Raw genomic sequence first — 139,190 nt, 5'->3', positions numbered from 1 at the left:
GAAAAAAACAAAAATACTTACATATAAATTTAACAAAATATGTACAAGATCTATATGAGGAAAACTACAAACCTCTAATAAATGAAATCAGAGAAGAACTAAATAAATGGAGAGACAGTCCATGTTCACTGATAGAAAGACTCAATATTGTCACCATGTCAGTCTTCCCAACTTGATCTATAGATTCAGTGGCATCCCAACCAACATCCCAGCAAGTTATTTTTTCAATATGGACAAACTGATTTTTAAGTTTATGAGGAGAGGGAAAAGACCTAGAAGAGTCAACACAATACTGACGAAGAACAAAGTTGGAGGACTGATGCTACCTCACTACCAGACTTACCATAAATTTACAGTAATCAAGACACTGTGGTATTGGTGAAAGAATAGACAAATAGATCAATGGAAAAGAATAGACAGCCCAGAAATAGACCCTCATGGGTATATATCAACTGATCTTTGACAAAGGAGCAAAGACAATACAATGGAGCAAAGATAATCCCTTCAACAGAGGGTGCGCAAATAACTGGACATCCACATACAAAAAAAAAAAAAAGAATCTAGACACAGAACTTACACTCTTCACAAAAATTAACTCAACATAGATCACAGGCCTAAATGTAAAATGCCAAACTATAAAACTTCTAGGAGATAACATAGCAGAAAACTCAGCTGACCTTGGGTATGGAAATGACTCTTTAGATATAACACCAAAGGCACCGTCCTTGAGAGACATCAAGGATAAGGTAGATTCCATTAAAATGAAAAACTTATCTTTAATTTAATTTTTATTTTTTATCACAGCAAATTTGATTACAATGTTTTGTTTGTTCTAAAAAAAAAAAAAATGAAAAACTTGTGCTCTGGGAAAGACAATGGCAGGAGAACAAGAAGACAAGCCACAGACTGGGAGAAAATATTTGCAAAAGGTATGTCTCATAAAGGACTGTTACCCAAGATATACAAAGGACTCTTAAAAACAGAGCAATAAGAAAACACACAACCTATCTGACACATTGTAAATCAACTATACTTAAAACAAAAAAAGGGGGGGCTTCCCTTGTGGTCCATTGGTTAAGAATCCACCTTCCAATGCAAGGGACACAGGTTCAATCCCTGGTCTGGGAAGAGCCCACATGCCACAGAGCAACTAAGCCCATGTGTCACAACTACTGAGCCTGCACTCTAGAGCCTGCGAGCCACAACTACTGAAGCCTGCATGCCTAGAGCCCGTGCTCCGCAACTAGAGAAGCCACCGCAAGGAGAAGCCCGCGCACTGCAACAAAGAGTAGCCCCCACATGCAGCAACGAAGACCCAATGCAGCCAAAAATAAAATAAAATTATAAAATATAATAATAATAATAAATAAATAAATAAAGGGACTTCTATGGTGGTCCAGTGGTTAAGAATCTGCCTTCCAATGCAGGGGACACAGGTTCAAGCCCTGGTCAAGGAACTAAGATCCCACATGCTGCAGGGAAACTAAGCCTGAGCACCGCAACTACTGAGCCTGTGAACCACAACTAGAGAGAAGCCCGTGCGCCTCAAGGAAGAGCCCATGCGCTGCAACTAAGACCCGACGCAGACAAAAATAAATAAATAAATAAAATATTTTTTTAAAAAAGAAAGAAAACACACAACCTGATTTAAAAAATGGGCCAAAGACCTTAACAGATACCTCATCAAAGAAGATATTCAGATGGCAAATAAGCATATGAGAAGATGCTCCACATTATATGTCATTATGGGAATGCAAATAAAGACAGCAATAAGATACCACCCCTACTAGAATGGCCAAAATCTGCAACACTGACAACACCAAATGCTGGAGGGTGTGGAGCAGGAAGAACGCTCACTCACTGCTGGTGGGAACGCAAAACGGTGCAGCCACTTTTTTGTTTTTTAATAAATTTATTTATTTATTTATTTACTTACTTTTGGCTGCGTTGGGTCTTTGTTGCTGTGCGTGGGCTTTCCTTAGTTCCGGCGAGCAGGGACTACTCTTCGCTGTGGTGCACGGGCTTCTCACTGTGGTGGCTTCTCTTGTTGTGAAGCACGGGCTCTAAGCGTGCGGGCTTCAGTAGTTGTGGTGCGCGGGCTTCAGTAGTTGTGGCGCACGGGCTTAGTTGTTCCGCAGCATGTGGGATCTTCCTGGACCAGGGCTCGAACCCGTTGTCCCCTGCATTGGCAGGCAGATTCTCAACCACTGCACCACCAGGGAAGCCCCAGTGCAGCCACTTTGGAAGACAGTTTGGCAGTTTCTAAAAAACTAAACCTACTCTTACCATATGATCCGGTAACCATGCTCCTTGGTATTCATCCAAATGAGCTGAAAACTTACGTCCATGCAAAAACCTGCACACAGATGTTTATAGCAGCTTCATTCATAATTGCCAAACTTGAAACAACTAACATGTCCTTCAGTAGGTGAGTGGATAAATAAATTGTGGTGCATCCAGACAATGTAATATTAGTGTGAAAAAGAAATGAGCTATGATGTCATGAAAAGGCATGGAGGAAACTTAAATGTAAATTATGAAGTGAAAGAACCCAATCTGAGAAGGCTTCATGCGATATGATTCCACCATTATGACATTCTGAAAAAGGCAAGGCTACGGAGACAACAAAAAGAAAAGATCAGTGGTTGCCAGGGGTTGTGTGGGGAGAGGGATGAATAACCAGAGCACGGAAGACTTTTAGGGCAGTGAAAATACTCTGTGTGATACTATAATTATTCATGTTTATAAACCCATAGAATGTACAACTCCAAGAATGAACCCTATGGTAAACTATGGGTTTAGGGTGATTATGACTTGTCAATGTAGGTTCATCAACTGTAACAAATGTACCCCTACAGTGGGAAATGTTGGTATCCGTGGATGATACACGTGGTGGGGGCGGGTCTACGGGAACTCTCTGTGCCTTCCTCTTAATTTTGCTGTAAACCTAAAGCTGCCATGAAAAAATAAAGGCCTAAAAAAAAAGAAAGTTTCTCAACCTAGTAAAGGGTTTATTATTCAGAGTTTGATGCAGACAACAGGTGCCCTTCAGGTACTCTAATCAGGAGAGGATTGTTACATACGTGTATTTGTCTCCCCACACCCATTCTCCACTTTCTTCCATCTTGCCCTCTGATCTGCGAAGGTGAACATGCATGGACCACACCACACAGGCTCCTGTGCCCTCTGACCTCCAGTTCAGTCTAGAAGGAAACTGGAGGGAAGAATAACGTTGCTAAATAAGATATGGGTGTCCAGTGAAACTTGGATTTCAGGTAAACAGTGAATAATTTTTTAGAGTAAGTATGCACCAGGCAAAGTTTGGAACACATTTATGCTAAAATATCATTCGTTGTTTAACTGAAACTCAAAATGAGCTAGGTGTCTTGTTTTCTGTTTGCTAAACTTGACAACCCCAGGGAGGAAGGAGAGTGAAGTGGAAACATCCCCGTGGGGTCACTGTGGTTCGGCTGAGTCCCTTGACCAAAGGCCACAGTTCCACCTCGAAGCCTCTCGTTCAGCTTTCTCCCTCCGGGTCGGGTACGGCCCCGCTGGCCTCCTCAGGGCACACTCGGTCCCTGGCTCTACATGACTCTCCTCCGTGGTTTCCCTCCACCTTGTAGTTTCCCTTCATCCTTTAAAATAGTACTTTTATTAAAATGTCATCCAGTTACTGAATGTCTTATGAGGACGCTCACTGATACAGGATTCAGTACTAGGAACTAGGTGCTTTTAACATCACGGAAGGGTTGGAGGAGTGGAAACTAGGCTGTGATGGCTAATGTAACGTACCAGCTTCTCTGGATTATGGGGTGCCCAGATATTTGGTTACACGTTATTCTGAGTGTGTCTTGAAGGGTGTTTCTGGACAAGGTTGTTATTAGAACCGGCAGTCTGAGTACAGCAGATAGCGCCGCCCCCCCAGTGAAGGTGGCCACACCCCCCTGCCGCCCCGTGAAGCTGGGTCTCAGTCAAGGCACTGAAGGCCCGGCTAGAATACAAAGGCTGAGTGAGGGAGGGTTCCATCTCCGCCTGACTGTCTTCAGCCTGGGATGCTGGTCCTCACCTGTCTTGGGATTAGGAACTTACACCATCTCTCTGTTCAGAGTGGAACTTACACCATCTCTCTGTTCCCAGGCCGCAGATTTGGACTAGATTTAGACCATGACCTCCCCTCTTCTCAGGCCTTGGGCTGCAGCTGCAGCTGTCCTGTCGGCTGTCTCTGGCTGCCAGCTGGCCGAGTGCAGACAGTCACGGAGCCATTTCCTTAAGGTCTCTCTGTCTCTGTTTCTCTCCACCTGCCCTATTGGTTCTGTTTCTCTGGAGAACCCTGACGAATAGATTGTGGTGCCAAGAGTGGCTCTAGACGAGCCGCGTATTAAGGATGAGTTTTCGGAATTGGCCTGGAGTTTCTGGAATTGGCCCCTAATCTAATTATATAAAGATGCTAATGACTCTAGTTCCAGCAGTAAACAGCTTACTAATAGTGCATGGTGTGATCTGGCGATCGAGACGCACAAAATATATCCATTGGATACTCCTAATAGATCGCTTGTAATAAGCAAGGAGGCAGATGACTGTGAATATGATATTTGTGAGCATTTTCTTCCTCTGCAATCTCTTCTATTTTTATTTATTTATTTTTTATTAATTGATATTGAGTACAGTTGCTCTACAATGCTGTGTTACTTTCTGCTGTGCAGCAAAGTGAATCAGTCATAGGTACACATATATCCACTCTATTTTGGATGTCCTTCCCTTCTAGGTCACCACAGGGCACTGAGTAGAGTTCCCTACGCTATGCAGTAGGTCCTCATTAGTTATCTATTTTACACATAGCAGTGTGTATATGTCAATCCCAATCTCCCAATTCATCCCACCTCCCTTCCCCCCTTGGTAACTGTAAGTTTGTTTCCGACATCTGTGACTCTATTTCTGCTTTGCAAGTAAGTTCATTCGTACCATTTTCCTAGATTCCACAAATAAGCAATATTATATGATATTCATTTTTCTCTTTCTGACTTACTTCACTCTGTATGACAATCTCTAGGTCCATCCATGCTGCTGCAAATGGCATTGTTGTGTTCTTTTTTATGGCTGAGTAATATTCCACTGTATATATGTGCCACATCTTCTTTATCCATTCCTCTGTTGATGGATATTTAGGTTGCTTCCATGTCCTGGCTACTGTAAATATTTGCAAGCATTTTGGAAAAACTAATGAACATAATGAGATCGACTAGTTGCTGGACAAAGTAGTGGAAGAAAAGGATGAGCTCAGGTACTCAGACTCTCAGCTCAAGTGTTGTATAATGACCCGAAGGTAGCTGTGTCTTCCCTGAAGGAGACCCTTATCTCTTGTGGCGCCAGCGCTGAAGTGGCTGAAAACAAAAAAGCACAGTCTCCTCCTGTGATTTACAGTGAGTCACAAGGGAAGCCGAACTGCCAGTCCCACAGTGTGTTTGCTATGGAGGTGAGGGTGCTGCTTTGCGAGCACGGGATTCTGCGAGGTGGAGCAGGGCTGGAGGGTGGGGGGGGGGGGAGTGGGGGGAGTGGGGGGTGGGTGGGGGGAAGACCCTGGGGAAGGTGGGGACACTGAGCCCCGAGTTCTGATGAGTCTTTTTGACAGGTGGAGAGCCCCAACCCCCGTGGAAGTAGCCCCCCGGCCCCCCTCCCCTTTCCAGGTGGAGCCGGGCTCTTCGCCCCTGCCTGGCCTGAGGCAGTTCGCAGGGGGTTCTCCTCAGGAGCCACCGCCTCGGCCACCCTAGCCCCGTGACTCGCTAGTCATGTGCCAACGGGTACCTAAAGCGGGGGCACTGCGCTCCAAGGAACTCCTTGAGTCTCTAATTTTTACAGCCAGGAGTCTGGGGGAAGGGTGGGGACGGATACTGAGAGCTGGGAGAACGGTGGAGGGAATTTGAGTCCAGACCAGGCTAATTTATTGATTCGAGCGCACGAAGCGGAGAGTCTGCACTGAATGTTGCCGCCTGGGAGTTGGAAAACGCTATCTGGTTGGTTGGCTGAAACGTGGATCAAAAGTTGCCCGAATCGTGAGCTGGAAATAGCAGAACTGCCTTAGTTTAATGAAGAGGCAGGGAGACAAAGGCTTAGGGAGATTCAAATGTTAAGAGTGGATTTGTCTTTTAAGACTTACTCACCAGCACTGGGAAGGTCCAGAACACCTACCTTTCACTAACACTGGGAGAAATACATTTGTGAGGGGAGAGCTGGCACCCTTGAAGAGCTCCGTGGTCACTCTTCTCTGTCGGCCGGACCTTCCAGTGGGAACTGCAGTCATGCTTTGGGAAACCGAAATGCCAGGGAATAACTGGATCCCAGGTGGGAGGGGCCCACTGCCAAAGGCTAGTTGATGGTGTTCCTACAGATAAGATAGATAGGAAGCCTATTACATCCTTACTTTATGTGTAGAATCAGAAAATTTCTAGGTCAGTTGAATAAAAGTCTCATCTGAATCAGAAAATCAGGACGTCATGGCCCATCAATCAGTTCCCACACTTGAGCTAGTTTACAGGCTCAGAGCCCTTGAATGAACAAGAGGACAGGTCCTCAGAGCAAGGTTCCCAGGGCACTGCCCGAAATTCATGCTGCTAATCTTCCTCCCAGCCTTCACCAAAGGCACCGATGGCCTTTTACCGGGTTCACTGTGCTTTGGGGAAAAGGAAATGATCAGACTTTTCAGGGACTACTGGACACTGGCTCTGAATGGGCACTGATTTCAGGAGACCCTATGTCCCTGTGGCGCCCCAGTCAGAGTAGGGGCTTGTGGAGGTCAGGTGATCAATGGAGGTTTAGCTCACGTCTTCCACACAGTGAGCCCCGTGGGTCCCCAAACACATCCTGTGTTTTTCTCCCAGTTCCACAATGCACAATTGGAATAGACATACTCAGCAGCTGGCTGTACCCCTTTACTTGTTCCCGGACTTGTGGAGTGAGAGCTTAGAGGTGAAAAAGAACACATCCCTGTCCATAAGGCCCACCAGGAGCAGTTTGCTCTCAGCTGGCAAAGCTGGCAATTAGACCTTCACTGTCCTACCTCAGAGGATATCAACTCTCCAGCCCTGTGTCAGAGTTTAGTTCATAGGGGTCTTGATCACATTTGTAAGTGTACAATACATTATTGTGAAGGAGCTCTTTATATATTCTGGCTATGAATCCCTTATCAGAAACATGGCTTATAAATATTTTCTCCCATTCCATAGGTTGACTTTTCACTCTGTTGATTGTTTCTTTTTTCCCTTTTTTTTTTTGCTTGTTTCCTTTGCTGTTTTTAATTTTGGTATAGTCTTATTGTCTAATTTTGCTTCTGTTACCTGTGTTTTTGGTGTCATATCCAAGAAATCATTGCCAAATCCAATGTCATGAAGCTATCCCCCTATATTTTATTCTAAGTGTTTTATAGTTTTAGCACTTCATCGGAGGTCTTTGATCCATTTCAAGTTAATTTTTATATACGGTGTAAGGTAAGAATCCAACTTCAAAAGAAAAAGAAGTGGAGGTATCACATGTCCTGATTTCAAAACATGCCACAAAGCTACAGTCATCAAAACAGTGTGGTCCTGACATAAACACAGACTTGTAGACCAATGGAATGAATAGAGAACCCAGAAAAGAACCCTCAAGTACATGGTCAAATGGTCTTTGATAACAGTGCAAAGGTCCAAAATGCAGTTGCTTATGCTAAGCCCCATGTCACAAAACTGAGACTTAATTATAGTTTTAGTTGTCTTACTTAGATTATTACTAGTTAAGTAATCTGCCTTATAGACCCCTTCCAACCCTTAAAGGAAAGTAACTTTGTAATAACCAACATGATTTTTGCAGTTTCGCCTCATATAATTTCCCTGTTCCTGCTCCCTTATGCCTATAAAAGTCTTTCATTTTGTACAGCTTCTTTTTTTTTTTTTTTTTGCCGCTCCTTGTGGCTTGTGGGATTTTAGTTCCCTGACCAGGGACTAAACCTGGGCCCTTGGCAGTGAGAGCATAGTGTCCTAACCACTTGACCACCAGAGATTTTTAAAAAATATTTATTTATTTATTTGGTTGTGCTGGGTCTTAGTTGCAGCACATGGGATCTTTAGTTGTGGATGCGGACTCTTAGTTGCGGCATCCAGGATCTAGTTCCCTGACCAGGGATTGAACCCGGGCCCCCTGCACTGGGAGCACAGAGTCTTAACCACTGGATCACCTGGGAAGTTCCCTCTGTACAGCTTCTTGAAACTCCTTTCTATCTGCCAGATTGGATGCTGCCAAATTTGAATCGATTTTTGCTCAAATAAACTCTTTAAAAATTTTAATATGCTTCAGTTTATCTTTTAACAGTCTCTTCAACAAATGGTATTGGAAAAACTGGATATCAACATGTGAAGGAAAGAAGCTGGACCCTTACCTTACTCCATATACAAAAATTAATTCAAAATGGATTAAAGACCTAAATGTAAGACCTCAAACTTATAAAACTCCTAGAAGAAAACAGGGGAAAAGCTTCATGGTATTTGATTTGGCAATGATTTCTTGGACATGACACCAGAAGCACAGGCAACAGAAGCAAAAATAGAAAAATGAGACCACATCAAACTTAAAAACTTCTGCATAGCAAAGGAAACAATCAACAGAGTGAAAGGCAATTTACATAATGGGAGAAAATATTTGCAAACCGTATATCTGATACGGAATATATAGAACTTCACAATAATATAGTGTATACTTTAAAATTTAAGAGAGTAGATCTCGTGTTAAGTGTTCTTAATATAACAAAATAAATTTGGAACTCTCATGCAATATTTTTGGGAATGTAAAACAGTGCAGCCACTATGGAAAACAGTATGGAGGATCCTCAAAAAATTAAAAATTTAATTAGTGTATGATCCAGCAATCCCACTTCAGGGTATAAATCCAAAACAATTGAAAACATAGCAGCATTGGGACTTCCCTGGTGGCATAGTGGTTGAGAGTCCGCCTGCCAGTGCAGGGGACACGGGTTCAATCCCTGGTCCGGGAAGAACCCACATGCCATGGAGCAACTAAACCTGTGCACCACAACCACTGAGTCTGTGCTCTAGAGCCCGAGAGCCACAACTACTGAGCCTGCAAGCCACAACTACTGAGCCCATGAGCCACAACTACTGAGCCCACGTGCCACAACTACTGAAGCCCACGTGCCTAGAGCCTGTGCTCCGCAATAAGAGAAGCCACATCAATGAGAAGCCCACACACTGCAATGAAGAGTAGCCCCCGGTCACTGCAACTAGAGAAAGCCCGTGCGCAGCAATGAAGACCCAACACAGCCAAAAAAAAAAAAAAAGAAAAAGAAAAAAAAGAAAACATAGCAGCATTATTCACAATAGCCAAGAGATGGATGCAACACAAAGGTCCACCAGTGGATGACTGGGTAAACAAAATGTTGTACTGTATATACATACAATGAAATATCATTCAGCCTTAAAAAAAGGAAATCTTGTCACATGTTACAATATGGATGACTTGAGGACATTATGCTCAGTGAAATAAGCAAGTCACAAAAGACAAATACTATGTGATTCCACTTATATGAGGTACCTAGAATAGTCACAATGTTAGGAACAGAAAGTAGAATCATGGTTGTCAGTGAGTTTGGAGAGAGGGAAAAAGAAAATTGTTCAATAGATACAGTTTCAGTTTTGCAAGATGAAAAAGTTCTAGAGATTTGTTGCAGAAAATGTGCATATAGTTAACACTATTGTAGCATACAGTTTTTAAATGGTTATGATGGTGTTTTTTAACCACATAAAATAAAAAATAATAATAAAAGAAAAAAGAATTCAACTTCATTCTTTTTCATGTTGACATCCAGTTTTGACTTCATCATTTATTGAAAAGGTGGTCCTTTTCCCATTGAATAGTCTTGGCGCCCTTCTTGAAAGTCATTCGAAACTGAATCCAGCAGTATATTAAAAGGATTATAGGGAATTCCCTGGCAGCCCAGTGGTTAGGACTCTGCACTTTCACTGCTGAGGGCATGAGTTCAGGGAACGAAGATCCCGTATGTTGCGCTGCGTGGCCAAAAAAAAAAAAAAAAAAAAAGGATTATACAGGATGAGCAAGTGGGATTTATTCCTGGAATGCAAGGAAGTTCCAATATACAAAAATTGATCTCCCAATAACCCTAATCATAATATGAAAAAAAAAATTGATCAATGTAATATACTCTATTAACAGAATGAAGGGAAAAAAGAAAAAAACACATGATAATCTCAAATGATGCCAAAAAAGCATCTGGCAAAATTAGCAGCTTTTCATGATAAAAACACAAAATATACTAAAAATAGAAAGAAACTATCTCAAAATAATAAAGTCCATATATGAAAAATCAACAACTCAATGGTGAAAAATTTAAAGCTTTTCCCCTAAGAACAAAAATAAGATGAGGATTCAGTTTCCCCCACTTTTATTCAGCATAGCATTGGAGGCAAGAAAAAGAAAAAAAGGCATCCAGACTGGAAAAGAAGTAAAACAATCTTTGTTCATAGATAACACAATTTTATATGAAATAAGCCCTAAAGATTCCATGGGGGGAAAAAAACAACTGTTAAGGCTAATTCAGTAAAATTTCAAGATACAAAATCAACTCACAAAAATCAATTGCATTTCTAAACATTAAAAATGAGCAGGGAATTCCCCGGCAGTCCAGTGGCTAGGACTCCATGCTTCCATTGCAAATGGTTTGATCCCTGGTTGGGGAACTAAGATCCTCACACCAGCATGGCCAAAAAAAAAAAAAAAAAAAAAGAACAATCTGAAAAGAAATTAAGAAATCAATTTCATTTACAAGATCATAAAAAATAATAAAATACTTAGGAATAAATTTAACCAAGGAGGTAAAAGACATTTACACTGAAAACTACACAACATTGCTGAAAATATTTAAAAAGACACAAACAAATGGAAAGATGTTTTCATCTTCCAGTCCTCAACAAACGGTGATGGCAAAACCAGACATTCACATGCAAAAGAATGAAGTTGGATCCTTACCTAATACCATATACGAAGTTTGACTCAAAGAGGATCAAAGACTTAGATGTAAGAGATAAAATTATAAATCTGTTAGAAAAAAAACATAGGGCTAAATATTTATGACCTTGAAATTGGCAATGATTTCTTGTACATGACACCAAAGGCACAGGCAACAAAAGAAAACATAGACAAATCAAACTTCATAAAAAAGTAAGCTTTTGCACATCAAAGGACTCTATCAACAGAGTAAAAAGGCAACCCATAGAGTGGGAGAAAATATTTGCAAATCACATATCTGATAAGGGATTATAATCTGCAATATATAGAGAACTCCTAAAATTCAACAACAGGGAAACAATCGAATTAAAAAATGGGCAAAGGACTTGAATAGACATTTCTACAAAGAAGATGTACAAATGGCCAACAAGCACATGAAAGATGCTCAACATCACTATTAGGGAAATGCACATGAAAACCACATGAGATACCACCTTTCACATCTATTAAGAAAACTAGAGGAAATTCCCTGGCGATCCAGTGGTTAGGACTCTGCACTTCCACTGAAGGGGGCAGGGGCTCAATCCCTGGGGGGGTGGGGGGGTGGGAAATAAGATCCCACAAGCCACGCGGTGCAGCAAAAAAGAAAAAGAAAAAAAAAATTACAAATATGTGGAAATTAAACACCACACTCTTGGGACGTCCCTGGTGGTGCAGTGGTTGAGAGTCCGCCTGCCAATTCAGGGGACACGGGTTCGAGCCCTGGTCCGGGAAGATCCCACATGCCGCGGAGCAACTAAGCCCGTGCGCCACAACTACTGAGCCCGTGCTCTAGAGCCCGCGAGCCACAACTACTGAAGCCCACGTGCCACAACTACTGAAGCCCGCGTGCCTAGAGCCTGTGCTCCGCAACAAGAGAAGCCACCGCAATGAGAAGCCCGCGCACCGCAACAAAGAGTAGTCCCCACTCGCTGCAACTAGAGAAGGCCCGTGTGCAGCAACGAAGACCCAATGCAGCCAAAAATAAATAAATAAATTTATAAAAAACAAACAAACAAAAAACACCACACTCTTAAAGGGTCAAAGGGTCAAAGAAGGACTCACAAGGGAAATTAGAATATACATTGAGACAAATAAAAATAAAGACACAACACACCAAAACTTATAGAATACAGCAAAAGCAGTGCTAAGAGGAAACCTTATAGCCCTAAATGCCTATAGTAAAAACGAACAGGGGTCTGAAATCACTAACCTAATTATATGCCATAAGTAACTAGAAAAAGAAGACCAAACGAACCCCAAACTTAGCAGAAGGAAGGACATAGCAAAGATTAGAGAAGAGATCAATGAAATAGAGAATAGAAAAATAACAGGGAAATCAAAAAACCCAAAAGTTGGTTCTTTGAAAAGATCAACAAACTTGACAAATGGTTAGATAATTTACTAAACAAAAAATAGAGAAGACATGGGACTTCCCTGGTGGTCTAGTGGTTAAGCCACCATACTTCCAATGCAGGGCATGTGGTGGATTCGATCCCTGGTCAGGGAACTAAGATCCCACATGCCACGAGGTGCAGCCAAATAAATAAATAAGCAAATAAATCTCCTTCAATAAGATTTTTTTTTTTTTAAGATTTTTTTTTTAAATGGAGAAGACAAACTACTAAAATCAGAGATGGAAATGGGGACGTTACTATTGATTTTAAGAAATTAAAAAGAATTATAAGAGTATCATACAAACAATTGTACACCAACAAGGTGGATAACCTAGATGAAATGAATAAATTCCTAGAAATACACAATCTATGACAACTGAATCATGAAGAAATAGAAAATCTGATTAGATCTCCTAATAGAGTGATTGACTCAGTAATCAAAAACCTTGCAATAAAAAAAAGCCCAGGACCAGATGTCTTTACTGGTGATTTCCACCAAACATTTTTTTAAAAAATAGATTTATTTTATTTATTTATTTGTTTGCTTGTTTATTTTTTGGCTGTGTTGGGTCTTCGTTGCTGTGCGCGGGTTTTCTCTAGTTGCGATGAGCGGGGGCTATTCTTCGTTGAGGTGCACAGGCTTCTCCTTGCGGTGGCTTCTCTTGTTGTGGAGCACAGGCTCTAGGCGCATGGGCTTCAGTAGTTGTGTCATGTGGGCTTCAGTAGTTGTGGCTCGCGGGCTCTAGAGCACAGGCTCAGTAGTTGTGGTACACGGGCTTAGTTGCTCTGCAGCATGTGGGATCTTCCCAGACCAGGGCTCGAACCCATGTCCCCTGCACTGGCAGGCGGGTTCTTAACCACTGCGCCACCAGGGAAGCCCCTCCACCAAACATTTAAAGAAGAAATAACATCGATCCTTATCAAACCCTTCCAAAAAATTGAAGAGAAGGAAACACTTCTTAATTCATTCTATGAGGCTACCATAATCTGATATCAAAGCCAGACAAGGACACTACAAGAAAAGAAAACTAAAGCTCAATATCCTTTATGAACATTGATGCAAAAATACTCAATACTAGCAAACTGAATTCGGATTTAAAGTTTTTAAAACTTTAAAATCAAAAGAATGAAGAGAAAAAAGCACTCCATCATCTCAATTGATGCAGAAAAAGCACTTGACAAAATTCAAGATCTCTTTATGATAAAAATAGTTGACAAGGGGACTTCCCTGTTGGTCCAGTGGTTAAGACTCTGCATTCCCAATGCAGGGGGCCTGGTCAGGGAACTAGATACTGCATGCCGCAACTAAAAGAGGCCACATTCCGCAACAAAGATCGCACATGCAGCAACTAAGACCTGGTGCAGCCAAAAAAGAAAAAATGTTGATAAACTAGGAGTAGAAGGAAACTACCTCAACATAATAAAAGTCATTCATGAAAACCCCACAGCTAAATGGGGTTTTAACCCATCATACTCAAAACTTTTCCTCTCAAATCAGGAACAAGGCTTACAGACCGATTCAGGAAAGTAGTAGGACACAAAATCACACAAAAAAATCAGTTACTTTTCTATACACTAATAATAAGCAACCAAAAAAGGAAATTAAGAAACATAATTCCATTCACAAGAGCATCCAAGACGAATACAATGCTAAGGAATTAGGAATTAACTTAACCAAGGAGATGAAAGACATACAATGAAAACTACATAATATTGCTGTGAGAAATTAAAGCAGACCCAAATAAATGGAAACATATCCTGTGTTCATTGGAAGACTTAATATTGTTAATGACAATATCACCCAAAGTGGTCTACAGGCTCGATGCAATCTCCATCAAAATCCCAACAATGATTTTGCAGAAATAGAAAATCCATCCTGGGACCTCCCTGGCAGTCCAGTGGTTAAGATGCTACACTTCCATTGCAGCGGGTACAGGTTCGACCCCTGGTGGGGGAACTAAGATCCTGCATGCCATGCGGCCAAAAAAAGAAAAAAAAAAAAAAGAAAGGAAAAGAAAAAGAAAATCTATCCTAAAATTCATATGGACTCTCCAGGGACCCCAAAGCCAAAGTCATCTTGAAAAAGAAGAAAGCTGGAGGACTCACAGCTCCTAATTTCAAAACTTACTATAAACTATAGTAATTAAAGCTGTGTGGTACTGGCTTAAAGACAGACCTATAAACAGTGGAATAAATAGCCCAGAAATAAGCCCTCCCCAGTGGTGTCAAGTGATTTACAGGGGTGCCAAGACCACCCCAGTAATATTTTAACAAAATTTTTATGACAAAATTCTTCCAAAATTGATTTTAGCGGTGAGGGAAGCCAGCATCCTGTGCTAGTTCCCCATCTTAACAGAAACGCAGGTATGATTTATTGTCTTTTTCTAGCTCCTTTGCATCAAGAAAGCAGCAAGTTCAACTGCAGGCAATTTCTGATCACCCAAATGCTGATCTCTGCAACGCAAATTATTTTTGTCCATTTTGAGACACTCCTGGTTAACAAGATGCTAGCTTACTTCATTCCCTCAGGGGTTGTCGTATCTCCCCACAGTAGTTAGAGAGGATCTCAGAGGAGGGAATGACATCTCAGCTGTCACGTGAAATCCCTTCTACATCAAGTTTCTTACCCGTGGGACCAAAGTCATGCTGCTCCCAGCCTAGCCATAAATAATGGCTGCTAGCGAGAGGTTTTCCTCATCAATTCTCTGGGCCAGAGTCGCTGCTCAGTGAACTGCTCCAATTTTCCTAATGTAGGATACAGAGGAACGACCTAGGAAGGGTTATCAAATAGTATACAAGTCTAGACGGTTTGTTCTAGAGTTCCTTTTCATTGAAATAAAAAATGACTATTAGCAAACACCAATTAGCTATGTGAACGGCAAGGGTTTTAACCTCTCTGTAACCCTTTTCAGCTTCTATGTCACTAATCAAAATACATTATGAGGAGGGTTTCAAAAGAGTCTTTAAAATTCTAAGCATGATTTGTACTTGTTAGATGGAATGAGGGCCTCTCTAGCCAGCAACAATAAAGTTTTTGAAAATCTGTGTCTCTTCTACGCCTTTTAATTAATTCTCAAAGTCCAACGTGTAAAGGATATAACATAGAAGAACTTCTCTGTGACGCTATCTTCTAAAGAGTAAACTTTATCACGAAGACGGTGTGTTTCAGACTTTTCCAGAATTAACGGATTGTGTCATATGTAATTTTTCCCATAAAATAACCTCATCGCACGGATCTTAGAACATTTAGTGGTTTTGGTACATATAATATTTTATTCTTGTCTGCTCATTTAATCATGGATTGTACTATTTAGAGGCTTATTTTTGCAGATAAGGGATTTTCTAAGTCAAGAAAAGGCATGCAATTTTTTCAAAAGAAGAGAAAGAACTTAAAAAGCATTGATGAGTAGTCAGTCAAGTAAGAGAGGTTTACAGTTTCTTTCCTAGTATCTACTAATTGCTATAATTTCTCAGATTTACTAGGAAAGGTTTTTTTTTTTTTTTTTTTTGGCTGAGCAGCATATAGGATCTTAGTTCCCCAGCCAGGGATCGAACCCTCGCCCCCAGCAGTAGAAGCCCGGAGTCCTAACCACTGGCCCACCAGGGAAGTCTCGGAAACCATTCTTTTAATGGTTTTAATTCTTTTAATTCTCTGAAACCATTCTTTTAATTAATAAATTAATTTATTTATTTTGGCCGCACCGGGTCTTGGTTGCGGCATGCGTACTCTTAGTTGTGGCGTGCGGGATCTAATTCCCCAACCAGGGATGAAACCTGGCTCCTTGCATTGGGAGCTCGAGGTCTTACCCACCGGATCACCAGGGAAGTCGCCCCTGAAACCATTCTTTTGACATGCATCTTAACTATCCAGGGCCAGTATCCTGTTTTCTCCCTCCTGAATCTCCTCAGGGCACACCTTGGGATGGGAGTGGGGATGCCATCCCTGAGGGCTTTATGACCACAACATCCTTTGTTTACTGATAGGACATTTTTTTTCCACATGACCCAAGTTAATATTCCGCTTTGACAAAAGAAAAAATGCATTTGGATTAGCTTTAAAAAGTTTTCTCATAAATATTTGATTTAGTACATAAAATCTAATACATATCTGAATTTTTGAAAATTAGTCTATATCTGTTTCTGTAGATTAGAGTCCTAAAGTTAGAACGAGCGATCATTGCTCATTTCAGCAGCACATGTACTAAAATTGGAACGGTACAGAGACGATTAGCATGGCCCCTGTGCAAGGATGACATGCAAATTTGTGAAGCGTTCCATATTTTTTTTAATTTTCAAAAAAAATTTAAAAAAAGAATGAGATCATAGTATATGCAAATTTTAACTCTAACAGATATTTGTATTCATCTACCAGTTTGTATTCCAACTATTAGTACATGAGAGTAACTCTTTTTCTCATACTTCATCAGCACTGGTTGTTAACAGTTTTTATTGTTATTTAAGAAGCAAAAAATTGTTAAGAAGTTAAAAATTGTAAGATTTTTGTTTCAGGATGCCTACTGCAGCTAAATTTGTGATTGTAAAAAAATTGAAAATACCCTAAGCAGTAATTAATATACAAATAATTACAAATTAGGGAATATACTTATTGCAGAATATCTACTATTAGCCATGAAGAAGGAGGTGGAACTACAGGGTATTTCTCCCAAACTTCCGCAGTTCATATCCCGTGTGCCAGGACAATACTAAGTTCTTCACGTATATCAAAGCTTCCAACTCTCATTACAATCCTATGTGGTCAGTACTATCATCATACCTAACTTGTGTTTAAAACAAAATTCAACTAAGTTTGGAGAGCTAATTGGCTTTATTCAAAGATTCATGAAGCGGGCAGCATCCCTTCTAGCAGATAGAAGGGCCCTCCGAAGAGCTGTACAGAATGGAAGGTTTTTATAAGCTGGAGGGTGGGGCAAGGAAGTCATCAGCAAAAGAAAAGAAAGGGTTATTTGGGGCCAGGACATCATTTTTTGGGATAAAGGACTGGGCAAGGGTTTTGTCATGCAGACTGCCTCTCCTTCCTCTTGGTTGGGGGCAGGGGGAGGGGTGGGGGTGAGGATGGGATTACTTCATTGGTGCCAACCAGAAAATTCCAAACTGGCTGGTTAAGATTACATTTCTGGGGAAGGTTGAAACTGTAATTAGATTAGGTGTTAAATCTAGGCTTTAGCACAAGTGATGCCATTTTGGGTCTATGGTTTTTTCCTTTAACAATTACAAATGAGGGAACCAAGGCAGTAACACATAGCAATACTGTAGACTACTAAGCAGCAATTAAAAAGGATTAGGTGGCGGGGCTTCCCTGGTGGCGCAGTGGTTAAGAACCCGCCTGCCAACGCAGGAGACACGGGTTCGAGCCCTGGTCCGGGAAGATCCCACATGCCGCGAAGCAACTAAGCCCGTGAGCCACAACTACTGAGCCCATGTGCCACAGCTACTGAAGCCCGCCTGCCTAGAGCCCGTGCTCCCAACAAAAGAATCCACCACAATGAGAAGCCCGAGCACTGCAACGAAGAGTAGCCCCCGCCGCAACTAGAGAGAAAAGCACGTATGAAGACCCAGTGCAGCCAAAAATAAATAGATAAATAAATAAATTTATATATAAAAAAAGGATTAGGTGGACCTACTTGTACTGATCTGGAACATGTCTGTACCATATCATTAACTGAAAAAGCCAATGTGAGAGTGATAAATGATACGATTCCATTTTATATTTTAAGAGTATAAATGTTTATGTAAACATACCTGTGTAAGCATAGAATCAAATACAGAATATTATTCTATTAATAATTTGGACTTGAAAGATTTGTGAAGAGGGTTCCGATTGATGTCTTAATGTCTAATTTACCTAATTATAAAGGAAAGAAAGAAAAAACAGGAGGAAGGAAAAGAAAGAAGTAAAATAAAGAAGTGAAATAAGGTTCATCCTTGGGACCTCCCTGGCGGTCGAGTGGTTAAGACTCCACACTTCCAATGCAGGGGGCGCGGGTTCGATCCCTGGTGGATCCCACATGCTTTGTGCTCAAAAAAAAAAAAAAAAAGTGTTCATCCTTAATGGTAAGCCAAAATTGGGTGCCACCATGATTAAGCAGCTTTTTTCTTCCATGTAGTGATGGAGAGAAGAAAATTATTAACCTACTCAGAATTTGGAAGCGATTCAAAGCAAACGTGTCCCCTTAGTTTATTTAAACAAAGTCATTAAGTTTTCTCCAACCATCTGATTATTACACGATCTGATATTTACTACATTACACACTGGTCACTACCACACCAGCTTCCTCCCCATTCCCCACTTGCAATACTAACTGGCCTCCAGATTTTTTTCTGAAAACAAAAGATTTTGTTTCTTAAGCCAATTAGTTCCAAATAACTCTTACATCTTCACTTAGCTTTCCCGATGTTTCTGTAAGAGAGGCCCACTGGACTATATTGCAGATGGCTTGGGGCCATTTACTTGGTTTCAATTCAGTTTCTCTAGGTAGAACCAGACATTTTGTCAGTGCATTTGGGGATTAAAATGCATATTTCCCCAGAGACACGCTATAACCTATTCCCACTTTAAACTCTAAGACATGCCTTATATTAGGAAAATTTTTATGAACTATATAATAGAAATAAATTAGTAAGTATATGTTCTGCATCTATAGCTACAACGCGCATGGGAATACAAAGATAAATAACCTATCATTCCTGCCCCCCAAGAGAACAGGGAGAAGACCTGTAGACAACAAATATTTCCACCTACATTACAGTATTTTCTTCGCTGTAGCAAAGTTCTGCGGAAGAGGAGGGGAAAAGGGTAGGGGAAACTCGACAGAGGAAGTAATGTTTCAGCTGGACCTTCAAACAACAGTCTTTAAACTTTTGCTCACATACTTTCTAGAAAGATTTTGATGAACTATAAACCCTTTTACACATATAAAGTGACATCTAACATAATTTCTGTGTAGTGCAAATATGTCCATTAAAAATACAAATCTTAAATCACTTTTATTAATGTGTTCGATGGCATCTAAATACTGTATTGTCAGGCTTCCCTGGTGGCGCAGCGGTTAAGAATCCGCCTGCCAATGCAGGGGACATGTGTTCGAGCCCTGGTCCAGGAAGATCCCACGTGCCGCGGAGCAACTAAACCCTTGCGCTACAACTACTGAAGCCCGTGCTCCCTAGAGTCTGTGAGCCACAACTACTGGGTGCGCGTGCCACAACTACTGAAGCCTGCGTGTTCTAGAGCCCATGCTCCGCAACAAGAGAAACCACCGCAATGAGAAGCCCACGCACCGCAATGAAGAGTAGCCCCTGCTCGCCGCAACTAGAGAAAGCCCGCGCACAGCAACGGAGACCCAACGCAGCCAAAATAAATAAATAAATAAATAAATAAATAAAAATTTTATAAGTACATGAACAAGAAATTCTTCAGTAGTAGGAAATTTTACATGATTCATTTTTCTCACTTGAACTTCATTTCCTTTCTACTTCCCCCATAGAATTTTATCCTAGTGTAATATATATTTGTTCTTAAAAGTCTGCTGGCGATCATCCTATGATATTGCTCTGCAACAAAAATATGTAAATAAGTTTTAATTGAAAAATTTCTAGGCCCATAAAGCTAAGTGTTAGACATTTTTTAATCAATGAAATATGAATTACATTGCTAACTTTGATTAAACCGACACAATGTACTATGCACTTCAATTAATAATGTATAAAAAGTAGAATTTTATAGAAACTCTTACTTAAGGTACTTTTTAATTCCCTTTTTGATTTCCTCGTTGACCCACTGGTTTTTTGTAGTCGCATGTTGTTTAGTCTCCATGGAATGATTTTTTCCTCATTTCTTTTTCTGTGGTTGACTTCCAGCTTTATGTCGTTGTGGTCAGGGAAGATGCTCGGCCACAGGGAAGATGGCGCCGAGGACCATGCAGCGCACGACCCAGGGGCCAGGGGCGGGGGCCCGCGGCTCTGTAGGTGCCTGGAGCTCTCACAGATGGGGTGCTGTTCAGGCCCCTAAGACCAGGACGATGCAGAGCAAGAAAGCTGACCCCAGGAGCCTGCTTCTGTCCCTCCCGTCCTCTGCTTCCCCCGCCAGCATTAAACTCACAGCATCCAGGGCAGAGGGGATCCACCGTGGCCACCAAGCCGGCAAGAAGGGACAGGTGTCAGCAGGGGACAGAGGGTCCTGTGGTCCACGATGGGTGGTGTGGGAGGCCTGCGAGACACCCAGGAGGAGGATCATTCCTCCCAGCGATCCCTGTGAAAAGGGGCGGCGAGACGCATCGCTCGGGCCTGCAGTCTGATCCCGAACGAAGTCTTTCGGTACGAGACGAAGTTTCTAGCGCTTCGTTAAGTCCCTGGGCTGATCTACAGCAGAACTCTGCCCACACCTCCGCACCGGCTCCAGAGGACGGCCAGCCCCCGGACCGCCTGGAAGGATCCTGGAGCCGCGGAAAGGCCTTCTACTCTCTACCCTCCTGCGGGGAAGGCGGACCCAGAAGACCGTCCTGAGGGCGCTCCCAGCGCAGCAGGCCCGGGGGCCGCAGCTCCGGGGGCAGGGCTGGGTGGGCAATGACCTAGCGCCGGGCAGGGGGCGTGAGGGTCGAGGGCTCAACATGCAGGCCGAGGTCGGGGGCTGGCACCGTCCATCCCCCTCACCTGAGATCCAGCCGCTCACCGCGGGTCGGCCCCCGGCCCGGGCCCCAGGAGGCTCTGCAGCCACCGCCCACCGGCCGGCCCCCCCACCGGCCCCCGCGGAGCTCGTCCCCCCAACCCCGCCCCCGGCTGGCCCCCACCTCCCTCCCCGGCCGCGGCCCGGACCCCAGGCCTCCCAGACGGGCTCCCGCCCCGCGGCGCGCGCCGGCCGGGGGTCTCTAGAGCCCGAGCCCCCTCTCCCGAGCCCGGCCTCCCGCCCTCCACCGGCACGTTTCCGAAACGGGCCGAGGCTGCACACTCACCTCGGGCCCCGCTGCTGCAGCCGGTCTGCGCCCGGGACGCAGGCTGCGGGACGCGAGCTCCCCGGGGCCGGCCTCGTCCGCGGCTTCGCGCTCCCGCACCTGCACGGCGGCCGCCGCTCTGCCCTCGGGCTGCGCAGCCTGCCTCCGGCTTCTCACATCGGGTCTGCTGGCTGCCCCTCGGCCCCCTCCTCCGCCGGCGGGGGGACGTCCGGCGGGGCCTGCGGCGGGGGCTGCGCCTTGCAGGCGGGACTGCCTGTGTCCTAGGGTGGGACTGGGAGCCCTGCCCCACTGGCCACCCAAAGAGCCGCGCCACGCCCGTCAGGTCCCGCCGCCCCAGGTCTTTTTCCGGGACACCTGGGCAGCTGGGCGACGATAGATAGACAGATAGATAGTTAGATAGATACCTGGGCAGCTGGGTGATCCTGTATATACACCTGGGCAACTGGGCGACGATAGATAGATAGATAGATAGATAGATAGATAGATAGATAGATAGATAGATAGATAGATAGATAGATAGATAGATAGATACCTGGGCAGCTGGGTGATCCTGTACATACACCTGGGCAGCTGGGCGACGATAGATAGATAGACAGACAGATAGATAGACAGATAGATAGATAGATACCTGGGCAGCTGGGTGATCCTGTATATACACCTGGGCAGCTGGGCGACGATAGATAGATAGATAGATAGACAGACAGACAGATAGATAGATAGATAGATAGATAGATAGATAGATAGATAGATAGATAGATAGATACCTGGGCAGCTGGGTGATCCTGTATATACACCTGGGCAGCTGGGCGACGATAGGTAGGTAGGTAGATAGATAGATAGATAGATAGATAGATAGATAGATAGATAGATAGATACCTGGGCAGCTGGGTGATCCTGTACATACACCTGGGCAGCTGGGCGACGATAGATAGATAGACAGACAGATAGATAGATAGACTGATAGATAGATAGATACCTGGGCAGCTGGGTGATCCTGTACATACACCTGGGCAGCTGGGCGACGATAGATAGATAGACAGACAGATAGATAGATAGATAGATAGATAGATACCTGGGCAGCTGGGCAACGATAGATAGATAGATGGATACCTGGGCAGCTGGGTGATCCTGTATATACATCTGGGCAGCTGGGCGACAATAGGTAGATAGATAGATAGATAGATACCTGGGCAGCTGGGTGATCCTGTATATACACCTGGGCAGCTGGGCGACTCCAGGGCAGCTCGGTTAACTGAAAAACACATAAAACAAGAACAAAATGAAAGAAAAAACGCTTCAAGTTTATTTCTAATATTATAAAGAACTATTATGGTATTATATGAAAATAATTAAATTAGAAAAACAGAACATGGACAGCTTTGAAATTAGTTACAAATAACAGTCATTTATTTGTATTCAGAAGCATTAATGTATTCCTAACAGCTGTTTTTCCAAGTTTGTGGAAAAAGAAAGTAAAAAGCACTCATAAGTAGAACGCTCAATAACGTTTTATTTACAAAAGTTTGAACTATATTTCTTTCAAAAATCCAGTCAATTCAAATTAGGATTACTTTCTTGTTCTCCTATCAGCTGCTCTTCTTGATAGATAGCTTTTTGTGTGTGTGAATCTTCTCATCTTTTCTTGAACAAAATTGATCAGATTTGCTAACACCTTAATATCAGAAAGTCTTTGCGTCTAAACTTTAAACTAGCTTCTAAGTCTTTTTTTTTTTTTTTTTTTAAATTTTGTTGGCCACGCAGCGCGGCTTGTAGTATCAGCAGTGGCAGCCTGGAGTCCTAACCACTGGACTGCCGGGGAAGTCCCTCCTACGTCTTAGAAGTGACTTTCAGTGTGCGTTTGCACCCCGCACCCTTCTATCTCAGTGCAACCTACTGACTGCTCTACCTCCCTGCTGAGGCCAGCAGCACCAATTCTTGCCCAGACCACAAATCAGCTTCCCAAATTCTGCTCTTGCTGCCCTCGAGCCATCCTCCACAAAGTGGCCAGGGTTATCTGCTTAACATTCAAATCATACTGTATCACTTTTTCACCTAAAAACCCTCTTTATGGCTTCTCCAGGCACGAAAAGAAAATTCAGACTCCTCAGCACGGCCTACAAAACCCTCCTTGAACTTGTGCTCTTGCTGGGCACTGCCTGCTCAGGAGGTGTCACTGCTTCCCTTGGTCCACTACGCTCCACCCTGCTCACCTCCACTTCTTAGGATGGGTTTAATTCTTGCTTTTCCGGCAGTCTAGAACAATATTCCCCTTGTTATTCTAATGGCTGCTCCTAGGGCAGATATCAATTTAAATGTTACTTGCTCAGAAAGGTCTCCCACGATCAGTAGCACAGGTCTCCACTGATATTCCCTATTAAGAAGCTCTGTTTAATTCCTTCCGAGCACTCAACTGTAATTATTTTATTCATATTCATTTTCGTTCATTTTAGTGTTTGTCAGATCTTTCTAATCGAGTGTAGACTATACTCTCTATGAGGCTAGGGATTATATCTGTCTTATTCATTGTTCTATCCCTTGCACTTATCATAGTATCTGGCATCACTCAGTTAACATTTGTGGAAGGAATGAACATCAAAGATCTGAGGGACTTCCCTCGTGGCTCAGTGGATAATAAGAGTCCACACTCCCAATGCAGGGGGACCAGGTTCAATCCCTGGTCAGGGAACTAGATCCCACACACATGCTACAGCTAAGAGTTCTCATGCCACAACTAAGGAGCCTGCGTGCCACAACTAAGACCCAGTGCAACCAAATAATAAATTAATTAATTAATTTTTAAAAATCTTAAAATTTCCACACAATGCTAATAACAATGACTAATTTTTGTTACTACCACTAAGCGTTAGGGGTTTTTTTTTTTCATTTTATTGAAGTATAGTTGATTTACAATGTTGTGTTAATTTCTGCTGTACAGCGAAGTGACTCAGTTACACATATATTCTTTTTCATATTCTTTTCCATTATGGTTTATCACAAGATACTGAATATAGTTCCTGTGCTATACAGTACCACTAAGCATTAGCTGATAAAACTTTTCTGTCTTATCATGCTTGATGACTCTAACCCTGATTACAATTCTTATTTCTTTATTACATTTAAAAAATGACAATTGAATTCAAAATTACTTTCTTATCGACATAGATATGGTGTCTCAAAAGCATTTCCCACAACCGTTTTATATCACATCACACATAAAAAATAAGCATGTTTTTTTTTTTTTTTTTTTTAATTTCTCTACCTGTCATGAGTATGCAGTCATTCCGGGTCCCACTTTTCCATGGATAGATCCTTGGACATGATTTCTGTTTTAGGGTAGAGGGAAGCCAAAGCTCAAGTCTTCTGTAGCTACATATTAGTCTCCACCGTATGCATCTCATCTTAAAGTCTTTTTACCTATCTGACAACAACAAAACAGAGATGACGATCCTATTCTCAATGACGATTTTTTTTTAAACAGGTTTTTTTTCTTTATTTATTTATTTTTATTTTTGGCTGCCTTGGGTCTTCGTTGCTGCTTGCGGGCTTTCTGTAGTTGTGGTGCAGGGGCTTCTCATTGTGGTGGCTTCTCTCGTTGCAGAGCATGGGCTCTAGGCATGCAGGCTTCAGTAGTTGTGGCACATGGGTTCAGTATTTGTGGCTCATGGGCTCTAGAGAGCAGGCTCAATAGTTGTGGCATGCCGGCTTAGTAGTTGTGGCTCGCGGGCTCTAGAGCGCAGGCTCAGTAGTTGTGGCGCATGGGCTTAGTTACTCCGTGGCATGTGGGATCCTCCCGGACCAGGGCTCGAACCCGTGTCGCCTGCATTGGCAGGCGGATTCTTAACCACTGCGCCACTAGGGAAGTCCTCAATGATGATATTATTCTTCTAGATATCACCAGTTTTTTACTGAATCTCTTCTTCACTTCTAACAAGACATATTTTTTATTGGTGATATAAATATTTGAAGACATTCTGTGGAAAAATATTGATACATCAAAATGTTAACAATGTAAAATAGCAAGGAGAGACCACTACACACCTATTAAGTGGTGAGACTGCAAAACACTGACAGCACCAAATGCTGATGAAGACGTGGACACCAGGAACTCTCATCATTACCAGTGGAAATGCAAAAGTTCACTTTGATCCATGGTATTTATCCAAATGAGTTGAAAATATGTCCACACAAAAACCTGAACATGGATGTTTACAGGAGCTTTATTCATAACTGCCAAAAACTTGGAAGCAACCAAGATGCCCTTCTGTGGGTGAATGGATAAATAAACTGTGGTGCATCCAGACAATGGAATATTACTCAGCGCTAAAAAGAAATGAGCTGTCAAGCCAGAAAAGCCATGGAGGAATGTTAAATGCTTACTGGTTAGTGGAGAAAGTCAATCTGAAAAGGCTGTTTACCCAGCCTTTGGAATCATAGTATGATTCCAACTATATGACATTTTGGAAAATATAAAACTATAGACCTTTTCACTAAAGGTCAGGGATTGGCACAAGTTACAGGGATGGAGTTCCATAGGTGGAACACAGAGGATTTTTAGGGCAGGAAACCATTCTTATGATGGTATAATGTTGGGTACATGCTATCATGCGTTTGTTAAAACTCACAGAATGTACAACACCAAGAGTGAACCCTAGTGTAACCTATGGACTTGGAGTATGTTGTGTCAATGTGGGTTCATCCACATTGACACAACAAATGCACCACTTTGGTGGACATTGTTGATAGTGGGGTGGGCTGTGCATGTGTAGGGGCAGTGGGTACATGGGAACTCTGTACTTTCTGCTCAATTTTGCCGTGAACCTAAAACTGCTAAAAAAAAAAAAGGTCTGTTGAAAAAAAATGTTACCAATAGCCATCCTTGGGTAAAGAATTACAGGTAATTTTTTCTTTTGCACTTTTTGCACAGGTTTTCCAAGTTTTGTTGTTGTTACTGTTTGTTTTTTGCTTTTGTCACTGACTGAATTTATTAACTATGGAAGTAGGAAAAATATTTTAAAAAGTAAGTATGCTAAATTCAAAACTGTTAGACTTGCTTAATTTTAGGTTTTAATCTCTTAGAGAATAATAGCTACCTAGTACAGAAACTCAAAAAAAAAAAGAAAGTTGATAATATAAGGAACCCTTAAATGGGCAAAAATTAAGCTTTAAATCATTATTTTCAGCTTATGATTTTATAAAAATCATAGAATTTAATTACTGGAGAGGACCTCCATAATCACTGAATATAATTTTCTTTTTAAAAATTTGCTTCTGGTTGCAGTCAGGACCGCTAAAGCTTAGAAGGCACTTGGGTGGGCAATGCTGCCTGGGAGATAAAATGAGAAACATGGTGGGTCCTTGTACTCAAGTGTGAAACAGGTAAGGTGGGGCAAAGAGCATTCTTTCTTAAGAATATAGTGGTATGGGACTTCCTTGGCAGTCCAGTGGTTAAGACTTCATGCATCCGATGCAGAGGGTGCAGGTTCGATCTCTGGTTGGGAAACAAAGATCCTGCAAGCAGCGCGGTGTGGCCAAAAAAAAAAAAAAAAAAAAGAATATACATATATACATATATATATATATATATATACACGTATATATGTATATATACACACATATATAGTGGTAAACATTGGATTATTTAATAATAAAAAAGCCACAGGAACTGAGAGGAAGGCAACCTTCATAATAAGTTAGGAAAGTGAGAGGGGCTGGAGGAGACACTGGGATCCTGAGGGATGAGAAGACTGTGAAGATAAAAGTGGACTTTACTTCAAGAGCATATTATGCACAATTCCCTTATTTTATTGAAGGAGAAACTGAGGCTCCAGAAGGTCCAGGGTCACAGAGCTGATGAATGGTGGAGTCACATCAATGTCAGTTCTGCGTTCTCTTCCAGATCATTACAATGCTTGTCCAGAGACTTGCTCATCAGCTGCATTTCAGTCTCATCAAATATAAAGCATTTTTTTAGGAAGGAATAAGTATTTCATATATTAGGAAGAATGGCAACTTAAATCTCTATTTTTTTAAAAATGAATTTTTCAACCTATAGTTCACTCCAGACTACTCTCAGTATTCAGTATCATCTTGTGTTTTCACTTCTGTTTTAGAATCTGAATTTATCCATGATTTGCTTTCTCTAGAATAATGTTTTTCAAACCACGGTTTGTAAGCCATGTAGTCAATTTGGTGGGCTGGAACCGCTGTTCATTAAAAAACAAACAAATAAACAAAAAACAAAACAAAAAACAGTATAGACTAGATTTAAATAGATTCGAATAGAAAATATTAAAATCCATCTAAGGTAGTAAATGAAACAATTCTATGAAACTTTTGATTCAGATATGTAATTCTGTATGAAGTTGGGTTTGTACTATGTCTCCATGTATAATATATATCCTAGTGTTGCCATGATCAAAAAATTTCATAACCCCTAGCCACAGCAATCAGACAAGAAAAAGAGATAAAAGGAATACAAATTGGAAAGGAATAAGTAAAACTGTCACTGTTTGTAGATGACATGATACTGTACATAGAAAATCCTAAAGATGCCACCAGAAAACTGGGAGAGCTCATCAAATGAATTTGGTAAAGTTGCAGGATACAACATTAATATATAGAAATCTGTTGCATTTCTATACACTAACAATGAACTATCAGGAAGAGAAGTTAAGAAAACAATCAAAACAATCTTGAGAAAGAAGAACAGAGCTGGAGGAATTATGCTTCCTTACTTCAGACTATACTACAAAGCTACAGTAATCAAAACAGTATGGTGCTGGCACAAAAACAGATGCATAGATCAATGGAACAGAATAGAGAGCTCAGAAATAAACCCACACACTTATGAACAATTAATCTATGACAAAGAGACAGGGAGAAACAATAGAGAAAAGACAGTCTGTTCAATAAGTGTTGCTGGGAAAACTGGACAGTTACATGTAAAAGAATGAAATTAAAACACTTTCTCACACTATGCACAAAAATAAACTCAAAATGGATTAAAGACCTAACTGTAAGACTAGAAACCATAAAACTCCTGGAAAAAACATGGTCAGAAAAGTCTTTGACATAAACGGTGGCAATAGTCTTTTGGATCTGTCTCCTAAGGCAAAGGAAACAAAAGCAAATACAAACAAATGGGACCTAATTAAACTTAAAAGCTTTTGCACAGCAAAGGAAACCATCAACAAAATGAAAAACCTACTGAATGGCAGAAAATATTTGCAAATGATATGACTGATAAGGGGTTATTATCCAAAATATATAGACAGCTCATACAGCTCAATATTAAAAAAACAAACAACCTGACCAAAAAAAAGTGGGTAGAAAAGTGGGGGAGGCATAAATTGGGAGATTGGGATTGACATATACACACTACTATATAGAAAATAGATAACAAATAAGGACCTACTGTATAGCACAGGGAACTCTACTCAACACTCTGTAATGACCTAAATGGGAAAAGAATCTAAAAAAGAATGTATATATGCATATGTATAACTGATTCACTTTGCTGTACAGCAGAAACTGATGCAACATTGTGAATGAACTGTACTCCAATAAAAATTAATTTAAAAAAAGTGGGAAGATCTGAATAGACATTTTTCCAAAGAAGACTTACAGATGGCCAAAAGGCACACAAAAAGATGCTTAACATTGCTAATCATTAGAGAAATGCAAATCAAAACCACAATGTGATATCACTTCACACCTGCCAGAATGGTTATCAATCACATGGAGAAAAGGGAACACTTGTACACTGTTGGTGGGAATGTAAACTGGTGCAGCCACTGTGGAAAACAGCATGGAGGTTCTTCAAAAAATTAACATATGCCTAAAATCACCCAGCTTGTTGTGGGTAAAGCAAGTTCAAACTTGGGCAGCCTGCCTCCTAAGCTGTTATATTGCATCTCAATTACTGGTGAGCTCTTGGTTTCCAAAAATACAATTGTACCTAACACTTATTTGTATTGAGGTATAATTGACATATATTATATTAATTTCAAGTATACAACATAATGACTTGACATATGTATATATTGTGACATGATCACCAAAGTAACTCTAGCTAACATCTATGACCACACAGTTACAATTTTTTTTCTTCTGATGAGGAATTTTTTTATTTTAAAAAAATATTTATTTATTAATTTGGCTGCTCCAGGTCTTCGTCGCGGCATGCGGGATCTTTCGTTATGGCATGCGAGTTCTTAGTTGTGGCATGTGGGACCTAGTTCCCTGACCAGGGATCGAACCTGGGCCCCCTGCCTTGGGATAATGGAGTCTTAGCCACTGGACCACCAGGGAAGTCCTGTGATGAGAACTTTTAAGATCTACTCTCTTAGCAACTTCTAATATTTGTATATTGCTTTCATAGGAGTTATTTGGTCCTTACAACACTGCAATACTATGTATTATAAATGGCCAAACTGAGCCTTAGAAGATAACTTGCTCAAGGGTTTGAGTGGCCAAACAAGTACTTGAAATGCAAGTCCTCTGCTCAAGTCTTCATGTTGCCTTCCTGCAAAGCTTAGTATGCTTTTGTGGTTAGTACAGAATAACTCCACACACACACATACACACACACACAATTTTAGTAACAGCCTTATCAAGTTATAATTCCATACCATACAATTCATCCACTTAAAGTGAACAATTCCATGGTTTTTAATATATTCAGAGCTGTCCAATCATCATTACAATCAATTTGCTCCAAAAAGACACTTCATACACTTTAGCTATAACTCCTCACCTCCCTAGGCCTAGGGAACTAATATTCTACTTCCTACCTCTATAAATTTGCCTCACTTGGATAATTCACATAAATGGAATCATACAATGTATGGTGTTTTGTGTCTGGCTTACTTCCTTTAGCATCATGTCTTCAAGGTTCACCCATGTGGTGGCCTGTGTCAGAACTTCATTCCTTGTTACTGCTGAATAATATTCCATTGTATGGATCTACCACATTTTGTTTATGCATTCATCAGTTAATGGACATTTGGGTTGTTTCTACCTTTTGGAAATTATGAATAGTTCTGTTGTGAACATTCAAATAATTATTGTTATAAGTACTTTTCTATAAAATTAAGTGTAGTTTTTCTTTAAATTATGACACAAAACCTTTTTTTCCCCCAGCTTTCAACTCTCAGCTAAAATTCTCCCTGATATCATGTAGGTAACCCAGTGAACATTTTCATGCACAAATGGATTTGAATGAATACAAAATGTGACTAATATATACTACAGTAATTATTAGTCTTAATTAATTATAAAACATCAATAATTTCATAATTAGTAGCAGTATAGAGCTTCCTTAAATTGAACAGCACGCAGCAATCCAATTTATCGCTGAAGTCTATGACAGAGCTTATTTGGATGTACCTCTACTTAAGTCTTCTAACTAACTATACATTCAATGAAGAGAAGTTAACTGCAACGGTACATGGTGACAGAAAAGGGATGGTACTGTAAGTTTTCACGGAGTGATTAGTGTTGCCCTGCATTTGGTAATAGGGGACATTTCTGTTGTGAAGATACTGACATCGAGAATGTCAATGTAGGACAGTACTGTGTAATACACAGAGTCTTACAAGATTATTTTGTTTTATCAAAAATTGAAAAATTTTATAATTAAGAAATAAAATGCAGAAAAATAAATGATGCCATTTTGAGAAAGTGGGTTTAAATACATATTGGACATCCTCCAATTTAAATAAAGAGCAGTAAATTTATTGCATTTAGCCATAGGTGTGAGGACTACTTGATTGTTTTATTCATAATGAATCTCACTTTCTACTAGACTATGCTAAGTGGCGTCTCTATAAAGTCGGTCTTTACTGAGACCTTCATGGATGATTATAACTTCATTAAAAAGTTCATGTTGACTTACTTCACTCTGTATGACAGACTCTAGGTCCATCCACCTCGCTACAAATAGCTCAATTTCGTTTCTTTTTATGGCTGAGTAATAGTCCATTGCATATATGTGCCACATCTTCTTTAACCATTCATCTGTCGACGGACACTTAGGTTGCTTCTATGTCCTGGCTATTGTAGAGTGCTGCGATGGAACACTGTGGTGGGAGGCTGCTGCATAGCACAGGGAGATCAGCTCGGTGCTTTGAGACCACCTAGAGGGGGGGGATAAGGAGGGTGGGAGGGAGACGCAAGAGGGAGGGGTTATGGTGATATATGTATGCATATAGCTGATTCACTTTGTTGTACAGCAGAAATTAACACACCATTGTAAAGCATTATACTCCAATAAAGATGTTAAAAAAAAAGTTCATGTTGTTTACCATCGTGTTGAACTTTAAAGTGTAACAACACCCGTCTATTTACTAGTAGGCAATCCTGAAATTTGGGTCCACTTTATCCATTTACTCCCCAACAGCGTCGGCTGCAGTCCCACCGACGGCCGCCAGGGCGGCCTCCCCGGTCGCCTCCTACGTGGAACCTCGGGACCCGCACAGCCCGTGACGTGCGCCCGGGACATAGGTGTAGACGGCGAACAAAAGCCGAGTCCCACCGCCCAGGTGGCTCTTTGGTCGGAACTCGCCCGGCCCGACCGGGCCCAGCCCGGCTAGCACCTGCGTTCCCTCCCGCCACGGGGTCGACCCGTCCGCCTCGGGGCCGACGAGGGCAAAGGCCCAGGGGCCGGGACGCGGCGGCCCCGCCGGGGGCGGCCCAGCCCTTCCGACAGGCAGGCGCCCGGCTCGGGGACCCGCAGCCGCCTCCATCTTGGCCAGCGGAGGCGGGAGCGGCGTCTGGCCCGGGCCCCGTCGCGCCGGCCGGGGCCAGGTGCGGAGCCGGCAGCGGGCGCCGTCCCGGCGGCCGGGCGGCGGGGCCCAGCCCGGGCTTCCCGGGACGAGTCGGAGTTGCCCCCAGTTCCCCCCGCGGCCCCGACAAGATGGAGGACGTAGTCTCCTCCCGCAGCCATGACGGGAGCGAGGGACGCCTCCCCACGGGGCTGAGGCGAGGGGAAGCGCTTCCAGCCTTCGGAGCGCGCGGGCCCCCCTGCCGCCGGCCTCCCGGCCCCCGGCTCCCGCCCGCGTCGCCGCAGCCCCTGCCCGCTCGGCCCTCACGGGGCTCCCAGACACTGGACAGGGAGGGCGTGGGGGACATCGAGGCCGCGGTGCTCCTCGGGCGGCGTCGTTCGCGGCCGCTGCAGGGTCAGGCGGCCCGGCTCAGGCCCTCGGGCCGCCCGGCCCCGATAGCTCTCGGCCCCCAGGGGCCGGGCCGAGCCGAAGCGGGTGCGGCGATCACTAGAGTCAGCGGCCCGACCCTGACGGGCCGGGCCGGAGTGGGGGCGGGGAAGGGGGGGGTGGAATGGAGGTGCAGGGGTGTGGCCTGCGCCTGAAGGACAGGGCGTCGGACCACCCCCTCGAGGGGGGGTCCTGAAGGAAGGCGGACGCAGCCAATGGGCGTGCCCGAGGCCCCTGGCCCGCCCTCCCCGACAGCCAGTGAGGGCGTGGGGGGCGGGGCTTGCCGGGCCGGGCCGCGCCGCCGCGGCCACAGCCTCCGCCTCCTCACCAGCGCTAAAGCCGGGACTGGACCGAGCGGAGTTGCGCGTGTTGCCGAAGGGGGGGGGGGGCCGGGGGCGGGGAGGTTCGTTCCGCGGAGCCGCAGCCAGAACCGGGTGAGGCTTGTCCCCGCCGAGTCTCCAGCCCAGGGCCGCCGACAGTGGGGGTGGCCGGGAGCGGCGCAGCCTCCGGAGGCGGAGGCGGAGGCGGAGGCGCCGGGAGGCGGAGATGGGTGAGGGCGGCCTCCGGAGCCTCCCACCGACCCGGGACAAGCGCCCCGCGGCGCGGCTGCCGTCGCCGCTACCGCGTCGGGGCCTCGGGCTGCCGGCGGCTCCGCTGATGTCCCAGGCGCCTTGGCGGGCGGCCCGCGGGCTGCGGGAGTGCGGGCGCGGCCGCGAGGGCCGGGTGAGGCGGCCGCCGGCGGCGGGGGTCGCTCGGGGCCGCTCGGGGCGGGGGCCGGCGGCGGGGGTCGCGGGGGGGTGGGGGTGGGGCGGGGTGGGGGAGGGGCGCCTCTGTGGGTGATCGGGGCCGCGCTCGCACCCTCTCGGCGGCGGCGCGAGGTCCCCAAGTTTGGCGGCGAGGGCGCGGGCCCCCCCGCGCCGGTCCCCTCCTCTGCCGCCCCGGCCCCGGCGCGCGCGCGGCTCGGCTCCGCACGTATTGTTTGGCCGGGTCTCTAATGGCGGACGGGGAGGCAGCGCTGCCGGTCGCCGACTGCGGGGGGGCAAGTCTCGGGCCCGGGGCAAGAGCTCGGGGCAAATGCGGGGGGTTTCCGCCCCGCGGTGACGCGAGCCGCCCCCCGCCCCTGAGTGGATGCGGGCGCGATGGGGACGGCGCTGGGTGGGCCGATTCGGGGGATAGGATTCCCCGCTGGCGTCGAGGCTGCGCTCGCCCTTCCCCCTCCCCCTCCCGGAGCAGGCCTGCTGCCCTCCGCCTCCTCCCTCCAGGGTTTGCCTTTCACGTGGGTTTTGGTCCCAAATAAAAATTTTACGCCGTTTCGCTCTACTTTACGTAGGAGGGGGTTGTTGGTCACGGGCTGGGGAGCAATAATCGAAGGGCCGAACCTCCTTGACCTCTTATTCCCTTCTCTGTCTCCTCCTGGTGGAAAGGGCTTGGTTCTCCCACCTGGTTAGGTGTTCTTGATCCATTTTTCATTTTTCCTCTTAACCAGGACCCGGAGTTGCCTTCATCTCTACCTGGTGCATCTCTGGCAGAACGTGAGGAGGAAAACACCCCCATTGTGAGTCTTTTGCCCCTCATTTGAGGCTCTTGAGGACGTTGTCAGGTTGTAGGGCCGGAGCGTCTCCGTTGTTTTGAGGGGGAGGAGCTTTCCCCTGGGTGGCAGCTGCCCCCGGGGCGCAGCCTGGGTAATGGCTGGTGAGGCAGCTGGGAGTGGGCGCTGCTGTTTGCACCGCTGCAGACATCTCTCCTGCTGCAATACCAACCTCAGCAACCAGACGACGGGCTCCTGCAGCTGCTCACGTTACCCGGGAGGAGGGGTGGGGGAAGGAGGGCATATTGCTGGCGCCCTCTAGAGTTCCAGGGCGGGAAGTGAAGTTGTTGCGTTTCTGATGCTTGGTGTGCAACCATCTTTAACACTTTCTCTTCCTTTACAATGGAGAATTGACTGAAGGGGTTGGAGGAACAGAAAGACGGATTTAACTCTGTGTGTACGACGTAAAACACAAATTTTGACTCTTGGGGTTCATGAGTTGGTAGATGTCTTTGATGTGTTTACTTAGGAAAGGGCATGAGGTCCACTCCTCCAGTTCTCTTAGTTTACCAGCTAGTGTGCTGATGAGACCAGTCCGCTGCTCTCGTTACTCTTAGTCCCCCATATTTTGTGATGCTTAGTCTTCACTCGAGTTGTTCTTGAACGTGTTATCTGAGGGTTATCGTTTATTGCTTTCAATTTGTTGGTTTTAAGGTAGCCTTGGAATGTGCGAGACACTAAGGTAAACATAACGAGTCATTTTCCATCAATTGAAATTAGTTACAAAATATCAGTGAATTTTAGCATTCTAGACAAATTGTATCTCTGGAGCCTCCTGACAGTTGGTATTGTAACTTGCACATCTCTGTCAGAGGTGAGTCATGAGTATAGTAGCTCGTGCTTAAATATGAAGTCCCAAATGGGTCAAAAAATAATTGATGATGAACATACTGATTGCATACTGATTGTGAAGGATGATGTGAGGATGGCAACTTGTATGAAACAAACACTACTTTAGGCAGGTGCCGGGCACTTTCATGTATTATTTCCTTTACTCTTGGCAAATAGCCTACAGGGTAATAAAAATAGCATGCATTGAGCCCTTATTGTATGCCAGCACAATAGTAAGCTAAGCTTTTTTAAAAAGTTAACTATGAAAACTTTCAAATTTATGAGTGAGAATAGTATATTGAACCTCTTTGTACCTATCATTTACAGTCTATAATTATCAACACATGTCCAGACTAATTTTTAACATGTATTGAGTAATTTAATCCTCATGAAAACCTAGTGTTTTTATTCCTAATTCGTAGAGGAGGAAACAGAGGCATAGGCAGATACCCAGGTAGTAGTATTTGGTAAAGCAAGGATTTGAACTTAACCAGTTTGATTACAGGCCTAAGTTCAGCAACTGTGTTGTCCTATTTTATTTTTAAGTTTTTTATTTATTTTATTTTGTTTTATTTTTTGGCCACAAAGGGGCGGGGGGTGGAATGGGGGATCTTAGTTCCCCCACCAGGGATTGAACCCACACCCCCTGCATTGGCAGCTTGGAGTCCTAACCACTGGACTGCCAGGGAAGTCCATGTGTTGTCCTGTTTTAAAGTATATAATATGCTTGTTTTACAAATTTAGAAATTGAAACTGAAAAAAATTGAAGGTTACAATTTTCTCAGCGTATATTGTTTTCATGGAGAACAGTGGGTAAACAAATACGAAACGTTTGATTCTTACTGAGTACCTTTTAAAAAAATAGTAGTACCACAGTTATCAATTAGATTATTTGACTGCCTTAAAACTAACAGGGTCTGTTTGAATCAGAAATAATATATTCTTTTTTTTCAGTGTGTCTGTGCAATTTAGTATCTATAATTGTTTTCTAAATACTGTAACTTGAATGACTATAACTTCTGTAATGAGTTTAAAGCTCTTTTCAGGCATTAGATTATTCAGATATAGTGGATCAAGGATTAGATCTTTCAACTAGATGGGCATTGCTTATTTTATCACCCCATATTTTCACAAAAGATTTACCTTTCTAAAGTTTTTTCCTTTGTTCTTATTTGTGATGTTGATGGGGGAAGGTCGATTGGTTAAGTAAACATTCGGAGATGAGGACATACAAAATGTATAATGAGGACTTTCCTGTAATGTCAACACATGTATACTAATGAAAACCATGGTTCTTTCTAATACAGTTGATCCTTGAACTACATGGGTTTGAATTGTTGGTCCACTTATACCCGGATTTTTTTCAATAGTACTACACTATCTGTAGGCAGTTGGATCTGTGGATATGGAGGAACTCAGTAAAAGGAAGGACCACCATCTATAAGTTATACATGGATTTTCTTCTCCCTTCCTTCCTTCCTTCCTTCCTTCCTTCCTTCCTTCCTTCCTTCCTTCCCTCCCTCCCTCCCTCCCTCCCTCCGTCCCTCCCTCCCTCCTTCCTTCCTTCCTCTTTTCGTGCATGAGGGATCAAACCTGTGCCCCCTGCAGTGGAAGCTTGGAGTCCTAACTACTGGACCGCCAGGGAATTCCCTATACATGGATTTTCAACTGCTACCCCCTGACCCCCCCAGTTTTTGAAGGGATGTAGTTCTTGTTTTCCTTAATGATTTAGCTCAGAATTAAAAATTCTTTTACTTAAAAACACCAACTAATGGTGCTTTAATGTGCCAGACAATAAGATGAAGATAAGCTGACAATTTTAAATTGACATTGATTAAATCAAAGTTCTTTATTATACTTAAATTTATTGCACACTTAATGTGAGTTAGGTGCTTTTAGATGTACTTAAAAGTATTTTGACATTTAAAAATACTTCACATATTTATGGTACCTTTCTTTAATGCATCCTTAATAGTATGTATTCCTCCCATTGTCCTTTTAAACAGTTGAGGGAGAGAGTGGTCCCTGGTTTTCCGTGTTCTGCTTATATAATCTCATGGGCTGGAGTTTTGTTTTGTTTTGTTTTTTAAGTATTTATTTATGGCTGTGTTGGGTCTAAGTTTCTGTGTGAGGGCTTTGTCTAGTTGTGGCAAGCGGGGGCCACTCTTCATCGCAGTGCGCGGACCTCTCACTATCGCGGCCTCTGTTGTTGCGGAGCACAGGCTCCAGACGCGCAGGCTCAGTAATTGTGGCTCACGGGCCCAGCTGCTCCGCGGCACATGGGATCTTCCCAGACCAGGGCTCGAACCCGTGTCCTCTGCATTGGCAGGCAGATTCTCAACCACTGCGCCACCAGGGAAGCCCTGGGCTGGAGTTTTGTACCTCATGTGGTGGGACATCTCTGAATCACTCAGATGTCACACAGATGCTGACAATGAATGTTTCAGACTTTTGTGTGGATATGGAGCTTGACATACCATCTTTGTACAACAGTGTTCATATCCTTAAAAGTTTTATTGTATGTTGCCCTTGTTTGAGGTACAAAAGTGCCTAAACTTAATGCATTTGAGACAAAATGAAATCTTCACCTTTAGTCAGATGCTGTGTTATTACTGTGATGGAAAGAATGTGTATGAATGCCGGAGCTCTATCTTTGTTGTCAAAAGGTGTGGTATAATTAGAAATTTTATATCTTTTTCTAGGCATTCATGTCTGTCTGCCCCATTAACAATATTATTCACACATATATTATTTTACTGAATAACACTTACTATAAGAGGACTTCGGCATATTCAACTTGCATGTGTTTTTTTTAGGCAATGCAAGATGAGCTTAAACCCAAGTGCTTTCTCCGGTTGGATTATCTAACAGTATTTTATGTAGGGCATTTTACGTTAGGAAACAAGTACACAGAGAGATTGTGTTGATTCCATGCATTTTCCATTTTTTCATTTCAGTTGGTTAATTTATTTCTGTTCCTGTCAGAGCATAGAATTGGGATTTTAGAATTGAACAGGACTTTTAAGCTAATGAAATCTCAGAGTTTTTATGGACAACTCCAATATCGAAGAACCATAAAGTTGTCACTGAGAAAAGTTGCTTTTAGATAAATCAGTAATTTTGAACTATGGGGCTCTGGGTAACAACTGTAGTTTTTTATTTTTTATTTTGGTTGTTTACCAGCAAGAAAATTGTTTTACATAGTTGGAATTGCAAATTTTTATATCTGTAACCTGTTTTTTAAACAAGTCATTTTTGTAATCTTAGGTTTCTGTTATTAAAATAGTAATGAGAAGAGAATTATGAAGGCCAGCACTAAACACTTAGTAACAAGATAAGTTGGTCATCTTGAAGTGTGTTAAAAGTTGGATTACAACACATTTGAGCATATCTGTTGTTTTATTGCATATTTTAAAATGTATTAATTTTTTGGATCAAGTTTTGCACAACACTTGAAGCACTTTGTAACTGCAGAATAAATTTTTGTGAACTATTGAAAAGTCTAGAGTTAAAATGTGTAGAGAGGTTGGCTAAATTGTTTGCTCACATGACTAGTTTGGGATTTGTTCTTAGTTCTATTTTATTTTTAACTTCATAGCAGTCCGTTGAAAATTACAAGTAATAAAATTTAAGAATTTGGGGTCTTTAATTTGAAAGAAGGATATGACTGTTGGGGGTTTTATTTTTACTGATTTGATCAATGTCCTATAAGTGTTAATGTTTACTACATCAAGAAATGATTTAAGAGTAAACTTTGGATATTAGGATAAATATTTGATAGTCCTGGCTTTAAAAAAAAAACAACAAACTTTCACATATTTGTGTTATTAATGTGATCTTGTTTTTATCTTTCTTGAAGAGTTACCAAATTATTGTTAGAGAATTTCAGCCATTCTCTTTAATATCAATAGGCTGCCAAGGGTCAGATTTCTCTTCTCCAGAGGGTTCTAGATATTTTTCTCTCTATGTTCCTAGTGAATCTGAAGGTCAGATTTGTTTTTGTGAATTTAAAGTATTTTATCCTTAAATTATTAAATATTTTAGTGTGATTCTGATATTAAATTGTGATTTAAGATAAATTTACTAGGAATAGGATTAATTGTTGCAACCTCATTAAAATTTTTGGGAAGGATCTGTTATAGTTCTTGCAATAAACTTTTTTTTTTCTAACTATACATTTTGATTGGATAAGAAAAATACTTAGGACTTCCCTGGCGGTCTAGTGGTTAAGACTCCGTGCTTCAACTGCAGGGGCCATGGGTGTGATTCCTGATGGGGGTAAGATCCCGCATGCTGCGCAGCATGGCCAAAAAAAGAAAAATACTTTTTAAGTAAATATTTTAAGTAAAATTGTGATGCGCAGTTAGAGGTTTCAGACAGAAGAAAGTTTATAAAATATGACTAATACAATGAAACAACTTATTCAGTTGTTTTACTTTATAGCAATGCCATGTATATGTTACTTTTTCTGTAGTAGCCTAGATTCCTTTATTAATTGTAAGAATTTAATCTGAAATTATGGTTTTGTAACTTAAAAACATTAAAGAAACTTTGTAATACTGGAACAGTTTCATAATCATTCGTTTCAAAGAGGTATATCTTTTGCCTAGGAAGAGTGGTGTTTCTTGGACTATTGAGCTGGACCAGACTGAGAATAGTTCAGGGTAATCAGGGCACTGTGGAAATCATTTATTCAACAAATTGTGTATCGTATACCATCTATTATATATCAAGTAGTCATAAAAGATGTGTTCTGTTAATGTTGGCTAGCAGTTTCTTTGGTGCCAATGCTCATTTGGGGTGACCCCAATGATTATCAGATTAGTGAATTTTGTTTCCAGTTCTGTGGAAGTAAAGAAATATTAGAGTGGAAGTAAAAATTTAGGTTAAATGAAATTTTTATCTTGTCTTTTTGTTTTAGATTTCTATTGGTATTTTTTTCTTTGAAGCTTGTTTTATTTTAATTATTTTAGTTTATTTTGATTATTTCTGGCCCTCATGTGGTATCTGAATTCTTGTATGTTCATGTTTGTATGTTTGTTTTTTTCCCTAAATTATTTTTTTTTAAAAATAATTAATTAATTAATTTCTGGCTGCGCTGGGTCTTCGTTGCTGCACGCAGATTTTCTATAGTTGGGGTGAGTGGGGGCTACTCTTCACTGCAGAGCACGGGCTCTAGGCGCGTGGGCTTCAGTAGTTGTGTCATGCGGGCTCAGTAGTTGTGGCTCACGGGCTTAGTTCCTCCGCTGGACCAGGATTGAACCCGTGTCCCCTACATTGGCAGGCGATTCTTAACCACTGCACCACCAGGGAAGTCCTGTTTGTTTGTTTTGAAGTAATGAAAAATTTGCTCTTGTTTTAATTAGTTATATAAATTTGTCGCTTTAAAATTAAACTTGTTTTAGCTTTACAACTTTCATTACTATGAATATTGTCTCACTTTCTATGTTTATTTTTGTATGTCTATTTTAATACTGTGAAGTCCTGTTTCCAGGAAGTCATTACATTCTATATCTGCAAACAGTTTTAGTTGCTCATCAAAGCTTGTGTTGAAGTTGGTCTTTCTCTTCCATGACACAAGCTCCTGACTGCCACTATTCCTTGTTGTCTTCATTTGTATAATCATGTTTTCCATCCTTGATGTCCTTGCCCAGCTGTTTTCATCCTATCTTCCTCTTGGACTTAAGTGTTCATTTGCCTTTCCTAACTTTCTTTTGCATTAAAAAAAAAAAAAATTACCACACAGTATCTGGAAAAGCATCCTATGTTGTAAGTCTGATTTTGCTGTATTTATATGAGGCGTATCCAGATTTTATTAAACTTTTAAATTTGGTGAGATCATGGAAAAAATTTGCTGAAAATTATCAAATTTCACTTAAAATAAATTTTATTTTATATAAATTATGCCTCAGTAAAACCGTTAAAAACCATTTTTGCTCCACCATTTACCAATTTGTGGTCTCTGGTAAGTCATTTAACCTCTAAGCCTTAATTTACTCATACGACAAATAAGTATAGTACTGTCTGCTTTCTTGAGATTGCTGTGAGGTGGGTTAAAAATAATACAGAGTATGTGATTGGCCAATAGTAGGTGCTCAGTTAACAGCAGTACAGTTCTTCCCTATTTATATAGAGCAAACATCATGAATTTGTTGCCACCACTGGGACGGTAAACTGAGTGAATGCTCATGCGACAGAAGGAATTACATTCCTGTTCACAGCCTTCTCTCTCTGACGGCTCCTTCATTAGTCTTTTAAGTGTGCTAACATGCTGTCTCCTCCAGAATCTCTGCACCTTTCCCAAACTTCCTTTTCCTGTACTTTTCCAAAGAAACTCACTGATTTGCACTCTCAACACTATACCAAATCTGCTGTTTTGAGGTCACTAGTGACTTAATTTTCAAATCTTAGGTGCCTCTTTTTTTTGTCTTAATTCTGTAAGATTTGAAATTTATTATATTCCTTGAAACTATATTGACTTCTGGGACTTTGAACTTAACATTATCTTATACTTCTGATGATCTCCTTCACTTCCGCTCATTAGATTCAAATATGGAGACCTTTATGTATCCTTATTTCCTAAGGTACTTAGAGCCCTCTCCTGTTTTGTTTTGTACTTTGACCTTAGTCCATTTTGTTAGAAAGTGGGAGTTATATTTACAAGGCACGTTCATCCTGTTTCTTTCTCCAGTCTACAGCCAGATTAATTTTCCCTAAAGCCCAGTCTGATCACATCACTCACTTTCCAAAATCTTCAGGGATTCTTGCTGGCATGTGAAACAAAATACAAACTTATAAACTAAGCCTGGGCTTTAAAACCCTTAAAAAGAAGAAATCAATTAGGAAATGCGTAATATGTGATTTTTTTAAGGTAGATTCTCAGTGTTCAGTTTGTGGAGACAGTCATGTAAATGAATAACTGTAAGCAATGAAGCATAATCGGTGACCTACAGAAATGAGTAGTTGTATGCATATCAGAAAGGACAGTTCTTAATATTTTGGTTATAAAGATAAAATGTGCCCTTACAATCAAATAATAAAGAAGTATGTGACATAGAAAGTGTAAGTTCCCCCATGATCCCGTGATGATTTTTTCCTGCTCATCATACTAATAATTTTGCATATATATTGTTATCAATAGTCAACATTTTCGAAAATTGCTTCCCTGTCCTTATGTTGCCAAAGTCTTCAGCTGATTAATGTTTGAAGTCTACTGATCAGTGTATTAGAGCAGGTCACAAATCTCAGTTCTATATGATAGAGGGTAATGTGGTAGCATTAGTTCAGCAGAAGCTTAATTAGCAAGGTGGGAAGAGCTGTGCTGAAACTGAGCCTGCCCTGAAGGCGGGGTCAGATCAGGCAGGAGTCTTACAAGGGAAGTAGACTGGAAAGCCACAGAAGAAGCAATTGACGTAGTCTGATTTAATTTTTAAAAAGATCTTTAGATAGTCTGGGGAATATAGTAGGTGACGTCAGTAATCCAGCAGAAAAATGGTGATGAATTTCTAGGGCTAGAGGAGTGTCAGAAGATATGGTTAAAAGTGGACAGTTTCAAGATTTATTTTGGAAGTAGGATAGGAATTGGGGATGGCATGGCTGTAGGTGAAGAAAGGAGAAGAAATAAAGGCCTCCAGACTTCTGGTATGAGTAGCTAGACGCATAACATCCCCAAATGGCAGAGACTGGAGGAGGGGCAGATAAAGAGTGAAAGAGCATGCTTGAATAACTAGATGTAGGGAATAGGCAGTTTGGGGCTTTGAAACATCTTGATTGAGATAAATTAAGGACTCTGGGACATTGAGGTATTATTTAAAATCATGGGAGTGGATGAGATCCCCAAAGAAAGTTAAAATTACTTGAAAGTACATTGCAGTTAAAGATTGGTCCTATGGGAAAGAAGAGATTATTCCTTACCCCAGAAATTCTGTGCCCTAGAGCTAACCTGAATCAATTAATTAATTAATTTACTAGATCAAAAGGGATTTTTGTTTAGACGCTGTCATAGCCCTTGAATGGATTTTTAGTATGTTAATTAATGATTCCTGTCAGCTTCTAAAGCCAGAGTAGCATTGTTGTGGATCTCTGATAAAGATATGTTATAAAATGATTTCGTGGCTAGATGGTAAGCAGCATGAGGTCATAATCTGTGTTCATCTATCATTGACCCCTGTCCCCTTTGCTCACTCCCCAGAGGTTAGTGGTAGCATCAGTTTAGTGTGTATTACTGTAAATCCTTTTTGTGCATATACTAACATGTGCCTGTAAGAGTAATAAAGTAAATTTATGTGTGCATTTTAAAAACATGTATATGTATCTTTCTGCAACTTGCTTTTTTCACTTAGTGGTATGTCTTAGACATTTTTCTGAGTTAGTACATAAAGGTCTCTTTAAACTGTTCTGTGATGCACTTCATGACATGGATTTAACAGTTTAGCTATTCTGTTGGTAGACATTTAGTCTATTTGGAATTTTTTGTTATATATAAAATGCTGCATGAAATATACGTGTAGTAGTTTGTTTGGGTTCATGTGTGTTTTCTCTGCGGGAGATTCTGGAGAATAGGAATTACTGAGTCAGTATGTGCATATTACATGTTTTTATAGGTACTGCCTAATTGCCTTCCACTGGACCACAGTACTGACTACCCTTGCTACTAGTTTCTCCACATTCTTGACAACACTGGATGTTCTCAAATAGTTAAAGTTTTGTCAATTTAATTTATGTTCTTTCTAAAGTATGGATATCAGTTCTTGTTATATCGATTGCAAGTATATTATATATACACATTATATATTATATATAACATATAATATATATCTTTTGTATATTTTTATACCTTATTTATGGTGCTTCTTTGCTGTGTAAACATTTTATAATGTAATGGGAAAAATCCATTTCACTATTGCAAGAAATAGGAACAATTATAATGAATATGCAAGACTTTTATGAAGGAAATTGTAAAATAATACAGTAGGACATACGAGAAAACCAGAATGGACAGATTTACATATATCTGGATGGGAAGACTTCAATAATGTAAAAAAAATAATACTTTTGTCTTCAAATATCTCTAAATTCAATGAAATCCTAACTAAATACCAGAATAGATACATATGGTACCAAATTTAAAAGGTAAAAAGGGTAGAAAGGTAAAAAAGGTAAAAAAAAAGGAAGACTCCCCCCACTCCATCCACACGGTTCTCTTCCTTAGAAGCAAACCACTGTTGTCATTTTCTTGGCCGTTTATCTAGAGTTATTCTGTGCATGTGTGTGCGTGCTCACGGTGCGTGTGTTTATCCGTTGTTAGGTGCCTTGCTTGCATTTATTTTATGGGAGAGGTGGTTCCATGTTAGTGTGGAAGTATGTTGAGAGCTGCCTCAGTTGTTTCCAAGGCTGCCTAATATTTCACTGTTTGTCTTTATTGTCATTCATTTTATCAGTTGTCTATTGAGAGACATTTAGGGTGTTTCAGTCTTTTAACTTTACAATGAATGTCTTTCTACATTTTGTTCTTTAAAACATGAGATGATATATCTGTAGGAAGAATGTCTAGAAGTGGAATTGCTTGGTCAAAGAAATATTTTTTTGAGTTGCTGTCAGTAGAAGTTGTACCAGTTTACACTGATTTACACTATGAGAGTACACAGTTAAACCTTTTGATTTTTGTCAGTGTGTTAGGAGAAAATTGGTGGCCCTTTAGAGTTTTAACTTGGATTTCTCTTAAATATTTCATATATTTAAGAGACATCTGTATTTTCTTTTCTTGTGAACTCTGTTCACTTTTTTTTGGTCCTTTATTCTCACTGGTTGTTGGTTCATCTCATTGATCGTAGGACCTCTTTGTCTTCATTTTTTTAGGATATGAGTTTCAAATATTTCCTTTGTAGTGAATCATTGTTGTATGTTTGGTATTTTTTCCCCCCATAGAGGTGTCTTCTATTTTTTTTTTTCAGAAAAAATTCTGGTAAAAAGTATTAACATAAAATTTACCGTTTTTACCTTTTTTAAATGTATAGTTCAGTGGTATTAAGTATATTCATAAGTGTTTTTTAAAAATCACTGTTAATTTCCAGAGCCTTTTCATCATTCCCAAACAGAGGCGCCATACTCATTAAACATAATGCCCGGTGCCTCTTTACCACAGCTCCTAGTGACCTCTCTTCTACCTCTGTCTCTATGAAATTGCCTATTGTAGGTACCGTAAATAAGTAGAATCTTAAAATGTTTGCCATTTTGTGCCTGGCTTATTTCACCTAGCATGTTTTCAAGGTTCATCTATGTTGTGGCATATATCAGACTTTCTTGCCTTTTTAGGACTGAATAATATTCCATTGTATGCCTACATTTTGTTTATCCATTCATTTGTTGATGGACCCTTGGGCTCATTCTACCTTTTGGTCATTGCGAATAAGACTGCTGTGAACATTGGTATGCAAGTATCCATTTGAGTCCCGGCTTTCAGTTCTTTTGTATATATGTATATAAATAAATCTAGATGTGGAATTGACTGCTCACATGTTAATTCTACATATAACTAATTTTTGTATGTCTCTCCAGGACTTGTTATTTTCCTTTTTAAAACAATAACATCCAGGGCCTCCCTGGTGGCGCAGTGGTTAAGAATCTGCCTGCCAGTGCAGGGGACATGGGTTCAAGACCTGGTCCAGGAGATCCCACATGCCGTGGAGCAGCTAAGCCCGTGTGCCACAACTACTGAGCCTGCGCTCTAGAGCCCACGTGCCACAACTACTGAAGCCGGTGCACCTAGAGCCCGTACTCCACAACAAGAGAAGCCACCGCAAGGAGAAGCCCACGCACCGCAACGAAGAGTAGCACCCGCTTGCCGCAACTAGAGAAAGCCTGCGCACAGCAGCAAAGACCCAACACAGCCAATAAATAAATAAATAAATAAATTTATTAAAACAAAACAAAACATTCAGGGACTTCCTGGTGGTCCAGTGGTTAAGACTTCATGCTTCCACCATATGGGGTATGGGTTTGATCCCTTGTCGAGGAACTAAGATCACACATGCCGCATGGCACAGCCAAATTAAAACAAACAAACAAAAAATCCATCTTCATTGCTGTGAAGTGGTATCTCATTTTGTTTTTTTTTTTTAATTTTTACTTTTAACTGTGGTAAAAAAAAAAAAAAAATACCATAAAATTTATCATCTTGGCCATTTTAAAGTTGTATAGATCAGTAGTGTTAAGTATATTCACATTATTGTGCAGCAGATCTCCAGAACTTTTTCATCTTGAAAAGCCGAAACTCTATAACTATTAAACAGTTCCCCGTTTACTCCTCAGCACCATCCTACTTTCTATTTGTATGATTTTTGACTTCTTGAGATACATTATATTATTTATGTGTGATCATACAGTGTTTATCTTTTTTCACTTAGCATAGTGATCTCAAGGTACATCCTTGCTGTAGCATATAACAGGATTTCCTTTCTTTTTAATGCTGAATAATATTCCATTGTACGTATATACCACATTTTGTTTATACATTCATCTGCTCGTGGAACTTTTGGTTGCATCTACCTTTTGGCTATTATGAATAATGCTGCTGTGAACATAAACATGCAAGTATCTCTTCGAGATCTTGATTTTAGTTATTTTGGATATAGTATACCCAGAGTGGGATTGCTGAATCTTATGGTAATTCAATTTTTAATTTCTTGAGTAACCGCCATGCTGTTTTCTATAGCTGCTGCACCTTTTTACATTCCCATCAGCAGTGCACAAGGGATCAAGTTTCTTCAACCAACCAACCAACCAACCAACCAACCAACCAGTTTCTCTTCAATAATACGTGTTACTTTTTGTTTGTTTGTTTTGATAGTAGGCATCCTAATGGATGTGACATGTTTCCTGGTTTTGATTTGCATTTCCCTAATGACCGATGATGTTGAGCATAGCATCATTGGGAAGAATTTGAGAAGGATCAGTGTTAATTCTTCTTTAAATGTTTGGTAGAATTCACCTGTGAACCCCTCTGGTCCTGATTTCTTTGGGAGATTTTTGATTACTGATTCAGTCTCTTTGCATGTTATAATTCTATTCAGAATTTGTATTTATTCTTGAGTCAGTTTTGGTAGTTTGTATTAGGAATTTGTCCATTTTGTCTTGGTTATCCAGTTTGTTGGCATGTAATTGCTCATAATGTTCTCTTACTCATTTCTGTAAACTCAGTAGTGATATCTTATTTTCATTTCTGATTGTTTTTTTAACTTTTTTATTTTTGGTCTGCTATTCACATATCAATTGCTTTCTTTCTTTTTTTTTTTTTTGGCCGCACTGCATGGCTTGTGGGATCTTAGTTCCCCGACCAGTGAAAAAGTGCCAAGTCCTAACCACTGGACCCCCAGGGAATTCTGTTCGTTTCTGGTTTTAATAATTTGAGATTTTGTTTCCTTGTCAGTCTAGCTAAAGATTTGTTAATTTTTTCAAGGAACCACTTATTTTTTTCTCTATTTTTCTGCTTTCTGTTTTGTTTATCTGTGTACTCATCTTTATTACTGCATTCTTTCTGCTACCTTTAGTTTGCTCTTTTTCTGGTTTCTTAAGGTGTAAAGTTTGTTTATTGATTTGAGATATTTTTAATGTAGGCATTAATAGCAATAAGTTTTCTGCTGAGCACAGCTTTCATTGCATCCCTTAAGTTTTGATATGTTGTGTTTTTGTTTTTTGTTTCAAAGTATTTCTTCACTTTCCCTAGTGATTTCTTCTTTGGCCCATTGGTTGTTTAAGTGTGTTAATTTCTACCTATTTGTGATTTTTCATTTGTGCTTCTGTTATTTTTAGTTCCATTCCATTGTGATTAGAAAAGATACTGTATCATTTTGATCCTTTTACATTTTTTTTAAAAAATAAGTTATTTTTTAATTTTATTTGTTTGGCTGTGTTGGGTCTTTGTTGCTGCGCACCGGCTTTCTCTGGTGGCATTGAGCGGGGGCTACTCTTCATTGCGGTGCGCGGGCTTCTCATTGCGGTGGCCTCTCTTGTTGCAGAATATGGGCTCTAGGTGCGCAGGCTTCAGTAGTTGCAGCATGCGGGCTCAGTAGTTGCGGCACGCGGGCCCTAGAGCGAGTGGGCTTCAGTAGTTGTGGCGCATGGGCTTAGTTGCTCCGTGGCACGTGGGGTCTTCCTGGACCAGGGCTCGAACCCATGTCCCCTGCATTGGCAGACGGATTCTTAACCACTGTGCCACCAGAGAAGTCCCTCGTTAACATATATTGATAATTATTGTTTTATGCATTTGCCTTTTAAATTATAGGGAAAAAAGTAGTTATAAGCAAAGTACATTAATACTGGCTTTCTATTGATTTTCTGTATTTACTTTATATATATATTTATATATTCATTTGTGTTCTTTATTTCTTACGGCTTCAGTTTACTCTCTGGTGTGTTTTTATTTTTGCCTGAAGGATTCCCTTTAGCATTTCATGTTGGGTAGGTCTGCTGGTAATAAATTCCCCTTTGTTTATCTGGAAATGTCTTAATTTCTCCTTAATTTTGGAGGAGTTTTTTTGTTGGATATAGAATTCTTGGTTGACAGATTTTTTTGTTGTTGTTCACCTTTTTAAATGTCATGCCATGGCTTTTGGCTTCCATGGTTTTGGATGAGAAATATACTGATGGTCCAAATCTTTTTGAGAATCCATTGCATATGATGAGTCACTTCTCTCTTAGTTTCAAAATTCTCTTTTACCGTTGGGTCCACAATTTGATTATTACCTGTCTTGGTGTGGCTATCTTTGAGCTTATCTGGCTTGAAGTTTGTTCTCTTAGTTTCAAAATTCTCTTTTACTGTCGGGTCCACAGTTTGATTATTACCTGTCTTGGTGTGGCTATCTTTGAGCTTATCTGGCTTGAAGTTTGTTGAGCTTCTTGGGTGTGTATATTCATCTTCATCGTATTTGGGAAGTTTACAGCCATTGTGTCTTCAAATATATTTTTTGTCCTTTTTTTTCTCTTTTTATGTTACGTGTGTTGGTGCATATGGTGGTGTTTCACAGATCCCTCAGGCTCTGTTCATTTTTCTTCATTCTTTTTTTCCTTCTCCTCAGACTGGATAATTTTAATTTTTCTGCCTTTCAGTTTACTGATTCTTTCTTCTGCTTGCTCAGATCTGCTATTGATCCCCTCCAGTGAGTTTTTCATTTCTGCTATTATATTTTTCATCTCTAGAATTTCTGTTTGGCTACTTTTTTTTTTTTTTTAATTGAAGTATAGTTGATTTACAATGTTGTGTTAGTTTCAGGTATATACAGCAAAGTGATTCAGTTATATATATTCTTTTTCATATTCTTCTCCATTATAGGTTATTACAAGATATTGAGTAGAGTTCCCTGTGCTATACAGCGGGTCCTTATTTATCTATTTTATGTATAAAAGTAGTGTGTATTTATTATAAAAGTAGTGTGTATCTATTTTATATATAAAAGTAGCATGTATCTGTTAATCTGAAACTCCTAATTTATCCCCCCCCCATTTCCCTTTTGGTAACCATAAGTTTATTTTCTCTGTCTATGAGTCTGTTTCTGTTTTGTAAATAAGTTCATTTGTATCATTTTTTTAGATTCCACAAGTAAGTGATACCAAGTGATATGTGTTTTTCTCTGTTTGACTTCCCTCACTTAGTATGATGATCTCTGGGTCCATCCATGTTGTTGCAAATGGCATTATTTCATTCATTCTTCTGGCTGAGTAATATTCCATTGCATATGTGTACCACATCTTCTTTATCCATTCACCTGTCGATGGACACTTAGGTTGCTTCCATGTCTTGGCTATTGTAAATAGTGCTGCTGTGAACATTGAGGTGCACGTATCTTTTTGACTTAGAGTTTTATCTTTTCCAGATGTGTGCCCAGGAGTGGTATTGCTGGATCATATGGTAGTTCTGTTTTTAGTTTTCTAAGGAACCTCCATACTGTTCTCCACAGTGGCTGCACCAATCTACATTCCCACCAACAGTGCAGGAGGGTTCACTTTTGTCCACACCCTCTTCAGCTGTTTGGTTACTTTTTTTTTTTTTTGGCCATGCCACATGGCTTGCGGGATCTCAGTTCCCCAACCAGGGATTGAACCCGTGCCCCCTGCATTGGAAGCGCGGAATCTTTTTTTTTTTTTTTTTTTTAAATATAAATTTATTTATTTATTTATGGCTGTGTTCGGTCTTCGTTGTGGTGTGTAGGCTTCTCATTGTGGTGGCTTCTCTTGTGGATCATGGGCTCTAGGCGCGTGGGCTTCAGTAGCTGTGGCACGTGGGCTCAGTAGTTGTGGCTCATGGGCTCTAGAGCACAGGCTCAGTAGTTGTGGCGCACAGGCTTAGTTGCTCTGTGGCATGTGGGATCTTCCCGGACCAGGGCTCGAACCCGTGTCCTTTGCATTGGCAGGCGGATTCTTAACCACTGCGCCACCAGGGAAGCCCTGGAAGCATGGAATCTTAACCACTGGACCGCTAGGGAAGTCCCTGTTTGGTTACTTTTTATGATTTGTATCTGTTTGTTTATGTTTTCATTTTGTCCATACCTTGTTTTTGGATTTCCTTTAATTCTTTGTCCATGCTCTCTGTTAGCTCATTGAGCATGTTTAAGGTAGTTGATTTAATGTTTTTTTTTAAAAAATATTTATTTATTTATTTGGCTGTGTGAGGTCTTAATTGCAGCATGTGGGCTCTTTTAGTTGTGGCATACGGGATCTAGTTCCCTGACCAGGGATCGAACTCGGGCCCCCTGCATTGGGAGCACAGAGTCTTAGCCACTGGGCCACCAGGGAAGTCCTGATTTAATGTTTTTGGCGAGTTACTCCAGTATTTGGGATTCCTCAGGGATGGTTTCTAATTCTTTTATTCCTGTGAATAGGGCATACTTTTCTGTTTCTTTGTGTGTTTATACCATTCTGAGAGTATTATAGCTCTGGGTATCTGATTCTCCCGTTCTCTTAGATTGCTGATTTTTCTTGGGGATGGAGCTGTTTATTTTTGACTTTTTAAACATTTTTTTGCAGAGTGTGAATTTCTTGTTGCTTGTGTCCTTGAAGTTACTGTTCCATCACCCCTGTGGTGAGCTAGTGACCTGACAAAAAGTTTACGTAAATGTCTGGAAGAAAAGAAAAAGAACGTTATACAGGGTTGTGTTTCATTTAATCTGAGAGATGCTACTGGGAATGCTTCTGCTGCCCAGAGGGCTGAGACCAAGAGGAGCCCAAGCCACAATCCCACATTTTGTTGGAAGTCCCTGACCGCCAGTCCTGTGTTCAGCCAGACCCCGGAGGACTGCAGGCGCTGTCCCCTTGGCCGAGCGGGGGGGAGGAATGGGGGACGCTCGCCCACTTAACAGTGAGCGGCAGCCTCTTCGTCACACACTCCCCTGGTGCTTAGTGTCCAGTCAGGTGCAGAGATCCAAGAGGTTGCTTCCAATCCCTCGGTCCAGCTCATTAGTTACTCGGGTAAAGGAACCCATACCCAGAACTTCTGACGCTGCCATTTTGGGTGACATCTGTCTTCATCTGTTTTTAAGGACCTGGGAGGACCTGTTGCCTTAGTCTTCTAAAAATTATGTTGATCAGGATACTTCCTACTTTATGACAAGTGAATGTTGACTATAAGTTTAACTTCATTTGTTATCTGGTCATTTCAAAACTTTGTTTACTGTGGGTTTTTGAGGTGTGCTGAGTTGGTTACAATGAGTCATGCTCCTTTGCTTTCCCTCTTCCAAAGTTTTGGTGCTGTTGAATTATCCCTTGTTCTCCTTGTTCTTGTGGGTTTGTCTTTTTTTTTTTAAATCTCCTTATTTAGTTGGTCTTTTGATGGAAGCAAAATTTTATCTCTGTCTCCAGTTGACCATCCAATTAATTTAATATTAATTTCTACATATTAAGTTTATACCCATCACTTGACTAAATTACAGGCATACCTCGTTTCATTGCACTTCTCAGATATTGCATTTTATTACAAATTGAAAGTTTTTTGTTAAAAATTGAAGGTGTATTGAGCAAGTCTATCGGTGTCACTTTTCTAACAGCATTTTAAAATAAAGGTATGTACTTGTGTTTGACATAATGCTGTTGCACACTTAATAGACAACAGTATAGTGTAAACATAACTTTTATATGCACTGGGAAACCAAAAAATGCATGTGATTCACTTTACTGCGATATTTGCTTTCTTGTGGTGGTCTGGAACTGAACCCACAGTATCTCTGAGGTATGTCTGTATCTCACTGTAGTAGTTTTTTGTTTTTGTTTTTTAATTTAGATTTATTTATTTATTCTTTTTTTGGCTGTGTTGGGTCTTCGTTTCTGTGCGAGGGCTTTCTCTAGGTGCGGCAAGCGGGCGCCACTCTTCATCGTGGTGTGCGGGCCTTTCACTGTCGCGGCCTCTCTTGCTGCGGGGCACAGGCTCCAGACGTGCAGGCTCAGTAGTTGTGGCTCACGGGCCTAGTTGCTCCACGGCATGTGGGATCTTCCCAGACCAGGGCTCGAACCCGTGTCCCCTGCATTGGCAGGCAGATTCTCAACCACTGCGCCACCAGGGAAGCCTACTGTAGTAGTTTTTCAGGTAAATCTTTTGAGTCTTTGAGGTAAAGGCTAATACAATTTGCATATAATGATAATTTTCCGTATTTCAAATTGTTATATCTTCCTTTTTCATATTATTACATTGGACGGTACTTCCAGAGCAGTGCTGTGTAGTAATAATAAAGAATATCCTTACCTTAACCTTGACTTTAATGATAGTATTTTAATATTTCCCATTAAGCTGGATGATATCTTTTGGTTTGATAAATATATTTATAAATCCATCTTTCCCATTTTATTAAGAAATTTTATTCTTTTCTTTCTTTTTTTTGTGGCCACGCTCTGTGGCTTGCGGGATCTTAGTTCCCTTACCAGGGATTGAACCTGGGCCACCGCAGTGAAAGTGCCAAGTCCTAACCACTGGACTGCCAGGGAATTCCCAAGAAATTTTATTCTTAAAAATTTTAATTTGTCATACTGCCTCAGAACTATTACAAGTGCCATTAACACATGTTGAATAATACCCTTGCCTCTAGAGTAGAGAATAATTCACCTTAGCTTTCTTTGTACCTCTTACGGTACCTAGAAAGCTCTGGGGCTTATTAATGAGAAAGTGATGAATGTTTTTCTTGAATCACTTTGAAATGCTTTCTTTGTGATTTTCTTTGAAAGTTCATAAGCTTTTCTCAGCAACTACTGATACTTTATTGTTATGAATGTCAACATTTTATTTTTTAACTACCTTTTCTTTGTTTTTTCATGAGAACATCAAGCATTATGTTGATTCTCACTGAATCAAAATATTATAAAGCTGAAAGCATTTGTAATTTATGGTGATTGTCTCAGTCCATTTGGGCTAGTGTAACAAAAGTACCATAGACAACAAACATTCATTTCTCAGAGTTCTGGAGGCTGGCAAGTCCATGATCAAGGCTCCTGCAGATCAGGTTGTCTGGTGAGGGCTTGTTCCTGGTTCATAGACAGGCTGCCATCTTGCTGTGTCCTCACATGGTGGCGGGGGAAAGGAGCTCTCTTGGTGTCCTTTACAAAATGGTCACTAATCCCACTCATGAGGACTCCACCTTCCTGACTTAATCACCGCTCAGAGGCCCCACCTCCTACTACCATCTCGTTGGAGGCCAGGATTTCATCATATGAATTTGAGTGGAGACACAAGCATTCGGTCCATAACAATGATGGAGTATCACAAGGAAGCTTAAAAATGAATTAGAAACTTACTGAAATCTTGAGGCATAGGCAGAAACTGCCTGTTAGTTATTAGGAGTTAACTGTGTTAATTGATTTTCACATTCAGTTATTTATCTCTTTAAATTCTAAGAAGAACCCTGGGAACTGTTTTTATATCCTTTTATTCTAGGGAAAATTGAAGCCCAGAGAAGTGAAGTTATTTGCTTGACATTAAATAGCTAATTAGAATTGACTTAATGTAGAAAAGTGGCTAAAAGGAATAGATTTTATTTGGATAAGGTAGAAATGATCAACTTTAATCAGATTCTTTTCTTTATAGGACTAAATGAGTGTTTGGTAGTTGAAGCATATTCTCAGTGACATATAGAAGTGACCAAATTTATTTATAGTCTAGGATTTGAAAATAACTGTTATGGTTGAGTAATTATTCTGCTTGGGAAGTGGATTACTGCAGAGAACTGTGTAGTAAAGAAAGTCTTATTCTCTGCTCCACGGTTATCTTGTGAGGAGAATGAATGGATACCTTACAGCCACCAGAGGGCACTGTGGATTCAGTTGTGGCTTAAGCTCCAGAAATTGTTGTCTTCTGTTTTAGGTATGCTAAAACATAGACAAGATCGAGAAAACTCGTGCTTTAAAAGCGTTTGCATTCCATAACCTCAGTAGATTTATGCCACATTCCTCTGAAAATTGTTATTGTTGATGAGGATACCGCCTACCTTCTGGCAAATGAATGTTAACTACAAATTCAGCTCCATTTGTGTTTAAAAAGCTCAGCTCAGTGCTCTGTGTCGACCTAGATGGGTGGGATGGCGGTGGGGGTGGGAGGGACATACATACAGCTGATTCACTTCGTTGTGCAGCAGAAAGTAATGTAACATTGTAAAGCAATTATACTCCAATTTTAAAAAAAATCTCATTTTAGCTTGGCACTTTGGGCTTCATATTTCTTTCTTTTGATGCCTGTGTATTTTGAATATTGATTTGGTTACTGTTTTATTGAATGGCTGTGTCCTTCTTTTAATTAATAAGAGCTGTGCTACATTATTTTATTGTTTAATACTTAATCACATATAACATAGTAGTTATGAATATTCAAATCCTGACCTCTCCCACTTCCTGGCTGTGGTTTTGGACAGCTTACTTTTTTTTTTTTTTTAATAAATTTATTTATTTTTGGCTGCGTTGGGTCTTCGTTGCTGCACATGGTCTTTCTCTAGTTGCGGCAAGCGGGGGCTGCTCTTCGTTGCGGTGCACAGGCTTCTCATTGCAGTGGCTTCTCTTGTTGCGGAGCACGGGCTCCAGGCGCTTGGGCTTCAGTAGTTGTGGCACACGGGCTCAGTAGTTGTGGCTCGTGGGCTCTAGAGTCCAGGCTCAGTAGTTGTGGTGCACGGGCTTAGCTGCTCTGCGGCATGTGGGATCTTCCCGGACCAGGGCTCGAACCCGTGTCCCCTGCATTGGCAGGCGGATTTTTAACCACTGTGCCACCAGGGAAGTCCCTTGGGCAGCTTACTTTTTTTTTTTTTTTTTTGATTTTAGCAATTTCATGTATCTTTATTTATTTATTTTATTTATTTATGGCTGTGTTGGGTCTTCGTTTCTGTGCGAGGGCTTTCTGTAGTTGCGGCAAGTGGGGGCCACTCTTCATCGCGGTGTGCGGGCCTCTCATTATCGCGGCCTCTCATGTTGCGGAGCACAGGCTTCAGACACGCAGGCTCAGTAATTGTGGCTCACGGGCCTAGTTGCTCCGCGGCATGTGGGATCTTCCCAGACCAGGGCTCGAACCCGTGTCCCCTGCATTGGCAGGCAGATTCTCAACCACTGCGCCACCAGGGAAGCCCCTTGGGCAGCTTACTTTTGAGGACTGGATTTTAAAAAAAATCTGTATAAGGGAGATAATGATTTTACTTCATAGTGTTGGTTTAATGTTTAACCATCATGAATATTTGGCTCATAATAAGCATTAAATAAATGTTAACTATTACTGGATGAATGTACTTGTATTTTAAGAGAACCTAATTGAATTAGTTATAAAGATTTTGAATCAAATGTTATTCAGCTTATTTCTACCTTTAAAACTTTCTGTAATGGTAATGTTAAAAATTTTTTCATGTTTACTTAAAATTAAGTGAAGGCCTTATATGAAGGTTTCCCCCAGCATATTGCTATGGTTTTACCATAAAGAGGTCTTTCTTACTGAGGAGCTGTGTTCGGGTGATGTAGTATATATTTTAGTATTTGAAAGTGTATTTAAAGTGTCTTAGAGTATGGAATGGTAATTTGTAGCTCTTTGGGTAAGGCAGATAGTCACCCCTTAAGTTTTTAAATGGAATTATCCATTTTCTTTAAAGCAGATATAAATGTGTCTTTTCCCATTTTCCAATATTAGCATGTCTTCCATCCTGACACACACAGCTTTGGTTTAAGAGGAACGAAGAGGGTTTTAGAATCAAGCTTGATTCATAGTGCTTGAATCCTGATGTTGTCTTGGAACCTTGGGCATTTTTAATTAATGTATCTGAGCTACTGTTTTTTTCTTAATTGAGGTGTAGTTGAGTTATGATATTATAAAAGTTTCAGGTGTACAACCTAGTGATTCACAGTTTTTTGGGTTTTTGTTTTTTTTTGGCCACGCTGCGTGGCTTGTGGGATTTTAGTCCCCTGACCAGGGATTGAATCCGGACCTTGGCAGTGAAAGCCCAGAATCCTAACCACTAGACCACCAGGGAACTCCCAAATTCATGATTTCTGACGGCGGGGATGTTTATCTGTTTTGTTTATTGATTTTTCTCAAGTGTCTAAGACAGTGTCTTGTGGGTATTGGGTGCTCCGTAAATCTTTGTTGAATGCAGTTAATTACTTGTTGCCTTTGGTAAGTTGTGTGCTTGTCTTTATATCTCATCTCATCCTGTTCTTCCCCACCTACCTTGTTCCAGCCACGTTGGCCTTTATTCTGTTGCTTGAATTTTCCAACCTCACTCCCTTTAGGCTTTTGCAGGAACTGCCCTTACTTCAGTTTTCCTACAGTTAGATCTTTCTCATCATTCCAGATCTCAGCATAAATGTCACCTGCTCGAAGAGGTCTTCTCTGACTCCAAAATAGAGTAGTTCTCTCTTCATTCTGTTATTATCACTGTTTTTTTTTTTAATTTAAGTTTAGCTTTAAAAAATAAGTGAGAAATCATGCTCAAAAATTAAGAAAATGCAACAAAATATACAGTGAATAATTTCTCCATCCCTGTCAGCCGTCTGTCAAAGTGATAATTATTTATATTAGTGTTGTCCTCATCCTTCCAGAGGCTTTTATAGCAATGTAAGCAAAGGGCTGTATGTATGAAGCAGTAAGTGTTCTTAAGCCCATTTGTTTTGAGACTGGGCTGAGTGGCCTTATAAGAGAGAGGATTACCGAAGAGCTAAGAGTTGGCCCTGGGGCCCTTAAACCAGTCTTAATGCCTGTACAGCTGGTGTCTCCTCACCTTCTCTGAGGCTGCAGTGAATAAACCACTTCACACTCGTATCTGTCCGTCTGCAAATTGACCTGCAGTCTATACTCACCCTTCATTTCCCCTTCTAGTTGGTTTTTTCCTTCTTTAGTCTCTGCAATTAAGGTGATCCATGTTCAGGACTAGTTCTACTACCACCTGTGCCCATGACCTCATCCCCTCTGTGTGCTCAATAACTTATTTTCTTTCTTTTCTGGCTTTTTTTTTTTACCGTTAACTGTCTGCTGTCTCTTTGGCTTTAGCACAGCTCTGCATATCTAATTGGTGCTCAGAAATATGAGTTAACTATGGCAGAGTCGTGAAGAGTTTGGATTGTTGAGTTATAAAGACCTGGGAATGAATTCTAGCTGTGTGACTTGGGTTAGTTAGCATCTCTAAGCCACAAAATGGGACAGATATTGTAACCATATCAAGGGTTGCTTTGAAGATGTAACCAAGGAGTGGATGATATTTTCCTAAGGCTGTTGTAACAAGTCGCCACAGACCCGGTGGCTTAAAACAGACCTTTTTTCCTTTAACAGTTCTAGAGGTCACAAGTCAGAAGTCAGTGGCCCTGGGCTCAAACCAGGGTGTCAGCAGGGCCATACTCGCTCAGGAGGCTCTGGGGGAGGGCTCACTCCCTGCTTCAAGTTCTGGTGCTGCCGACATTCCTTGGCTACATCACTTTCATTTCCTCCAGGCACCTCTGTGGTTACGTTGCCTGGAATCTCCTTCCACCTCTGTTGATGAGGCCACTTAAGATGCAGGTAGGGCCTGCCCAGGTAATCTCATTTTTAAGTCCTTAACCATAATCATCTCTGCAAAGACCCCCTTTCCATCCAAGGTAACATTTACAGCTTCCAGAGATTAGTATCTGATTTCTTTGGGGCCGTTATTCAGCCTGATACATGGATATAAAGGACATGGCAGATGGGGATTTAAGGTTTCTAGATGGGGTCAAGGAAGATTTCAGATTCTCAGAAGGATTTAATCATACAGCTGTGGGAGCCAGGGAATATGAGAACAGTAGATTAAAAAAAAAAAGATAAGGGAAATTAGGGATTAAACCATGTCATTTTATTTAATACAGTAGATAAATGGGATAAATATAGAGAAGAGATTTTCATGATCAGATTGTAGTTATTTTTTTGTTCACATGTGTGTAGAAGGATTTATCTGTGTTTTCAGTGTTAAAATTTATAGGGTAACCAGTGGTGGAAAGGAGGTGGTAGACATGGGAACATACTGCATATTCTTACTGAAAATTCGATAATTACCTTTCTTTTTATATTGCAAGAAGTTCACATGTAAACTTTATGAAATGATTAGTGAATGAGAGAAGATCGCAGAATGCATACAAAATTTTTCCTGGATATTAGATAAGAATGATTTTCATTTAGAGTAAGAAAGAAAATAAAAGTACCTTTAAGAAATTTTTTGAATTAGAGTAACATCAAAAACCATATAGTGACATTAGTAAAATTTTTTTTTCCCATCTCCTTAACAGGTTCTTTGGCATGGACACAGGTTCATCGGGAGGAGTAGAAGTGGCTGATCAGACTCCTGTTTTGCTGGGGAGGACGGCCATGGCAGCTAGCCTCACGGACGCAGGACATTCATTTAGTGGGCCGCCTAACCCTTTAGTGAATAGAGCTAGTAAATTTCAGAACTCAGCAGTGGAAGACGATGATGATGTTGTGTTTATCGAACCTGTACAACCTCCTCCGCCTTCTGCTCCAGTGGTGGCCGATCAAAGAACCGTAACATTTACGTCATCGAAAAATGAAGAGCTACAAGGAAATGACTCCAAAATTCTTCCTTCCTCAAAAGAATTGGCTTCTCAGAAGGGAAGTGTAAGTGAGACAATTGTCATCGATGATGAAGAGGACATGGAAACAAATCAAGGGCAAGAGAAAAATTCCTCCAATTTTATTGAACGGAGACCACCCGAGTCTAAAAACAGAACCAATGATGTGGATTTCTCCACTTCCAGTTTTTCAAGAAGTAAGGTAAATGCAGGAATGGGTAATAGTGGTATCACCACAGAACCAGACTCTGAAATTCAGATTGCTAATGTTACGACCTTAGAAACAGGTGTCAGCTCTGTGAGTGATGGCCAATTAGAAAATACTGACGGGCGAGATATGAACCTAATGATCACACACGTAACATCACTGCAGAATACCAGCTTGGGAGATGTCTCTAACGGACTGCAGTCGAGTAACTTTGGTGTTAATTTGCAAACATACACCCCGTCTTTAACTTCACAGACCAAGACTGCAGTAGGACCTTTTAATCCTGGTAGAATGAATGTGGCAGGAGACGTATTTCAGAACGGAGAGTCTGCAGCTCATCACAATCCTGGTAAGCCTGGAGGGGGCTTCTGCCCCGTGGAAGGGATTTTGCACTGGTGGATTCTTTTTTTTATTGTAGTAATTGGTGCTACTTTGGTTACTTTATTCATGTAAGATATAGTAATTCTATTGACTTTTAAGTTTGAAATTTTAACTAATAAGAGATGTAAAACCGTGTATATAGTACTTCTCTGTAGATTATTAGAAAATCAGATAAATTAATGTCTAAAGGAAGTAAAACAAAATACTCTATATTTACTACCACTAAAGTCTAATAATTTGGCATCTTATTTGTCACATACTGACTTTATGCTAGTGTATTTTTTTTTAATTCATTTATTTTTGGCTGCATTGTGTCTTCGCTGCTGCGCGCGGGCCCTCTCCAGTTGCAGCGAGCGGGGGCCACTCTTTGGTGCGGCGTGCGGGCCTCTCGTGGTGGCTTCTCTTGTTTTGGAGCACGGGCTCTAGGCACAAGGGCTTCAGTAGTTGTGGCATGCAGGAGCAGTAGTTGTGGCGCACGGGCTTAGTTGCTCCGCAGCATGTGGCATCTTCCCGGACGAGGGCTCGAACCCGTGTCCCCTGCATTGGCAGGCGGACTCTCAACCACTGCGCCACCAGGGAAGCCCTATGCTAGTGTATTTTTAATAATATTGTTTTAATGTGTAAAAAGAGAACAAAAAGATAAATAGTACGTGAAAGGAGCAATATGTTGTATAATTGCATTTAGATTTGTTTTTACTTTCCCTGTGTTTAATTTTGACTGCCTGTCTATTTTAATTTTTACTTATTAGCACTTTGTTATTTTTTCTTATATTTAAAGATTGGTAAATTTCTTGACTACTTGAAAACATTTTCTGCAGGCAGCTTTGCTCTCTGGAAGCTGTGAGAAGAGCTCTGTGGCTTTTCCTGACCGTGTCTGTGTCCACCCCAGGCCTCTGTATGGCCTGCCTGTCTCTCACGTACCTTCTCTCTGTCCTTCTCAGGCTTCATCGTTTTAGGCTCATTAGCAACTTTATCAACCTAGGATTGTGGAGAATAATAAGGAATAACTGAAACCAAGGCCATGTAGAATGTTCTGTGAAATGCTAGTTGTTTTCCTTTCATACTTATTATTCCTTTGGTTATGAGAGTAATGTCTAATTATTGAAGAATGTTTGGAAAATCCATAATTAAAAAATGATGAAGAAAGGTTACCACTGTTGTTAATGCTTTGAGTGGTTGTCTTTCAGTGTTTTTCCTTTGTATTTCTTAACTTGGTTGAAGTGCAGTTCTTCATAATTTTGCTTCCTGTTTCCCCCCATTTAATATTACTCTGTATTTTCTCATACCATTAAAATTATTTATACACAGAAGTTTTAACGACTGCACAATGGATTTGGTTATACCATTCCCATATTTGGTTTTTACATTGTTGCCCTTTTTTGCTCTTGTCGGTCTATGATAAACTTTTTTTTTTTTCAAATTCTGATTATTTCTTAGAGTATATTCCTAGAAGTGAAGTTACTGGGCCAAAGACTATCACTACTCCCATCCCTCCAAAGATTTTTGGTTATAAAAATTTTCTGCTTTATAGTGATTTTGAAAGAAATATGTTTATTACTCAGTTTTGAAAATTCCTAATGTCTTCCAAGATCCTTTCCCCCCGTATGTATTTATATATATCTGTTGGTAGGTCATTGTATGCGTATGTGTGTATGTGACGTTGTATGAACATTTTTAAGTTGTGGAAATGTATTGTCATACGGCCTTCTGGGAAGTTTTTACCAATTTATACTGCTATCAGCTGTGTATTAGAGGGTCTTTCCTTCTAGCTCACATAAAAGTTTAAGACATGATAATAGTCAAATTAGTTTCAAAATAGCTATTTTGTCTTTCTTATAAATATATTAAAAACATAAGCGTATGAAAAAGAACATAACATTCAGTCTTACTGTTGAGAATGGTACATTTAATTCTAACCTGAGATTGCAATATAGGTATAGCTTTGCAAACTTTCCCTTTCTCCTGCTCCTTTAAATACCTAACAATAATCTTGAACTTTTGGCCATATCAAGAGTATATGTTTGATTTTGTTAATTCTCTATTTAGTTCACTTCCAGTTTTTACTATTTAAATAACTCTTAAGAATATTCTTATCCATGTATCTCGGGATACGTAGTACCTGAGGACTATTGCTGGGTCAAAGCACATTTATAATTGTGTTCCTGTTCACACAAACTCTTAACACAGGGAATGTAAAGTACGCATCAGAAAACCAGACAGATACACCTCTTGCTCCTGAGTTTATGCATTAGCTCTTGTGTGTTTGTGCTGTCTTTGTTTGTCATAGAGAATTATAACATCTTGGCTGTTTATACTGGCTCTCAGACTAATGGTGACTTGGGCAAATTAATCTCTATCCCTTAATGTCCATTGTATAAAATAGAGAATGATTAAGTCTCTTCCATTCCTAAAAGTATTTTGATGTTGGAGGAGGTGAAAATTTGAAAGTAGGGGAATGTAAGAACTGAAGCATAGATAAAAGGAGCCATTGCATTATTTATACAGGGCCTAGCACGAAATTGAAAAAAATTGCCATTTTTCAAAATCAAGTTAATAGATAGATGCCTTTAGGTTTAACTAGGTTCCTTTTTAAAAATATCTATTTATTTATTTATTTATTTATTCTGGCTCTGCCGGGTGTTAGTTGCGGCACTCGGTATATTTAGTTGCGGCATGCGGACTCTTAGCTGTGGCATGCATGTGGGATCTAGTTCCCCGACCAGGGATCGAACCCAGGCCCCCTGCATTGGGAGCAGGGTGTCTTACCCACTGGATCACCAGGGAAGTCCCTAACTAGGTTCCTTTAAGTATATATTCAAATGACAAGCCTGCAGGGTTGAAAATCCTAAGGAGCTACTATTTATGTTGCAAAAGCTATTACTTCTAACATGTATTCAAATATAATTTTTTTTTAAAAATTATTTGTTTATTAATTTTGGCTGCATTGGGTCTTCGTTGCTGCGCAGGGGCTTTTCTCTAGTTGCAGCGAGCGGGGGCTGCTCTTCATTGTGGTGAGCGGACTTCTCGTTGCGGTGGCTTCTCTTGTTGCAGAGCACAGGCTCTAGGTACACGGGCTTCAGTAGTTACGGCATGCGGGCTCAGTAGTTGTGGCTCGCAGGCTCAGTAGTTGTGGCGCACAGGCTTAGTTGCTCCGCGGCATGTGGGATCTTCCCGGACCAGGGATCGAACCCATGTCCCCTGGGTTGGCAGGCGGATTTTTAACCACTGTGCCACCAGGGATGTCCTCAAATATAATTTTCGATTGAAGGCCCTTCATAATATGGAATTGCCAGTTGTTTCAGTGATTTGCTTTCTTCGTGTTCCTTAGTATTTTTACCTCTTTATTAAAACAGGTCAGTTACCCTGATGATAGCAGGATAACAGGATTCCAGAAGGCACTCTGTTTACTCTGTGTATAAAACATACATTTATTTGGAGAGGCTGTGGAGTAAAGTAAAATTTGAATAGCAGTATATGTAGCCCCTTGAAACCATTAGGTTGATGGACTGGGTCAGAACCAGGAAATTGCCCTCTTCAAGGTTTTGGTAGTAAAGAAATTTCCTCATACTCTGGATATATTTATACATTGTTTCTCGTATGGAAGGGCGTCTTTTTTGTATGGAAATACAAATTTCAGAAGAAACTAGAAAGGAAAAATATTACAGGAGACCAAAGTAGTAGAAATTATAATAGAAGTGGTAGCATGAAAAGTTTCAAAATGAAACAACATTATGGTGTATTGGTATTGTAGTGCGAGTCTGTGTAACAGTAAGTAGTATGGTGAGCTGGAGACGTCCTGCTAAGTCCCAAAGAAGCTTACTAAGAAAGAGAGGAGGAAGAACTCAGCACCCTGGCGGTCGGTTCCCCAGGCCTTAATGCTGTGCCATTGAAGCTGTGCTGCTGGCAGCGGTAGAGCAACAGGGTGTCGCATCAGTCACTAGACGTTGGCTTAACATCACCACTTCTGTGTAACACTCTAATTTCTTTGATATTATGTGGTATACTTAGAAGCCATGGAATGAAACATGTATATGGAAAAGCTGTTCTTAGAAAGATTTTTTTTTTTTTTTAAATTTTTTGGCTGCACCACGTGGCATGTGGGGATCTTAGTTTTCCGACCAGGGATCGAAACCTGAACCCCTTGCATTGGAAGTGTGGAGCCTTAACCGCTGGACCACCAGGGACGTCCCTAGAAAGATGTTTTGAATATAGTCATTTGTAAACTTTATCCGAGCTATATTGTATTTGTCAAAGGTTCTGGTTGGTAAAGATTTTATTATATATTTATGTTGATGTATGTGTTCCTCGCTTAAAGTAATATTTTGTAAATTCTTCCTGTTTAGTAACTAATGGCTAATATTTTTTAGTGCTGCCTATGTGCCAGTCACTGTGGTTTATAAACCATGTACTATCTCATTTAAAGTTACCATTTCCAGTTTAGAGAAGAGTTAGGCACAGGGTTAGTAACTTCCCAGTCTAGTAGGTAATGGAGCCTGAATGTCAGCCATCAATTCTGACTCCAAAGTTTGTGCCCTTGACTGCTCTGCTATACTGCGCCTTATCGATGTCTGAAACTTGGAGAGAATGGGAAGTTAAAACTGTGTCTCTGATATAAATTTCAGTGTATGTGGTTTTGTTTTGTTTTGTATTTTTAGATTCTTGGATCTCCCAGTCAGCATCATTTCCCCGAAATCAGAAACAGCCAGGGGTGGATTCTTTATCACCAGTGGCCTCGCTTCCTAAACAGATCTTCCAGCCTTCTGCCCAACAGCAACCCACTAAACCAGTTAAAGTCACTTGTGCAAACTGCAAAAAGCCTTTACAGAAGGGACAGACAGCTTATCAGCGAAAAGGATCAGCTCACCTCTTCTGTTCTACCACCTGCCTCTCTTCCTTCTCTCACAAGCCTGCTCCAAAGAAACTTTGTGTTATGTGTAAAAAGTAAGGTTTACCTTCCAGCATATTTCCTTATGGTTGAATATTGGTGGTATAAAATTTGAGAAAAATTGTTTTAGAGGTGAATTACTATGTTTTAAAAATTTGTAAGCTTGTTTGAATATTAAAGCCAAACTCAAATTTGTAATGGCTTTGGAGTGTTCTCTATCAAGCTCAAGTGGCTTAGGATTAAAAGCCTTCCTATTTGGATAGGCTTTGGGGTTGATTTAGATACTAGGCCCTTATAATTAATTTTATCTGTAATCTCCATTGGATTTCTTGAATTCGTAAAAATACATACATGCTTATTTACATTATTAATTATAAGAATTTAGTTCTAGCCAGAAAAAATTGTTAAGCAATTTATGTATGACTAGTTTTGTATTAAAATAGGTCAAAATTTGGACTACCTTCATGTTAAGATTATTAAAAATTGGCAAATCTTTGGATATTATATGCATTTATTTATGTTTGTCTTGAACGTTAAGTCATTTTAATACTCACTTCTCAAGACTCAGGTACCTTTTTTTTTGACAGCCTTGGAGTGACAGGATCCTCTCCTGCCATTTTTAGGTCTGCTCTCACTAGTTAAAAATGAGCTGAATATGGTATGTTGTGTGCAGGGTTAAACAGGTGGATTTTCTGTACCATCTCTTGAAGCAGCCCAAGTTTGTAAAGATATTTTTAGATCTTAGAACTGGAAAAGGCTGAGTGCTCTGTATAGGTTTAGTAAATTCAAATATTGGAACAATTGTTATACAGTTTTTTGGTTGCTTTACAGTAGTAGACTTGCATACAGCAATATAAGACCTGGAACTTCAGAATTAAAGGAAAACTTCAAAGGTCATCAACATTGTCATTTCCTAACATTTCTAATTGTAGTTGAAAGCTGTATAGAATGGTAGGTGGGGTTATTTTGGGTTATGGGATGTATTTAAGTTCACTTATCCTCTCTAGAAGGATGCCATATTCCTGTGACCTAGGTACCTCATGCTTTCTACTTACTCACGAGAGGGAAATTGAATAGGTATCGTAAATTTATACCTCAGTAAATTAGGCCTTGACATTAAACTCCATGTAAATCACAACAGCTTTTTTTTTTTTTTTTTAAGTGGTTCCAATATCTGAAAGCCTTGTTAAGGAGCTTGAAGATAAATTGAGTAGTGGCTAGGGTTTAATAGTATTGCTTCTCAATCTTCTGTGTTCATATTTTATTGCCAAGAGTTTTTAAGTAGTAAAAGTGAGTTAATGAATCTAAAACTGAGTTTCAGTCTATGGAAATTAAAAATGTCAGTTATTACTCTTTGACTTTGCTGCTCCTCGTATTTTTCAGGGATATAACTACAATGAAAGGAACCATTGTTGCTCAAGTGGATTCGAGCGAATCCTTCCAGGAATTCTGTAGTACATCTTGTCTGTCTCTTTATGAAGACAAACAGAATCCTACTAAAGGAGCTCTGAATAAATCAAGATGTACAATTTGTGGTAAACTAACAGAGGTTTGTATTTTTGTGCTTTATCACTGAGTTCTAACTAATGGGAATATTTTTGACTTTTAGCTGTTTTGACATAATCTTTCATCAGTATGTATTTCCTTAAAAGTGAGGGTATATAAAATCTATCTTATAAATATCCCATTATGTAATCCCATTCTCCCATAGGGAGAATGATTTACAAAAAAATTGAAATATAACATCAATTGACTCTTTTCCTGAGGTTGGGAACCCTCACAGAAAAAACCATAGTGTTTAAATAGGCTGACTGCACATGAGAGACAACAAACAATCTTGCTTAAGAAGTGGAACAAGCGGAGGGGATGTTTTTGAGGACTTCGTTAAAAACGTATTACGGTTTTTGCATTTGATGAAAAAAAGAAATCTGTGTATACGTACTTCATTTGAATTATTTATAATGTTAGTCTTCTCCTCCCTGTTGTACAGCAGTGTACTTATATTTAAATAATTTCCTTTTGGATTTGTCTAAAGATTTCCAATCTGTTTGGAAGTTTTATACTAACACTGCCCAAACTGGGTTGTTTCCTGTCACTTTTAGATACCTCTAGAGAAGTTTGTGCGATGACACTGGTGGTCCTCCCTGCCTTGCACCGTATATATGTGTGTATAAAAAAAGTTTAAAGGAGAATGAAATGTACTTTGTCTTGCCTTTTCCCTAAACAAGCCTTACACAGAAAAACAGGCATTTTCTTTCTATTGGAGCACCTTGTTACTTAGTTACATGTCATATATTAATTTGTTTTTTAAAATTTTGCTTGTTTTTCTTTTAGATTCGCCATGAAGTTAGCTTTAAAAATATGACTCATAAGCTGTGCAGTGACCACTGCTTTAATAGATACAGAATGGCCAATGGTCTAATAATGAATTGCTGTGAGCAGTGTGGGGAGTACCTGCCCAGCAAAGGTGCTGGAAACAATGTCCTGGTTATTGATGGTCAGCAGAAGAGATTTTGCTGCCAGAGTTGTGTCAGTGAGTACAAGCAGGTAATTCATGATCTGATCAGAATCAACCGTTGTTTTGAATGTGCTTTTAAATTGCTATAATAGTTCCACTCTAACAGCATTAATTAACCAGATTTATCTTGAAGTCTCATTTAATTCCATTATTGTCTTAACATCTTAGAGATAACCAATCTCAGGTGAATACTGAAATACATGTAGGTTATTGGAAATAAGCTTGTGATTTTACATAGAAAGGTAAATGCTTACCAAAGTGATTCCTTTTTTGGGTGGTGGAGAGGGGTCGTAAATATGGTTTTTCAAATTGTTGATGCTTAGCTTAGGAATGATTATTTTATTTCCATTTGATTGTTAATTTAAAATTTAAGGTCTTTGACTTAGTTTATTTTTTAATATATACCTGTGGTTTCAAAAGTCAGAGCAGTCTAGCTCCCATTTCTTTCTTCTCTTGGTTCCTACTTATCCTTTATACATATCAGTTTTTAATTCTTACTATTTTGTTTTCTCTTCTTTCTGAAAAATTAAGGAAATAATGTATTCTTAGTTTCTCTTTTATCTGTACAAAAGGCAGCATACTGTATGTACTGTACTGTACCCTCCATTTGTATCTTGGAATCATTCCTTGTCAGTATATTCCTTATTCTTCCTTATTCCTTTTATGGCTGAGTTAAATTTTCAGGAATTCTGTGAGCCAGTTGTTAAAACGCCCATTATTAAAAATTAAGTTATAGAAACTTACAGATAAATTATCTTTGTATTAGTCTGTTAGGGCTGCTGTAACAAAATACTGAAGGGCTCAGACAACCAAGAATTTATTTTCTCACAGTTCTGGAGGCTTAAAATCTAAGATCGAGGTGCCTTTCTGGGCTGGTTTTTGGTGAGGCCACTCCTCCAGGCTTGTAGGTAACCTCCTTCTTGCTGTGTCCTCACGTGGTCTTTCCTTTGTGCTCAGAAGGAGAGAGTGTCCTGGTCCGTCTTCTTGGACCTAACCTGTAGGGCTTCATTCAACCCTAACTGCCCCCCTTAAAGGCCCTATCCCAAATACAGTCTTGTTGCGGTTAGGGCTTCAAGATACTCCTTTGTGGTGGGGGAAGACACAATATTGAAGACAAAGAAAATAAATACTTAAAACGTACCACTTCCTAATTATTTTATTACATTTCAGTATTACCTGTGCTCTTGAGGTTATTTACATTATTTGTGAGATGGAAATATTATACATAATGGTGTGCTTCTGTGTATCTCTTCCCAATTACATGTTTAGTTTTATGTTGGTGGCCTGAAATTAGCCACGGTGGGGAGAGTCTCATGGTAGATGCTACAATAAATATGGTGCTTGCTTTCATCTCCCGAGAGCTAGTGGTTAACCATATACAAGACAGCACTGGGCTGACTTGTTTATTTGATCACTTTGCTGTTGGTGGTGTTTGGGTTATTTCCAGTGTTTTGTTGCTGCAGATGACAGATGATGAGTAACCTGTGCAGGTACAGCCCAGAGGTCTTCTGGGTTCAGTTCCAGACCAGTGCAGTAGAGCGAATGTCGCAGTAGAGCGAGTCATGTGAATTTTTTGGTTTCTCAGTGCACATAAGTTATGTTTACTATTAAGTGTGCAATAGCACTGTGTCTAAAAAAATGTACACACCTTAATTAAAAAAAATATTAACCATCATCTGAGCCTCAGTGAATCATAGTAGTAGCACTCCAAGATCACTGATTATACCAAGAGATCACTGTAACAAATACAGTAATAATGAAAAAGTTTGAAATGTCGCAAGAATGACCAAAATGTGGCACAGAGACACGAGGTGAGCAGATGCTGTTGGGAAAACGGCGCTGATGAAGTTGCTCGACGCGGGGTCGCCACAGACCTCCAATCTGTAAGAAAGGCACTGCAACGAGGTCTGCCTGTATATGCTTGACTCCTTGGAGATGTGGTTTCAGGGTAGATTCTTGGAAGCAAGACTGCTCAGCCAGAGGTACATGCACATGTTAGTTTGTTAGATACTGTTAAATTCCCTCTGTTAGAGTTGGACCGTTTGCTTTCCTTTCAGCAGTGTATGTGGAAGTGCTTGTTTCTCCGTAGGCTCTCCAGCAGGGACTTTTAGCACTTTATTCTGTTTGGTAAAAACAGTATGTTTAGTAAAATTTGTATTTCTTTTATTAGGAATACTGACGAGCAGCTTTTCATATTTCAGAGCTCATTGTCTTTCCTTTTCTGTGAACTGTTTGTTTACCTCTTATACCCATTTTTCTGTTTGGGCTTTGGTTTGTCTCAGTCTTTCCCCCATTAAGTCAAACTTTTAATGAGCAAAATGCATCTGTAATTTGTTCGTGAAACAATTATTTAGCAACTATTATGTTGCAGGTACTGTGCTAATTGCTTGAAATAGTCTGATGGGAAGTACAGTAGACAGTTCCTGCTTTCATGGGATTTGCATTGCGCTGGTGTAGTTCAGGTTTGTTAACATAAGGAAGGTTTTGTGGTGATTGAAAGGATCAGACTAATTATAATCTCCAGAGCTCAATGTGGTGTTTGATGTTGGTGGTGTCATTGCATTAGTTATCTTCTGATACCTAGGCGTGGTAAGAGCTAGCTGCCCTGGGTTAAAGTCGTGGCCCAGCACTCATCCTCTGTGTCCTGGGCAGTGGCTTAAATCCCCCACCCGCCCCCCCACCCTGCCTTTTTTCATCACGTGTCTTGCCTGATGGTATTTCCTACAATTTTTTAAAAATTTATTTATTTATTTTTGGCTGCGTTTGCTGCGTGCGGGCTTTCTCTAGTTGCGGTGAGCCGGGGCTTCTCTTGTTGTGGAGCACAGGCTCTAGGCACGCGGGCTTCAGTAGTTGTGGTTCATGGGCTTAGTTGCTCCACGGCATGTGGAATCTTCCCGGACCAGGGCTCGAACCTGTGTTCCCTGCATTGGCAGGTGGATTCTTAACCACTGCGCCACCAGGGAAGCCCCCTACAATTTTTTTTTTTGATTAATTTATTTTATTTATGGCTGTGTTGGGTCTTCGTTGCTGCATGCGGGAGCTACTCTTCCTTGTGGTGCGCGGGCTTCTCATTGCAGTGGCTTCTCTTTGCTGCAGAGCACAGGCTCTAGAGCGCAGGCTCAGCAGTTGTGGCGCACGGGCTCAGTAGTCGTGGCTCGCAGGCTCTAGAGCGCAGGCTCAGCAGTTGTGGCGCACGGGCTTAGTTGCTCCGCGGCACATGGGATCTTCCCGGAACAGGGCTCGAACCCGTGTACCCTGCACTGGCAGGCGAATTCTTAACCACTGCGCCACCAGGGAAGCCCCCTACAATTTTTAATGAGTGGAAATGGTAAGTACCTTTTTCCTTTCCCAGTGGGAATGCCTTTGGTGTTTCCTCATTAAATTAGATGCCAACTTCAGGGTTGGTAAATATATTTTATCATATTAAAGAAGTATCCATGGATTTGTTTCATTAAATGTTTTATCAGAAATGAGAATCGAGTTTTGAAGGTCTTTTCAGTGTCTGTGGCAGTGATTGTATGATTTCCCCCCCCAACTTTATTTTTTATTTATTTATTTTTTTGGCTGCATCATGTCTTAGTTGCGGCATGTGGGATCTTCGTTGAGGCATGCGGGATATTTCGTTGCAGCGCGTGGGCTTCTCTCTAGTTGTGGCGTGCAGGTTTTTCTCTCTCTAGTTGTGCTGTGCGGGTTCCAGAGCGTGTGGGCTCTCTCGTTTGCAGCACGTAGGCTCTCTTGTTTGCAGCACGTGGGCTCTCTCGTTGAGGAATGCGAGCTCAGTAGTTGTGGCACGGGGGCTTAGTTGCCCCGTGGCATGTGGGATCTTAGTTCCCCCACCAGGGATAGAACTCGTGTCCCCTGCATTGGAAGGTGGATTCTTTACCACTAGACCACCAGGGAAGTCCCTCCCCACCCCTTTAAATCTATTAATATGTGAATTATTTTAATGGATTTCCTAATTCATCTAAACATTCTTACATTATTAGAATAAACCATACCAGATCATTATTGTATTTTAAATTTTATTTCTAATTGTTAATATTTAGTACTTTTCCATTGGTATTCATGAGTGAGATTGGTCTTGAATTTCCTTTTTTTGGTGCAGTCTTTAAGATATCAGTGTTATATTTGCTTTATAAAAATGCTCAGAGGAAAATTCATATCCTTATATGCTTAAATGAGTAAAAATGAAAATAAATGAATTAACTATTAAACTCAAAGTTGTAAAAAGAAAATAAATTAAAGCAAAAGACAAGAAAAAAAGATAAAAGTAGAAATTAATGAATTAGGATATAAAAATAGTACTAAAATAATTCAAAATGCTGCTTCTATAGGAAATCAACTCTTTGAAAAACTAGACAAACCGATTGTCAATCAGGAACAGAGGTTTAAAAATGCACAGATTCACAAAGATAAGAAATGACAAGTTGGACTTACCCATCAAAACAGAGAAAATTGAAGAAAATCAACAAGGGACTACTTTGTACAACCCTATATAGAAATGTTGAAAACCTAGATCAAGTGAGTAATTTTCTATCAAAATGTAATTTCCCTAAATTGACTCCAGAGCAGATAGAATAAGGCAGAGAAATTTCCATAGAAGAAATAGAGATAGTTATCAAAGAACTACCCCACAAAAAGAAATAGGCTCAGATGGTTTTACAGGGAAATTCCATCAGATTTGAACTAGGTAACCTTAATGTTATTTAAACCATTCCAAAGCATTAAAAAGGATGAAAACTACTCATGTTAAAAAAAAAATTGTGGTAAGTGTATATAATATAATATTCCTAATTTTAAACATTTTTAACTATACAATTGAGTGGCATTAATTACAGTCATAATTTGTGCAGTCATCACCTCTATTTCCAGAACTTTTTCATGACCCAAACAGAAACTCTGTGACAATGAAGCCAATAACTCCTCATCTTCCCCCTCACCCCTGACCCTGGTAATCTCTGATCTACTTTCTGTCTATGAATTTGCTGATTCTAGGTATTTCATATAAGTGGAGTCATACAATATCTGTCCTTTTTGTCTGGTTTATTCACTTAGCATAATGTTTTGAGTTTCAGCCATGTTGTAGCATTGTTTTTTATGGCTGAATAATATTCATTGTATGCATATACATTTTGCTTATTCATTTATTTGATGATGGACATTTGGATTGTTTCCATCTTTTGACTATTGTGAATCATACTGCAATGAACATTAGCATATAAGTATCAGTTTGAGGTCTGTTTTTCAGTTCTTGTGGGTGTATACCTAGGAGTGGAATTGTTGGGTCATAGGGTAATTCTATGTTTAGCTTTTTGAAGAATGGTTAAACTGTTTTCCACAACAACTGTATCAGTTTAAATTCCTACCAGCAATACATGAGGGTTCCATTTGCCGTCCATCTTTGCCAACACTTGTTATTTTCCATTAAAAAAAATTTTTTTTTTTATTATAGACATCACAGTAGGAGTGGAGTGGTATATCTTTGTGGTTTTGACTTGCATTTCCCTAATAACTAATGATGTTGAGTATGTTTTCATGTGCTTTTTGGCCATTTGTATGTCTTCCTTGGAGGAGTATCTATAGAAGTTATATATAGTTTTTTAAAAGTGTTTGTTTATTTGTTTATTTGGCTGTGTCAGGTCTTTAGTTGCGGCATGTGGGCTCTTAGTTGCGGCATGCAGCATCTAGTTCCCTGACCAGGGATCAAACCCAGGCTCCCTGCATTGGGAGCACAGAGTCTTAACCGCTGGACCACCAGGGGAGTCGCTCATTTTACTTTCTTGATAATGTCATTTGCAGAAAACTTTTTAATTTTAATGAAGGCCAATTTACCTCCTTTTCTTTTGTTGATTGTGTTTTTGGCGCCGTATCTAAGAATTTGTTACCAAATCAAAGGTCAAGGTGGTTTATCCCTATGCTTCTAAGAGTTTTATGGTTTTAACTCATATTTAGGTCTTTGGTCCATTTTGAATTAATTTTGTTGATGATATGAGGCAGGCATCCAACTTCATTCTCTTGTGTGTGGAAATCCAGTTGTCCCAGCACCATCTGTTATTGGACTTGTGTGGGTTTTTTTTTGTTTTTTTTTGTTTTTTTTTAAATATTTATTTATTTTTGGCTGCGTTGGGTCTTCGTTGCTGTGCGTGGGCTTTCTCTAGTTGAGGCGAGCGGGGGCTACTCTTCGTTGTGGTGTGTGCGGGCTTCTCATTGCGGTGGCTTCTCTTGTTGCAGAGCACGGGCTCTAGGCGCACGGGCTTCAGTAGTTGGGCTCGCGGGCTCTAGAGCGCAGGCTCAGTAGTTGTGGCGCGCGGGCCCAGTGGCTCCGCTGCACGTGGGATCTTCCCGGACCAGGGATCGAACCCGCGCCCCCTGCATTGGCAGGCGGACTCCCCACCACTGCACCACCAGGGAAGTCCTTGTGTGGTTTTTTTTTTGTTGTTGTTTTTAATTTTTTTACTTTTTCATTTATTTATTTAGTGTTTTGGCTGTGTCATGTGGCATGTGGGATCTTAGTTCCCTGACCAGGAATCGAACCCGCATCCTCTGCAGTGGAGGCTTGGAGACTTAACCACTGGGCTGCCAGGGAAGTCCCTGTTAATTGGACTTGTGATATTTGTCAAATATTAATTGGCCATAGATGAGTAGGTTTATTTCTGATAACCATCTTTGTAGGAAGTTTTGAAATCAGGAAATGAGTCTTCCAACTTTGTTCTTCTGTTTGGATACTCTAACCCCATTCTAGTTTTGTATGACTTTTCCATTTCTGCAGAAAAGGCTTTTAGAATTTTGATATTGATTTTGATAGTGATTACATTGATTCTGTAGATCACTTTGTACTGTACAGAAATGTACTGACATTTCTGCAATGTCAGAGCTTCCTATGTATGAACATAGGATGTTTTCTCATTTACTTAGGTCTTTATTAGCTCTAGTAGCTTTATTGTTGATCCCTTGGGGTTTTCTTTTTTTTCCTTTTTTAATAAATTTATTTATTTTTATTTTTGGTTGCGTTGGGTCTTCGTTGCTGCTCGCGGACTTTCTCTAGTTGTGGCGAGCAGGGGCTACTCTTCGTTGTGGTGCGTAGGCTTCTCATTGCAGTGGCTTCTCTTGTGGCAGAGCTCATGCTCTAGGTGCGTGGGCTTCAGTGGTTATGGCACGTGGGCTCAGTAGTTGTGGCTCTTGGGCTCTAGACGCAGGCTCAGTAGTTGTGGCACACAGGCTTAGTTGCTCTGTGGCATGTGGGATCTTCCCGGACCAGGGCTCGACCTCACGTCCCACTGCATTGGCAGGTGGATTCTTAACCACTGTGCCACCAGGGAAGTCCCTGGGTTTTCTTTATATAGAGTCAGTTCATCTCCAGTAGTGATAGTTTTCCTTCTTCCTTTCCAATTTGGATGTCTTTTATTTCTTTTTCTAACTTGTTCTGGCTAGAACTTTCACTATCACGTTGAATAGAAATGGCAAAAGTAGGCATCCTTTTCTTGTTCCTGACTTTAGAGGGAAAGATTTGTGTCTTTCTCCTTTGAGTATGCTGTTAGCTATGGGATGTTCATATATGGCATTTGTTATGTTGAGATGGTTTTCTATTCCTAGTTTGTTGATTGTCTTTTATCATAAAAGGGTGTTGAATTTTGTTAAACTTTTTCTTCATCATTTGAGATTATCATGTGGTTTTTACCTTCATTCTATTCATGTGGTATATTACATTGATTATTTTACATTTGCATTACTGGGATAAACCCCACTTGGTTATGGTATGTAATACTTTTAATATGCTGCTGAATTTGCCTTACTGATATTTTCCTTTGGATTTTTGTATGTATATTTGTAAGAGGTATTTGTCTGTAATGTCTGTCTGTCTTTGGATTCAGGGCAATGGTGGCCTAATGGAATAGGAGTGGGAGGTGTCCACCCTGTTCTGACCTGGGGAGAGTTTGAGAAGAATCTGTGTTAGCTCCTCTTTGAGTGTTTGGCGGAATGTCCCAGTGAAGTCATTTGATCCTGGCTTTACTTTGCTGCAACGCTTTTGATGACTGATTCAGTCTCTTTACTTCTTACAGGTCTGTTGATATTTTCTGTTTCTTCCTGAGTCAGTTTTGGTGGTTTGCCTTTTTTTTTTTTTTTTTTAAACAGAAGCCACTCCAGGTATTTATGTATTCATTTAATTTATTTTTTTACCTTTGGCTGCGTTGGGTCCCTGTTGGTGGCGCGCGGGCTTCTCACTGCAGTGGCCTCTCCCACTGCGGAGCATGGGCTCCAGGCACGTGGGCTTCAGTAGTTGTGGCGCACGGGCCCAGCCGCTCCGTGGCATGTGGGATCCTCCCAGACCAGGGCTCGAACCCGAGTCATCTGCATTGGCAGGCGGACCCCCAACCACTGCACCACCAGGGAAGCCCCTGGTTTGCATTTTTAAGGGATTTCTGTTTCATCTAGGTTATCCAGTTGTTGGTATATAATTATTCATAGCATTTTCTCGCAGTCCTTTCTTTTTTTTTTTTTTCTTTTTTCGCAGTCCTTTCTTAGGGAATATTTGTAGTATTGTCCCTACTTTCGTTTCTCTGTTTTGTTCTTTGCGTCTTTTTTCTTAGTCTAACTAAGGGTTTGTTGACTTTTTTGATCTCTCCATTGGCCAGCTTTTTGTTTCAGTGATTATATTTTCATACTTTTTATTCCTCTGCACTCTATTATTTCCTTTCTTCTGCTGGCTTGGGTTTAGCTTTCTCTCTTTTTCTGTTTCTTTAAGGTGTAAGTTATGTTATCGATTTAGATCTTCTTTTCAAAAATAGGTATTTGCAATTATAATTCTTCCTCTGAGCGCTGTTTGCACTGCATCCTGTCACTTTTGGTATATTTTGGTTTTGCCTTGACTCATCTGTTATGTATTGAAAAATTTCCCTTGTAATTTCTTCTTTGACCCATTGGTTAAGAGTGTAGTTTTTATATCCCTGTATTTGTAAATTTTCTAGTTTTGTTTTTGTTATTCATTTTTTATTTCATTCTGTTATGATTGGAAAAGATACTCTGCGATTTCAATCTTTATACATTTATTGGGACTTTTTTGTAGCCTAACATATGGTCTTTCCTGGAGAATGTTTCATGTGCACTTGGGGAGAACATAGTGGCTTGTAGTGTTATTCAGATCCTGTACATAAGTGCCAAAATCCCGTGTGGCTGGTCTGTCCATTATTGAAATGGGTGTATGTATTGAGTTCTACAGCTGTTACTGTAGAATTGCCTGTTTTTCCCTTCACTTCTGTCAGTGTTCGCTTAATATATTTTGGGTCTCTGATATTTGGTGAAAAAGTTTATAATTGTTATATCTTCTTGATGAATTTACCCTTTTCCCAGTATGGTTTTGTTTTGTTTTGTTCCTTGTATTAGTTTTTTGACTTAAAGTTTATTTTGTTTGATGTTAAAATTTTTTAGAAATTTGTGGTGTATTGTGGGGATTCTTGTGGTTTATCCATTCTAGGGTTCTTTCAGCTTCTTCTCCCTGTCGGTTTATGTCTTTTGCCTAATCTGCGATGTTTTCAGACATTTTTCGAGTACTCGTTCAGCCCCGCCCTCTTTCCTCTCCCTACGGGACTCGAGTGATGTGGCTATTATATTACTACAGTTATGGTCCTGCAGGCCCCTGAGGCTCTTCTTCTTTATGTTCATCTCCTAGGCTGTGTTATTTCTGATATTCAGATTGGGTAATTTCTCTTTCCCCCTTCCATGGTCCTGTCCTCTGTCTTTTCCATTCTGCTCTTGGTCCCATCCATTGGGGTTTTTTTGGTGGTTGTTATTTATTTATTTTACTAATACTTAATTTTGTTTAGAACAGTTTCAGTATTACAGAAACATTGATCAGATAATACAGAGTTCTCATGGTATAGCCCCTCCCCACACCGTTTCCCTCTGTATTGACACCTTAAATTGGTATGATAATTTGTTACAATTAGTGAGCTCATATTGAAATATTATTAGTATGTAAAGTCCATAGTTTACGTAAAAATTAAGAAAATCTGAATAATGTCCATTTCCTGTTCCAGGATCCCATCCAGGATGCCACATCATATTCAGCAGTTGTGTCACCTTAGGCTCCTCTTGGCTGTGACATTTTCTCAGACTTTTCTTGTTTTTGACGAGCTTGACAGTTTTTAGGAGTCAAGTGTATTGCAAGAGGCCCTTCTGCTTTCATCTCTAGACAGACGGCGCTCTGGGTTTAGGAGGGAGATGACAGAGGTGTTGGCCTTTTGCACTTTCGCAGTTTTCATCACGTAACAAGGGTACCTGTCTCAACATGACTTATGACTGTTGACGTTGATGTAGATCACCTCGCTCAAGTGGTGTCAGGATTCTCCACCGGAAAGCCCCCCCCACCCCACCGTTCCTTGTTTAATGTTTGGAAGAAAGTCACTCTCCTTTAAGGTGGAGTATATAGTTACTTGGAATATTTCTGCATAGGATTTTTGCCCCTGTTTTCAGTCCTGCAGTTTCCATTTGGACCTTCTATTTCTTTGATGAGAATTTCTATTTTTTCATTGTTGTGTTCTTTTTCCTTGTTGAAGCATTTTTGTCATGGCTGCTTTAAAATCTTTGGCGCATAATCCCAGGGTATCTGTGCTTTCAGTGTGAGCACCTTTTGACTGTCTCCTCCTGTGGCTCTGGCTCCCTCCCCTCTGGGCTCCAGGAGGGCCTGCTCCTGCGCTCCCTGCAGCCCCACTGGCACCAGGATGATGCTCCTCCAGAGGATACAGAAAGTATTCTTCATAATATCAGTAAATAAAGCTTATTTCAAAGTAGTGTTTCATCTTTTTTTTTAGTTGTCATAGTTTTTATATTTCTCATACTATATGTTCATAATTTTAAGTAAATAAGAGGGAATCTGTGTGTATGTTGTTACTGATAAAGGGACATAATCAGACACGTTTGGAGAGCACTGCAGTGATGCTCTAGTGAATGTCTTCTTTTTTCTAAAGCCTGGGAACTAAAACTGTACAGTGATTTTTTGGTCCCTGCTCCCGCACTCCTCCACCCCAACCATTTGTCTCTAACATCTGAGTTGGCCACCCTTGTTGTTTATGCCTGTCCCCGTAGCCCAGTTAGTGTCTGGAGTATTCAGATACAGGTGATTAATCATCTAGATCCCGGCAGTGGGGACTGTCTAGTGCTCAACACTTGTCTTTCAGTATTTTTCATTTTCTTAAAAAATTTTTTTATTTAAAAAAATTTTTAATTTTTATTGAAATATAGTTGATTTACAGTGTTGTGTTAGTTTCACGTGCACAGCAAAGTAACTCGGTTATACGTACGCATAAATCTGTATATTCTTTTCTTATATTCTCTTCCACTGTAGATTATTACAAGCTGTTGAGTGTAGTTCCCTGTGCTGTACAGTGGGTCTTTGTTGGTTATCTACTTGGTGTGTGCATATTTTAATCTCAAGCTTCTAATTTATCTCTGCCCCCCCCCCCCCGCCCCCACCCCCGTTTTCCCCTTTGGTAACCATGAGTTTGTTCTATATCTGTGAGTCTATTTCTGTTTTGTAAATAAGTTCATTTGTATCATTTTTTTTTTTAGATTGCACATATAAGGGATGTCATGATATTTGTCTTTCTGTCTGACTTCACTTAGTATGATAATCTCTATCTAGGTCCATCCATGTTGCTGCAAATTGCATTTTTCCATTCTTTTTTATGGCTGAGTAATATTCCATTGTATATATACCACATCTTCTTTATCCATTCCTCTGTCACTGGACATTTAGGTTACTTCCATGTCTTGGCTATTGTAAATAGTGCATCAGTGAACATTGGGGTGCATGTATCTTTTCAAATTATGGTTTTCTCCAGATAGATGCCCAGGAGTAGGATTGCTGGATCATATGGTAGCTCTATTTTTAGTTTTTTAAGGAACCTCCATACTGTTCTCCATAATGGCTGCACCAAATACATTCCCACCCACAGTGTAGGAAGGTTCCCTTTTCTCCACACCCTCTCCAGCATTTACTGTTTGTAGGTTTCTTGGTGATGGCCATGCTGACTGGCCAGAGGTGACACCTCATTGTAGTTTTGATTTGCATTTCTCTAATGATTAGTGATGTTGAGCATCTTTTCATGTGCCTCTTAGCCATCTGTATGTCTTCTTTGGAGAAATATCTATTTAGACCTTCTGCCCATTTTTGACTTTTTTTTTTTATATTGATCTGCATGAGCTGTTTGTATATTTTGGAGATTAATCGTTTGTCAGTTGCATCATTTCCAAATATTTTCTCCCATTCTGTAGTCTGTCTTTTTGTGTTGTTTATGGTTTCCTTTGCTGTGCAAAACTTTTAAGTTTAATTCAATCCCATTTGTTTATTTTTGTTTTTATTTCCATTACTCTAGAAGACTATTTTCCATTTTCTTGCATAGTATTTTGACTTTTAAGGAAAGCAGGATGCTTTCTGCAAAGAGTAAGGGTATAAATTTCTATGTGCTGGAAGCTGTTACATGTGCTTTAAAAACAGTTTCCAAAACAACCTATTTGCAGATGATGAAAATTGTAACTGTGTAATTTCCAAATCAGTTTTCTTTTGTTTTTGTTTGTTTGGTTTGTTTGTTTGTTTGTTTTGGCCGCACTGCAAAGCTTGTGGGATCTTAGTTCCCTGATCAGGGATTGAACCCAGGGCCACATCAGTGAAAGCTCCGAGTCCTAACCACTGGACCGCCAGGGAACTGCCGAGATACCATTTTATGTATTATTAATAGATTTTACTGAATACATTTAGAATACATTGTCATCTAAAAGAAATATGTGATTTTTTTTGCAAGGTCTACTTAGAGGTGAGTCAAATCTAAGGGTCTGTTTTTAATTCTTTATCTAGTTACTATTATTTTTCTATAGGATAATTAAAGTTATGATATATAATAATTATTCTGTAAGCTGGTCAGTGGCACTGTAGGACAGACAGGCATTTTTAAAAGTTGGATCGAGGTTGTAAGTCACAAAACAGGTAATTAAGAATCAACTTTTACAGATTGCTTGTTGACCTTTCGATCTAGCAGCCTTTCTTTATATCTTTTTATAAAGCCTTTTAAAATCTTTTTTTAGGTAGGTAGCCATCCAGGCTTTCTGAAGGAGGTTCGCGATCACATGCAGGACTCTTTCTTCATGCAGCCCGAGGTAAGCGGGACATGGCTGGGCTTAAGGCCTTGGCATGACATGCTCTGCTACTGCCTTTATTGTGTGTCTGAAAAATTGTGTACATTTTGAAGTGTATTAACATTTATGAACTTAAAATATGTCAGATGATGATTATTTTCTTACTTTATCTCAAGACCGACGAACTTTCTCATTTCACTAAATTTTACATGTGTTTTCTTGTGATGCACTCATTTGCTTTTAGGTATGTATGTTATTAAAAATTATTTTAAGATATAGATTTTTAATGCACAGTCCTTGACCTCAGTGGGCATTTTTTAAAAAAAATAAATTTATTTGTTTATTTATTTACTTCTGGCTGTGTTGGGTCTTTGTTGCTACGCACGGGCTTTCTCTAGTTGTGGCGAAGGGGGGCTACTCTTCGTTGTGGTGCGCGGGCTTCTCATTGTGGTGGCTTCTCTTCGTTGCAGAGTGTGGGCTCTAGGGTGTGCGGGCTTCAGTAGTTGTGGTACGCGGGCTCAGTAGTTGTGGCTCGCAGGCTCTAGAGCGCAGGCTCAGTAGTTGTGGCACACAGGCTTAGTTGCTCCGCAGCATGTGGGATCTTCCCGGACCAGGGCTTGAACCTGTGTCCCCTGCATTGGCAGGCGATTCTTAACCACTGTGTCACTAGGGAAACCCCCAGTGGGCATTTAAATATAGGATATAAGAGTCCTTCTCTTGTGCCTACCTGAAAGAGTGGGGGAAAAAACCCTTTCTTTCAAAAAATGTTTCCAAATCTATATTCCCAATAAGCCACATGAATAAATTAGGACTTGAATAATAAGTGTATATAATTAAGAATAATTATAATTGTAGTACAGTGATCAAAGTAAGGAATTTTATATTGATAAAATACCACTGATTAACCTATAGACCTTATTCAAATTCTGTTCATTAATGTCTGTTATAGCAAATTGGGGAAAAAAATTGTATAGCATCCAATCCAGGATCATAAGCCATTATTTAAAAACAAGTTCTTTTCAGTTTCTCCCTCTGTTCTTCTGAGACCCTAATTCCAGGTGTATTAGATTTCCTGCTCCTGTCCCATGGTCACGGTGGCTCTATTATTTATTGAGGTTTTTAAAGTCTTGTTTTCCTTCTGGCTTCATTTTAGAGACTTTGTAATGTGTCTTCAGTTTTACTAATCTTTTCTAATCAACTGTTAGTTCCATGTGGTGTATTTTTTGTCTTGGACTTTATTTGTCATCTCTAGAGGTTACATCTGGGTCTTTTTTGTGTCCTCTATTCCTGGCCTCATTGTGTTCATATTTTTCCTCCATGGGTTTCTTGAGTATATCAGTGTATTTATCATAGTAGCTCTTTTAACATCTTTGCCTACTATTTTCCTATCTGTCCTTTCCATATAAAATTTCTATATAATGAATTATACAGTTGACTGAGAGTCAGCTTGAGTGAATAAAAGAAGTATAAGGTTTACTTGAATTTATCTCTTAATCTTCACTTAGTATAAAAATTAGTATAATATCATGTCATTGTTGAAGTTTTATCACTATCCCCCTCTCCACAGGGTTCTTCACTATTTTTATGCATTGGACTCCCTTGGTAACATGGTTAGACGGTTTCTCAGAATGCTGTTAAATGCATAAAATAAAATATCTATGATTACAACTAGAACCAATTATTCCAAATATAGTTATCAAAATATTTAAAAATTTTTGAAATGTGATATATATACACTGTATTAATGCATAAAGTAATAAGGTATAGTGGTTATTAACTATAATGTTTTTTGAAGTAATGTTGGGCATCAATGATATATTGAGCCACCTGCCAGTATAAGATAAAAAGTTGGGGATTTTTGTTTTAGCAGGTTCTGCTAAAACTAACGTGGTTTATTACCTCTAATCAGAATGAAAAGAAAGCAACATTTCGGTTAGATGTTAATGAATATAAAGATAATAATTTTTCCGTGCGATGTCATGGACTAAGTTAGTTTTCAGTTGTATCTGTGTGTGGCCAGGAAGTCAGTTCTGTGCAGCCACACTTGTGCCCATTTCCTAGATTAGATTTGCAGTAATAAGTCCATCAAGGCTTTATCTCTTGAGCAGCTACCCTTGCCGTCCACTTGCTTGGTTAAAAATGTAGTAAATGAGATGTTTTACTTACATCTAAAAGGAAAAATTAGGGAGAAGTTTTAGAATCATGTGATGGTTAATTTTGATATTCATGTGGAGCTGGTTAACATGAAAATGTAAGGCACCTTTTTTCAATGACTAGACTGAAAATGAGCCCATTTGCCGCAAACTCCCCATTATTTCTTCGTTTTACCTCACCAGTGTTGTTTCGATCACATCTACCTCATACTTTTTTTTACTGAATTTATAATTTATTTCCCCCCGTGCCTGAATGGGGAATATAATAATTGTGAATTTGTTCCACTTAATTTTGTTCCTTAAATCACTCAATGCATATTTATAGGGTGCATGAAATTTAAATATGATTACGTTGTTTATGTAGGAAGCAGTGTAAACATGGCATGACAGCATATGTCTTTTTTGCTAATACTCTCCCGTTAGATGGGCCTTTTTGTTGTTGAAGTAGTGGCAACTGGGAAAGTGGCTGTTAAAGTGTTTTCAGTGTTAATGATTCTGTTTTTCTCAGTTTCATACAAAACTATTTCTCAGTGGGGACCAGTTGCTTAGCTTCTTGCTTACTTGACCCAGGTCAACTGGTCTAGTTTTTATGGGTACGTCTTAAGACTTACTAATTACTTAACTATTCTGGCAGTAAAATCATTGTCAACTTGAAGGATATTTCTAATAAGTTAAAAAATCTAGTGTGAGATTGGAATGGATGATTGGACCTCATTTGTATCTGTAAAAGAATTCTTCATAGATGCTGCTCTGTGGAGGTCTCACATCCACCTGCTGGGAGCTGCTTTATTTTTCTCTCTGTAACTCTGTGATACAATGGCAGGTGTCCTGATATTTTTAGTGTTCCTCATTTGTACTGTGGTGCCAGATTCTAAACATTCTTTTATTTTTCTTTGTTTTATTGATGTGTTTTCCTTGATACTTCTTCTGATATAAATAAAATTTAAATTATTATATTAGGCCCCAGGAAAACATGTTGTCCTTCCAAACAAAACAACAGCCTTCTCCTCTATTGTCCTGAACATTGGGAGAGTCATAATCAGACTTAATAGGTTTGCAGTTATTCTTATTTTTTCCGTGTTAGTATCCTTTTGCTATTGATACGTTTTTCTTTTTGGTTTTTCTTTTCTTTTTTTTTTGAGCCTATCAGAGCTTGAAGAATGAGTTGGTTTCCACTTTGAAAAGTAAAACTTACGGCTTCCTTTGGGTGATGTTTAAGTAAATAAGGAACCACTAGGAATAGAACACGCATTCCTGGCATGGAAATAGCTGTGTTTTCTCATGACTTTTATATTAATTGTATGCTGAGAAGGTTTTTTCTTTTTTCTTTTTTTGGTGTTGATGTTAAGTTGTTTTTGGCTAATGTTTTTACCTTCAATTTCTTATTTTACTTTCTCAAATCCTGTGGCATTTGTGAAATTTATCCATGCAGTTTACTCATTTTTTTGTTATTTTTGGCCTGATTGTCGTCTTCCCTGACATCTATTATTCATCCATCCATGGAACGTTGAGCACTTCTTATGTCATCATATTGTACTAGGTGGTGTTGGGTGCGAAGATGCGTGAAGTAATCTAAACATCATGTGGAAAGACGGATGCTCAAGTCCCTTCTATAAAATGACCTTGCGTCTACGAATGCGGAGGACTGACTGTACGATTACTTTGCATCGTGACATGTGATATTTGATTTAACTGATTATGACAGTTCTGTTACAGTTCAGAAAAGAAATCAAATACAAGTTGCACTTAAAGGCTTGCTTTTACTTTTGTTTGATTTCTAATTGTGACTATCAAGTTAATTTTTAAATACAAACACACCAGTTCCTCTGAATTGTATTTTTGTAAGACTGTCCATATTTCAGTGATACTGCTTTTGTCTAGTAATTTCCAAGCTGCACCTCCTTTGGCCTTTCCTCCTTTGGTCTTACCTCATTCTCTGAATTACATCAGGGTTGGCAATATTCACCTTTGACACGATTGACTTTATTATTACCTCTTGACTAATTATTAACTTTAATAACCAAAAATCATTTTGAATGAAGTTTTTTTAAATTAAAAAAATGTTAAAGTTTTTATATTTTATTTTGGTTGAACGAGGTTTTAAATGTAGTAGAAAGGTGTTAAATCAGTTTTAAGAGAAGTGTCAGAGTGCTTGGGACAGTAGCAGCTCAGCTCTGAAGGAGGGTAGCTGTTTGATTCTTAGGACTTACATTTTGTAGGTTCATTTAATTTCTTCTGTTGCATGACAAGGAGGTGTGTCATCATTGTGAACAGAAAACACCGTGCCTTTCTTACATCTTCAGTTTCTACTTACTATATGTAAGGATTCTATTTAATTAATAGGGAAAACCACTATTTTTGAAGGATACTTAGCTTAGATCATAGCTTTGTTTGACCCTAATATAGCTGCATTGCAGTTAACACTTTGCATCAGATGAAGACTTCTGACCCACTAAGCCTGATTAGCGGTGAACAGAATTGTTTTGCAGAGAGAAAAAGTATAATGAAAAGTAAAATATTTTGTTCTAGTTAAATTTTTAATTTTCTTTTTATGTTTCAAATTTTAGAAATATGGAAAACTGACCACTTGTACTGGCTGCCGAACACAGTGCAGGTTTTTTGATATGACTCAGTGTATAGGTCCTAATGGGTATATGGAGCCTTATTGTTCAACTGCTTGCATGAACAGTCACAAGACAAAATATGCAAAATCACAAAGTAAGTCTCAGGTATTTGGAAAGTTAAAAAACTTTAGTAACATTAATAATTTCTTCATTACTCTTTCTCCTCTGACTTTCTTTTTATGCTCACTTTTAACTGCATAATTGGTATATTTTTATTATCACACTAAACTTTCTTAGTGCAAACTTTAATGGTTTTGATCATTTAATTTTTAAATTATTGGTGAAGTTCTGTCCATGGCTGTGTTCCTAACTAAAATTGTTTTTCCATCCAAACATTATCTAAAACTGAGATTGTTTCATGTATCTGTGTATGTTTTAGAGATAGTATCAGAGTCTTCTTTTATGACAGTATTTTTTTAAGGTGCAAATAATCTCAGAAATTAATAAAATAATATTTACATAAAGTTTCATTAAACTATTCTCAGAGGTCAATTAAGATTTTTTTTTTTAAACTCTGATTATTTTATAAAAAATCAGATATGTACTTTTTCTCTCCTAGGTTTGGGAATTATTTGCCATTTTTGTAAGCGAAACTCTTTACCTCAGTATCAAGCCACAATGCCTGATGGAAAACTGTATAACTTTTGCAATTCCAATTGTGTGGCTAAATTCCAGGTTTGTTATTTACTTTGCCTAATGCTTCCAATAAAATACACAAAGAAAATAAGCGGTGTAATATACTTCATCTTTATTCAATGTGCTGATTTTTACATATTTTGTTGAGGGTCAAATTGGAGGGTAGAGATTCTGGAGTCACAGCAGAGGTAGCTTCACCAGCTCTCTACTTAGCACAGATGCTCGAAATCGAATTCTTAATTGTTATTTATGATACAGACTTGGAAGGAAAGTAAATTTTACCTATCAACCTTTAAAACAAAAGGGTAAGTGGTCTAGCCAGCAAAATCGAGTTTATTCGGGAGTAGCCAAGGAGGCGGCACCACAGGCAAGTCTGGAGACTGAAGGAGGGGAGGAAAGGGGGGAGGTGGGCGAGGTTTGAGCCCGGGGTAGCTGGAGGAGGGCGAGCGTCCCGGGTGGGGCTGCTCGCCGCTGGGTTGCTGCTGGGTTGCTGCTGGGTTGCTGCTGGGTTGCTGGGCAAGCAGGCAGCCCTCCTCCTGCTGGTCTGAAGTTAGCCGCCCAGCTTCCTGGCCCCATTTTGAATGAGGTTTTTCTTGATTCATTTTCACATAGTGTCATTGAGCTCAGTGCCTGCCGTGCAGTTGTTTCTTAGCAGATGGTTTGAGTAGCATCTGACTTTTACGGGTTCTGTTTTATGTTAAGTGGATGGAGGATGTAGGTACACTTACCCCGGAAGTGACAAGCGTGCACGTTTTCTTCACGTATTAGAAATTTGCTGTGGGACTGGAGATTGGACTTGTCCTGGTCAGCCTTCGTTTCATTCAAGATCAGCTTCAGGGAGACTATTTTCGTTTCGGTCAGTGTAAAGAAGAGCTCTCTGACACAGTTGTCAGAGCTGGAGTATGGATAGTCTCAGAATAGGACTGCTGGGTGTGTTCAGATGTAAGCTGGTTGACCAGTAAGGTGGAGTAGTTGGGGATTCAGCATGAGTTAAGTGGTTTACCTGATGTGTGTGAAATTTCAGGGTAGAATGAGTTCATTCATCCAACAGTTCTACTGTGTTGCAGGCACTGTGCTCTAGTTAATTGATTTAAACTGAAAATGCAGTCTCTTAACTACCTTAAATTGAGGTAGTTTGAATTCAGCCAGGGGAATGTTGTTTTTGTTAATAGTTACACCTTGCCTGAGCTTAGGTAATTAACCACATTCAAGATTAAACTTTTCTTTTGGAAGTTGGGATTGTGGCCACGGATACATCCTGAGAGTGGTAAACATTGCTTTCGACTTGTTGGTTCTTCTCAAAATAGAAATTAAGGGCTAAAGATTAATTGTGGGAGAGGAGGACAGTGTCTTTGCTGTTTGTCAGATTTTTAACTTTCTTCCCTTTTGATGTTGGGTAAACTGAAATGTTAATTGAAAATGTTTTAACTACTTTTTTCATTTAATTGAAACTCGTATTGCCCATCATTTGATAAGAACATTTGTGTATGTACCTTGTATATTTTAAAGAAACAGTTTAGACTCTTACTTCGGAGGAATGCATCCAAGATAAGCCTGTAGGGCAGCCTCACCACTCTGTGACTGCACAAAAGTACAAAGTTGACGAAGAGAAAAGCAGCATTTTTTCTTTATCTTAAAGCAAACCGTAGATCTTGAACTTTTATGTCTTCCTTAGATGTTTTTCCATTTCATAGTAAGATAATAGGATAACATTTCATTTGTTTTGAAAGGATAATTAACTTTAATGGACTTCAGTTTTTTGGAAACACTAAGGGTATTGTTGCTGGGTTTTATTTTTTTAAATAATTCATTCACCTGGTAGTTACGGTCTTAAATATGCGTGTTTTCTTTCTTTTCACAAATTCTAATTGTGTTGTATGATGTATGTAGAAGTTTTAAAATGATAAAGGTTTTTTCTCCTTCCATTGCTGCCTTGAAAAATTTTGTATTAACTATTTCATACATTCAACAGATTATATGTAATATGGATTAAAGAATGATAATTAAATATCAGCATACTCATTACTCAGGTTAGAACAGATTCCTACCCCCCTCCACCGGACACGCTGCCTGGCTTGTGGGATCTTAGTTCCCCGACCAGGGATTGAACCCAGGCCATCGGCAGTGAAAGTGCGAGCCCTAACCACTGGATCACCAGGGAAGTCCCAGAACAAAACTTTTAAAGCCCATGTATGCTTATATCTTTTTCTACTCTGTAAATCGTTTTAACTCTTAAAAATGTAATAAAACTAAAATAAATTTCTGGCATCAATACCAGTCTGTGAAGCTTACCCCTCCAACTTTGTATAAAAAAAAATCAATTAAAAAAAAGTATAAAAAGGCTATTTTCACGGATGGACTTGGAATGAAAATGATGGCAATAATGCAACAAATCATTAGTAAATTAGCTACTAGAGGCAGAACCAGGAGCTAGGTTCTTTTGTGTTTAGTTACTAGTTCAGAACTTGGTGAACTGACCTCACTATTATTTGCTTGTATTTTCTTAAAGAAAAAATCATAATTGAACTTTATGATTTTTTTTCCTTTTCCGTATTATTTTAAATAATTAGTAGTAATCATGTGGTAGAAAATGAACTTCAATTTCATAAAACTAACTTGGCATACTAGTATTTTTAAAGACAAAATTCAGAAATGTAATTTTATACGTTGAGGAAATAAGTATTTAAGAAGGATACGTACTATTTTCTGGACGTCGTTGATATTTGATGGTTGTCACAAAAAAAAACTTCTAAAATCCACCTCAGACTCGGTGTGCTTTGTGCTTTGTTTTAGGCTCTCAGCATGCAGTCATCTCCCAACGGCCAGTTTGTAGCTCCAAGTGATATTCAGTTGAAGTGCAACTATTGCAAAAATTCCTTTTGTTCAAAGCCAGAAATCCTGGAATGGGAGGCAAGTCCTATTTTGTTAATGTATGTTATCTAGTGCTAAAATGAAAGTCTGGTATAGTAACTATGACATTTCCATTTGAGAACCTATTTCTTAGTGGATAAGGATTAGTTTTTCAGATTTTGTGCTGATTGGATTATTTGCTTTTTTTATGCGGGAGTAGCACCAAGAAAGGATCTGTTTCTTTTTAGGTCAAACAAAAAATTATTGAAGTCATATCCACAATATATTATGTTCATAGTAGTGTAGAGAATGTCATTTTAGCCACATACCTGGGGTGTCTTTTGTTTCTGCAGTGTTGTTCCCATCTCTTTCCCCGCCCCCCCATCTTTATAAGTATTGTCTGTGAACTGTAGTATCTTACATTGCCTTACGTTTACCATGATTTACTTTGCCACATCTTTTTGCCATAGCGAAAACTCTGAGCATTAATGTTTGGTTCAGTAAGGGGGCAGTAATGAACGGATGGATGGATGGGGGTGGGAGGAGGATGGGACAGGGGGGCCCTGGCTGGATGCTGCTCCTTGAGCAGTGTTCACCTTCGGCCATTCTTTCTTTCCATGTTTTTAAGGGCATGGAGTATGTAATAAATGGTGTACAAGATGTAGTGCTAACAACAGCTGCTCTTGAGCCAAACTTAATAGTGGCTCTTGGCAAGTCCCGCAGTATCTGAGTCTTAGGCAGAAGGTGATCCCCAGAACTGGACTACATGATTTCTAAAGTACTTTGGAAATCTGAAATTTTATCATTTAGTCCCTAGAAAATTTTTTAGTTTTGTTATTGTGTTTGGTGCTGTCTCAAGAGCATTTAAACCAGTCATTCTTTGAGACTGTTGTCAGCACCCAGTGATGAGTTTTCGTGACTGTTACCATCTTTAAATCACAGCAGGAAGGATGTTGAAGGCCCTGAAAAAAACAGAAACAAAGTTAAATCATTTACCTACTTAATGTTATAATCCTTAGCGATATATTTCCTATAGGCCACAGACACCCAGTTTAACTAATTCACTGCTATATTGAGACATAGTTCCACAAAATTTAATACCATTAACTACCCTAAAATTACTCAGTGAAAGAATAAAAGTATAAGTATCACTAAGACAAGATGGCAGTCTGGTGTTGCTAACAGAACTGGAGAAATGGGAAAAGAAAAGCTGTCGCCCTTTCCTGGTCGGCTGGATATTTGAGAAGTAGCTCTGGCTCTTGTGGATTTGGGGCCAGTAGAAATAACTGAATAATTAACTAACCTTGCTCTATTCAAGGGAATCAACTCAGTCTCACACTTGGCCGCACACCGTGTGATGACCCCCAGTGGAATACTTTACCCATAGTAGGTCTGTCACTATTAAGCTGTGGTAGGAATGCGATCGAGTCTGCTTGACCGTACTCAACAAAGAATATTTCTTTTTGAGTGAAAATGATATGATTGTCATAGTTCTTATCTTTTTGTAGCTTATCCATGTTGAATCTTCCATTGTTTTCTTCCCATTTCTCCAGTCCTGTTAGCAACACCAGACTGCCATCTTGTCTTAGTGATACTTATACTTTTATTCTTTCACTGAGTAATTTTAGGGTAGTTAATGGTATTGAATATTGTGGAGCTATGTCTAAATATAGCAGTGAATTAGTTAAACTGGGTGTCTGTGGCCTATAGGAAAAGTATCGCTAAGGATTATAACATTAAGTAGGTAAATGATTTAACTTTGTTTCTGTAAAAGTGGCTTGTGTATTTCTTAAACTTGTTCTTGAGGTGGATGTCATATACTTACCAAGGTTCCCATTGCGCATTTAGAACAAAGTGCATCAATTCTGCAGCAAAACTTGTTCAGATGACTATAAGAAGCTGCACTGCATAGTTACATATTGCGAATACTGTCAAGAGGAGAAGACTCTTCACGAAACAGTGAATTTCTCTGGAGTTAAGAGACCTTTCTGTAGTGAAGGCAAGTGCATATACAGTGTTGTTCATAACTTTCATTAATATTTAATGTTAATTTTTTGCCAAAATATTTTCAAAATATGTAACTACATATGTTCAGAGTAGTGGTACAATTTTAGTATAGCTGAACAAAAAAATTGAGTTCGCTTTTCTACTGTTATTTTATATATATTTATAGACCTCTGGGCCTCAGGGTTTTTTATCTCTAAGAATTTGGTAACATGTTTTTCCATTACAAGGAAGTTGTGAGAATAAACTAAAAGCATTATCATACCACGTTATTTCTAAACAGACAAATTGTGATATGAAAGTTGATTTTCCAAGTGGATTAGAATTATTTTCCATTGGCTTCATTCCCTGCCCGTCTACTGCCTAGTCTACAAAGCTATTCAGTATACCAGAAGGAACATCACACGAGGCATTACTACAGTCGGAAAAGACTTTTAGGTTTTCAATTTGGGATGCCAGGGAGACACTGGCTTTTGTAGTAGTACATTCAGGAATTATCTTTCCTCTCATTTATACTTTTTGCTGCTCTGGTGCCAGGCGGCAGATTAGAAAAATGAAGTTTGTTTCTCATTCCGATTCTCCAGAGATAGGAGCCAGGATTGTAGCTAAGGGTTTTGGGCTTTTTCTATTTTTACTTTTCCCCAAACGTCCTATTCTGCTCTGTGGCTTTCACTCTCTGTTCTTTCTTTGGCCCCAGGCACTGGACTCCCAGCTTTCCTACCTGCTGTCCTCATCAATTATTTTCCAGTTTTTTTTTTTTTTTTTTTTTCCCCCCTTCTTCCTGGATCCACTTTTTCTGTCGATTTCTACCACTAGTTAGAGGCAAGAAAAAGGTTGGAAAATCCTAAAAGCAGTAGGGAATTGCAGCAATATCAAAAGATTATTAGTCCATTCAACAAGTTGCCTCCGTCTATACATTAAACATTTCACACTTGAGGTCATGTCTGCAAGAGGGTACTGCTTACAGCAGGCATTCCTGTTCATGTAGGCTCAGTCCCCCAGATGAAAAGTAACCACGTTTACTGTTAAGACTGCAGCTATAATGAAAAGTGACATAATGTTTCATTAAAGAGATTGATTCTGAATTTAATTGAACTCTTTTACCTGAATTTTTGTGCAGTGACAGTCTCAGTGATTCACAAATGGGAGTGCATTAGTGTTGAGGGCTAGCACACGTATCAAGCGTCTTGCATCATTTGGATTATATGGATTTTACTAAAATGAAAGACAAGTTGCAACAAAAAGATAATTGACATTAAAGAACATAATTTTCAATTGGAAGGACTTTCTGGGCAATAAAAGGTTAAAAAGGACGTGTATTTTCTTCCTGTTTAATAATATATTTTGTGCTTTCTCTAACTGCACCTAGTTCTCTGCTGGAACCTGTCAGAAATAACAAAACATGTAATACCTGGTACTACCATCAAAACCTAGTTAGAAAGATAAAGCTAATAAAGGTAAAATATTAAACATGTTTTAAGATATAGTTCAAAGTTACAGAAAAGAAGCCATAAGGACAGTTCATAAGTGATTGCCAAGTAAATTACATAGGAAACCGTTGCAGTCCCTATTAAAGGATGGGTAGTGTTTTGGTAGATACACGAGTGGAAGGTCATTCTTACGTGCACAGCATGAAGATTATTTAATCCTTATAGAGATATCATAGGGAATAAATAAGATTTAAATGTAAGGACCGTTAAAATAATGCATTTATATAGTATGTAAAGGAAGTGTTTTGATTAAAGAATAGAATAACAAAATGCTGTTTTTGGACAGGTCATTAAAGCAGTTTTACTTCCCTGCAGGTCCTTTAGGGTGACAGAGATGGGTAAGGCTAGAGAATTTAGCTAAAATGCCTGCTTAGCTGAATGTATCTTTAAGTTTGCTCAGTGCCTCTCAACAGTCTCCACTTTTCATTTCTCTAAAATGCCCATTTGTGGTGTGTTTGTGATACTTAAGCAGGATTATATTGGATTATATTTACACAGAGCAGGTACAACAGTTCTGAAGCGTGACTAGATTTGAAAATCTTAGAACCTGAATTATTTGAACCCACACCATATCTAATGTAATACTCCATGTTCTGTTCCAGTTTTCACAGGCTGGTGTTGATCACAGTAGATTTCACAGTTTTGATCAGGAGAGAAAGAGGACTGTATATGTGAATTTATAAACACTTTCTAAAGCCAGTGCTCTGTTTGCCTGTAAACTCTTTCTTACCTCAAAAATGAGTTTTTGTTTTAATACTAAAACCTTATATTTCTCAGGCTGCAAACTGTTGTACAAACAGGATTTTGCAAGGCGTTTAGGATTGAGGTGTGTGACTTGCAACTACTGCTCTCAGCTGTGTAAGAAGGGGGCGACGAAGGAGCTGGACGGCGTGGTAAGGGACTTCTGCAGCGAGGACTGCTGCCGGCGGTTCCAAGACTGGTACTACAAGGCAAGTACCGCCGGCCCCCTGGGCCCCCAAACTAGGATGTATCTGTATTTTCATCAGTGTAGTTTAACAAAATGGATTATTTATCTAAAATTTGTGTCTTTATCTCACTAAATAGAAATGTTTTTGATGAGTACTTTATCAATTATGAACATTGGCAGGTAATTGTTTTAGATACTTAGGATGTGTTTTTTTTTTTTCTAAGTCCATAGTTTATAACAGGGTTCAATCTTTTTTTTCTTTTATACATTTATTATTTATTTATTTATCTATTTGGCTGCGTTGGGTCATCGTTGCTGCACGCGGGCTTTCTCTAGTTGCAGCGAGCGGGGGCTACTCTTCATCACAGTGCACGGGCTTCTCATTGCGGTGGCTTCTCGTTGCGGAGCACGGGCTCTAGGCGTGCGGGCTTCAGTAGTTGTGGCACGTGGGCTCAGTAGCTGTGGCTCACGGGCCCACTTGCTCCGCGGCATGTGGGATCTTCCCGGACCAGGGCTCGAACCCGTGTCTCCTGCATTGGCAGGCAGATTCCCAACTACTGCGCCACCAGGGAAGTCCCCAAACATCTTTTTAAATAAAGAGAGGAACAAGATACTTTCCAAGTTGTTGTAGGCTAAGATTTTGTTGCACTTTTAAAGTTACTTCACTATTTTACTGTTGTTTCTGACTACTTTAAGCCTTAGAATTAAGGTTCACATTTTAGAAACACACAGCACAAATACTAACACACTGGAGGCTGCATCCCTTTCCGTCTGAACCAGCATCTTGTTACAGACAGATGAGAAATCACTCAGGAAATGTTACTTTGATGGCTCTAAGCGCTCAGTTTCAGTTTAGCACACAAATATACCTTTTCCTCCACTGTTTAGGAGGTTTTATTTTTAAAAACTGGTTTTGGATGCAGGTATTTAGTGGGCACAGATGTGGAAACTCCATTTTGTTCTTACTGTCTGTCACCCTTTTCACCATTTGCTTTGCTGTTTGAGACAGAGGTTGTTACCGTGTGATATTGAGGAACCCCTGTCATTAGTTTATCATACAAATTTCTGTCCAATCGTATAATTGTGAACTCAAAACTTCAATTCTTTCAAATAATCTTTCTTGGAGGATATTGTTTTTTGTTCACAGCACATGGGCTGTATTTCTGTTTGGCTTCTTTCTTTGATTCTTCCTGTTCTCTTTTATATTACTTATAATTAAAAGAGAAATCTTTTGGTTTCCTTTTTTTTCTTTTTTGGGAAGCAAAGAAGTGTTCTTTGGCAAAAGACCAAATTATTCTAGATGGTGCCATTTGTTCCAGTTTCCTATTTAAAGGATAATTGTAGCTAATGTTTTTATAAGTTCAATGATGAAATTTCAATGAGGCAGAGCATTTCAGAAAGTTAAATAACTAGTGACAATTATCTGTTTATGTTTAATGTCAGTATTCTGTACATTAAACATTTTTATTATTCCTTGTCTTACTTTAAACCCCACAAATCTTTGTATAATATATACAATAGCATTATTACAAACTGTACTAATCTGAGGAGTAAAGACACATGGTAGGAATTTGTAAAGCAAGCAACAGTGATGATTTTTAACGTAATCAATAGGATTACAGCCTTCAATATGAGGAAACAGTTGCCCTTCCTAATTAATTGGGCCCTGTGTAGAGGCAGCCAGTGCTGAGTCAGAGAATCCCTGTGTTCTGTGCTTTCTGCTCGAGCAGCTGTCTTTTCTGACGTTTCTCATGAGTCCCCTCATCCACTGTACCATTACATGGTCATCTTGAAAATGTGTTAAATTGAGTCCCAACCAAATTACGATTTTTTTCCTGACCTTCTTTCCCCTTCCACTTTTTAAATTTAAGAACTCAGAATTTTAGATTTTAGTTCATTAGAAAATGTGACCCGTAATCTATAAAAAGTGCCTCATCAAGGAATGTTTACAACGAGAGCAGCCAGCCCAGCTGCTGCCGCCACAGAGGAGCACACGCCGTATTTACCTAGAGTCTCAAGAGCTTTACATTTTTGTTTGTTTAAATTTAAGTATTTGATATTATATTTTTAAAATTTCCGCCTATGTTTGTTTAACTTGACAAGACATTTTGAATAATCTGTGTTTTCAGGCCTGTAAAATGGTTTGCTTTTGGATTTAAAATAGAGGTTAATTAAATACTGTCTCTTCAAAATTAGAATACAAAAGCCATTGAAATCATGCAACCAAAAAACGCTGAGAATAAAATTAATGTTTTTTTCTTCTCCCAGATAACTCTTTAGAAGGAAGTAGGTTTTACTTTTCCTCAAAGTTAATGTTTCCAGGCATAATGTGAAACCAGGTGGGAGGATAGTTCTTTTCATTTCTATAAGTTTAAATTGTTTGGAGAAAAAGGATTTAGTATTGTAATAGAATAAAAGCTAGTACAGTTTTTTAATACAGGCTTTTTTTTTTTTTTTTTTTTTTTTTGCCTGCGTTGGGTCTTCATTGCTGCACGCGGGCTTTCTCTAGTTGCGGCGAGCGGGGGCTACTCTTCGTTGCAGTGTGCGGGCTTCTCATTGCAGTGGCTTCTCTTGCGGAGCATGGGCTCTAGGCACGTGGGCTTCAGTAGTTGTGGCATGTGGGCTCAGTCGTGGCTCGCGGGCTCAGTAGTCGTGGCTCACGGGCTCAGTAGTTGTGGCTCCCGGGCTCTAGAGTGCGGGCTCAGCAGTTGGGGTGCACGGGCTTAGCTGCTTTGCGGCATGTGGGATCTTCCCGGATCAGGGCTCGAACCCGTGTCCCCTGCCTTGGCAGGCAGATTCTTAACCACTGAGCCACCAGGGAAGCCCTAATACAGGCTTTGATTTGCCTTAAAAACCAGTAGTGAAGGGTGACAGTGTTAAATTCTTCAGTGCAAATGCCCCAACAGTCGAACAGCATGACTTTGGGCTGTAATCAAATTAATACTTACATTTTAATAAGCCTTATTCATAAAAGGATACCTGAATGAAAAATATTTTGGGGCTTCTATGTTTTTCTTTTTGTCTATAAACTGCGAGAAATATTGATTTTAGAAAATCATTCATTGTTTTTGACATTAAGTTTCGAAAGGAAATAACTAATATTCTCGCTTTAAATGTGCCTTTGGGTAACTGAAGAATTCTTATCACTTGAATGCTTTGTATAGTATCCAGTGCCCAATCTTTTATTACTGCATTCTTTTTTTAAATAAATGACTATAAAATCCCCTGTTTCATTTTGTTCATGGTTCCCCCTTGCAAAATTAGGTCTGATTGGGGAAGTGGGCAACAAGAGGGTGAAAGGTTACAAGGATGTGTATACATCAACTCAAACTGTCCAAGACAGGTAAGGGGCTGTGTCAGTGTAGGTCCAATGACCTTTCCTCAGTTACTGCAGAGGAGGCTCCTGGATTAGCTGAGCGGTTGGATTATCAGGTTTTTGAATTGAGTTTAGTTAGTACCTGCCTATTAATTTAGATTGTTTGAATCAGTAACTGTTTTTTTTTTTCCTCCTCAAAATAATACACAACCCTTGACTTTTCACAGTGACAGGAAAACCATGAAGTGTTTGTTAAACCAGAAACGTGTGTCACAGTTCAGTTCTTACGCTGTAGGAATGTTAAAGCTTTCCTAAGAGTCCTGTCTCGTGAGTAGGAGGTAGTGGTGTCGGTGTCGGTAACGAATGATGGGCATTAATGAGATTTTCCATTTAGCGTGGTTCCAGACACTTTACCAGGAGTTTGTATGAGTGGCTGCAAAAGGAAAAAACAAGCCAAAAAACAAGAGGTTCACAACCTCTAAAATTTTGATTATGGTATTAAGCTTGAATTAGTATTGAGTTCTGTTATTATCCTTTTTCCTGAAAAAATACATACATATTTTGTTGCCATTTGCAAATTAGCACTAATCTTGCTCCTTTTTTTTTTTTTTTAATTGAAATCATCTAAATTTGTTTTGAACTTCCTGGAAGAAAGGAGCTTAAAGTGTTGTTAGGACAGAATTCCAAATGTCTATAATTATAAAATAATGAAGCGATTTTATTGTTCAGATTCTTTGGGTAGAATGTGCTTGGTTGTAGGCTCTAGGCCTATTAAATTATTGTGTAAGTGGAAATATTACCGTAAACAGAGTCAGCACAGTACGTTGTATACAAATACAAATTGTATACAAATTGATTTGGGTTTTAGATGTTACACTGAGAACCTTCTTGCAGCATTTTACATCTGTTAGGATTTTTATTTCTAGTTACTCATATTAACTCATTTGTTTTTCCATTGTCTTTGTAACTTGGTGCTTAGACTAAATAAAGCCTTGGTTTTGACTTGGACTGTCTTCTTTGAATCCTGCCTCTGCACTTTGGCATTTGGCCCTAAGAAATCACTTACTGTATTGGGACTTTAGTTTCCCACCCTGTTGTGAGGCTTGTGGAATGGAGAGGGCAGCCTGGCCTTTGTTTTCAGGTCTCATCTTCAGTTTTGCTGTGTTCTTGACTGTTTAGACTCAGTTCCTCCCGTGGTGCTTTGGCTTTTCTTTGAGTATAAAGTATAAAAAGGAAAAAATCCCGGAAACCTGGAGCACTTCAATGATTATTTTAAAGAACAGTCTTTGCTGGTGAGAGTTTTACGTAGGGACTTTTTTTATTATTGAGTAAATTAGGACCTGGTTGATAGTGAGTGCTAATGTTATTGAGATTACCATGTTATATTACCAGAAGTATAACATTTAAGCTCACAAGTTTTTGGACAAGAGATGCGATATTGGCATCACTTAATAGTCATAATTTATACTGCAAATCTTCATTGGTTTAACATTTATTCGGCAGGAGAAATCCCTGACCTGGAGAAATAAAGAGCCTGTGTTCTAACCCTGGAGTATGTCTGTTACATAAGACCTGTTTACCCACACAGCCCTTTGTTCATGTGCCAGCCAGGAATTTGTTGTAGTGTTGATTCATGGGACTCCTGTGGAGACATAAAGTGAGTGGTTTCCAAACCCACAGTATAAAAGTCTAGGTGATTAGAGCAGTGAGGGAAAGCTACAGCTGTGACTGTTACCAGCTACCAAGTACTTAATATTTACTGCTTTGTCAAAACTTCTAAGTTGGTGGCTAAACTAAAGGGCAATTTTTAAAATTACGGTAATTTATTTCTACTGTAAGTAGATAAAAAACTTAATTATGAAAGGTACTATATTTGAAATTGATTGTTATACCTTTTGGCCCACTCATTGATCAAGATGTTAAGAAATAGTGAAAACGGGCAAAATCTAGGTAAAATGGAATCTCTCAAAAATCTGTCCCTAGATTAATTGATTCACCATCATGAAGTATAACTTTTTATGTATGAATTTTAGTTGGTTTTATTTTGCATATTAAGTTGTAGACTAGTTAGGGCTGATTGTTTTCCTAGATGTAGTTCACATTTGTGATCTTAAAATATAATTGTTTTTTAATTAATTAAATATCGAGTGTTTTAAGACATGAACTTGAAGTTCTTGTTATTAAAACAGTATTGGGGCTTCCCTGGTGGCGCAGTGGTTAAGAATCCGCCTGCCAAGGCAGGGGACATGGGTTCGCGCCCTGGTCCGGGAAGATCCCACATGCTGCGGAGCAACTAAGCCCATGTGTCGCAACTGCTGGAGCCTGCGCTCTAGAGCCCGTGAGCCACAACTGCTGAAGCCCGCGCACCTAGAGCCTATGCTCCACAAGAAGAGAAGCCACCACAACTAGAGAAAGCCCCTGTGCAACAACAAAGAACCAACGCAGCCAAAAATAAATTTTAAAAAAAAACAGTATTAAAGCCTTTCAAATTTATTATATTAAACTATTGAAACAAAATGTTTCAAATTAACATCCATGGTTTTCTCAGCATAAGAGCTGGTTTCAGAATTATTCTGGTCTGTACAGTTGTATAAATGGGTCCATTATGAGCTCAGTTGAACCTGGGAAATCTGCTCATTAATCAGAGATTTTCAGTGTAGTATGATTGTGGGAGACTTCGACCAGTATATCATTATGGCTCTCAAAATTATTTTGTAATATTAAAATACATTGTACCGGGACTTCCCTGGTGGTCCAGTGGTTAAGACTTTGCCTTCCAATCCAGGGGATGCGGGTTCGATCCCTGGTCAGGGAGCTGAGATCCCACATACCTCGGGCCAAAAAACCAAAACAAAACAGAAGCAGTATTGTAACAAATTCAATAAAGACTTTAAAAATGGTCCATATCAAAAAAAAAAAAAATTCTTAAAAAAAAATACATCGTACCAATTTGGTCTACCACTGTTAGTTTTTTTTGGTTAGCCTATCTTTGTAATGCTGGTCTTTGACTTCTGGTAAGTATAGAAAGGGATTTTGACAATTAGGTAAATTGCTACTTTTTAAACTTTTGTGGATTTTACTGTATGTTTATGATTTATATTACAATTTTATTTTTTCTTTATCAGACAGTTTTATCACATTTGGCAACAGTCACTGAAACGTCTAGACATCTTGTAAAATACATGTCTGACTTTTTAAACCTTGTCGTGGGAGATGTCTGACACCTTCCTTTTGTCGTCAAGGCTGCAAGGTGTGACTGCTGTAAATCTCAAGGCACCCTGAGGGAGAGGGTGCAGTGGCGAGGGGAGATGAAGCATTTCTGCGACCAGCACTGCTTGTTGCGTTTCTACTGTCAGCAGAACGAGCCCAACATGACAACCCAGAAAGGACCTGAAAACTTACATTATGGTATGTGATCGTTGAGGGCAGTACCTTGAAAAACCTGTAAAGCAGTGTTTAGTTTCAGAGATCTGGATTCAAGGTAATGATAATAGACAGTTGATTTCAGAGATGGTTTAATAGCAACTTCCGTAGTTTCCCTGGGTGGAAGTGCCTTCAGTGATGTTTCTGTAGATGTACTGCTTTTTGTTTTATTCTCTTAAAAATTTAATGCTAGTTGAAAAAAGTAGAGTCTACTTGGGGGTAGAGAGAAGCTAAACAGAATTATAACAAAAATTGTAAAAAAGTTGATCTGCCTATCATGTGTCACTTGCAATTTTAAATGAAAACTATTTTCAGCAAATTGTATGTGCTGGGGGTAGGTAGGAGAAACAACGAAAACCCTTTAGACTTATTTAATAAATGAGTTAAATCTAAGAACATAGTATTGCTCCCAAAGCAGTGTATACTTTCTGAGGGGACAAAATGGGGAAAGAGTTAATTCCACTACTTAGCTCTGTATTTCAGCTCTCAAATCTCGTATTCTTTACTTGAAAGAACTTAAAATATATTTTCTTCAGTAACTATTTTAAAAATCAGTAAAAATTAATGAGAAATATGGTTTTAGAAAATGCTGAAGAAAGTGATATCTGTCTTATTTTAAATTTGTTTGTTTTTAGATCAGGGTTGTCAGACGTCCCGAACCAAAATGACAGTAAGTATTGCTTAAGTAAAGTGCTAAATACTGACTTTCATCATGTGGGGAGAAAAAGTAATTAGACCATTTTAATCTGATTGTAATAATAAAAGATTTTTTTACTTTCCTCTGTTGAGACAGTTGAAGCATTCATATTCTGCTAAATTACCCGATAATAAAAACAGGTCCTTTTCTACCTGCTAAGGAATATAAAGGTGAATTAATTGTGGCCTTTACCCACATTGGGCGAGATAGACATATAAATATTTGCGTTGAAGCGCTCATCCCAGCTGCATCTTTAGGGCAGTAGCAATGGTGCATTTGAAATGGTTGAGTGTATGCGGTCCTGGCAGCTGTGACAAAACTTCTGAACAGCTGAGTAGAAGGTTGCCAGTAGACGATGAAAAGTCGGAGGAATAATAATGTCCAGAGGCGTGCGTGTTTGGCCAGACTGTTCACTGGGGCCGAACTTGGAGGGACCTGAGGGGATCCTGGGAAGCGGGAGGCAGGCCGGGCTAGGCGGATGCCCCTCAGACAGGTCTGGAGATCTGTCCTGGGGGCCAGGCCCTGGGAGTTTATAAGCTTGAGGAGTTCTTCCATAATGCTTTCTCCTGGGGTTTTTTCTGTTTTCTTGTTTTTCTGTAGTGTTTTTCTTTCTCTTGGTGTAATACATCAGATTCTGCTTTTACATTAGCATTTCAAGGCTCTTGTGGGCTGAAAGTGGCCGTTACTGTATAAAAGGAGCCTTGCACTGAACAGTGGGCCGGCCCTCTTGTGCCCGCCTGCAGGAGCCACCCTGATCCAGGGGCCTCTGTGGGAGCCATTTACCAGCATCATGGTGAGCCTCTGCTCGTGTGGTCCTGGGCAGGAGTTAACCAGCTCTGGCTACAGATTGGAATTACCTGGGGAGTTTTCAAAACCTTTCGAATACCTGGGCTCCAACTCAGAACTTCTATAGTTTTGAAAAGTTCTTTAGGTGATTTTAACATGTAACCACAGTTTAGGATCTCTGATGTAGATGAAAGATTGGTGTTTTTATATTATTCCATTCAGTGTTTGTTTGTTTTTGGTGGGATCTTAGTTCCCCCGCCCAGGGATCAAATGGAATGGAAGTGCAGAGTCCTAACCGCTGTACCACCAGGGAATTCCCAGTTTTTGGTTTTGATGTTAATAGCTATTATTAGAATCCTAGACAATTAAGAGTGCTTTTTTTCTTTGCTTTCCTCCCCTATCTGTTCTGCCCTTTACCTTGTGGTAATATATTTTTAAGTCAGATAATTCAGGAGTATTCAGCTGAATTGTCAGATTCTAACCAGGCACTTGATCCATGCTGAGGAGTGTAAAGATGATCACTCCGTTTGGCACCTGCACGCAGCCGTAAGGCAACTCCCAACCTTGTTTCAAAGCTTTGACCAAGGCTTCAAGACACCCTTCCGCCCGCACAGAAGCAGGTACTCTTCTCCTGCAGCAGCACTGAGGCCGCCTCATGGGACGGATGGAAGGACGGGCCTTTGCAGCCATCACCTCCTGTCACGTAGAGCCCCTCCCACCTTCTCCTTGGATGAGAGCTCAGCTGTAGGGTTTGGGGCAAGTCACTTTACGGTTCTTTGTGGGACTTTCCCCTTATTTGTAATGTGGGCATGAAGACGGAACCTCCTCGGGGTCGTCACCAAGAGCGTGTGGTGTTGGAGACATAGGGCCTGCATCGGGGAAGCCACTTGAACCCTGACTTCAGAACTCTTCGCTCTGTCACCTCCACTGGGCTGTACAGCTTCTGAGCCTCAGTTTCCTCATCTGTAAAATGGGAGTGAGAAAACATCTACTACCCCTTGTGGTGCTGAGAGGGTTAAAGAATTCATTTCATGAGGTGTGTGACTTTGGTGCTTTGCACAGTGTCCTAGTCCGTTTGAGCTACTATATATTATATAACAGGATGCCATAAGCGAGGCAGCTTAAACAACAGAAGGTATTTCTCGGAGTTCTGGAGGCTGGAAGTCTGAGATCATGGCTCCAGCAGACCTGGTGTCTACTGAGGGCCTGCTTCCTGGTTCCCAGATGGCCGTCTTGTCGCGTGTCCTCACGTGGGGGAGGGGTTTTTTTTGGGTCTCTTCTATGAGGGGCGCTGATCCCATTCACAAGGGCTCTGCTCTCATGACTGAATCACCACCTAAAGGCCACACCTTCACACGACATCCCCTTGGGGATTAGATCTGAGTGTGAATTTTAGGGGGACATAGACGTGGTCTATAGCTTATGGTCCCTGGCCATATAGCAAATGCTCAAGAGGTGTGGTGGCTTTCGTCATAATAATTTTCATTATTTGGGGTCCTTCTTCAGAATTCATTATCAGTAGGTATAGATCCTGCCTGTTGACCAACAGAAAAGTAAGAAGCATTATCAAGTGTCGGTTTTTACCAGGTGGCATAGTTTAGTCGACATAGTGCCCTGTCGGCAGAATGACGATTAACCTAGGATGTCTGTGACTTTGACCCCTGGTTCATAAGGGGGTTCTAGAATATTTCCCAGTTCAGACCCAACTTACCCAGGTTTGGTATGTAGTAGATACTCAATAGCTGTTTGTTAACTGTTCCTCCCGCTTTACAGTTGAGGAAATTGAGGCCCAGGAGACAGAGTGACTTGCCTGATGTTGCACGGCGGTGACGTCAGACCAGCTCCGTGGCACAGGGTTGGAAATCCTGGTGAGCGTAGAATGAGCTCACATGGGACCAGCCCCCTTGGCCATGAGCATGACTTGAAACTCATGAGAGATCCACCGTATACCGTTTTTTATTAGTACCCTTTCATGTGTGTGAATTGGCCAGCTCTCTTAAGATGTGTCTGTCACCCCTGAATCAGTGCCCACTAGCTGTTGAGGTCACGTGCAGACCGTGAGTGTCCAGGGGTGTGGGCCCCTGGGGCTGCTTGACCATCTCCTCTCAGCTTATGCTTTAAGCAAGTGTCCTGTTCGCAGTCTGACGAGTGCCAGTTTTTCCTATTTTTGTGCTTTGTGTTGGTGATTTTGCTGCTGGGTTAAGCACCAGAAGGTGCTGTGTGTCTGACTGGGGGACCCGTGTGAGTTCAGTTTCGTGGATGAACGATATGGTTCATCTATAAAGAGGGATAAGAAATCCAACGTCTGTAGGGCTAAGGTAAACTCTAGTACGTGGGGAAGCTATGGGAAAGATCGTATGGTGACTAAATTTGTGGATTCGCGAGCTTATGACTGATTACAACACAGCATAGTGACCAGCAGTGTGGTGAGACTGTCAGCTCACAGCCTGTCACCGGGATCAGGGAAAGGGTGGCCTCTTTGTGCCGATGCTGGCCCACTCACATGTGAAAAATGTGGGCCTTGCAGGCCCCGGTGGGTTCTGCAGGTCTGGGCTCTGCAGAGGGGGCTGCTGGGGCTTACAGGAAGATGCAGGTTGGCTAGTTTTTGCAAGGTCATTGGTAAAACGAACCTACCGAATGCAAGTGGTCTCGAAGCCCTGACTTGAATCCTTCTGAGACTCTGTGACCTTGCTCTTGGGCCAAGGCCAAGGGTGACCAAGTGCAATCCTCTGGTCCATACAGCCCCAGACCACGAGCACTTGGAGGGGAACCTGGCCCGTGTGCCCGTCCGTGGGGCGGGACAGAAAAAGTAGGGGTGGTGTCCGAAATATTCTGGGGTTGGTTTCCCAGCTGCATCATCCTAGACGTTGAACTCGGCCTCCAGAATGAAAACCTTGAGCCTTCGGGTTTTGATTGTCGGATGTTATCCATTGCGGTGGAGGACTCAGAAACCACCCCCAGACGCTGAGTACCCCCTCCCCCTCCCCCACCCCCAGCCCCAGCAGGGCGCACTGGGCTTTCAAGGCCCAGTTGCAGCGAGGACCCCGGGGACGGGCCCCGCCCGGCGCAGCATCAGGAGGCCGCTCGGGAAATGAGTGGCATTGGAAGATGTTTGACGAGACTGCGTGGAAAATGTCCGTCTTTGAAGGTGTTACAGAAAATAAAAAGAGGAGCGTTGAAAACATGGTGCGCATCGCACACAGATGAGTGGAGGCGGTTGTGGCAGAAAAGGTGGCCAAGCCCAGCGGGGAGACCGGACAAGGTGGCAGAGCAAAGCCGCAGAATCGCTACTGGAAGACGGCCCGAGACCCCCGGAGTTGTGCCCTGACCGCGGCTGAGATAGTGCCCTGGGGTCCTGCCGCGGGGCCGGGACAGGCCCGGGCGAAGCGCCGGGAGACCACGCGGGCTTCATTTCTGACGCGAGTCCCGCCGGGACGCCCGGGTTCCCACACGCAGCGCAGCCCCGGGACCGGCCGGGGGGACGCCCTTGCTTTCCGGGACTCGGGCTCCGCCTACTGCGCATGCGTGCGCGGGGAGGGGCGGGGGCGGAGCGCCGTACGGCGCGTGCGGAGTGAGTTCCCTTTCGGAGCGAGGGTTCCGTGTGCGCAGGGACTGTGTGCGCTTGGCACCGGAAGACCCGGAACTCTGAATTGTGTCCTTTTCCCCGTAGCGGTAGGTGGTGTGCACAGCACCTTCGTGTCGCTTCTTAGGCACGGAGCTGCAGCTTGCTTTACAGCGTGTGTGTGTGTTTCTGTGGTGTAAACGGTACTGTGGTGAACAGGCTGAAACATCTGACTGTATCGAGAGGACACGGTCCTAAAATTGCAGTGGTTGGGACAGAGGAAACACAGAGTTTGATAACATTTTTGGTAATAATTTTCATCATTTTTCTTTTCAAATTTAGCACCACGTATAAGCAGTTTATGCAGTAGAGAGCTAGAGTATCAGAAAGCCGTAATAAGAGTCTAATTATTTTCAAAATTCAGGTTAACAATCTTGCTTTTTTACCTAAGAGTGAGACTTTTATGTTATTTTTAAAAGTACGCTGTGGTATCCTTCGAAAAACACAAATCTTTAGAATGAACGATTACTACTGCTTCGCCAATAGTTGGGATAGATTCATGTAGATCCTTCCAGATTAAGATTTTGATAAACATAGTAGAAACAGCATAAATTGATTATATTCTTCCACTTTTGTGTGTTCCCCCTGCTGGACCTAGAAACCAGATATTATTAACAGCATAAAGTAATAAAAATTAGAGGCAGAAATAAAAATGTTTCTCTTTGCCTCTCTGTAGGGCTCAGCACCACCCCCTTCTCCAACCCCCAACAAGGAGATGAAGAACAAGGCAGTTCTGTGCAAACCTTTGACCATGACGAAGGCAACTTACTGCAAACCGCACATGCAGAGCAAGTCTTGTCAGACAGGTGACTCGCATCCTGACACTCGCTGAGTGAAATCCATGCTTTTCTCAAATAATGGGCTACAGAATAGATTTGTTGGGTCACTTTGTCACTTTCTGTTGATTTTGCTTATCTGGTTTTAGACATGTCTTTAGAATACAGCATGTCATTAAAAATCATTAATAAAGATCAATCTCTAACAAAGGCCTGCAAGTTATGTCACCAATGATAAAACGCTGTATCAAAAATTTCCTTGGGGGCCAAGACCCACTAAAGTTACAGTGCTCTTCTGAGAAAACCATCTCTTTGAGTGCGGTCTATAACCGTAACTATTTTGTTTCCTTGTCAGAATGAGTTGAAATCATTCAGATATGTATTTTCATCAAATTTAAATGTTAGCTGTATTCTGATTGTTTGATTAAGTAAATAAACCTTTTTGTGGGAGTGTGAGAGTGTCTGGGACCATATAATACTTTAAAAGATGTTTTCCTTCTATTTTAAAAAAGTCTAGGGACTTCCCTGGAGGTCCAGTGGTTAAGACTCCACTCTTCCACTGCAGGGGCGCAGGTTCCATCCCTGGTCGGATCCCCACATGCCATGTGGCCAAAAAAAAAAAAGGTCTAAATTCTGCTTGTGCTGTCTATAACTTAAGACAGCTACTGCATTCAGTTTTGTTGTTTTTGGTTTGTTTGTTTGTTTGTTTTTGGCTACACCGCGCGGCATGTGGGATCTTAGTTTCCTGACCAGAGATGGAACCTGTGCCCCCTGCAGTGGAAGCGTGGAGTCTTAACCATCGGACTGCCAGGGAAGTCCCTGTTGTTTTTAACTTACCTAATTTTGTGAAAACTGGGAACTTCTTTTAAATGGGTACTGAGGCACTTAAATTTTTCTTTGTTATCAAATTACTTTGACTGAGCAGCTGTGTTTAAGTGGTGGTCATGGTTGACGTTGCTCCTTGAACACGTTCTGTGCCCCCAGATGGTGAGTGGAGGACAGAGTACGTCCCGGTGCCCATCCCGGTGCCCGTGTACGTGCCGGTGCCCATGCACATGTACAGCCAGAGCATCCCCGTGCCCACGACCGTTCCTGTGCCTGTAAGTCAGACTTTCAGCTCCCCTTTCTCCTGAGATCTCTCAGGTGCAGGCGGGGCAGCATTGGGGTGGCAGTGACTGCTTCAGTGACGCTGGTGGGACAGAGGGTGGAGGCTTGGCTGTTCTTCAGCAGTTCACTTGGGTCTGGTTGAGGCTTTGCCAGGGGTGCTCTGTGTGTAATCAGGTAAGTGCTCGTCCTTGAGAGTGAAGTTCAGCTGATGTCTGCACCTGCTTTACACATACTGTGTAAACATATTTGTGTTCATTTTAGAAAGAAAGATTTGTGAACCATAAGGTTTACAACTGATACATGGAATGGAGGCTCATATGAATGTCATCCCCTGCAGTGCTGGGGACACTGTGTCACGGCTTGGCTACTGTACTGTAGTCCCCTGGCGACAGAAATGCCTCAGAAGTTACTTTAATTGTTACTTCAAAAAGTAGCTGCTTGTATTCGGGGCTTTCTTTGTGATACTTAACATACGTGTTCTTTCCAAAACTTTTAACCAGCGCAGCATTATGAAGTAGATCACGTGTCAGAGCGATTTTCAATTTGGAGAAATATCTTGTAGTGTTGCGTAAGCCTAACAGTCAGTCCTTTGGTTACTTAGGTGCCAGTCCCCGTGTTTCTGCCCGCCCCCTCGGCCAGCAGTGAGAAGGTCCTTGCGGCAGCCCAGGAGCTCAAAAGCACCGTTTCTTCAGATGCCCTGGGCGCAGAGCTGCCGACAGTGGCCGACGTGGCTGAGGACGAGGGCAAGGCAGAGGGCGCCGATATCCACAGTGAGTCCCCCGCTGCTGGGGGTGGCGGGGGGGACGACATCGGGGTTGGGGGGCCGCTGTTAGAGCGAGACCGGGCTGTCGCTGTGCTTCAGCCTGAGCGGGTGTGGGCACGCGGCAGCAGAAGTGGATTTCGGGTTATGAGGCCCGCACTGTATCTAGCAGGTGCTCTCCGATGTCGAGCCCAGGAACTCGTACGGTCCCTGTTTTAATTGCTAACAGGATTTAACTTGTAAAATCGACTCTAAGTTATTCTTGTTTCAGTGGACAAGTTCAGACACAAAACTAAGTTGTAGTAGGCTTTTATAATTCAAACTCTTATTTTATGATGGTTATCCCCAATTTGTTTTATTGATTTATACTAAGAAAGTAAGTTGCATTATCTAAGCCAGCGTTTGTCCTAACTTCTGCTAGGGCAGTGCTTGGCAAACGGTGTAGCAGGACGTGTGTCTCTGGGAATGCTTCTCCGGCCTCAGCCCTCCGGGGCCACCCTGAGCTTCCTGCTCCCCCTCACCCAGAGCACATTGCGTCTCGTGGGTGACAGTGTTTGGGAAGCACTCTGTTAGGCAGTGTGAAATGAATTTAGTGGGTTGCAACCAGTGTTTTCTGGGGGGTTTTTTTGTTTTTTGTTTTTTTTTTAAAGAAAGAAACGGAAAAAATATGTCAGCATGAATCCCTCCTAGAAAGGGTATTGTTTTGTGAAACTTTTGTTTCCAGTGTGTATGCATGTGTCTCTGTTTCCCACCACTACCCTGAACTCAATAAAATGCCTTTCTCACTGGGTTGCAGTACAAACGTGTTTAAAGCAACCGATCAAAACGTTCGAAGCCAGTTGTGAATAAGCATATATTGAATGATGTGAAAACCTAGGTCACAATTCAAAAAGAATGTTGAAAATTACAGTTATCCATGCTCGTAAGTTTATTTTTGACAAGAGATTGCTCTTAGAAACACTCTACAGAGTTGTTTTACTATTAAAGCATGCTTTTTAACTTTGTAGAGGGGCAGTCAAAACTTACAAGATTGAAAGTTTTTGTGTATTCATGATTATTTAATACAAAGTTTATAGTAGCTTACATTTCAAGGTAGCTGCATGCTTTTTCGTTTTGTACATATTAATATAAGGATTCCTATTTTGCATTTACAATTAAATGGTTTTTGCCAGATTATATGTAGGTATTGTTGCAGTTTTCTATTTTGATTTCTGATGATATTATGGCTTGATTACAGGTGTAATTATTGAAACGGACATAATTGGTTCAGATCTCTTGAAGAACTCTGACCCAGAGACACAGTCCAACATGCCTGATGTACCATATGAACCACATTTGGACATTGAAATAGATTTCCCCAGAGGTAGTAAAAATGCTGTTTTATTCTTTCAGTGCGAAGTGTGGTTCTGCACTTTAGTTATGGTGTCATAATCGTGGTTATGATCATTAACAGTCTAATGTTCACGTCATTGCCTGTACTGTTATTATTGGTCTTTTCTTTTTTATCCAGATAAAACTCAGCAGTTAACTTCCAAAATGAAGCATATGTTGAATTGTAAGAACTTAAAAGGAATTTCCCAGAGCCTTAAAAAGAAACTTTCTTAAAACTAATTTATTATAGAAACTTTTACAGATAGAGAAGTGTTGTTGTCTTTTTAAAAATTTAAATAAAATACTGATAGTATTTTTCTTAAAATCTTTTTGAAAATTAAGTTAACTTTCAAAGGGAAACAAATATTTTCAGGTCTTTTGTTGTAAAAGAAATGTGTTCTGTTTTTCATTGTTTATTTTCTTTATCGATGGCCAATAAGCGTATTGAATAGAATGTAAATAAAGCCTTTTACATTGGAAAAGATTTAATAGATTGAAACAGATTTGTACTGAGACCATTTAGATCTTATAATTAAATTTCAGGTTTTAGTAATTTTTCTATCACACACTTCCACAAAATTCTGTGTTGATGCGCATTGTACATGTGTTTTAAGAGTATGAACAGGCGTTATCAGAACTTGTAGACCAGGTTAGGTGGAGAAAATGGTTGGTTCTCCATCCGGCACAGGCTGCCCTGTGCGTGGTGCTTGTGTGCATTCAGCGGGTGGTCCTTCGTTGGCTGAGTTTATATAGTGTAAGTCTGTGCTATTATGTTTGAAATGAAAGTTCTTCTGTTTCAATTGTCAGCTGCTGAGGAGCTTGATATGGAAAATGAGTTTTTATTACCACCTGTTTTTGGAGAAGAATATGAGGAACAGCCTAGACCTCGATCTAAAAAAAAGGTAATGAAACGTAACAGTATTCTTGCATTCATGTCCTGTCTGTGTGTAGTAGAGGGCAAGGGTACTTGAGCTTCAGTTGTGCCTGAGAATGTGGGGAGGTACTTTGTTTTCTGGAATTAAAAAGACTTAAGAGGTAAAGCTTTTATTACTTCATTTCTAGGTAATAAAAATATATCCTATTTAGTCGTCGTTTCATAGAAGAAGAGTGAATGTTACTGCAACTTTTTATTTTTAATTTTTATCTTGATAAAAGGTGGTCATTGATAAAAGGTTTACATATTTGCTAAAAAAGTAAATTCAATTATTAGACAACAACTGAGACTATTTTCTAGGGAGCTGTTTTTTCCATTGTTACTTTTGATGAGGTTGAGGTGCAGTTTGTTATATCTGGTTTCATTGAAGCATCCCAGCACATAGGAAGACGTGCTGGACAATTCAGTCATTCAGGGATCCCAAATCTAAATGTACGAACGGATATCATTGTTCTGAACATTTCATTAACAACTTTCTGTATTTCTGATTTCCAACATAAAGCAAGGTTTTAAAAAAAAAAGATGACTTTCACAAATTTCTCCAAAAAAGAAAGAAAGGAAAAATTGAAAAGGAGTGAGTACCTGCAGTACAATGAAATTGGACTCTTACTTGACACCACACACAAAAACGAACGAGTCCAAGACCTAAATGTAAGAACTGAAATTCCAAAACTCAGAAGAAGACATAGGCCTAAATCTTCATTAACTTGGGTTAGACACCGTTTCTTAGATGCGACACCAAAAGCACAGGAACAAAAGGAAAAAATAGATGAATTGGGTTATATCCAAATTTAAAATTTTTGTACAGCAAACAGTACCATCAAGAAAGTGGAAAGGAGTTGAGGAGTCATCTCCTATGAGGTGGAGTCTTCGAGAAGTTCTTCAGTTTCTCTCTTACATTAATATTTGGAATCCTTCTATTTCAGATTTTAATTATTATTTATGTATTTTCTCATCATCAGTGACTCTCAACTCACAGCAGTAGTTAATATGATTTTGTCGTAGTTTATGCAGAAATACAGCATTCCTGGAGAGAGGTTTCAGGTAATGCCATAGGTAACTGTTCTCAGATCAGAAATTCCAGTCAGTTCTGATCATGTAAATATATTTCTTTGTAATGTGCATTTGTTGAGAGATGGCTTACATAAAGTCATGAAATAATATAGGCTTAAGAAAAAGAAGATTTGACAGTGGTGTTTTACTACCAGGGAGCCAAGAGGAAGGCAGTGTCAGGGTACCAGTGTCATGACGACAGTTCTGACAACTCGGAATGCAGCTTCCCTTTCAAGTACACGTACGGGGTAAACGCCTGGAAACACTGGGTCAGAACGAGGCAGCTTGATGAAGATCTGCTGGTGTTAGATGAGCTAAAATCTCGTAAGTGTTCTGATTTTGTTTCCCCTATGTCCTATGTAAAATCAAGGTTTTTATTCATATTTTGGTAGCTATTCTCCTGTGCATCCGTTTATGTGCATGAGCGAGCTTGCGCGCACGCGCACGCACAAACACACACACGGGCACACACCGTGTTGCACAAATGAAGTCCTTACGGTAATGTCGGTTCATGGAGCTCTTGCTTGCTGGTCAGTACAACTCAGACAAACCTTCTGTTTCCTTACTGAAGTTGATGATTATGATGATTGTGGGTAAAGAAGAAAGTTTGCTCTAAGCAGATAGAGCCCTTTGCATCAGGCCAGACTCTTTACTGTGGATGGACCAGTCCATGGCACCACAAAGAGGGTAGGAAGTATGGCCTTATTAAGGTGTTAGAGTCAGACTGCCAGGGTTCCCTCACGTACTGGCATCTCAGTTCCCCAGCTCTGAAGGGGGGGGGGGTAACAGTACCCACCTTGTAGGGTTGTCATGAGAATTACATTAGAAAATACACGTAAATTTAGAACATTCCTTCATCCCCACAGTAAAGGCTTAATGTTGACTGAAATTAGAATACCCATAGTATGTGAAAATCCAGAAGGTACTCAAGTGAATCATTAATTACCATGAAGCTACATGTACTGTACATTAAAAAAATGTTTTTCCTTGGAAAAAAAATAAATAAAATCAAGGTTTTTGTTATTAACTGCCTTTGATTTTAAAAAGCATGAATGTAGCTTAAAATATTTTACATTTAAATGTAGCTGTTATTTTACCTTTAAATTCTTACACAGAATAAAGTGATTTCAGAAAGTTTCTTAATCTTAAGACAGTAAATCATAATTATTATTTTAAATTTTATTTCTTTTTAGCTAAGTCAGTAAAGTTAAAAGAGGATCTGCTCTGTCACACCACGGCTGAGCTTGACTATGGCTTGGCCCATTTTGTCAAAGAGATCCGAAGGCCAAATGGGGAGAATTATGCACCTGACAGCATCTATTATCTTTGCCTCGGGATTCAAGAGGTGAGTGATTTCATGGTTACTTTTGAATATAACGTTGTTAAGAAAGGTGGTTGTGGTAGGTTCTTGGAGAAAAAAATGTTTTGCTTCAAGAATATTACGGAACATCAGGGTTTATTGGCTTACCAAGAAAGGCAAAAGTAATTTATTCGAAAATACTGGGGTATTATAAAGGGTTTTCTTAACTACTTTGTATACAGGTGTTTCTGCTATAATGTGCTATGTCCCTAAAAGTGAACTTCAGGTTCTCCAAAACTGTGTACCAAAACCAAAAAGAACTTAGGTGAAAAACAGAGTTAGTAACGGACCCCTCGAAGCTCATGCATCTTTTGTAACAGGACTAATGATGTGTCTGTTTGTTACCATGTGTATATATGATAATCAGGTTGATTTCATCGCCACCTTACAATTGCAAATAAATGAATTAACATTCTGAGGCATGGTGTCTCTATGTATATATAGATCTGTGCTGATATACACGTAAACAGATAAATGACTTCTCTCTGCAAATAGGTCTGTTTCATCTCTGATCTGTTTCTAACTTGTTAAATAGTGTAAGTACTCATTAGTTCTTTGGAATCATCTTATAAAAGATTTCATTCTTTAGAGGTTTTAGGTAAACTTCAACCACATGTCTGTGAATCTTGAATGAATACATTTCCCATAATAAACATGAAGATCCACTTTAGATAATGACTTTTAGTTTTGAACAGATCGTACAGGTTTGAGCCCAGAGGTCAGAAAAGGCCCTAGCTTTTTACATCCTATGTATTTGTAAATATGGTAAATGATAGGAGGAAATATTCTTGTGTAGAGTTTTGTTTATAGGCCTAAAATTAAATATTATGCTGCTAACAGGTAGTAGGTGCTGAAATAAATTACTGAAGAAAACTAGAATTGTCTTAATTTGTATTTCACTTTCCCTCTTCAGGATAGAAATTTGCCTAAGATTATCTAAGCAGTGGTGGGGAATAACACATAGCTCTAAATGACTGTGTATTCAGAGACCATCACATATTTTGCAGTAGCAAAATATTTATATATTAGAACTTCAAATACCATTAGAGGTTTGAAAGCTAAATGGATTGTAATATTAATGATTATAAATTATGTCTTCAAGTAGGTTCATTTTTTTTCCAATTTTTTAATTGTGGTAAAATACATATAACAAAATTTACCATCTTAACTATTTTTAAGTGTACAGTTCTGTGGTAGAAAGTACATTGATAATCTTGTGGAAACATCACCACCATCCATCTTCATAACCCTCTTCATCTTGCAAAACTGAGACACTGTCCCCATTAAATACTAACTCCTCATCCCTTACTCCCCCGCTGCCCCTGGCACCCACCCTTCTTCTTTCTGTTTCTGTGAGTTTCACTCTCCCAGGTACCTCATGTAAGTGAAATCAGCATGTCCTGAAGTTCATCCATGTTGTAGCACACGTCAGAATTCCCTTTCTTTTTAAAATAGGTTCTTTATATACTGAAAAATGTTTCCTCGAAATAAATTTTTACTACTGGAACAGTACTCTTAAAAATGGTCAAGATGGGGACTTCCCTGGGGGTCCAGGGGTTGGGACTCCATGCTTCCAATGCAGAGGGGGCTCGGGTTCAATCCCTGGTCGGGGAACTAGGATCCCGCATGCCGTGCGGCACAGCCAAAAAGTTTATAAAAAAGAAAAAGAAAAAAAAAAAGGTCAAGGTGGTAAATTTTATGTTCTGTGTATTTTTACCACAATTGGAAAACCAGTTGTTTTACTCTTCTCATCACTGGACAGATTTTCACAGGTTTGATTTAATTTTTTGTAAAAGAGTGTATGGTATTTATAACCAGCTTTAAAAATAATCTTCAAACTCACTGTGGTGTTAAGATGTCTAAAAGATAGTTTCCAGAAATCAGTGCTGTTTGTTGGTACTTCAAGGATGCGTACGGAGGTAGAAGCTGTTCTGGAAGACTGTGCGTCTTTTTCTGTGTGATGCGTTTACTGATTCCGTCCCCGGCTGACAACAAAAGCAGCACGGCTTCCTCTCCAAGCCCTGTGGACGTGTGGAGCAGGTGGTGTGTTGAGAAGTGAGGGTTGGCCAGCCTCTTTCCTCCCTCACAGATGCAGTAGCTAATCCTGTCCTTCCGATGGTGTAAGGGGTGGTGGCTGTCGCCAGAAGGTCACATAATATGGAAATGTCGGAGGAAGAAAGAAGGGGCTGCGTGAGCCCCACAGTCCCTCCCGGTCAGCCTTTCACACACTGGTTTACATCTGTGTGCGCGTCCTTCACACCACGTTTACCCAGAATGGGTGGTGGGCGCCCGTTCCCCTGGGTCCTCCCACCCCATCGCGCTTGGCTAGATGTGCGTGCATCTCTGTTTTTTTATGAACGTGGCAAAAGACACGGAAGCTTTGTCCCCAAGGACAGGGAACCGTGTTACACACTTTGGTGTCTTTCCTTCCCTCTGCTTCCCAGTCGTTGGTGTCAGCCCCTGAAGACGTCTGGGTCAGAGCTCAGTGAATTCAGTCAGTGGCGAGCATTCCCTTTGTTTTATAAACAGTATGTACACCTCCCCCCCGCCCCCCACCGCAAGATCTTATGTAATTGTCCTGAAGAGCTGGTGCTTTTATTCCTAGTCTTCCTTCTGACTAGCGGGAGTAACGTTAGGTCAACTCAGATGATGGTGCTCTGGCCCAGTTGCTGGTTAGCGTACACGTGGTTTATATTCTTCATCCTTTTACTTTCCACTTGCTGTGTCTCCAGGTACAAAGTAGGTGCCTTTTAGGCAGCATATTGTTGGGCCTTGTTTTTTATTTTTTATTTATCTTTTATTTTTTTTGGCTGCATTGGGTCTTCGTTGCAGTGCACGGGCTTCTCATTGCGGTGGCTTCTCTTGCTATGGAGCATGGCGTGTGAGCTCAGTAGTTGTGGCACAGGGGCTCAGTAGTTGTGGCTTGTGGGCTGTAGAGCGCAGGCTCAGTAGTTGTGGCGCACAGGCTCAGTTGCTCCGCGGCATGTGGGATCTTCCCGGACGGGGGCTCGAACCTGTGTCCCCTGCACTGGCAGACGGATTCTTAACCACCGCGTTACCAGGGAAGTCCCAGCCTTGTTTTTCAAATTAAAAAAATTTTTAACCCAGTCTGATAATATTTGTCTTGGTGTGTTTAGACCAACAAAATTTTTTATTTAAAGAACCGGCTGGTAAACATTTTACGCTCTGTAGGCCATACTCAATCTGTGGAAAGCAGCCTGGGCGCGTGCACTCTGTTTTAAGAAAACTTGGTTGTATTTGTAAATAGGCAGCGGGCCAGCCTTCAGGACTGTAGTGCAGACCCCGGTTTAGACCTTTTACATTTAATGTAATTAATCACTGGATTGAAAATCCTGCTTGTTTGTGCTTGTTATACAGTTGACCCCCCTTATCTACAGGGGATACTTCAGGATCCCCACTGGAGGGCTGAAGCCTGTGTATACTACACTGGCCTCTACACACCTACTTGTGATACAGTTTTGATTTGTAAATTAGGCACAGTAAGAGATTAACAACAATAATTAATAACAGAATAGAATAATTATCATAATATGCTGTGATAAAAGTTATGTGAATGTGGCGTCTCTCTCTCTCTCTCAGAAACCTTATTGTACAAATTTAACACCTTTTCCATCTTAACTAAGCACTGACCACCCTCTGTGGCTGTAGCTTTTATAGTTTGAGGTGTGACAGCAAAACTAGTCTGAATTTTTTTCCTGCTTTACGACATCACAGATAGAAGATTCGTTCTTACCGTGGATCTCAGCAACCTCAGCATCCGATTTTTTTCTTTCCTGATTAAGTCCAGAACTGTCACCTTTTCACTCAAAGGAAGCACTGTGCGTCCTCTCTCTGGCGTGTCCGAATTGCCAGCTTCATTCCTCCTGCTTTGGGGCCATAATTATGTAAAGTAAGGGTCACTTGAGCACAAGCCCTGCGACCCTGCAGTGGATCTGATAACCCAGATGGCCACCAGGTGGCTGATGTGCCGGACGCGGCGGACCAAGGGTGATTCACGTCCCTCCGGGCGGGACGACATGACATCGCGAGATTTCATCATGACTTCTCAGAATGGCCTGCAATTAAAATTTATGAATTGTTTATTTCTGTCATCTTTCATTTAATAGTTTTGGACCTAGGTTGACTGTGGGTAACTGAAACCACAGAAAGTGAAACTGTGGATAATGGGGGCACTGTATCTGTTCTTTGTGGGGTTTTTTTGTTTTTGTCTTTTTCTGCTTTCTTTTGAATTATTTTTCTCTGATTACATTTATCTCCATCATTGGTTTATTATTTATGCCTGTTAAATTACTTTTAGTGGGTTTGCAATGTGCATCTTCAGTTAATCATTATATACCTTCAAATCTTCTTGCCCTGTCTCACATGTGATAACCTCAAGCCCTGTAATCCCAGTTACCACCTCCCGTTCTTTGTGCTGTTGTCACATATTTTACTTGTACATTATTTTTACCCACTGGAGATGGACTTTGCAAACTTTGGTGTTTAAGTCATTCTTTAGCAACCCTCACTGTTAAGGTTTGTCATAGTAAGTTGTAAGATTCATAAATTTGCACTAACTCAAGGAGAGTGGGGCATAGAGAGGAAACAAAGGGAAAAGCATCAGGCTCACAGGCTGCTCGGAGAGGCTTCACGCGCAGAAACCCTCCCGCCCTGCCCTCACCCTTCGTGTCTGTGGACTGCGTGCTGAGCGTTGGAGCCACGCGCTCTGTTTGTATCTGACGGGCTGAAGATGCTCATCCAGTTCTTACGTTCTGAGTTCTTGCCTGTGTCTTTCAGCTTTGAGTTTTTTAAGCAACAGATGAATTGGTAACTTATGTTTCTTTGATTTCCAGATATATAGATAAAGGCAATAATCTCTTATTAGTATGCTAATAAAGACAAAGACGTAAGACGTTTATTTTTTCCTTAGGAAATAGAGTGTAAGTGGTCTGTAATTAGCTCATATAAATCTAATATAAATTTTAAATCCTTCAAGTTTTTTTTTTTTTTTTTTTTTTGTAGTACTTGTATGGTAGTAATCGAAAAGACAACATATTTATTGATCCAGGATTCCAGACATTTGAGCAAGAAATGAATAAAATACTCCGAAGTTGGCAACCAAGCATACTTCCAGATGGTAATGCTCCTTTAAATAAAATGTCACCGACTTGCTGCTGGGATTTTCTGTGTTTATAGAAAGTGTACTAAAGATAATTAGGAAATAATTTAAATGAGAGAGTACTTATTCGTGGACGCATCAGCTCGTCTTTTGTTGAATTAGAAATGAATGTGGTTGATAGCTAGTGTTTATGAAGAACTTTGTAATAAACGTGACCCACTTTCTCTGGAGTAAGAAACTGGATGTTCATTTCTTAAGCCCTCCAGTTGAGATTCTGATGTAAATTTCTCTTAGAAACCTCTGTTTTAGATGTATAAAGAAAACTTGTTTGAATGGAAATCAGCTATTTTTTTTTCAGGATTTCTACAGATTTAAACTTCCCTTCTGACCATGGTCTGCTTGTCCTCTGGAAGACCAGGAGCAGACTCCAGGCCTGACCCCAGGGGTGCTAGTTGTGTAGTCTGTTGTGTTTCCCGGCTCTGTGTTGTTTCAGAGCCGCATAGGTGATTCTGAAATTCATTCCAGTTGATCTGGAGTGAATGGAGGATTGGAATAGGTTTGTTCTTGAATTAACTTTTACCTGTTTCTAGCTGGTTACGTGAAAACTGTCTATTGTAATTCTTTAAAAATCTTTCTCTCTATTTAAGGGTCGATATTTTCTCGAGTTGAAGAAGATTATCTCTGGAGGATAAAACAGCTAGGATCACACTCTCCAGTAGCTCTTCTGAATACCCTGTTCTACTTTAACACTAAGTATTTTGGCCTGAAAACAGTGGAACAGCACTTAAGGCTTTCCTTTGGCACTGTGTTTAGGCATTGGAAAAAAAACCCTTTAACAATGGAAAATAAAGCATGTCTTCGATACCAAGTGTCTTCCTTATGTGGAACAGATAACGAAGGTAGTGTAACAGGTTTTCATTTTGGGATTGTCTGTGGCAGGGACTACCACTCCTTGCCTTACTAAAGACCACCTGGGTCACTTGTTAAGAACCTAAGGACTGTCATTTTCATAAGATAAGACAACCTATGTCGTCTGTCATTTTCATAAGATAAGACAACCTATGTCGTCTTAAAATTAGGAATTACCAGAAGCCACAGTTTAGAGCTCTGAAGCACACCTGGTCCCATTCTTTGGTGTAAGAGATACTGGGAGTGATCAGAGTGAATAGTGTCACCTTTGTTCAAGGTTGGTCTTAGAAAGTTTCTGTAATTTTTATTTCTTAAGATAAAATTACTACTGGAAAAAGAAAACATGAAGATGATGAGCCAGTATTTGAACAAATTGAAAATACAGCCAATCCTTCTAGATGTCCTGTGAAAATGTTTGAATGCTACTTGTCTAAAAGGTAAGTGTTAATGACATTTGATTTTTTTTAAATGGTAGTAACAGTTAGTTGCTGTGAGTTTATCACTACCAAGAGGTGACATTTTTTTCCTTGGTCCTTTTTTTTAGATTTCTCTCTTTTCTCACTTATGAAGTCCTTTCAGTTATAACGTTTTTAGTCCTGTTATTATAAAATACCCAGCTTATACTTCATGTTTTAAGCACATGTTAAGAAATCGCTCTCTACTAACGAAATGACTGCTGTTGTAGAGGGTCAGACAGTACATGTCTTAGGCTTTTTGGGCTGTGCTGTCTCTGTTGCAGCCAGCTCTGCTGTGGCGAGCAGAGAGCAGTCCTGCTGGGCCTGGGTCCCGGTGACGCCCTGGTGAGAAGGTGGAGAGAGGCGAGCCCTCGGTTCTGGAGGGAGATCCCTGAGGTGTCTGCAGGGCGCGGCGTCTTCTCAGGGCCCTGTGCGTTCCAGCTGCACCACTGCTTTCCCCCGCGGGTACCGACAGGCGTTTAAAATATTTTAAACCAGTGAAATTTTTAGAGACCACAAGTTATTTTATGCTTGTTCATTATTTTAAGTATGCACTCTGTAATTTTTAAAAGGCAAGCATGAACTCAGAATGTATTTTCTTATGTAAACAGTTTTATAAATTGTTTTTATAAATTTTCTCCAGGTTAACTCTCAAGAACCATAAAAGCAGTAATGTCACCTATAGGATGATTATTTTTAATAATTAATATTTCTGACGATAGTTTTGGGTGGCCCTGCACCAGTATCTGGATCTTCCAATGGTAGTAACTATTTATTAGTTGGAAATTCCTATCTCAGTATTATCTTATTTTAAAAATTATTTCTTTTGTGTAACGTTGTTAAGTATTTTTATTTTATGTGCTACCATATTTCATCAATTCTAAGACACATTTCTCACATTTTATACTGTCTCTGAAACTGGGATGCATGTTATAATTGATGCATCTTGAAATTATAATTGGCAGTGCTTTACTTGTTTAATGGCAATATTAAAATAATGATTAAAAATAATGTTTCTATCGATGGTGTCTTGGATTCAGTGAAATACAGAATTTAAATTATAGTGGGAAAATAATCTTTTATTGTAGAAATTAACTTTCAGAATATCTCAGTGATAGAATATTTAATGTAGGTAATTATGCATGTGGTCTGCCCATGTAATGTGGTTAATGGTAGCAGAATTATTCTTGAAAGAAAAGAAGGCAGTTGTGAGGAATTTCGTGTACATACTGTGACATGGACTTTCTCCTTTCTCCTGAAGTCCACAGAATCTTAATCAGAGAATGGATGTTTTCTATTTGCAACCAGAACGCTCTAGCTCTGCAGACAGCCCTGTCTGGTACACGTCTGCTTCGCTGGACCGAAACACCTTGGAAAATATGCTCGTACGGGTTCTTTTAGTAAAAGATATTTATGATAAAGACAATTATGAACTGGACGAAGACACAGAGTAAAAAGGAACGTTTTAGAAGCAATCGGGAGAAAACAGCATTAGATAGTCATGCTGCTAGATCTTTACTATGGAAAACATTTCAAGTTTACTCCTTTCTGTTTTGAGTTTTGTAGCAGTGTACCCACACTGGGTATTACCTTGTAAATAATCTGTGAGTGGAAGTTGCCATTATTCTATGTAGTGGTTTTAGGATACTTACAAATACATTCAAATTCTTTTTTTTATTATTATTTATTTGATTAGGTATGTTTGTAACTTTTTACATTACAAGATACGAATGAGAATGTGCCATGTATAATTTTTTCTTGTAGTAAGAAACACCCATATTGCACAACTCTGCTGTTGCAAAGCTTCCTGGAAAGGGGGCTCTTCTGCTGGGTTCTTGACAAGATGGTTGTGTGTGGGGAGCACCTACTAAAAGTTTAGAACTTGCAGTGTCTTTCAGAATTTTTAAAATAAACTGTAAACTAATAGGCTGGGTTTTTTGTTTTGTTTTTTGCGGGGGTTTTGTTTGTTTGTTTTATGCTTTAGTTACTGAAGCCTTACCAGGTTATGTAGAGAGATACCATCTTCTGTACCAAAAATAGACAAGAAAATGCTGTCGATACTGGTGTACTGTAATGTGAATCTATACTGGTGAACAGAACTTTTTGTTCCCCTTATTAAAACCTTAGTGTCCTTTTCTCATTTGTGGCTTTCTGCATCACCCCAAACAATAATAATTATGTATATATGCTTATATATATGTGTGTGTATATGTACATATGTGTATACACACACACATATATAAAGAAGGATGTTGATAACATGATCATGGAGACATTTTCTTTGCAAAAATGATGAAAATATAAAATTCTGTTTTCTTTTCTATGTCAACACTAAGTATCCCAAATCCCCTTCATTTATAAGCGTTTGGTTTTTCTCTCCCTTCGAGGATACAGGTCATGTTTCCATCCCCGGGTGGTACTCCACAGCTTCACCAACTTTATGAGAATTCTTGTGCCTGCCCTCAACTATGACTGATGCACACGCTGGGTATTTAAAAATGCCACTCCTGAGACTGTTGTTACGGAAAGTCAAGCTAGTTTAAGTAAGATAGCACCCGTTTCACTATGAGGGTTAGCAGGGCAGTGACTGACGGTTCAGACTGATGGATAAAGTGTATCTCAAAGGGAATTACGTTCGATGTTAGATTGTTTGGCTTTTACATTTTAATTACTTCTTACAGAAGATTGCATTAAAAAAACTTTGTACTTCTGCTTAGCGATTTATCCATTCAGACCTTTTCTTTTAGAACAAGAAGTTTACATAAAATCCTACCTTCTAAAGACCGAGAAAGTGCCAGCTGCAGTTATCATGAAGAAATCCTTTGGCTGACTTCATAGAGCTTGAGTGTGATCATGTAGTCTTGTTTCCAGTTCCTCAGTCACCACAGTGATGTTCGTTATTAAAACTGTTTGGGGGAAATTGGGCTATTTTCCACAGTGGTTAAGCAATGTCTACACATCCCTTAAATATTTCTCTCTTCCTTGGGATAAATGTTAGCATTCAGAAGAAATCTTCTCATTTATGATTTGGAAAATTTCACGAGTGTAATCAGCTGTATATTTAAGCAATAATTAACAAATATTTTTGGCATAAAAATTACTTTATAATGTTCTAACTTGTTTTATAAGTTTGAATAACGTTTCTGTCCCTTAATTGATTTTGTATTTCTGGATTTGATAATCAGACTGACAGTAGCAAATCTGATACACTTAAATAGGTATAGATTGCTTGTTGTCTGTTTAATGAAGTAGTTAACATATTTAAAATATATAATACAAAAAATTTCTCATCCTCACCTTTTTCCAGAACTACTGCTTTAAGCACTTTTCATATAAACGCATATTGTTGATTAAAGGTGATTAATCCTAACCTTTTTTTTATTCTTTGAACTGGTGCTATATTCCATCAAGAGCAATAAAGTTTTCCCCAAATGTCACTTAATGTATATTTTACCAAATACCCTACATTTCTGCTATGATCCCACTATTAATAGCACCTTGTCTTGCTATTTTCATTTCCTTTATTGTACATTTTGGCTTTTCTAAACAGAAGTGTCTACATAGTTTTGATATTGGTATGATTAAGGATTTAGAGCTCTTGTCTTTGTCTTGATTGCAATCCAAGGATTGGTTAACTTGACTCTCAGGGGGGGAAAGAAAAAAATAATACTATTTTATGAGAATTGTTTGTTCTGTGAAACTTGCTTCATCTAGAATATGTTTCGTTAGTTCCTGGATCTCCTTAGTTTGTGTGGTCCTAGATGACTGCTGAGAAAAGGGTAGTGAAATGATAGTTTCTTTCTGCTTCTTAGTGATTTCTGATGACGGCATCCTGTAAATATAATATTGTTGCCTTTAGATGTCTGTTGGAGATGCTATATTTTTCTGTTCTGAAGATTTTGCCATTTAAAATGAATCAATGAAAAAGTTTTTATCCATATTGAGAAAAGTGAATTTCCCATGCAAAATTGAATCTTCATTAACACTTTGCTTTTTTTTTTTTTTTTTTTTTTTTAAGACTTTTAACTGTATTGGGTAATGTAAGATATTAAAGGACTTTTCTAGGCAAGAAGCTCAACTCTTCTTTTGGCCATAAAAATACTTTTTGTTTGAATAGTAGTTCATGTTTCTTTCTCTCCTACTGCGTGGAGTTGTTACCAGTGGATTGCACACACTGAGGTAGGGAGAGGGCGCGTGTTGTGCTGTGCGTTCAGACTTCTGTCACTGTTTTCTGATGGGGTTTCCCTCTGTCCTGGGCGACTGTGCTTTGTGGTTGAGGTGGTTACGAGTGCACCGTGTTAAGGGTCACAGTTAACGCAGAAGTGATAACATTGCACAGTTTTGGTCTGTACTACTCTAATATCGGTCCATTTAATCTGAGATCTTAAATGTCTTGCAGTCTTAAATCACTACGAAAATTTACGCTTTTATTTTGCCAGTTATTTCCAAAATGTATTGTTATACGCATATCACTTATGTTCTGAGTGGACACTGCCTGTAGGATCATCTCCTTACCCCCTCAAACAACGCAGTCATGAAAGTGTGCATGAAAATGTTTTTAAAGAATAAATTTCTTTAACTAAATTACAATACTGTTGAATTTTCCCCCTTAATAAGCCCCTTACTCATTTTTAGAGAAGTTCTTTGGATTTTAGGTATTCCATTCTACTATGTTCTTAGGAATAGACCATTGTTAATGTTGTTTTCCTGTATTAAGTACTTTTTTTGTCGTTTCTGGGTATATCATGCTTGAAAATGATACCACTTAACAAAATCTTATAAATTTAGAAATTGATGACCAGAACAGGTTAATTGTGTCAGTCTGGATCTGAGAGTAGAAACACTTAAAATGCTGTCTCAATTTGTACTTTTTTTTTTCCTCTTTACTTAGAACCTAGGTACCCCAAAATACCTAGAGGGTATTTACTTAGAGGGGTACCCCAAATAAGTTGCTGTGATCCCCTACCTTATAATGAACTGGACAAGAGAAAGTTGTTCTTAATATCTGGACATATAATGTTCTAATTAATTACTGAGTTAAACAATCCATGAATTTAGACCTTTTGAGAAAAAAGAACCAAAGAGAAACTAAGATTTAATCTGTAAATGAAGTATGTATTAGGAATAGAACCGGAGGGGGTCCACAGATCCTGTGGGTTTACCAACGGAGGTCATTGTATCGTTGGATAACTCCTCAGAGGTAAACTCAGCACATGAAAATTCACTATCCCAAAATCTAAACAACAAATCTTTGTTTCATATTTCCCCTGTGCTAAAGAGCTACTACCAACCATGGTAGTTAGGGAGGGAGAGAAAATAAAAGATTAAGACAGCAGCGTTCCAAAGGTTACAATTATGAGGGTAAACAAGATATACTTGTATGGTTATTTAACTCCTAGGGAACACGTAGGGAATGTATCCATAATAGTTTAAAACAGAGAAGATTGTGGACACTCAGAAATACCCTAAAAGGCTATTATGGTCTAGAGTAGTTTTCATAGAAGTAGCACCACCTGTGGTTTATTTAGATTCCTGTAACCTTGACATTGCTTATGGCTCTGTAAGAAATGGTCAGTGGAGCAATTTCTGGTTATTTTAATGGTTCCATTTTGGTGGCATCAGTCCTCACCTCTGGCTTTCAGACTAACTTGTAATAGCACCCAAAGGGGTCGCTAGAGCATGAGTTAGAGATAATACTGAAAAGTATGAAACCACATTGAATTAAGATAATTCAGCTTCTAGTTTATGTGATGTGGATGGAACATACGAGGTCCAATACATTATAGAAATTTAAAAGAACTTCAGCCACTGAGGATTTATTTCGTAGCAATTGCTTTTTTTTTTTTTTTTTAGCAATTGCTTTTGAAAAAAATAGAATCTCAAATTTTTTTAGGTCACCGGTGTGCTGCTCATAACCCTATGAGCAAGATGAAACGTTTCCATTTTGATTACGTATTTGTACTTCTAAACTGCCGTCAGCAGATGGCAATAGTGTACAGCACCAGGCTTCAGTGGCTTTTTTGTCTCTGTTTATACGACTGTAAGTATACTGTAGTCCCTTAGCGGAAATTCTTGGGGGTTTAGAATTCAGAGTTTTCTTTTTCAAAAATACGTGTGCTTGTAGGTTACATAGGACCCTCAGTGGGCTCGGGGCAACACCCTGTAATCGGTATCTCCTCAGCAATAAATCAGGTATCGATAGTGACGGGGTGAGCGGTGTGCGGCCACAGAAAGCTTTGCATGGCTTAGCTCGGCTTTTGTCACAAGCACGAAAAGCTAGATTTTCAAACTTCTTGGATCTCAGACTTGCTGATGAGGAATTGCAGGCCTGTAATAAAACTAGTGGCAGATCTAGTATTTTCCTTCAATAAAACATCTAGTATTTCTTTCTCTTGTATAGCTTAGTTTGGGTAGAGTTAACTGAAGGCTTACTGTAAAATTTGCCTATTCAATTTAAAGGAAAATGCAAGGAATGCTTAGAACAGGCATAAATACAAGGGCAGTTGTAGAACCATTATTGAATGCTGAAACTTAAGAACAACTGCTTTCTTTTACTTTCCTTTTTGCCTCAGTATTTGTAGCATGACTGCTCTACATAAATGTGATAGGCCTTTCTGAGTGGCTGCTGTCGTGTCCTGGAGCCATTGTTTATTCATTCAACAAACACTCGAGTGATGGTTCGCTCAGGTACCCTAAGCCAGGTACTGGGAGCACAGTGCCTCTCCTCAAAGACTTAGTCTAGTTGGAGAGAAGTGAAAGCGTGATGGAATGTCAGAATAAGATGGGGCCATGGGCGCTATTGAGCACAATCACTTGTACGATGAAATAAATTAATACACAGGTCAAGTAACTTATCGAGCCCCTGCTCTTAGAGACTGCAGGCCAGGTCTCTGTACTGTGCTCTCTGCTTCCCATCCTGCAGAGGGAGAGTGGGCGCCGACTGCCTGGGTAGGGCAGGGCCGCACCACCGGACACGGTCACGGGTGCCATGCTGCAGGAGCAGGTGTTTCACCAGAAGGTAAGGTCACGGGCTGGGGCAAGTGTGCTTCCCTGCTCTGTCCCGAGCACCTGGAGAAGCTCCCAGCATACATACACTAGGTGGTCATAAATGTTTGTTGAGTGAATTATTGATTGTAAGTACCTTAAGATTCAAGCACCTTGAAAGTGAACCATGGGGAGCATGACCCACGATCCGTGAAATAGCCCCTGCTTTTTGTTCGCCTTTGACGCTGGTCTCCTGGATTCTTTGAGTGTGTCTGTCCGATTTGCCCTGCGTTCGCTGGTGCTGCTTAAGCTCCTGTAACCTTCCGTTTATGACGGCCGAGGGGGTTGGGATGTAGGTCTTGATGATTCGTATTAGTGATCAAAATAGAAACACTTAAAAATCACTTGTGAAGTTTGTTAAAAATGCAAATTTCTGGGACTTCCCTGGTGGTCCAGTGGTTAAGAAGCAGCCTTCCAATGCAGGGGACACGGGTTCGAGCCCTGGTCCAGGAAGATCCCACGTGCCGTGGAGCAACTAAGCCCATGCGCCACAACTACTGAGCCTGCACTCTAGAGCCTTTGAGCCACAGCTACTGAAGCCCGTCCGCCTAGAGCCCGTGCTCCACAAGAGAAACCACCGCAATGAGAAGCCCGCGCACCGCAATGAAGAGCAGCCCCCGCTCGCTGCAACTAGAGAAAACCTGCGCACAGCAACGAAGACACAACGCAGCCAAACATAAATAAATAAATTTATTTTTAAAAATCTGCCACAAACGTTTTTTTAAAAAAATGAAATAGAATTGAACGGAATAGAACTTAATACGGGCGTTTTTCTCATGAAAATTGTTCTGTACTTGTGTACTGAAATATGCTTTTTGGTCAGAGTTTGAAAGGCCCCCTGTAGGAAACTCACTGAGAGAAGCCACACATCCGTGGAAGGACTCGCTGTTAACGGGAGCCTTCTGTTTTGTTTTCAGTCCCGCTTTCTTGGTTTCACCTACATCGAGCTGTAGCAAATTGTGAACACACAAGCTTTTCATTTCGCTGTAACTAAGTGGCCGCCCGGCTCATTTGAGATGGACATTTTGTCTGCCTGTTCCCATAAGTTTGAGGCTTTTTTTTCTTCCAGGGTGGCTGTGGGAATGAGATGAATAGTTGCTGGAGTGCTTTCTGTGGGAAAGCCCATGAGGTATTGTTGATACGGTCTCCAAGTAAAGCTCGGTAAGTGGTGCAGCTGTGAGCCCAATTCAGGTCTTCCCCGGGCCTGAGTCTCCTTCACCCCTCTGCTGTCCACTTCCTGTTCTGGTCTACGCCGGCTGTCCAGGAACTGCTTCCACTGATAGAAGGAATGTTTCGTAAGCATCTACCAAGACTGGAGTGAAGGCTGAGCTGCAGCAGAATTCTGGAAGGTAGGCAGATGGACTTGGGGGCCACGAACAGCTGCCCCTGGAGCAGGTGCCCTGCCTGCCCCTCACCCGCTGCTTTGTCCACCCACTGTTTCTCCTCGATTATTTTCAGACCTTTTCCTCTCTCCTCAGTCTAACACTTTCCCCCATACTGAAGCTCAGGGGTCAGCAAACTCATGTAAAGGACCAGAGAGTCAATATTTTAGGCAACGTGAAGCATGGTATGTGGGCACTTGCAAGAGAAAGCAAATTTCCACAGATTTTTTACTGACCAAATTGGAAATATAATAATTGAGTACAACATTTCCTAATACACAGCTACAATGAGGAGGACGGAAGGTTTCACTGTCATCAAAATTGATGGCAAATGTTCCCCTCTTAGCTTTTATGTATTTCACCTTTGAAAATGCGTTTTCAAACATAAGTGCGGCCACATTGCTCTCAGTCAGTGAGCACAGGGTTTAATTAAGCACGTTTCTCGCTTGGGAGGCATTTGTACAACTTACTAGATTTTGATACTTGATGTTTGCCTCTTAGCAAGTCATTATGTTGCAGATTCATCACTTCCAACTGAAGATTAGAGGGAATCTCCTCAGTTGCAAAAGCTAAATAAAATTTGAAATACGGAATTTTCCTTTACAATTGCAATGGTCTTTGAAAAACACTGCTGGAACTGTCGTTTGAGCTTGGAAAATATACCTGCTCTACGTGTGTGGGAAACGTGTGTGGGAACCGAGATGCTGCTGTCACTTGGGACAGCCTGAGAAGTGACGTTACTTGGGATTCAGGCAGCGTTCGTTGCTGGAAGTAACTGCAGTGTGTTTTGTGTACAAAGCACTGCTTTGGAGAACACTTTGTTTTGATGTGGTGGGTTTGCACTGGTAAGAAATAAATACGTGCCATGGGGGCGCAGGGCGGTACACCCAGTGCTCGTCATTTTAGGTTGACTTTATTCGGGAACTTCTTCAAGCCTGCAACAACAGCTGATTTCCCGTGACAGTGGGTGGGTGCCGTTCCGCCTGTTCAGCCCGGGGGCCGCCTGGCCATGGACTGCGTGTGTCCTCTGACCCAACACCAGGGGCTCGCCCTGACACCTCTGGCTCGGTGTTCACCTTAGGGCCCGCTGGTGAGCGGATAACCCGCTGAACACTTCCATTTCAACGAAGGCGGCTTCTACTCCACGCACGTTTTTGCACCGTTACTCACCTCTTCCCAGATGCCACTTTCAGGTTTTCCTGAGTGAGTGTTGCGTCAGCTTGTTTGAAGATACTCTTGTCTGTAGTTGTCACCTACAGACAAATCATGGAGGCCAGTCTTCAGGCCCTTCAGACTTGGCATTGACTTCTTGGAGAGACAGCTGAGCAATTTGGGTAAAAAATCTTTTCACTCCTCAAGAGCTGAGGAAAAGCACTTGAAAACATTTGCCTCATTTTTCAATTTTTGACTCTCCAACTCTGAGCTACTCTTTTGCCAAAAGGCTGCACTTGTTTTCTCTGGATACATTTCTTTGGCTGCTGCAGTCAGATGATTTGATCCATAAATGCGCACCTGGCTGACAGATGAGCCGCTTGGAAACTTACTTTGGTTGCAGCCTCGTTCGGATGTTTATGTTTTGTGAGGAAATCCTGCTGGAATGAGGTATTCCATCTTGCGTTTTCTAGCTTTCTGACCGTCGCTCTCCCGTAAGTTGGAAACACTGGGATGGAGCCCCAGTCTGGTCGTGTTGTGCATGTTGCATTCCTTCAGCACAGCTGGGGGGGGTCTTTGCAAAAGCAGCACAACAAACGCCCTGTAAGTTGCATTCCTTCAGCACAGCTGGGGGTCTTTGCAAAAGCAGCACAACAAATGCCCTGTAATTCAATAACAGTAATGCAGCATGACATTTGGAGAACATTTTGTTTCAACGTGGTGGGTTTGCACTGGTAAAAATAAATAAATATGTGACACGGGGGCACGGGTAATACACCCAGCACGTGAAGCACTGCCTGCCCGCTGCTGGGAGAGGCCGGACAACCCTGTGCATCTAAGCTGCCCTGGATGATGCGCAGCTGCAAAGGCATGGATGGCTGTGTTCCCATAAGACTTGAGTTGTGGACACTGAAATTTAAATTTCTTATGTCACGAAATAGTTTAGATTTAATTTCCGAACCATTAAAAAATGTAAAAAAGTCATCGTTGGCTAGTGTGCTGCGCAGAAACAGGCGGCGGGTGAGGTGTGCTGAGTCGCTTGGCCTGCCTCTTACTTCAGAGGAGAACACGAGAGGTGTCCCAGCCGGCAGAAGGCTCCGTGGGTCCCCGTCACATTCCCCTACAGCACGTGGGCCTCTCCTGCCAGCCTGCGGTCCCTCGTAGGGCTTGTCTTTCAAAATCCTCTGAAATTCCCCTCACACTGTGGCAGAATTCTTCAGAGTTGTCTGTCCTCGTGGTCCTTAACTCCTGTTTTCTCTTAAATGTTGAGAAGTTTTCTGTCCGTCATCCCACTAGGCGAGCTCACCGTGTCACCAGGACCCGTGGAGACGCTGAGGCCTCGTGTTACTAGCCAGTCAGCAGCTGCAGGTCACTGCCTCTTGCTGAAATGCTTTTTAAAACTTAGTTTCCCGTATTCTACGTTCTCCTGATTCTTCTACTTCGTATAACGCCTCTTCTTGGTATTTTGATAATATCCCCCTTGTCCTCTGACCTCTAAAAGCTGGGGCGTCTGTTCTATTAACTGAGCCCTTTGGGCTCTCGTGTGGGCTCAGTGGCTCTACGTGCCGTCGATACACTATGGACTTCATCACACGTGTGAAAATAAACATATCCAAACTGAGGAATAAAGGGAAGAATGGCTTTATTTTGCTCTAGTACTTTAGCTGCATTAACTCAGTTGATACAATCGCCCTGAAAGCCAGGCTTTTACAATCTGTAAAAGGCCAGATAGTAACCATTTTAGGCTTTGTGGGCCTCTTAACAGTTTTGTCTCATGTTCTTTGAGTTTTTTCAACCTTTTAAAAATGTAAAAATCATTCTCAGCTCACAGGCCACGCAGACACAGGCTGTGGGGCAGATCTGGGCTGTGGGTTGTGTGCCGGCCTCACTAGGAGCCATTGTAGGGTAGTTGTATTATCCCCATTTTGCAGATGGAGAAACTGAGGTACAAAGAGGCTGAGTAACTTGCCCAAGCTCACCAGCTAGGAGGTGATGGAACTAGGGTTCCCATGGGTGGCTCCAGACACCACGTGTTCAGTCACTACACTAGTGTCTAGAAGGCTACATACGTCCAACAAAGCTAGTGATTTACGCCCCAGCATCCCAGGAATTGGATTAAGCAGATACCCTGAAGATAGGGTGTAGTAGATGGTTTAAAAGTCTGTAAAAGAAGCCATTTAGCCCTTTCCAAAATCCTCTGCCCCAGCAATGCAGCGTTCCCCACGCCCATGGGGTCTGGAGGCTCAGGGGAGGGTGAGGCCAAGGGCCGCAGACGCCAGATGGGACTGACAGGAGGGCTGGTGGGAGACCCAGCCTAGCGCCCAGGAAGCTGGAGATCTGGGGCACCCCCCCACCCCAGGAAACAGACCAGCCCAGGACAGGAGGCAGAGACCCCACAGTCTGCTCCCCACGGTAAGCCTTCCCTGAGTCTGGCAGGAGCCCCTGCTCATGTCCACAGCCTCCTGTCAGGTGTCTTCTCGTTCTGGAGAAAGGACAGAAACTTCCAACTGGAAAGAAGATGGACATCCAAATAAAGGGAAGGTGCAAGAAAAAAACTACCGTGGAGGAAGCAGAAGAAAACTTTTAAAAAGTTTAAAAGTGATATTCGAGGGAAGATAAACACAGGAAGCAGTCAGAAGCTACGGAAAAGGAATGTTAGATTAAAAATGCGATGGAGGGACTTCCCTGGTGGCGCAGTGGTTAAGAATCCGCCTGCCAATGCACGGGACATGGGTTCGATCCCTGGTCCGGGAAGATCCCACGTGCCACGGAGCAACTAAGCCCGTGCGCCACAACTACTGAGCCTGCGCTCTAGAGTCCACGAGCCACAGCTACTGAAGCCCGCGCGCCTAGAGCCCGTGCTCCGCTACAAGAGAAGCCACCGCAATGAGAAGCCCGTGCATGTCAACGAAGAGTAGCCCCCGTTCGCCACAACTAGAGAAAGCCCGCATGCAGCAACGAAGACCCAACGCAGCCAAAAATAAATAAATAAATTTAAAAAATATATACGATGGAAATACGCAGTAGAAAGACTGGATAACAAGGTTGAAAAGATTTATATAAAGTCGAGCAAGAAGATGAGAAAGGGCAAAGTATGAGAGAAAAGAAAATTTGAGTTTCAGCCTAGGAGGTCCAACATGAAACAACCAGAACTTCCAGAAAGAACAGAAAATGCAGGGGAGGAAGATGGAACAGGGCCCAGGGCGCACAGAGTGACTAAAGACTTCTGTGACCCAAGACACATCGTTGGGAAATTTTAAAAGTCTGCATGTGAAGAAAAGATTCTAAAGGGAAGGATTAAAAAAACAAAACATCACATACAAAAGATCAGGAGTCAGAATGTCATCAGGCTTTTTAGCAGCAGTGCTGGGAGATAGAAAATGATGGCACAGTGCCTTTAAAATTGTGACAAAAGTGATTTCCAGTTTGGAATTCTGTAGCTTGCCAGACTACCAGGATGTGTTCAGATATGCAAGTTCTCAGAAAGTTTACCTTTTGGATACATTTGTCAAAAAGCAACTCAATTTCCCCCAAAATGAGGTGACCAAGGAGGAAAGGGAAGATGTGGGTCCAGGAACAGGATGGGCGGGAGGTGACGGGTCGGGACCAGGGTGCGTCTCTCCCGGCCCTGCCTTGTGGTGCTGGAGCTGGACCCGCACAAGTCTCCTTTGTGATGTCACAGTGTCAGGTCTCGCTGGAGGGCACTGGAGGGCCTGGAGAGGGTAAGGGGCTGGCTTCTCCTGGGTTTCAGGCGTTGGTTTTCTCTTTTCCAGGCAAGACGGCCAGGTTTCACTGAAACCTCAGCACTGGCACATCACCCACCTTTTCTGCCACCAGGAGGTCACAAGCACAGGTCTCTGCCCCGGGGGGAGGGCGCTCTCTCCCCGTCCCAGAGACAGCAGCTGCTCCCTAGCCCCGATGTTTCCATACTTAGAGTTGTCAATTCCCTAATTACTAGTTAATAGTTGTGTTAAATTTTCTCTGTTCATATTACTGGTGTGCTGTCTCCTGGCTGGACCCCGACTGCACACACGGTACTATAAACACTGAAACGTATTTTGCCAAAATGTGGGATGTGGTTGTGTTGGGACAGTGGTGTAGGGAGACGTTTCTGGGTGGGTACGCGAAGGGTGTGTGTAGAAGCGGGGCCAGTCTTCTGTGGTGGGGAGTCAGGAGATGACATTACACATTTTAAAACTCAAGAAAATGCACTGCAAGTATGTTTAGAAATACGGTTGTAATGACCAGAAGAAAGAGCTAAGTGACATGGAAGTTCTTGCCTTTGGGCAACAGGACAGGAATCACGAGTGTGACAGGAGACGGCTAGGTCTTGCTATTTGCCCTTGGTACTGCTTTGTTTTTAAATCATATAAATGCACTACTGAAAAAAATTAAATTAATTCCCAATAACCAAAAGGTGGAAGCAACCCAAATGTCTATCGATAGATGATGGATAAACAACGTTGTGTGTAGATACAATGAGATATTATTTAACCTTGAAAGGGAAGGAAATTCTGATACATGCTACAACATGGATGAACCTTGAAAACATTATGCGAGGTGAAATAAGCCAGACACAGAAGGAAAAGACTTATGGTTCCATTTATATGAAGTACCTAGAATAGGGAAACTCATTGAGACAAAGGAGAATGGTGGGTGCCAGGGGCTGAGGGGAGGGAGAATAGGGAATTAGTCTTTAATGGGTATGGAGTTTCAGCTTGGGAAGATGGAAGAGTTCCAGAGCTGGATGGTGGTGGTGACTGCACATCAGTGTGGATGTACTTAATGCCGCTGAACCGTACACTGAAAAGTGGTTACAGTGGAAAGTTCCATGTATATTTTATAAGAATGAGAAAATTTAAGTCTGATAAAAATTGGTGCATTAAAAATATGAGTCTCAGAGAAAGAGCATTAATTCATGTCCGCGACTTGAAACAGGAACGTCTGTGAGGAGCTTGAGCCTTAGCCTAAGCGTGAATTTTAATTTGCTTTTTTCTGTGCCAACGTCAATGTCCCCCTTCCTCACCTGGGCCGCCGCCTCGCTTCCTTATCTGGGTCGTGATTTCGCCCCAGCGACGAACCAGGTGTGTTGGGAGCTGCACTTGGGTCCCAGCACCGCCCCCCCTACCAGGGGGTACGTGGACGCCCTGGAGGTGGGACAGCGGTCCTCGCGGGGTCCCCGCGGTCACACAGGACAGACGGCGGATGGACAGACGGACGGGGAGGGGGAGGTGCGGGGGCGTGGGGCGAGCCTGCGGTCGGGTACCTGTGTCCTGTGGGTGGGGGGGAGGTGGGGCGCCCGTTTCTCCCGCGGGTCCGCCGACCCCCGACCAAGCGCTGTGCTCGGAGCCCCGGGGCCGAGGCTCTAACAAGCGCGACCCGGACGTTCCGGGAGAGTCACCGTCGGGGACGCACCGAGAGGCCTTGTTGGGGTAGGGGGTGCGCCGAGGGCGGGGCTGCTTCTGCACCGACGGGCGGGCGCGGGGTGCGTGGGATGCGCGGGGTCCCCGAGGCGCCTGGCCCGGGTGCGGCCGGCAGCGGCCCCAGCGCGGACAGGCTCCGCAGTGGGGGCCGCGGGCGGGCTGAGTGCGCTGCTGGAGCCGTTTACGAATAATCTTTTTAAACATTTGCTCGCTCGTTACTTGAACAGAGATGCTGACCCGGGAGTGGTGGCGGGGGGAGAGGCTTGGAGGAAGGACCAGCCTCTCTGAAGGCCGCCGGGGAGGCCTCGGTTTTGCACCCAGTCGGCGGACAGAGGGTCCCTTGGGGCCTTCCTTGGAGGCGGCGGGGCATCCACGGCGGGGCAGCCTTCCCGGGGGCCTGGCCTCCTCCCCAGACGGCCCAGGACAACGTGTCTTCTCCCCACACCTGCTGCTCCCTCTGCAAAGTCCGTCTTTCTCCGCCTGGTTCCGTTCTGGTCATGTTTTGTGCCCGTAGGCGGGCCCCGGGACCACCGGACACCCCGACCGCCGGCCACGTGCCCGGGTCCAGAGGTGGGGCTGGCCTTGCAGTAGGGCTTGGCGCACAGTGGGCGCTGAAGGGTGACTCTTGTTATTATTATTACAGGAAGTTGATAGCTTACAACATTCTTCACTTGAGAAGCTGCAGGAGAAAAACTATGCCCTTTCCCCGGAACTTGAAAGGAAAAAAAATCTATACTGAAGTATTAGCTGTTGTTCCGGAGCCTGTCTGGGTACACTTGAGCTTGTTCCTCTGTGTGAAAAACAGTATGTTTTGACTTAAGCTGGTGGGTAGTTAAGCAGCTTCATGCCGCCACGTCTTGAAAGCCTTGTGTGTATTGGTTGGGCGCATTCACGATTTTGTTCCCCACCGTGTGTGCAAGAAGGAACGAGGTTTTCTCTTTGGCAACGTGGGATGGATTCCTGTGCGTGACATTTCCAGTGACACGGGGGAGCATCAACCCAGAAAGAAACGGGTTTATTTTGTAACTGAAATCTCAACTCTGTGGTAGATTCCAGAAGCCCTCAAATCTAGGTGAGTTTTGCTCAAAGACTGTGAAAAGCAAACCTTCTGAAATAAGAGGTAATTGTTTAAATCCCCGTTTGTCTTTCTTCTTCTCCCCCTAGTCTGGTGATGTGGACCAGAAGCTTCTCCATCCTATTGAATTGAATCTCTGAGATAATCATGTGGTCAAGCTTTCAGTCAACACACAACAAAGAGCCACGGCTACACAGTGACACTGTGATGAGGGGCTGATGGACCACATTTTGGTGACCTGCAGGGAACCGGGAGCAGGAAGCAAAAAAGGTTCTAAAGAGCTTTTTTAATCAGACATAGTAGAAAGTAATTAATTACATTTTGGAGTGAGGGTTTTTAAATAATCGCTTTCTGGACAATTCTCATTCTTTTTGGTAAATATTCTGCTTTAGATTTAAAAAAATATTTTGGGTCATATTATTTTGTAAAAGCAGTAAAGAATATTAAATTGTTATAATAAAGGGGAAACATTTTAATACAACAAATAATCTGAAACTTCACCCTCTTGGCATATCAATATTGCCTCCATCTGTCCTTATCCATATGTTCATGTAATTTGTATATAAATACAATTACATTTATATTCTACCTTTGCATTGATAGATCATAAGCATTTTTAATGTAGTTCCCCTGAGCATTTTTGATTATATAAAATATTTCTGTAGTTTACTGTGACCTCTTAAAAATGTTTTTTAGCATAACGTCATTGGGAATAGGCTGCCGTTGTGCTTTACTCATTACTGCTGGTTTTTTAAGATTAACTTTATATTTATTAAGACCCACCTGTGAGGACTTCCCTGGTGGTCCAGTGGCTAAGACCCTGCACAACGCAGGGGGCCTGGTTTCCATCCCCGGTCCGGGAACTAGATCCCGCATGCCGCAGCGAAGACCCCGTGTGCCGCAACTAAGACCCAGCGCAACCAAAATAAATAAATAAATATTAAAAAACAAACAAGCAAACAGCCTACAGCCCACCACCTGTTAAAAAAAAAAAAGGAAAAAGAACCACTTGTGAAATACATGTCTGTGCCTGTCTGTGAAGTGACTTAAAAGGTACCAAAAAACCAAAAAACCACACCCAACCCCCAAACACAAAGGATCTTATCTCTAGGAATGGTAGAAACAACGTCGTTTCTTCATTCACGCTTCTTCATTTGATAAGTATTGATCGGGCGTCAACAATGGACAAGGCAATGCGGGAGAAGTGTCTTACAGAGCAGTCAGGGAGCGTCAGGGCCAGCAAGGGCACCTCCGCCCTTGGGTGTCACGTGATCCGCGGGATGGGAGGGCCACAAGATCAGGGCCATGGTGCAAGGAGGCTAAAGGAGCTGTTGCCCACGTCGGTGATATGGGGAGATGTCTGGAGGGACTGGATTTTAAATTGGGGTCGATGAGTGGGTCGGGAAAGACAGGAGACATTCTACTCTTAGCAACTAACAGAAGCAGTTACTGCAGCAGGACCCGCTAGCCGTGTTAGGAGATTGGTGGGTGAGTGGGGGGTCCCCTTGGTTCAGGTGCGGAGTCCACGTGGGGAAACGGTCCCCAAAGCCAGTAACAGCTGGAGCTGGACCGCGGGACCTCGAAGCTTTATTTAAATGGGACCCACAGATGGTTTTTAAATAGGTAAGTGACTTCAAAATGGAGCTTTAAAATATTAATCTGAGTGGTTTTGTTCAGGATGGGCTGAACAGGGCCCAGTCTGCAGGCAGAGAATGCAGTGCAATGGCCAGGGAGCAGGTGGTAGGAGTAAATGTGAGAGTTGCCAGGCAGGGGAGCTGGGGCTGAAGAGCGGACCGGAGGTGGGATTGAAGGGCAGGGGAGCTGGCGGTCCTTCTCAGGTTTTGAAGGAGAGCCGTCGGGAGCGGCGCGCGGCCTGGGCAAGCCTTGCACCCAGCTTTGGCTGTGCACTGTTGGGGTGCAGGTGGGACCCTGAAGACCACGGGCACCTCCTCGATGACAGACTAGGAATGGACGGGATCTCAGGAGAAGCCTGACGGGAAGAGAGCAGAGGACAGGGGCTCTGGGAACGGCCACATTGAAGGAGAAGAGAGAGAAGAACAGATAGGGCACGTCCAGGAGCTAGGCGGGCGGCGCTGAAGAGGGTCCCGGGCGTCAGATGCACTGGGGCCGACAGGGATGCTGAGTTAAGAAGACAAACCAGGAGCTTGGGAAGCGGAGGCCGCCCCATCCGAGGACTTTGCTGGTGAAGGGAGTGGAGATCAGAGCCCAGCATCCCTTTGGAGGCCGCCTTGGAAGCAGGCGCTGCAGAGGGCAATGTGTTCCCACTCACAGTTGTTCTAAAAGGCTCTGTGAGGGCAGACTCAGCCCACCAGCCCTTTCGCATCCACAGTGTCTCGTCATGAGCTTACGCCTGGCCTCTGATGCGGCGAGGGTTCCTCTCCTTAGGTGAGGGGGCTTCCGTCCGCGGGAGGTGAAGTGTCCTCATCACAAGACCGTCTGGGAGCAGGTTTAACGGATCGGTAGACTGGAAGGTTTACCCCGACTGAAGAGAATTTAACAGGATCTGAGTTAAAAAGAAAACAAGACTCAAATGTCAACATCGAAGCTAAGAGAAAAAGGCAGGGAGCGGGGCATTTAGTCTCCACGACTGGTGGGTGTTACTGCCGGGGTCTGTCTGCCTCTGCAGATTGGAGCAATTTCCTCTCCCTCCACCCTCATCCCCACACCAGCCGGCCTCGGGCAACCTAATCCAAATGCCACATGCCAAGCCTACTGACAGATTCAAAGGATTTCAGGGCTGGAGGGGCCCCTCGAGGTGACTGTCAGATGAGAGCCAGGGACTGGCAAAGCTGCTGCCTGCAGGCCAGGTCCTGCCCCGGCCTTTGGGGTGGTTTCCTGGTGTGCGGGGACACCAGGGGCTCACAGAGTCTGGCTGCTCTCGAGCAGCAACGGCAGAACTGAGTAGTTGCACCAGAGACCGTCTGGCTTGAAAAACCTAAAATATTTGCTACCCAGCTCTTTACAGAAAATGTGAGGAACCCTGGCTGATACGACTGGCTGCCTGGCTAGCTGTGCTGCTATCGTGAGCAGACAGACCTTTCTCTTTCAACCTGGGCGAATTGTGATGCTTTAAAAAAGAACCAGGGATAATTTTTAGAAGTCAGAGTTTTCCATTAAGTGGCTTGGCCGGATTCCAGAGGGTTTCTATTCATTGACGGCAGAGCAGGACCGGGCACATGTCGTGAACACAACCCTCAGACCTCACTTTTGTTTCCGCTCAATCCCTTGTCCTTTGAACCAGCACAATAAAAGTGCTTCAATAAGCAGGGTCAAGTAGGATGGACCAGAGAGAAATGTGAAAACGAGATTACGGCTGTGATTAGAGGCCGAATGCCCTCAGTCACACAGCATGAACTGAGACCACCTTTATTATAAACAGCTGCCTGGCTGGTATAGAATAGATGGCAACTGCATTTTAAACTGTTTTGTTCAAGTGAATGAAGCATAGTCATTTTGGAAAACAGGGAAGCAAAGTTTTAAAAGAGCTGAAAAGGTTTTCAAATGCTCATATTTTTTATGTTCCTGAGGGACTTTGGTCACTTTAGTTCCTACGTGGGATGTGAAGTGGCCCCACATCAGGGGGGCTCTGATCTCCCCTCCCTTCACCAGCAAAGTCCTCAGACGGGGGCGGCCTCCCCTTCCCAAGCTCCTGGTCTGTGTTCTTCTACTAGTATAGAAGCGTCAGGTCTTTTGGTTTTGGACTGCTGTGTAAATGAGAATCAGTTAACTTGGGAAGTGCGTCCACCAAGCCGTCCAGAGTTAGCTGGACATCCTCTCCTTAGGTGAGGAGACTTCTGTCCATGAGAACTGCTGGTCTCTTTGGGAAGCAGGGGGGCAGATACATCAAAAGTCTCAATGGAGTTTATGTCTTTTGACCCAGCAATTCCACTTCCAAGAATGTGTCCTAAAGAAACAGTGATGTGGAAAAGATTTATGTACCACACGCACTATTTAAAATAGCCAAAAATCGGAAATAATTTAAATGTCCAACAGTTGGATTCTGCTTAAACAAATTGTCATACATTTATATGGTGGAATGTCATGAAGCCTTTAAAATTATGATTTAGAAGAAAATGTATTAACCTGGAGAAATGTTCATAGTATATTAGGAAAAAATGTCAGAATAAATATGGTCACTTGGAAAATATCTCAAAGAAAATAAATCAAAATGTTAGCAAAGTTTATCTCTGGGGGTGGGATTTTAAGTGTCCTGTGCATTTTTCTTCATGCTTTGGTGTTTGTACTTTCAATATCATGTGTCTTGGTGTAGATATTTTTTCCTTTGACTTGAGATCTATTGGGCTTTTGGGTCTATGGATAGGATCTTTGATTAATCCTGGCAAATTCTCAACTGTAATCTTTTCAAATATTGTCTCTGCTCCTTCTCCGTTTCCTGTCCTCTGGTTACTGATTAGACATACCCTGGACCCTCTCTCTCTGTCCTCACGTCCTTGAGCCTCTTTTTCATTCTTCCCATTTCTGTGGCTCTCCCTGAAGCATTCTAATCATTCCTTCAACTGTATCTTTAGTGT

At 41.0% G+C, this 139,190-nt stretch overlaps 1 protein-coding gene and 1 non-coding gene across 5 annotated transcripts; both read left to right on the top strand.

Annotated features, from left to right (window-relative positions):
- The first annotated feature begins 16,620 nt into the window (after positions 1-16,620).
- LOC133076703 (U6 spliceosomal RNA) lies at positions 16,621-16,727 on the top strand. Its single transcript, XR_009697592.1, has one exon. It is a non-coding gene; the product is annotated as a U6 spliceosomal RNA (small nuclear RNA).
- A 16,354-nt stretch (positions 16,728-33,081) lies between these two features.
- On the top strand, positions 33,082-121,329 carry ZMYM2 (zinc finger MYM-type containing 2). 4 transcript variants are annotated; one of them, XM_061171110.1, is made up of 26 exons: positions 33,082-33,169; positions 34,106-34,174; positions 58,769-59,270; positions 59,532-59,625; positions 64,313-64,598; positions 65,926-66,091; positions 66,877-67,089; positions 80,138-80,209; positions 84,909-85,059; positions 85,525-85,640; positions 88,395-88,511; positions 90,300-90,450; positions 92,723-92,895; positions 99,432-99,597; positions 100,248-100,282; positions 105,394-105,523; positions 106,478-106,593; positions 107,202-107,370; positions 108,598-108,723; positions 109,539-109,633; positions 110,874-111,042; positions 111,912-112,063; positions 117,101-117,215; positions 117,845-118,096; positions 118,423-118,543; positions 119,823-120,487. In XM_061171110.1, the coding sequence occupies exons 3-26, from the start codon at positions 58,779-58,781 to the stop codon at positions 120,013-120,015; spliced, it is 3,870 nt and encodes a 1,289-aa protein (XP_061027093.1). In that variant the 5' UTR covers positions 33,082-33,169; positions 34,106-34,174; positions 58,769-58,778; the 3' UTR covers positions 120,016-120,487. The 4 variants fall into 4 exon arrangements, with proteins under 4 accessions (XP_061027093.1, XP_061027092.1, XP_061027091.1 ...); XM_061171109.1 differs by lacking the exon at positions 33,082-33,169 and adding an exon at positions 33,193-33,342; XM_061171108.1 differs by lacking the exons at positions 33,082-33,169; positions 119,823-120,487 and adding exons at positions 33,193-33,342; positions 120,949-121,329 and having other exon boundaries at positions 58,769-59,625.
- The last annotated feature ends 17,861 nt before the right edge of the window (positions 121,330-139,190 follow it).

The sequence above is a fragment of the Eubalaena glacialis genome, chromosome 16 (assembly GCF_028564815.1).
Source record: "Eubalaena glacialis isolate mEubGla1 chromosome 16, mEubGla1.1.hap2.+ XY, whole genome shotgun sequence".
Lineage (NCBI taxonomy): Eukaryota > Metazoa > Chordata > Mammalia > Artiodactyla > Balaenidae > Eubalaena > Eubalaena glacialis.
This window is presented reverse-complemented; position numbering and strand designations above follow the sequence as displayed.

What these genes read in the sequence shown, in the direction of transcription:
- ZMYM2 (XM_061171107.1), top strand. Translation starts at nt 58,779, where the DNA reads ATGGACACAGGTTCATCGGGAGGAGTAGAAGTGGCTGATCAGACTCCT. An exon ending in CAGAAATCCTGGAATGGGAG is followed by an intron (nt 88,512 to 90,299) that starts GCAAGTCCTATT and finishes TTGCGCATTTAG; the next exon opens with AACAAAGTGCATCAATTCTG. An exon ending in ATGTGGAACAGATAACGAAG is followed by an intron (nt 118,097 to 118,422) that starts GTAGTGTAACAG and finishes TTATTTCTTAAG; the next exon opens with ATAAAATTACTACTGGAAAA.